This window comes from Gracilinanus agilis, chromosome 1, assembly GCF_016433145.1.
Source record: "Gracilinanus agilis isolate LMUSP501 chromosome 1, AgileGrace, whole genome shotgun sequence".
Lineage (NCBI taxonomy): Eukaryota > Metazoa > Chordata > Mammalia > Didelphimorphia > Didelphidae > Gracilinanus > Gracilinanus agilis.
This window is the reverse complement of record NC_058130.1, coordinates 723,569,698-723,713,876: the sequence shown is the minus strand read 5'-3', so window position 1 is coordinate 723,713,876 and position 144,179 is coordinate 723,569,698. Positions and strand designations below refer to the sequence as shown.

At 39.7% G+C, this 144,179-nt stretch overlaps 4 protein-coding genes across 5 annotated transcripts; 1 reads left to right on the top strand and 3 right to left on the bottom strand.

Annotated features, from left to right (window-relative positions):
• Window positions 1-18,998: 18,998 nt before the first annotated feature.
• On the bottom strand, window positions 18,999-53,859 carry AP1M1 (adaptor related protein complex 1 subunit mu 1). 2 transcript variants are annotated; one of them, XM_044671555.1, is made up of 12 exons: window positions 53,818-53,859; window positions 44,120-44,276; window positions 40,434-40,501; window positions 39,214-39,344; window positions 37,824-37,971; window positions 34,865-35,006; window positions 29,860-30,002; window positions 28,162-28,233; window positions 25,844-26,002; window positions 24,019-24,144; window positions 23,362-23,437; window positions 18,999-20,499 (listed from the first exon to the last, which is right to left on the bottom strand). In XM_044671555.1, exons 1-12 carry the CDS (start codon window positions 53,857-53,859, stop codon window positions 20,477-20,479), a joined length of 1,287 nt encoding a protein of 428 aa, XP_044527490.1. In that variant the 3' UTR covers window positions 18,999-20,476. The 2 variants fall into 2 exon arrangements, with proteins under 2 accessions (XP_044527490.1, XP_044527489.1); XM_044671554.1 differs by having other exon boundaries at window positions 34,880-35,006.
• A 10,681-nt stretch (window positions 53,860-64,540) lies between these two features.
• On the bottom strand, window positions 64,541-69,544 carry FAM32A (family with sequence similarity 32 member A). The gene is made up of 4 exons (XM_044658572.1): window positions 69,427-69,544; window positions 69,133-69,271; window positions 65,442-65,495; window positions 64,541-64,810 (listed from the first exon to the last, which is right to left on the bottom strand). Exons 1-4 carry the CDS (start codon window positions 69,498-69,500, stop codon window positions 64,742-64,744), a joined length of 336 nt encoding a protein of 111 aa, XP_044514507.1. The 5' UTR covers window positions 69,501-69,544; the 3' UTR covers window positions 64,541-64,741.
• Window positions 69,545-80,595: 11,051 nt separating this feature from the next.
• On the top strand, window positions 80,596-94,645 carry CIB3 (calcium and integrin binding family member 3). The gene is made up of 6 exons (XM_044658571.1): window positions 80,596-80,646; window positions 82,011-82,045; window positions 88,172-88,283; window positions 91,445-91,592; window positions 92,211-92,406; window positions 94,421-94,645. Exons 1-6 carry the CDS (start codon window positions 80,596-80,598, stop codon window positions 94,440-94,442), a joined length of 564 nt encoding a protein of 187 aa, XP_044514506.1. The 3' UTR covers window positions 94,443-94,645.
• A 9,966-nt stretch (window positions 94,646-104,611) lies between these two features.
• HSH2D (hematopoietic SH2 domain containing) lies at window positions 104,612-127,341 on the bottom strand. Its single transcript, XM_044658570.1, has 5 exons — window positions 127,232-127,341; window positions 125,351-125,440; window positions 117,295-117,460; window positions 107,195-107,323; window positions 104,612-105,259 (listed from the first exon to the last, which is right to left on the bottom strand). Exons 1-5 carry the CDS (start codon window positions 127,339-127,341, stop codon window positions 104,612-104,614), a joined length of 1,143 nt encoding a protein of 380 aa, XP_044514505.1.
• Window positions 127,342-144,179: the final 16,838 nt, after the last annotated feature.

Genomic DNA, 144,179 nt, shown 5'->3' with positions numbered 1-144,179 from the left:
AGGGTATTGCCATCACCCAGGAGAGAGGCTGATAGTGAGGATGTGAGCCGTAGTGGTGGCAGAGAAAAAGATTCTGAAGATGTGTTGGTAGAAGCAGCAGAACTTAGGAGCCAATTGGATGTCGTGGTGGTGGTGGAGATGGGGATGGTAGTGGGAGAATCTATAAAAAGCAATAAAAGACAATGGAGGAGGGAATTTAGATATTTCCTGCAGTTTAAAGAAAAATCTATATCCCTTCTTTTGCTAAAAGTAAATGAAATAAAATTTCTTTGTCATTTGATCCCATTCTCTGCAGAGGAATCCCAGCATCTACTCGTAATTTTATACCTACATTAACCATTCAATAGGTGACGGGTATGATCTCCATTTTCCAGATGAGGAAACTAAGGATCAGGAACCTGATTTGCCTGCTGTAACTCAGCAAGTGAGTGAGAACCCTGACAAGTTCTCTTGATTCACCGTTCATTGCTTTGAAGTTTCTCCTCTCCGACATCACTCGTACCCTGATGAATGCACAATCTGGAGTCTTATATCCAGTTCTGGAGTCTTATAACAGTTCTGTACTCTGTATTTCAGGAGGAACATTGGCAAGAACATGAACCCATCCTGAATCACACAGAATCTCTGCTTGAAGACTGGCCACCTAGTCCAGGCTGTACCGAAAAAGGAAGTCTCCTCCACAATGCCCCTGACAAATGGTGATCCAGTCTTAGCGAGAGGACCTCCTGAGGAAGCCAGAAGCTCCCAAGGTGGCCCATTCCTTGGACCGTTCTAACTGTTAGGAAGTTTTCACTTAGATGGGGCCTAAATCTGCTTCTGAAGCTTCCAACCATTGTTCCCAGGCCTGCCTTCTGGGGCCAGGTTGGAACAAAGATAATTCCCCTTCTAAGTCACAGCCCTTTCTTGACTTGGAGACAGCTATCATGCCTTCCCCCAGTCTTTTCCAGGTTAACTATCCCCAAGTCTTTCAATAGATCCTCAGATGGCATGAGACCCTGGCCCTGCTTTTGTCATCCTCACTGCCCTCCTCTGGACCCTCTCCGGTTTATCAGTGTCCTCCCTAAATCCATCTAGCTTGGTGAACATTTGGGTAATTTTATATTCCTCTTCCCCTTCCTTTTCAATTTTTAAGTTGACTGGATTTGGAAGACTCCAAGAAAATCTATTCTTATAAACCACTATAGCCCAAGGCGAGACCTTGTTATTACCATCTTTTAAGCCATAGTCCAGAAATCCAGATCCTTTTCTCAGGCAACTTTCCACCATTTTCCAAATCTCTTTTTCTCTCCAGAAGCCCACGCCTTCAAAGGGCCGCAGCAATGGAAACATTCTCTTGGCCTTGAAGGTCATCAGTTTCTTTCCCAAGAATTCAAAGCATCTTTACCGATGCTTTCTAGGTTTCTTCTGGTGGTGGTGTTTATGTCCACGTGAATTGACAGAAGGGAGTATTAGTTATTTGGTTGGATAAATCTTGGGAGAGAATGCGTCATATCCTAGATACATGCCTTAGGAAGAGAGCATATCTTTCTATTGTTATTGGATCAACCAGTAACTGCCTCAGTACCTAACCCTCTGCTGGAAGTCACCATCCCCGTCCTCTCTTTCCTTTGACCTTTATTGAGGTGACTTGGCAGCCCCTTCGGATCCACAGACTCATTTTTGACATCAGGGAAAGGGAGGAGTGGAACAAGCATTTAAGTGCCTACTATGTGTCTGGCATTGTACTGAGTATTTTATAATAATTATCTCATTTGATTCTCACAACAACTCTGAGAGGCAGGTGCTACTATTATCTCCCCATTTTACAAGTGAGGAAACTAAGGAAGACAGAGATGAAGTGATTTGCCGTGGGTCACAGAGGTAGTTAATGTCAGAGTTCAGTTGTGAATTCAGGTCTTCTTGATTTTAGGTCCGTTGTTCTAGTCGCTGTACCACCTAGCCATCTAGAGCAGCTTCTTTAGAGGGTCCAGCTTTCTCCTCTTCCAGAAGAATCTATCTGCTCCTGACATGGGCATTGTGCAGAGAAGGCAGGGACCCTGCACCTCTTCACTCAGGCAGGCTGTGAAAAGGGAAATTCCCTTCCCCCTTCTGGTCCTGGTGACTCTCAGGCCAAGACCATAATCCTTTCTGGCCACACCTTGATAGCCTAAGCCCTGAGGCTCTTAGGCAGACCCCCCACCCTCCCCTCCAATGTCTGAGTGCAAGAAGTCAGTCCACAGGTCCACACTACTCTAAAGAATATAAAAATCTCTGAACTGGGGCACTGGGGAGCAACCCCGATAATTGCTCCACTCATGCTGCCCTGTGCCATGTCTTAGAGGGCATCCCCCCAGGGTTGTTCCACTCATGCTGTCTTACTGGCCATTAATTCTATCTTACTAATAAATCTTTCTTTTTACCTTTAAGCTAAGTTTGGAGTCCTCTCATTCTTGAGAAAGGTTTCCTTCCCAAACCGAGGGGTTCACCATTTGCACCCCCATAACACTCCCTAGTTCTAAATGTTCAGTGATCCTTCTTTCCTTTCTCCTTTGGGTCACATTTTTCTGTACTCCTCAGTCTTATGGCAGAAATATTGTCCCTCTGCTTGATCAGGTCCCTTTTCTCCCTCCACATTTGTTTTCATGTTCATTCAACAAATATTTCTTAAGTGCCTATGATGTGCCTGTTGTTGTTTTTTAGCCCTGAGGTCCAAGGGCCCTGTAGATAGATTTGGGGGTTGGTGGGGAGGATGGTGTCTGTGAACTTGTATGGGGAAAAAATGACATCTTTTTTTCAATCTAATTGTTTTTGGTAGTGCAGAAGAAAGAGTAGATAGAGCTCTGGACCTGCAGTCAAGAAAACCTGAATTCAAATCTAGCCTCAGACCCTGGGCAAATCACTTAACCTACATCTGCCTTATTTCTTAAATGGGATTTATAATATAGCACTCATCTCACAGAGGCTCCTTTTCTTTCCTTTTGTTTTAAAAGTTTAAGAATATTATTTTGGGAAAGATTCTATAGGCTTCCAGAGCAGTCCTTGATACATGAAAAATAGGTTTAAAACTCCTGCCCTGTGTGATATGATAAAAATGAAACAAGAGGAAGACAATAGCTTTCATCCTCCTCCCTTCACATCCACATCCACCTCTTCCTCTCCTCCTCCATCTTCTGCTCTGGCTCTTCCTCCTCCTCCTTGTTCTCCTTCATCACCTTCTCCGTCTCCTTCTACTTCTCTTCCTCTTTCCTCCTCATCGGATCCTTCTCCTTCTGCCCCTCCATCTTTTCCTTTTCTTTATGTCTTTCTTCTGTTCCTCAGGTCCTTCTGCTCCAGCCCTTTTCCTTCAACTCTTCTCTTTCTTCTCTCAAAGCCCCTAGTTCTCTCTTCAAGGCTCTATCTCCTATGGTAAGGTTTTCCTGATAGTGTTATTGCTCTCTTCCTCTGGAAATTACTTTGTATATGCTATTAATTTACTTGTGTCTCTGTTACAGATCTCTTGTAATGTAAATTCCTTGAAGGGAGGGATTATTTTTGTCTTTGTATCCTTGGTGTCCAGTTGGTAGTAGGTGCTTAATAAATGTTTATTGAAGGAAATTGTTGGATTGAATTGAAATGGGAGAGAAGGAAGAGCTGAAGGAGATAAAATACTTGAGGAAGATTATTCCAGGTTTTGGGCACTTCCTCCCCACCCCACCTTGAGCTAGGTAAGGGTGTGGGTAGGGCAGGCGGTCTGGGTAACTTCTCAAATTCTTTCAAATTTTTCACCTTCTTTGTAATTCACAAGCTTTCCAAATATCCCTCTGGATCCCATTCTTCAGCTTCAGGTCTTCTGTTCTTCCTCTCACTGGACTTTCTCAATATGTATGCAGAGAAGTAAATTCAAGGGAATTTGAAAAGAGAAACTAAAGTCTCTTGGAGATTAGGGGAAAGTAAGGGAAGAGCTGTCACCTAAGTTGGGCCTTAAATATAAGGTTTCTGAGAAATGGACTAGACAATTGTTCAGTGTTAACTTTGTATAGAACCAATTGAATGTCTGGAATCAAAGAGTAGTTATTAATAGTTTTATGCCAACTTGAATGAATAAACGAAAAAGTATCTTTAAAATATTTTATTTTCCCAATTATACCTAACGACAATTTTAAACATACATTTCCCAAAATTATAAGGCCAAATTTATCTTCTTCCCTTCCTTCCCTCTGGATTGGTCATGTTGTGAGAGAATATTCATATAAAATCAAAACTCTAAAATTAAAACACTCACAAATTAAATAAAATGAAAAAATCTAATATGCTTTGATTTGCATTTGGGCTCCATCAGTTTCCTCTCCGGAGGTGGAGAGCATTCTTTGTCATAAGTCCTTCGGAATTGTCCTGGATCATCGTATTGTTGATAATAGCAAAGTCTTTCACAGTTGATTATTATACACTATTGCTGTTATTGTGTATAATGTTCTCCTGGTTCTACTTACTGCACTCTGTATCAGTTCATGTAGATTTTTTCAATTGTTTCTAAAGTCATCCTGGTTGTCATTTCTTATAGTGCAATAGCATTCCATCATAATCATATACCACAGTTTGTTTAGCCATTTCCCAGTTCAACATCTCCTAATTTCCGATTCTTTACCACCACAAAAAACTGCTATAAAAACTGCAGAAAAGTATTTATGAAGCACTTCCTATGTGCCAGGCACTGGTGACAGAAATTTAAAAAAAAAAAGCAAAAATGGTGTTTAATTTCAGGGGAGGGGGATAACATACAAAGGGGAATGTGGCCAATGAATCAGAACTTTTATTTTTTAAATGTTGTGAGAGAATATTCATATAAAATCAATTCAATTTTGAAATTCAATTTTATTTTTTGAATATATTCAATTCTTTTTCTTCCCTTTCCTGCTCTTTGCACTCATTGAGAAAGCAAGAAGAACAAAACTTATTACAATTATGGTTTGTTATGTAAAACAAATCCTCACATTAGTTTTGTTCCAACTCCCCCCCCACCAAAAAAAAAAAAAAAAGACAAAATATGCTTTAGTCTTCATTCTAAGTCCATCAGCTCTCTCTGGAGGTGAGCAGTATATTTCATCATGGGTCCTTTGGAGTCATGGTGAGTCATCGTGTTAGTTGGAGTATTTTAAAGTCTATTATCTTTACAATATTGCTGTTTTAAAATTGTTTTCCTGGTTCTTTATATCACTTCACACAAGTCTTCCTAGGCTTTTCTGAAATTATTTCTTTTATCGCTTTTTTAAAAAACACTTAACCTTCCATCTTAGAATCAATACTGTGTATTAGTTTCAAGACAGAAGAGCAGTAAGGTCTAGCTATGGGGATTAAGTGACTTGTCCAGAGTTACATAGCTAGGAAGTATCTGAGGCCAGATTTGAAGGCAGGACCTTCTCTCTCTAGGCTTGGTTCTTAATCTCCTGAGTCACCCAGCTGCTTTCACCCCTTTCATCACTTCTTATAGCATAATAATATTCTATCACATTCATATACCACAATTTGTTTAGCCATTCTCCAATTGATGGGCATCCTCTCAGTTTCTAATTCTTTGCCACTATAAAAAAAAAAAAGAGCTCTTATGAATGTTTTTGTATGTATGATTCTTTTCCCTCTTTCTTTGAACTCTTTGGGTTACAGACCTAGTAGCAGTATTGCTGAGTCAAAGAATATGCAGAATTTAATCATTTTTTGGACATAGTTCCAAATTACTTTCCAAAATGGTCATACTAGTTCACAGCTCTGCTAACAGAACATTAATGAACCTGTTTACCCACAGCTCCTTCAGCATTTCTTATTCCTTTTTTGTCATTTTAGCCAATCTGATAGGTATGAGAAAGTACCTTAGATTTGTTTAAATTTGCATTTCTCTAATTATTAGTGACAGAGCATTTTTTCATATGGCTGTTGATAGATTTGATTTCTTCATCTGAAAATTGACAATTTGTATCCTTGGAACATTGATCATTTGGGGAATGGCTCTTATTCTTGTAAATTTGATGCAGTTCCCTATATATCTTAAAAATGAGATCTTAAGGAGGCAGTTGGGTAGCTCAGTGGATTGAGAGCCAAGTCTAGATATGGGAGGTCCTGGGTTCAAATCTGGCCTCAGACACTTCCTGGCTGTGTCATCCTGAGCAAGTCACTTACCACCCCTCCCCACCCCATTACCTAGTCCTTACCTCTCTTGTGCCTTAGAACCAATACACAAAATTGATTCCAAGATGTAAGGTAAGGGTTTAAAAAAAAGAGAGAGATCTTTATTAAAGAAACTTGCTTCAAAGATTTCAATGCCTTTCTGCCAATTTCCTGCTTTTCTTTTAATTTTAAATGTATTTGTTTTATTTGTGCAAAAGTTTTTTTCATTTTATGTAATTAAAATTTTTCATTTTACCTACTGTGACTTTCTCTGTCATGAACTCTTCTCCTGTCCAAAGATCTGACAGGTAATTTCTTTCATGTTCCATTAATCTGCTTGTGAAATCACCCTTTATGTCTAAATCATGCATTCATTTTAGGGCTTATTTTGATATATGATTTGAGGTGTTAGTATATACCTAGTTTCTTTTTGACTATTTTATAGTTTTCCCAACGGTTTCTGCTGAATACTGAGTTCTTAATTCAGTAGCTGGGGTTTTAGGGTTTATCATACACTAATTTATAATACTTTTTTTTTTTTAATATGGTGTCTCTAATCTATTCCAATGATCAACCTCTATTTATTTCAGTATATATACACCAAATTTTGTGTGATGCTGGTTGTGGCTCCTCCATACTTGAATTTTTTTCTTTCTGGCTGCTTGTGATAATTTTTTTCCTTGACATGACAGTTTTGGATTTTGGCTATAATATTACTCAGACTTTTCATTTTGGAGTTTCAAGAGGTAACTGGTAGATTCTTTCAATTTCTACTTGGCCCTTCTAAGATATCTGGACAGTTTACTTTTATTATTTCTTAAAATATGGTGCCTACATTCTTTTTTGTTCATGGCTTTCAGGTATTTTAATGATTCTTAAATTATCTCTCCTTGATCTATTTTCTGTTTTAAGTTCAAGGACTTATTTTGTATCACTTTTCCTGCACTGTTAGTTCTCTAGTTTTAATATCTTTTTTCCCTAGTTCTTGCTTCTTCCTCCAATCTTTACTGTCCTTATTTGGTTTTTAAAGTAAATTTTTAGCTTCTTCTTTAACTTTTTTTGCTTCATCTCTTCTAGGAATTCTTGTTGGATTTGGGTCCAAGTTGAATTTCTCATTGAGGCTTTGCTTGAAGGTTTTTTTCTGAGTCATTTTCTTTTTCTGTGTTTACATCTTGATTTCCTTGTCACCATTATCACTCTTTGTGGTCAGATTCTTTTTCTGTTTGCTTGTTCATCCAACCACTTCTTGACTTTGGACTTTATGTTAGTGCTGGGCTAGGCACCTTTTTCGGAAGGGGAGGGACAGTGTGTGAGTTGAGCTTCTGTCCTCTTATGTCCATTTACTGCTTTCATAGATCAGACTTGGGGCCTCTACACTTTTGAAGCTTCCAAAATGATGTGATCTGGTGGGGAGGTCTGTTCACTGCCCTCCTAGTTTGAGGCCTGTGAGGTCCTGTCCCAGGTTTGGGCCCATCAGCTTGTTTCTAATTGGTAGTTTCAGCAATTTGTTGCTTGACTCAGCTACTACTGGGCTGCTGGGAGGCTTTGTAGGTTCAGAGGGACTGAACTGGTGACTCTCTTTTGGTCTAGATGCTCTGCTCTTCTCCTAAGATCAGAACCACACAGTTATCAAGGTTCAGGGCTTTGTCCTAAACTTTGTCACAGTGCTAGGTCATAATTGCTGTACTCTGCTCTCCTCTGCCTTGGATCTATGACCCAGCACTGGAAGATATCAGATGCTCCCTGTTGCTGCACCCAGCACTTCCTGAAGGATCCCCTGGGATCTTGTTCTGGTTCCCTGTCACAGTCTTCTCTTAGACCCTCAGGGCTGGAATGTTCCCTGCCAGAGCTCCTGCTATTTCCCATCCCCAGTGTCCAAAGACTTCTATATCCTTCTTCTTAAGCTACCCTGGGTTTGATAAATGGTTCACTGTGGATCTAGGACAATTTCCAAGATGCCATTGCCTCCAGAGAAAGAATTGATGGAGTTTGGATGCAGACTGCAAGACATACCACATTTCACTTTCTTCTTCTTTTTTTTTTTTTTTTTTTTGGTTGTTGTTTGAATTCTTTTCCACAAAGTGACTAGTATGGGAAAAGTGTTTTACATTATTGCACATGTAAAATCTATATCAGATCGATATTAGATTGCTTGCCATCTCTCAGGGAAAAGGGAGGGAAGAGGGAGAATTTGGCTCAAATTTAAAATAAAACAAGTTAGACATTATTTTTACATGTAATTGAGTAAAAAAAATTTTTTTTAAATGCACATGCAAATATGATCCAGTGGAACCTTCTAGTCTCCAGAGATTCAAATTTGAAGGTACCCCAAAGAGTATATGGTGGGTACCAATAACTTTTAAATGATTTCCAACCATAGAGAGGCACTTCAGTAAAGTGGCAAGAATAAAAATGACGGATGAATAACTCCTGGGACTGCTCTGATGGCCATAAAATGTATAAGTAATAATGATAATAATAAAAGTCCGGAGGAATTTCTCTAGAAAAGAAAAAAAAAAGAAAAATGGTTCACTGTGACTTCTTGATTTTCCCAATCAGAATTCAATCAGATACATTCCCTAGATATTTGTCAAGGAGGTTGGGGTGGGGGAGAGCTAAACTCAGATATTTATTTTCACTCCATCATCTTGACTCCTATTTCCCAAGAGCATTTACTATGTGCTAAGCATTGGGTTAAGTGCTGGGAATTCCAAGAAAAGAAAAGATTACCTCTGCTCTCAAGCAATTCTCAGTCTAATGGGGGAGTAAACATGCAAACAACAAGTACAAATTATATAGAAACAAGATAAATGGGAAATAATTTCAGAAGGAAAGCACTAAGATTAAGGAAGACCAGGAAAGGATTCTTGAAGAAGGTGGGCTTGAACTGAGACTTGGAGGAAGCCAGAAGAAGCAAGATGCAGAGATGAGGGAGATCATTCCAGACTTGGGGGAATTCCAGCCAGTGAAAATACTTGAAGTCAGGAGGTAGAGACTTATTCAAAGAACAGCAAGTAAATTAGTGTTTCTGGATTATAGAGAATGTGGAAGGGAGTAAGGAAATGTAGGAAGGAGCCAAGTTATGAAGGGATTTAAAAATTTGGGTGGTGGTGATAGTAGACCTCTGATACTTAACATTTTTATCACTGAAGTGGATACGAACATGGACAGTTTGCATATCATATTTGCAAATATGACCAATTGGGAAAGGATAACAGACATATTGAATGACAAAGTTGAGATGAAATAATCTCGATAGTTTAGCAGATCAAACCTGAACGAACGAAACAAAAATGAACCCGAGTTAAATGTAGTTTTAAACTTGGGTTTCAAAAACTCAATTCTGTAAGCTCAAGATGACATCAACATGGCTGGGCAATGGTTCATCTCAAAGAGATCTAGGGTTATTAGTTGACTGTAAGCTCTATATGAGTCAACAGTGTGATATGGCAACTAAGAAGTCTAAAGCCATATTAAGATTAAGGAAGTGCTAGTCCCTTGGTATTCTGCCCTGGTCCACCCATACCTGGGAGATGTCGTGTTCAATTATGGGTGCTGAATTTTAGGGAGTAATTTATAAGCTGGAGAGCCTCTGAGGAGTCAGAACGATGAAGGAACCATAGATTTAAAAGGAAGGGACTTTAGAAAGGTATTTAATCCAATTCCCTCATTAAACAGATGAGAAAACAGACCTAATGAGGCAAAGTGACTTCCTTCAAGACGCATGGAAAGTAAATGGAAGCTTCCATGGATTTTATTGTCATCTCTGTGTAGATCTATATACTTAGCCCTAGTCTCCCTCCTGAGTAGCCAGTCCACATCACTAGCTTCTTGCTGGGCATTCCAAATTGGATGTTGGATAGGCGTCTCAAACTCAGTACCTCGCAAACAGAACTCATTATCTTTTCCCCAATTTCATCCCTTCTCCCAACTTCTTTTTCTATGGAGGGTGCACCATATTTCCAATGTCCTAAATTGACTATTTGTGGATCCCTAGTCTCTAGTGATAGAGCCTGGCATCTGGGTGATGCTTAATTAATAAATGTTGGTTCCATTAAATTTAAAGATGGATTGAGGAAAGCCTGGAAGCAAAGAAACTAATTAGGTCACTGTAATAGTTGAGGTGACGGGCTCTGAGTTTAGTAGAAGTCAGAAGAATGGAGAGATGGGAATGAATGCCAGAAATGTTGTGGAGGTAGAATTGACAAGACTTGGCAATTGACTGGATTTAGAAAGGAAGGAAAAGTGAGGATTTAAATTTGATCCAAACCCATAGTTATCAAAATGATATTTTGAAAGCACAGGTCTGACATGTCCTTCCTCATCTCAAGAAACTTGAGCAACTCCTTACTGCCTCTAGGATAAAATAGAATTTCTCCTTTTTGACATTTATATCAAGCCCTTCACAAAATGGCTGTAGCTTCTTTTTTAGACTGATTTCATATTATTCTCCAACCTGCACTCCATGTTACAGCCAAATTGGCCCCCTTGCTATTCCCCACATGTCTAGGTGTACATTAAAATGTGAGCCATGGACTCTGTGTCTGTCACCTTTCTCTTCAGTAAATTCCAGGCTCTTCTCATCACTTCTAGGATCAAATAGAAAATTCTCTGTTTGGAGTTCAAAGTCCTTTATAATTTGGCCCCTTTCGGTCTTGCCAGGTGAGAACAGCAAGGAAAGCCAGGCCAGTGGCAACAGTTCTCATCAGAAGAAAGCAATCACTCTGTAGCACTGGAGGTATGAGTTGCCTTTTCTTCCCTTATACATGAATTTGGCCACAAATTCTCTAAGTGTGTGGCATTTTATATGTATGTTCTGGCCACATAGCTTCTCTGCATGTGTCCCCTTCCATGTTTTTCCCACTGATCTGATTGAGTTTGCATTTGTATACCTCATGTTTGTAAGAAAAATATTTTATGGCTACTTTTTTTCTTTTTAAAGACTAAGGTGTGGCTGCTAGGTGGCTTAGTGGATTGAGAGCCAGGCCTGGAGATAGGAAGCCCCGGGTTCAAACTTGGCCTCAGATACTTTCTAGCTATGTGACCCTGGGCAAGTCACTTACCCCCCATTGCCTAGCCCTTCCCGCTCTTCTGCCTTGGAACCCATACTTAGTAACTCTTCTAGATGGAAGGTAAAGGTTGGTTGGTTGTTTTTTCAAAGACTAGATGTGCACCTCTCTTTCCCCTCATCTTACCAGGCCAGAAGCACAAGGGATTTCCAGACTTTATCCCATTACTAGAGTACTATGACGTGTTCCATTTCCAACCTAAGTCGAGGCACCCCTCCTTAGGTAACCTGGTGCTCCCCTCATCCCTGCCTCCATCCTTGCTTCAGGAACATCCACCATGTTGATGCAGAACTTGGTTGGGATTCCCAGTGGGCGTGGGGCACTGCCACTCAGAACTCTCCAGCTTGAGAGATCTCTGGCTGCTTTTCCTGGTGTTCTGTGGCATGAACTGCCTTAGCTTAAAACTGTGTAGGAGAGAGTGAATTAAACTGTGTCTGGGGGATCCAAGTGGCATTCCCACATACTACGTTCTTCGGCTTTGGAACCAACACACAGTATTGATTCCAAGACGGAAGGGGAGGGTTTAAAGAAAAACAAAAAAGTACAAGTTCCCTGAAGTCAGGGACTACAGTTTTGTCTTTGGGTTTGTAGTGTCTAGGAAGGGCATGCCGTGCAGATGGAGCCATGTGCCAAGGGATTGTGAAAGGCTTTAAAATGTTACCCAGAGGAGCGATAACTTTTTTTTGGTTGGGTTTTCCAGGGCTGGACCACGCCAGGCAACAGAAGAAAATGACAGAATATTAGAGCTTGAAAGGACCTTTAGAGATCATCTAGTCCAAGAATGTATATATGTGTGTGTTATGGACCCTTCTGGAAGTCTGGGCAAGTTTACGGACCCCTTCAAAGAAGCTTTTAAATGCAAACAAACAAACAAACAAAAAAATCCCCACAGAATTACAAAGGAAACCAATTATATTGACAATTATTTTTTTCCTTTTTTTTAATTGAAAAATTTTATTTAATTTAGAATATTTTTCCACGGTTACATGATTCATGTTCTTCCCTTCCCCTCCAGTTATTTTCTTAAAGGCCATAAAATCATGTGCCTTAGACTGAGAACCCCAGATTTAGTTCAACTTTATAATTTTATAGTTTGGAGGAAAATGAGATTCAGGGAAGGGAAATGATTTGACCAAGATCACCAGGTGTCATTGGTGGGGCTTGAAACTCCAGCCTCTTCCCAAACATTCCACGTGCAAGGCTCTTTCCCATCAGGGAAAGGAAATCCATGCTATTAGGGCCTTTCTTGACTGTAGCTGGTACCTGGACGCTAACAGTGGGAAGAAGAGAGGGAGCTGTGCTTAGGCTCCCTTCAGTGAGCTGGAGAGCTGGGCAAGGCCACAGCAGCTCCATTCCTTTCCTCCCGGCACCCTCTAGCGGCTGCTGTCTCACCTTAAGGAAGGGAAGCCCACAATGCCTTTATTTAAAATTCCAGCACAAAACAAAGGGGAGCTTCCATTCAGATCTGTGACCTGGACCTCGTTATTGAGCCTAGAAGGGCAACAAAATTTAGAGCTGGGAAGGGCAGTAAAATTGGGTGGTCTTTCTTCCTTTCATAGATGAGAAAACTGCAGAGAGGGAAGAGAAACGGATCCTGGATTCACGATCCCGGAGCTGAATGGAGGCCCATAGTCTAACTTCCCTCATTTTACATATGAGGAAATGAAGGCCCAGAAAAGGGAAGCGATTCAATCATTTCCCTACAATATGGTATAAATGACAGGATTCCAACACAGGTCTTTGAATCTTGTCTTTTCCATGTACTATATTACCTCTGCAAATGGGACAGATCGCTAAAATAGTTAATGGTAGACTAAGGCTGAAGATTCAAGAGTTGTGGATTCAAATCTTCCTTCTAATTCAATCACTGTATGTTGTGCATTTGTGCCCAACTCTTCCTGACCTCTTTTGGGGTTTTCTTGGCAAGCATATTGGTTTGCCATTTTCTTCTCCAACTTATTTCACAGGTGAGGAAACTGAGGCACACAGCTAGTCAGCATCAGGTTTTAATTCAGGTAGATGAGTTTTCCTGACTTTAGCCCTAGTGCTCTATGCACACTTGGTGCCACCTGGCTGCCCTTAATTCATCCTATAACTTCAGGTAAATCACTTCCTGAAGCTGGGCCTTGGTTTCCTCCTTTGTCAAGATGAAGGAATTAGACTAGAATAGTGTCCCTATGGCTGTCTTGAGGGTGCCGCCATCTTGGCAGTTACACGGGCTCACAACTTCAGGGGCGTCCCAATTCCTCGCACATACTCGCCCAATTTGTTCCCAGGTCTTCTTTTGACCTTTACAGCCTCTCTCTCGTGTACCTGCTTAACTTCTGGCCTCCTGGTGCCTGCTGGTGGGTCTGCCGGACTCACGCCTCTCCCTGACCCAGTTTGTCCTCCACTCAGCCGCCAAAGGGATTTCCCCAATTTGTGAGTCTGACTGTGCCATTATTACACCCCATTACCTCCCGGGCCAAGATCTTCTGTTGGGCTTTTAAAGTTCTTCCCAGTATGGCTATTTCCTACCCCTCCTGGCTTCTTCCACTTGACTTCCCTCCAGCTACTCTGTGGTTCAGCAGTGCTGGCTTTCTGGTGGATCCTTGCACATGACATTCCATCTCCAGCTGCCTTGCCTTTATGTTGGCTGCCCTGGATCTCTACGATGCTCTCCCTCCCCACCTTTCCTCCATCCCGGCGCTTTTCTACTGAGATCATCTTTCATAACACTGTATATAGATACAGACACTGTGCATATGTATGTGCAAAAAACATGCAAAAATGTACATCATATGTATGTGATTACATATATATATTTGCATGTTGACTCCATTAGAAAGGAAGCTCCTTGAGGGCAAAGACAGCATTTTTTTGCCTTTCTTTTTATCCCCAGAACTTAGTACAGTGCCCGGCACATTGTTTGCCTTTACTAGAGGCAGCTAGATGGCGCAATGTATTAGACTCAGAGTTAGGACGACTTTGGTTCAAATTTGACTTTACTTTCTAGTGTGATCTTGGACAAGTCACTTGATCATTGCCTGCCTCAGTTTATCCATATGAAAAATGGAACAATGAGAGCACCTACCTTTCAGGGATATCAGGAGGACAAATGAGGTATTTGTAAAGTGCTTCGTTAATGCTAGACATTAATAGCTGCTGACCAACTTAGCTGAAAAGGGGCTGGGGGGGAACACACTCAAGGCCAACATCCCCTCTTGCTGTCATCAGTCAGAGAAATGAGGTCATATTTGGCTTGTTCTGCTCAGGGTAGGAATAATGGGAAGACATTTCAAAGCGACAGATGTTGGCTTCCTTTTTAGGCAGAACTCTACTTGAAACTGCCTCACAAGGCAGGCAGTGGCTTCCCTGATGAGAGAGAGGTCTTCCATGACCACTTGTCAGTTCTCTTTTCCAGGGGATTGTGGTGGGGCACAGCCTAGCTGGTTGCTGAGATCCATTTTCCAATGGGGACTCTGAGCATAGTGTAGCCCTCACTATGGGTTAGAGGGCAGAGACCAATTCCTCCAGACATATCTCACATTTCTCTAAGTGATGCAAAGGTTAGGATCAGAGAATGTTGGAGCTAGAAGGGAACCAGGGGCTTCTAGTCTGGGGGCATCAATCTTAAATAGAAATGGGGGCCACTGAACAGTACAAAAGGATCCCTGGGGGCCATGTACTGACTTTGAAAATCACATTATCTTTTATCGTATTTTTATTTTGTTAAATATCTCACATTTACATTTTAATCTGGGTCTGGTATACTCAGAAGTGCTATGGGCCACCTGCTCTGTGTCCCGACATCTTTGTTCTTGTCCAATCCTCTCACTTGACAGATGACAGCCTAATAATTATTTATTAAAAACAAAACCTTACTTTCTGCCTTAGAATCAATATTGTGTATTGGTTCTAAGGTAGAAGAGCAGTAAGGACTAGGCAATGGGGGTTAAATGACTTGCCTGGAGTCACACAGCTAGGAAGTTCCTGAGGCTAGATTTGAACTCGGGACTTCCCATCTCTAGGCTTGGCTCTCGATTCACTGAGCCACCTACCTGCCCCTGAGCTCTAATATTTAAAAAGCTCTTTCTTTTACTTCACCCTTGTCAGCTAGTTAATATAATTGCTTCCCATTTTAAAAATGAGGACAGAATCAAGTTGGGTTGCCTATGGCCACACAGCAGAGGTGGACAGTCACTTGCAGTGGAGGGGAAGAGAAGGACTGCAGAAGGGATCTTGTTCAGGAGAGCTTCCAAAGTTCCTTCACGTTCTTAAGAGTCTGTGGCTTGGGTTTGAGGTGATCCAACTTGACCCGTAAGGTCTTAAACACTGATTGTCAGAGTTAGCCACAGGCCCATCATGGCGGCCACTGGAGTAGAAAGCTAAGTAACTCTCTGCCTCTCTCCTATCTTTTCTTCTCTTTACTACTGCTCATACTTTGATTTAACAAAGTTATAAAGCTACTAGCAGCCTCATAATTTAAATTATTACAAGATCTAGGATTCTGGCACAATCCAGAGAAGATACAAAAGTCAGACCTTGTCCTCAGCAGGGTTTGTTGTCCCTGGACATGAGCCCCAACCTATCTCTCACTCTCACTCATTCCACCTACTTCATCCCTTGGGAGCCAGAGAGCACTGAATCCTTTTTCCACGCAGCTCTTGAACCAGGCCTTGTCCTGTTCCACATCTTCATCAGTGACTCGGATAAAGGTGTGCTTCTCACGTTCAGGGCTGGGCAGTAGGACTTCCGCGTTGGAAGGAGGATCCAAAAAGGGTTTGACAGGTTAGAATGGATCATCTCTAATATGACCGGATATGGCTAGAGTAAATGAAAGGTCTTGTTCCTGAGCTCATAACAATCAAAGGCACAAGTCTAGGATGGAGGAAGTGTGGCCAGAAAACCACAAGTGAAAAAAAAAAAGAACAAAGTTCTCTTACTGTGCCGCAAGCTCTGGCCATTCTGGAGACTCGGGCTAGTCCACCGCCGTTGGAGGTGGCAGACCTGGCTGGAGCCCTCGCTGCGTGAAGGGGTGCAAATCGCTTTCCTTCACGTGTGAGATAAGGATAAGAGGCCAGAGGAGGGCGGGCATAGAAGAAGCGCTGTATATCCCAGTCAGGCTCTGCCTGGAGTTCTGCCTTTGTTTCTAGAAGCCTCGTTTTAGAAAGGGCATGGATGAATCGAGAATAAGCCAAAGAAAGGCGAGCAGAATAGGGGGAGGTTTGGAGAACAAAGTGTGAGGCAACTGGAGATGAGATTTTGGGCCAAGGTAGGATTGCTGACTTTGATCCAGGGCGTGCTTACTTAGTACCTGCTCTGTGTTGGGGATGCAAAACCGAAGTATGTGTCCTTGTGAGAGGGGTTCTAATGAACAGGGACATTAGGGAAATCTTTCTGTAGGACGTGATGCCTGAAACGAGCCTTCCAGGATGCCAAGGATTCCTGGAGGTGGAGAGAGCACATTCCAAGCATAGTACAAGGGCCCATGCAATGGGCTTGGGAGATGAATCACAGGATCCTTAGATGTCATTTAGTCCAACGTCCTCTTCTTTATTTTACAGATAAAGAAACTGAGGTCCAGAGAGGTCAGTCACTTAAGTAGCACAACTAGGATTTGAACTGAGGTCCTCTGATTCCAGAGCCAGAACTTGACCGTGCTAACTTGTAGGGTTCAAGGAAAAGCAAGCAAGTTAGTGTCTATAATGTGTGAGGTGGGTGTAGTCTGGAGTCAGATTGGGAAGGGCTTTAAATGCATAGTTGACGTATTTGTACTACATAGTGCAACAGGGAGCCAGGGAGTGATGTGGTCAAATCTGTGCTTTGGGAATATTTTGGCAGTTTTGCAGGAGGCAGGATGGAGAGGAAAGACTGGGAAAGTGGGAGTCCAATGAGTAGTCTTTTGATAACCCAAGATAATAAAAATTCAGTGAAGAGGGACTAAATTAGGATGGTGGCCATGGAAATACTGAGAAAGGGGGGCATAAGAGAGATGTGGAAAGAGAATTGACAAGACTTAGAAACTCCCTGGATATGGGGGATGAATGAGAGGGAGAGGTCACGGGTGACTTGAGGGCTTCAAAGCTGGGTGAATGAAGGATGGTGGGATCTGCAACAAAAAAAGAAACATTTGGAGGAAGGTTTAAGCAATGAAGACGGTTCTATGAATCTGACATGAGTATGGTACATTCCAGCTAGAAATAACAGTGTAACTGGATATATAGATTTGCATAAATAACTGGAAATACAGATTTGCATAGAAATAATCGTTGAAACCACTGCAGGGGCTGAGATCATGGAGAGAGGTGGAGAGAGGAGGGCCCAAGACAGAGCCTCATTGGTCGCTTGTGGCTGGTGTGTAGGGCAGTCAGAGGCAGGAGAACAAGAAGGGGGGCTATGAAAGTCCAAGGAGGAGAGGGGTGACCAACCATGAAATGTTGCACAGAGAGAAATAACACAGAAGACTGAAAATAAGCCTCATCTATCACGGTTAATCTCTCAGTAACTCTGGAGTGAGCAATTCTAGTCCAGTGGGGAGGTTCGAAGCTAGACTGTAAGGGTTGAGAAGTGAGTGGGAGGTGATGCGTGTAGAAGTAGAGACAATGTGTGTGGAGGGCTTCTAGGAATCTGGCTGTGAGAGAGAAATAAGATGATAGCTTGAGGTTATATATTAAAGTCAAGTGAAGATTTTAGGATGGGGGAAACTTGGGCATATTTGTTGGCAGCAGGGAAGGAGGGAAGAAAGAGGCAAGGGGAAAGAGCATGAAAGATAGGGAGAAACTCTTGAGGTTTCAGGGATAATCTGCCAGAGGAGGTAAGAGGGGCCATATCTTCTCTAGTAAGCAAGAGCACAGGAAGATAGAACGAGAACCGATGTTGAGGGATTCTGAGGTGGGAGATAAGAAAGAGAAGCTCCCAACAGATGGCCTCTAAGTTCTTGTTGAGAACTGGGATGAAGAGGAAGTGAGTGCCTTCTGGTGATGCCACTGGGGTGCTTCTAGCTGAGTTGGTAAAGAAGACCTAAGGGGCAGATAGGTGGCTCAGTGAATAGATAGCCAGGCCTGGAATTGAGAGGTCCCGAGTTCAAATCTGACCTCAGACACTTTCTAGCTGTGTGACTCTGGGCAAGTTACTTAATCCCCACTGCCTAGTCCTTACTGCTCTTCTGCCTTGGAACCGATACTTAGTGTTGATTACAAGACAGAAGGTAAGGGTTAAAAAATTTAAAAAAGGCCTGAGAAGAGGTCTGGAATGGCCAACATAAAGATTTAGCTGGACTCATGGTGTAGTTGGGAAGCACGTGAGGAAGGAGCAAAGAAATCTGGTGCGGGTTACCAAGGGCCGGAATTTAGCAAGCATGAGCCAAGACAGGCCCAGGGATCTGATGGTGGTCCATGTTGTTAACAACAGGGCTGGGCTGTGAAGGGTGGAAAGAGAAGCCAGAGCAGGTATGGCAGGCCCAGAGAAGGGGAGGTTACTGGGTTTCTGAGCTCTGGGTGAGGTGGAAGTTAGGAAGCTGTAGGGAGTTGGGCTTTATCAATGTAAAGAGAAGTTTCCTAGCAATGAGAGCTCCCCAGAAACTCCCTGGGCTCAGGAGGATGAGAGTTCCTTCTCTGGAAGTGTTTAAGCAGAACCAAGAGCAGCTTCCCTGCTCCAGGGACACGCGGGGCCAGATGTGAGACCTAGCTGTGAGATGAGGGCTCGCCTTCAGCACGACGACCTGCTGGCTTTGGCTGGTGTCGGCAATCAGCCCTCTAAATCCAGGCCATTTCCCACTAAGCTTTGTGCCTGGACAGCTGATACTCATCTAGTCAATTCCAGCAGACAAAGTAGATTTGAAATCTGCATTTAATGCAATATTGACCAATAGGTTCTACAGTCAGGTGGTGATAACATAACTGATAATCGGCATGAATAAGACATACAGCACTTTCATTTACAGAACACACTCTATTCTCATGGTCTCCAGGGGCATCCTCAGAAACACCTGGGCCAAAGGCTCCTCTAGAACACCATGACATCAGATTTACACGGACAGATGACAGCAGAAGGGGTGGGAGAAGGAACCCGAGGTTCCCCCTCTCAGGCCCCTGCTCCCTAATAAGACAAACACAACACGCAGCCCATCTTCAGTACACGCAATCAGCCATCAGCCCCCCAGCAGAGCTAGAAAAATACTGTTCTGGTTTGTAAAACTAACAGAATGGCACATGGTGTGGAAGGGGACACAGAGCCAGGCCCCTGGTCTTGTTTCAATAAATTCAAGAGTCAGTGGAGCCCCTGGACTGAAGGCACACACAGCCTGTGAACCCTTTGGCATGGCTGTGACCAAATGGGGCAATAGATTCTGAAAGGGTCTGTAGGATCCAAAAGATTCATCTGAACTAAAAAAAGGATAATTTAACAAGCTTCCCTATTTGGCTTCTATGACAACACTACGTGGAATAAGTAATGCTAACCTCAAGTATAATTTCTTCTATATTTAAATCATCCTTAAGAGCTCTATGTTTTGGGTAGAGATGGGGGAAGAGAAGGTGGTCTGATTGTGGGTCATTTCACTCCTTTAACAACGTATTGGGAAAATGAGACCTGGCAGCCTCAAAGCAGGCAGCATGTGCTGTAAACATTCAGTGCCCCACTCCCTGTTAGGGAGATATACTTTAGGCCCCCAGCCCTGATGGGCAGTTCTGGAAGCAGAGGTGCTGTGGAGAGAATTGGAGTGAATATTTCTGTACTTACTTCCAAAGCTTTGCCTGATGCCCTCCACCATAAGCTAGATCACAAAGGACAGACTTTCAGAATATAAAACTTCCCTAAATTTCTACTTGGTGCTCTTCACTGGTGCCTCCACCATATTTTCAATAAGAAAATGACTCACCTCGGTTATTTTGGCAAATCTAACATCATCCTTTTTGGTACCACAGAGCTCACATTAAAAAGAGCATTTTATCTAAAATGGGGCTTTGTCTCCTTCCAAAATTGATTTGGGCTGGCATGAAGGGGGGATTCTAAGATTATCCTTATGTTCCTGCCTATATGGGGCAAAATGTGACTCAATTTGAAGAGCTGGTAACAGCAGAAACAATGCGCACAAATGATGAAAAGATATCCACAAAGTCATGGTCAGGGCATATAATGCTGGGTGTCAAAGTCAATAAATATCTATTTAATTCTCTCTCCTCAGTTCATTCAAATTTACCGATGTTGCTACTGAAGACAAGTTGTTGACAATCTTCAGTACCACAAAAAATTCCTACAAACAAATTCTAGACCTGAAGATTTGTGTCATCTGGGCTGGCAGAGAAAACTCATTGTGTTCGGAGTTGATAATCTACAAAAGAGAAATAATTGAGAATTGAGATGCATATTTATTGACAGCTACCATTGATCAGCTTCTGCTCTCCCATTTCCCTCTCCTTTTTAAGATTATCCATCAGTTAATGAAATATACACATTGCCAAATTTTGACTGCAGAGTAAAGCTTAGTCTACGTGGAAGCTCATCATTAGTCGACTCCTTCAGCTTCATAGGAATAGAGCTGAGTGCAGCCCTTATAGGTAGAAAGCTGCTCAGGTAGACTAAGTTGTGTCAATACCAACATCTTTTTCCCTCTATAAAAGACAAGGTAAGAATGGGTTGGAAACCTGGACAATGGAATCAAACAGGAGAAAACACATACTAATGTCTGGCAACCAATATGTATTTCAATCCCTGGTGTAGGGCATGGAAAAACCAGGAATGAGCTGAAGAAAGACTCTGATGAATCTATGAGTTTCCTGATACAGGTACTCCTATGATCACGACCAGATATTTTCTTTTAATACTATGAAATTCTTGTCCATATCCTGCCATAAATCCTTTATGGGAGGTCCACCCAATGTATTAAAAGCTTTCTTCTAGGTTTGTTAATATAGCATAGGGGCCCTTATATTGTCCATTTGTTATCCCTTACTCTCCACCTTTTTTTCTGAGAATATATCTTTTCTGGATAATCTATTTTTTGCTATTTCTTGGACATGTCATGTTTGGTAATATACTATAGCCTTTTTATGTCTACATTCATCTTTCCACTGCCCTTTTGTGTTGCCCGAAGTTCTAATCTATACTTTTCAGATTGTAATTTTCATGATTTTTAGTTGTATAGTATTAACAGAAGAACACTGGTGTTAAAAAATGACTTTGTGCATTAATAAGGAAGTAGCTTGGGCTTATTAATTTCCCAAATATAGTATAGTATAACATGTTCTCTTCTGGCCTAAACTCAGCTCACTGTCCTTTGGCAATATCTGTTTTTCAACCATTTGTTATCTTTCCTCCCTTTTAAATATTCTGATAGTCATCTCTAAATGCTTCCAGATTTGTGTTACTTTTAACACAGATCTCCTCTGCGTAGACTTGGTCTGATTCAGCTGTTCTTCCTGATCTCATCCTGATTTCCTTACATGTCATTTCCTCATGTAGCTCATCAAGGACTAAGGTATTGAGTCCAAATATAAAAGTTCCAATTTCATTGATAATTAACAATAGATAACTATAAAAATATTGATAAATTCTGGTGGTTCCATTTTTCTTTTGCCTATTTGTTTTTCTCTACCTAGTTTTATCTACAAGTGCTCCTAGGTTAAATTTGCTTATTTAGGCTTTAGGCCAAGCCCTTTTCAGTCTCTTTCCTCCCTTTTTAGCTTTTTAAGAGGTAACCCTGCTCGTAATTTTCTATTATATCCCCTGCAACATTTTGCATGTGTTTCTGTTATTTGCCAGCATTACACTTGGCTGTCATGTTTCTTCTTAGCAAGATCAAGTGTTGACAGGTTAAGCTCTTTCTGAGCTCTTTTGGCCTCTTATTGTGATGATTACCATTGTATCCGTAAAACTGCTATAGAAAGTATATTTTTCACCCACTTCTCAGCATGAATAGTTTTGTATGAGCAGAAGTTGTCTTAAGGACTTGCAGCATCTTCTCAAATTTATTCTTTCTTCTTGTTTAGTGCTAGTCTTAGTCTCACTAGCTATTCTGAATGCATGTGAATAGTTGATTGGGCAATGACACCAGTAACCAGTCATTTTCTGTTTGTTAAGAGAATCAATTTCATATTTTATGAAGTCATTTAGTGCTTGTCATGCCCAGCATCTTCTAATAATCTTTGGAAGGATAATAGTCATGATAGTTAGGCAGGAGGCTTCTGAACAGCCTTAGACCTTTTCTATTTCTGAATCCTAAACTACATGTCACAATCTCCCTTGCCCACCTTTGTAATGAAGTAGCAGAATATCAATGTGTGTGGGATGGGGTGTATGTGTGTGTTGTATTTATTTTGGTCTTCTTAGAATTTCTCTACTTCATTTTTGGCAACAGATAATGCTACAAAAACTGCAATTATCTTCTTGGTTTTCCTCTGCTTACATTTATGATGAAGATCTCAAGGTGGGATAGCTAAACATTTCATGAAATGTCTTTTCTTGTTGCCTCTGGGTACATAATAAAACCAATTTTACCCACTCTCTTATTCACTCTTAAAGGAAAATGTGTAAGTGACCACTGCATTTTGCTGCAATTTCCTTGGGGTTTCTGTTTTCATTTATGATAAGTGATGTCAACATTGATATGGTTCCTTTCTGAGCTGCACAAAAGAGCTTTAAGACAATTATCCTCAGGGTTTTAATTAGATCATTAGTCACAAATATGTGACTAATGTCACAAATAGTATGACCCAAAAGTCTGGAAAAATTGGTATACTTTGATTTAAACCAACTCAAGTTTTATAAAAGTCAGATTATGGAAAAAAGTATGGCATATTTTTGAGCCATACTGGTTGTAAAGCATGAGAACTATCTATAATCTGCCTAGAATCTGGATGTAAGAAACTGAGAGATCACTAGGTATGGCACCCTGATTAGTGGCAAGAGCTGCAAATAGGGTAGGAAACCAGTCTGGGTTTGGGTCCTGGCTCCAACACAATGACTGTGGACGAGTCACTTTTCCTATGTGAACCTGTTTACTAAAATGAAGACAATAATCTCTGATTAGCCTCCCTAAAAGTATTTGGGAGGCTACAATGAGATTACAGTATGTAAAGTGCTTCATAAACCATATGTGCTAATAAATGAAATCTATGATCATGGGGGTAGGAGGGAAGGGTGATTCTAATGCCAAACGACCTGAGCCATGATCATCTGAAGTAAACTAACTTACCTCCATTCTGGGTGATATACCGAACCCAAGGCAAAGCTTGGTAACCACTCTTCTCGATGATCTTCAGGTAGCGCACCTGTAGGACCCAAGAGTGAACAATAAACATCTGTCTGTTCTCAGGAGAAAAAAAGCTACCTTCTTGGTGATAAATCTGATTTCTTCCTGAGAGAAGAGCAGTGAGCTGATTCTAAGCTTCAGAAATTGGAGATGCTAATTAAGTGTTTCATTGTTAACAAATGGTGAAGTATTTAAAACACTGAGAAAACTCACTGACAACCTGCTTCAACAGAAGTATAGGGATGAAGGAACTATGTCCTTTAATCTTTCACTAGGGCAGTATCTAGGAAAGAGTCAGGTAATCCATGCTCTAATCTTGGCTCTACCACTAGCTCGAGCTACCTGCAGGACTTTCAGCAAGTGACTCTCCAGGGCTTTAAATTATTAACTAGTTTCAGAAGTTCTTATCTGAAACACCTCTTAGCCTCTTGCCTTCCACATCTCCATGGCCCCCCTTCCCAATCAGGTCTGCCCTTTTCTTCTGTGAAAGAATCTGAAGTAATACCAGCAAATAAAAATATGTCTTTCCCACTCTCATGTCGCACCAGCCTGAAATTCAGACATCATTTTCCAACAACTTTACATCATCAAAATAAAGACCTGTATCCCTGAGGTGGTGAAATATGGAATTTCAAACTTGACGCTTATTGGTGGTTTTCCTTCTTTATCCTCAGCTTCAACACTGGGCAGACCAAAATGAGCTCTCATAAGATATTCTTTCCCTCCCTGTGCAGAGAGTAGAGAGATGAAGAGTAAATACTGAAATATAAGCAAGTTTAGTCAACAGTCTCAACCCAAACCTTAACCACATTTTTGGCTGCTGAAGTATTGGTTTAGAGTAATAAATTCATTGGAAAAATGAATTTTTTCTGAGCACATCATTTCTCACTTGTAACAGACACATGGAACCAAGTAATTCTCATGTACCATTAATTGCTTTTAAATTTTCTGACAGTTGTACCAAGAAAAATAGCTGGAGCTACATATATAGTTGGCACTGAGAGAAGGAATAAAGAACTAAATGTGAGTGGTGTTTACATCAGGCTAAAGATGTGGGGATAATCTTCTAAATGGATCTATAGGGTCTGGCCTATTTTTTAGACACAAATCTCTAAATGGAAGTCAACCAGCTGGGTTTAAATCTTGGTTTGGTGAAATTACGACATATAAGAACTTAAATGAAGGAGTAAAAATTAAAACAAGGGAAGTGAAATCTGCACTAAGTGTTGAGGTTTCCAGCCTGAATCCTACCCTCTCCAAGTTCCAGTTATCCCCAGGTAGAAACAGAGAAAGCAGAAGGAGAACAAAACCTTTCTATGTAATCCTAACATCACCCCTGCTGAAACCTTGTAGTGGCTCCCTAAGCCTTACCAAGTGAAGCTTGGCCTCTGGCTTCCACACCAAGTGTTGCCTTTCCAGTCTTCTTGTATGGTGCATCTTCAGTACTCTTTGCTCTAACTAAGTGGAGATTCGTGTTTTACCTTCCAGCTATGGCCAACTCTCTTCTCTATACTTAGAATTCTTTTTTGATAATCATACCCTGAGCTATGGAAATCTTTTCTCTCTCTCAGTTCAAAAGTGGCAGCTCAATTGCCTTCCCTCATAATAACTTTTCTTTCCTTAGGCTTCTCAGATCACTTGGTTTTCTTTATTTTGCACCTCTTGTCCACATCCCTGCACTCAGTAGCTATACCATCCTAGATAAATCACCAAACCTTTATGGGTCTGAGTTTTACATCTGTAAAAAGGGACATAAACACTTCTACTACTTACTCCAAAAGTTCTTGGTAAACCTTAATGTGCTATTAATTACTGTGATTATTCTCTTCCATTATTGTCATCTTTGGTTCTTATCTTCCCTACTAGACCAGGATCATCAAGAGAACAGGGCATGATAATGATAATAAGGGATTATCACTGATCCCCTATGTATATTCCCCCACTAGGATGTAACTTCCTTGAGACCAGGGACTGGTTTTGTTTTAGTATTTATACAAAATGTCTCCAGTGTTTGGCACACAGTAAGTGCTTAATAGATGCTTTTTCCTTCCTTCATTCAACCACCTAAGCCTCATATTTTCTTTAGTGCCAAACATAAACTCTGTAGTAGCAGGTTCTTAATAAATGTGCAGATCTGAAACTTTCTCATTCACACATTTCCCTCATAGGGAAAGGATAGTGAAAAAATTTCGATTTAGAATTTATTTCTGGGTAAATGCATCAATATAACTAAGATGACAATACATATAGATAAGCTGAACTATTATCAAGGACTAACAATAAGTAACTATTCTCTCGGGAAAGATGCATTTGAAAAGTTCTTTGGGATTTTTAGAAAGGGGAAACACATGAGGGAAGGGGCTGAATTTTCTGTTTTTGGAATGAAAAGAGGTGCTACCAGTTTGGGGCCGTGGTGCTGACTCACCGGGAATGATTTAATAGACCATACAATCTCACTGTTCTCTGGGACCCACTTGACGTTCCCCACGGTGGTTTTGAACTTTGGCGAGTCAGCATCATTGGGCACAGGAATGTGGATCTCCACATTGTTTGCTGTCGATCGACGCTTAAACTGGCTCTTCGCCTACAGAAAGGCCACAAAAAGGCTGAGCTTTCTTAGCACATGGTAAACGCAAGATCCACCACCCCCATTCCTTTATTGCAACTTGTTCTTTGCAAGTTGTAAGGGGACATGACTGTGGTCAGGAAATTGGGCAAGGAGAGAAACTTTTTTTCTGAGTAATATTATGAAAAGAGTAGCAGAATGGTGTGGGGCAGAGGGAGAAACATTTAGTAAACACTTGTTAGAAAAATGAAATTAAATCCCTACATGTATGGCTTCTATTCAAGCCTTTATGGATTAAGAAACAAACCAAATCATGCCTTTGTGCTATTTTCATCATGCAGCTAGAATACTGAACTAAGAATCTGAAGACTTTCCTTTGAATTCCAGCTTCAACACTTACCAACTATGTGACCTTGGGCAAGTAATTTACTGGTTTATGTTAACAAATAAGTAAAAGCTACTTTTTCATTTGTTAAAGGAAACCTAGATCTGTCTGGTGGGAAAATCAGCTGTCTATAGTCTACAAAAAGATGTCCTCTGGGAACCCTAACCTGTTGTTTTTAGCCATAAGTAACTTCTTCCTTATTTGTAAGACTACTTAGATAGTTTCTTTTTAAGGCAAATAGGGTTAAGTGACTTGCCCAGAGTCACACAACTAGGAATTGTCTGAGGTCACATTTGAACCGAGGTCCTCCCAACTCTAGGCCTGGTCCTCTATTCACTGTACTACCTAGCTGCCCCCTACTCAGATCATCTAGATCAGTAGTTGAGCCCTATTCTGAACACCTTTGGGGATCAGGAGCTCTTTGCTCAAAAGGAAGCCTGTCTTGTTTTTATATAGTTCTAGTTGATTACAAAATTACTTCCAAAATTGGGCTGGTACTTGCTTCCCTGTAAACGGCAACTCTGTCAGTGTTTGTTCTACCTAGATCAAGTCAACTGGGAAGCCCTGTCTTCACAGTCTCCTTTCTGCCAAGCTAAACATTCCCAGGTCCTTCAACTGAATCTCTTATGCCATGGTTTTGAGGCCCTTCCCCACACTGTGAATGACTATCTTTTTGCACTCATTCTTATACCCATCAGGGATTTATTAAATGTCCAGGTAGTATGGCTGAGCAGAAACAGCAGTAGACAGGTGATCCTGATTAAAATTCTGGCTCTGATATTTAATAGTTAAGAGATCTTAGGCAAGTACCTAATCTCCTCAGAGGCTCCATTTATTAGTAAAATGAGGATGATAATATATATGTACTATCTACACAGAGTTAAGAGGGAAGCATTTTAAAAAAAAAACCTCTTACCTTCCATCTTAGAATCAATACTGTGTATTGGTTTCAAGGCAGAAGAGCAGTAAGGGCTAGGCAATGGGGGATAAGTGACTTGCCCAGGGTCACACAGCTGGGAAGAGTCTGAGGCCACATTTTAACCCAAGCCCTTCTGTCTCTAGGCTTGGCTCTCAAACCACTGAGCTACCTAGCTTCCTCCAGAGGAAAGCATTCCAAAGAGAATATATAGAAATGTGAATTATTTGTAGTAGTGGTAATAACAATAAGCATCATTATTATACTAATTACAACCTGCAGTTAAATCCACCCATTCATTTATTTATTTGTTTGTTTGTTTGTTTATTTAGCCATCCATCCATTCACTGATTAATTAACTTATTTATTTGTCTGTCCATTTATTTATTTATTTGTTTGTTTTTTGAAGACCTCACCTTCTGTCTTGGAGCCAATACTATGTATTGGCTCCAAGGCAGAAGAGTGGTAAGGGCTAGGCAATGGGGATCAAGTGACTTGCCCAGGGTCACACAGCTAGGAAGTGTCTGAGGCCAAACTTGAACCTAGGACCTCCTGTTTCTAGGCCTGGCTCTCAATCTACTGAGCCACCCAGTGGCCTCTGCAGTTAAATTTACATGGGTGAAATAAACCACGAGTTAAAATTCTCCTTTGGGATACAAAAGAAATTGCCTAGAATTTTCAAAGCAAACTGGTCTCTATCTCACAGGGCTAATGGGAGTATAGTTTTTTGTGAATCTTAAACTGTTATAGAAATGAGAACTGTTAGTACAACTACCACCACAGCCAATAAAAGGATAGTTTAAAAGTGAAATCTGTGCTTTGCTTAATGGATAGGATCCACTTAAAGCTGACCATACTTCTGAAGGGGCAACTGACCTTAATCATGTACTCGATGCGGCTATGGGAATGTTTTTCAATTACAGATTCAATCCATATCAAGGGCTTTACCTGTAAAGAGGCACAAAGACCAAGAAAGTGATGAGTCTGATGTTAGTGACAATTCAACCCTTGCCATATGCATCTCCAATAAAATTCAATCTAAGAAATTCTGGCAAGTTGGTTTAAGATGGGGAAAAGTTGACAAAGCTGTTTTTATAGTTCAGTTTGGGAGCCCCAAGGAAAGGCTTTGGAGCTCCAAGAAGGTTGACATACAAAGAAATGAAAGATCCTCACTTAGTCACCAATTTTCCATCTGTCCAGCACTGTATCCTATGAAAGAACCAGGCTGTCCTTGCTGAGAAACTGGCCCCTTCGGCTTCCTTCTCCCTGAGCATTAGGACTATGGCATCTACTCCCAAGCCTCATGGCTTTCTACCTTGGCCAACATCTTCCTTCAGGGTATGAGGAGAAATATTGCTGTTCTAGAAAATAATCTCTATTACACAATTTAGCATGTGAATACAGAATGCTATGCTTCCCATTACCTAGCAGCTCCATTACAAGAGCCATATTTAGAACTGTCCTATTTAGAACTAGAAACAACAGTTTCCAAGGGCTGGCATGTTCAAATTGAGGGATGGCTAAGCCAGCTGTGGTATAGCAATAGAACATACTATTATCGTGTTGTAAAATATGACAAAATACGGGAAACATAAAAAAGGGATGCAGAAAAACAAAGCTGAGTAAAAATATAAACAAATTGATTATGACTATATTAAAAAACTCACTATATTAAAAAACAAAACAGTATAGAAACAAAACAAGTGAAAAAGAAATTGGAAGGGGACAAAAAGCAAGTGAATATTATTATTTTAGCCAAATTTTTTTTATTAAAATTGAGTTTGATAGTTTTTAATGGAGGCTTTATTCAATATTTTATGTGGTGAGTTATTAAAGATTTCTAAAAAATAGGATACATGCTGATTTGCATTATTCTATATTTTATTTTTATAAGTTTTTATTTATATAATAAAATAATATAAAATATAATAAATATCATATATTCACAATTAACGACAAAAATAAATAACAAATAAAATGTAATACATGTAATAAATGTAATAAAAATAAAATAAAATAATAATATTTTATTTTTATAATATATAATATTCTTCACCCCAGGGTGAAGAATACTCCAAGTAGATAAATACTAGGCCAAGAAACTGGTCTCTTGTGAATGCAGCTAGTGTGTCTCAGTTTACTTATACTTTATCATCCCCAGAGTGAATAGAGTTTCTGAACTTGCCAGACTTATTAGCCTGTAGCCAAGATTTATGGCTAGAGCTCCCAGTCTGTTACTATCTGTTTGATACCTTCTTAGGCTAGTGTTTAATACATTAATTATAAACCATTCTTATCTATTCATTAAATGACTTCCCAGGCATGTGCAAAGCCCTTCTGGTAGAGAGGGCTGGCTGCCTCCCTGAACAAGAAAAAGCATGCCTACAGTAGGCCTTGGGACATGTGGATGCCTATGTGATCTTGGCAAATAACTGGGATGAAGTTGCTTGTTTTTCTTCTTTCTCAGAGGGCCACTTTTTAGTGTCTTTGGGGAGGTACCAGGCACTACTGACATTTTTAACTATCTTAACATTCACCACCACTACCATCACACCCAAGCCCAGGTGTACTTACATGGGTGTTGAGGCGATAAGACATTAGTTCAAACTCTCCATCAGGGGGAATGAAAGAAATTGTCCTGTCATTCTCAAAGCGGGAGAGGCGCACACACTGGTGGAATTTCACATCTTCCAACTCTACTGACTTACTTTTTCCACCTGGAGGATAGCAAGGACAGAATGTGAGAAAAAGAAACAACCAAGAGTAGTAGAGAAGACAATGAACTATCTTAGAAACAATACAGAACACAAAAGGGGCCAGGAGTCAGATGACTTGGGTTGGAGGCCAAGCATAGTCACTTGAAAAAGTCACTTTTAGTCTGAGCCTGAGTTTCCTCACCTGAAAAATCAGATCAATGCCCTCTATTATCTGCCTCACAGGGTTTTGTGAAGAAAACATTTTATAAACTATAAAGCACCTCAAAAGGTAATTGATCACTAACTAGCCAAAAACCAATTTATAAAATTTCCCCTTATCTTTGCCTAAGATTTCCCCTTTATCTTTTCAGCAAGTCTCATATTTTGCTAGCTGAGCAATCTTGGGCATATCACAACCCTTGAAAATAATCTCCTTGACAGGTAAGGTGTGAGAATCAAATGAAATGTTAGATATAAAAGCCTTTTAAAATTGTAACACAATATAGAAATGCAAATACCATTGATGATAATCATTCAGTCACACAATAAACATTTAAGTTAAGTACCTACTTTGTGTCATGCACATAAGATCTGGGTAAAAAAAGAGGCAAAAGACAGTTCCTGCTCTCAGGCTAATGGAGAAGGCAACATGCAAACAGTTAAGTACAAACAAGCTACGGATAGAGTAAAAAAGAAAAAATTAATAGAGGGAAGGCATTTGAATTAAAAGGGACTGGGAGAGGTTTCTTTAGAGGTGGGATTTTTATTTGAGACTTGAAGGATGCCAAGGCTGCTGAGAAGCAGAGATGAGGAGGGAAAGCATTCCAGGAATGGGAGGACAGCCAGAGAAAATGCCCAGAGCTGAGAGATGGAACTTCTTGTTACAAGAAGAGAAATTCAGGGTATACAAAGGAGGATCACAAAGTACACTGCATGGGGCAAAGGGGAGGAAGGCAAGAAGACTGGAAAGGTAGGAAGGGACACCAGGGTATGAAGAGCTTTGAATGCTAAACAGCATTATATTTGATCCTGAAGGTCAAAGGAAACTTCTGGAGTTCGAATAGGGAAGGGGATGATGTGGTTGAACCCGAGTTTTAGAAAGATCACTTTGATAGTTGAGTGGAGGATAGACTGCAGAATAGAAAGACTTGAGAGGGAGACCAACCAGTAGGCTAATAATAAAGATAATAGCTGACATTTATATAAGACTTTAAACTCTGCAAAACCCTTGATGCTATTACCCCTTGTGGCTGTTAACAACAACCCTGAGAGGTGAATAGTCTAGGGATCCCCATCTAACAAAGAAGGAAGCTGAAGTACACACAGAAGCATTAAATGACTGATGTTTGTACAAAAACTTTTTAATTTAATGTAATCAAAATTACTCATTTTACATTTTGTAATATTTTCTATATCTTACTTGGTCTTAAATTCTTTCCTTTCCCATAGATCTGACAGGTATACTATTCTATGTTCAACTAGTTTACTTATTTCCCTCTTTATATTTAAGTCATTTACCCATTCTGAATTTATCTTGGTATAGTGTGTGAGAGGTTGATCTAAACCTAATCTCTTCCATACTGTTTTCCAATTTTCCCAGCAGTTTTTGTCAAATAGTAGATTTTTGTCCCCAAAGCTAGGATCTTTGGGTTTATTGTACACTATCTTGCTGAGGTCATTTACCCACTGAGGTCATTTACCCTAAGTCTATTCCATTGATCCTCCCTTCTGTCTCTAAGCCAATACAATATTGTTTTGATGACTGCTGCTTTATAGTACAGTTTAAGATCTGGTAAAGCTGGCTGCCTCAGTCAAGGTGGTGACCAGGATGACAATGCTTCTTTATATTCAAGTCATTCACCCATTCTGAATTTATGTTGATGTAGGGTGTGAGATGTTGATCTAAACCTAATCTCTCCCATATCATTTTCCAATTTTCCCAGCAGTTTTTGTCAAATAATGGATTTTTGTCCCCAAAGCTGAGCTCTTAGGGTTGAGTGTACACTGTCTTGCTAAGGTTATTTACCCCAAGTCTATTCCACTGCTATTCCCTTCTGTCTCTTAACCAGTACCAAATTGTTTTGATGATCGCTGCTTTATAGTACAGTTTCAGATCTGGTACTGCCTAGGACCTCCTCCTTCACATTTTTTTCCCCATTATTTCCCTTGATATTCTTGATCTCTTGTACTTCCAAATGAACTTTGTTATAGTTTTTTTTCTAATTCAGTAAAAAAGTTTCTTGGTAGTTTGATAGATATGGCACTGAATAAGTAAATTAATTTGGGTAGGATGGTCATTTTTATTATATTAGCTCATCCTACCCATGAAGCAATTAATGTTTTTCCAATTATTTAGATCTAGTTTTAATTGTGTGGAAAGTGTTTTGTTCATGTGTTCATTATGATTCCTGCGTTTGTCTTGGCAAATAGATTTCTAAATTTTTATATTGTCTAGGGTGATTTTAAATGGAATTTCTCTTTCTAACTCTTGCTGCTGAGTTGTGTTGGAAATATATGGAAATGCTAATGATTTATGTGGGTTTATTTTTTATCCTGCAACTTTGCTAAAGTTGTTGATTATTTCACTAGCTTTTTTAGTTGATTCTCTAGGTTTCTTTAAGTAGACCATCATATCATCTGCAAAGAGTGATAGTTTAGTCTCCACATTGCCTACTTTAATCCCTTCAATTTCTTTTTCTTCTCTAATTGTTACCATTATAATGTTAAATGATAGAGGTGATAATGGGCATCCTTGCTTCACTCCTAATCTTATTGAGAAGGCTTCCAACTCATCCCCATTGCAGATGATGCTTGCTGATGGTTTTAAATATATACTGTTTATTATTTTTAGGAAAGGTCCATTTATTCCTATACTTTCTAGTGTTTTCAATAGGAATGAGTTTTGTATTTTGTCAAAGGCTTTTTCTGCATCTATTGAGATAATCATGTGATTTTAAATGACTAATTTGAAGTCACAGGGCAGCGATGTCAGACATTACATCACTCTGACACTCTTTTCTCCTGGCTCTCCTCTTACCTACATAACTGATTCTTCTCAGTCTCCTTTAGTGGATCTTCTTCCAGGCTTTTCCTGCTAACCTTGGCTATTTCCCAGGGCTCTGTCTAGAGCCCTTTTCACTTCTCTCTCTATACTACTTCCCCTGGTGAGCTCATTGGCTCCTGTGGGCTCAATGATCATCTCTATGCTGAAGATTCTCAAATCTACTTAACCAGTCTGAACTTCTCTGAGGACCTCTGGCATCTCCAGGAGTCTACTGGATATCTCAGAATGGATACTTTGTAGACATCTTAAACTCTATATATTAAAAAACTGAACTTATTTTCTCTCCCCGCTAAACCTTCCCTTCTTAATTTCTCTACTGCTGCTGAAGGCATTACTAGCTTCTCAGCCCACTGGGCTCACAACCAAGAAGTCATCTTTGACTCCTCATACTCTTTCTCACCTTCCATGTCCCACCTGTTGCTCAAAGCCTGATTTCACCTTTGTAACATCTCTTAAATATACACCCCTCCTCCCACTCTCTCCTCTGATACTGCCACTACCTGGTAGAGGTCCCTCCTTCCCTTATGCCTGGACTACTGCAATAGCCAGTGGGTGGGTCTGCCTGCCTCAAATCTCTTCCCACTCAGTTCCATTTTCCATTCAGGCACCAAAGTGATTTTCCTAAAACTCAAGTTGACTGTATCACCCCTTTTCTTCCATAAAACTCCAGTAGCCTCCTATCACCTCCACAATAAAATATAAAATTCTATTTGGCATGTAAAACCCTTCATACCCTTGCTCTCTCCCACCTTTCCAGTCTTCTTATACCTTACTCTCCACCATAGAGTCTATGATCCAGTGACATCAGCCTCCTTTTTATTTCTCAAACAAGATACTCCATCTCCTGACTCTGGGCATTTTCTTTGGCTATCCCCCATGCTTGGAATGCTCTTCCTCTTGGCTTCTCTGGCTTCCTTCAAGTCCCAGCTAAAATTCTATCCTCTAGGAAGCCTTTCTGATCACCCTTAATTCTAATGTTTTCTCTGTATTGATTTATTTCCAATTTATCTTGCTTATAGCCTATTTAAAGACACTGTCTTCCCCATCAGATTGAGCTCCTCAAGAGCAGGGACTGCCTTTTGCCTTTGTATCTGCAGAGTTTAGCATGGTGCCTGGTATACATCAAAATTTTAATACATGTTATTGACTGAGAAAAAATTACAATGGTCTGTGACCTGAGTTTCCCATTCTGGCTGAATCACTAATTATGTGATCTTGGCAAGTTATATCCCTTTTGTGGGCCTCACCTCTCTTGCCTGAAAAAGAAGGTGCCTAGAGTAGAGGATCTCTAGGAACCCCATGAACTCTGTTATTCTATATACTTATGAAATAAACCACATAAAATATGTTAAATTTCACTTATTTAGACTTATTGGTAAAGCTTGTCTGAAACAGACAAAATGTGTATTATAGGCTACTTGTAAATGAATGTAGCTTCATAGATTTACATGTATATAGCAATTCCAAAAAACTTTATAAAGGTCCAACTTTAAAGAAAAAATAAAAATGATTTATAATTTGCATAAAGTGATATTCTTAACAATTAATACTTCAAAAGGGTTTGAAATAAATTTTTTCCTATGGGGAAGCAATTATTTGTCTTCAACTCTCCTTTATATAATTTATTTGCTTAACAAACTTTTCTTTCTAGGGCAGAAAGGCTTTCTTCCATCCACTGCTTTTCTGGAACAATGAAGAGGGTTTTATACTCACCTCTAAGAATCAGAGTCTCATTCTTCTAACCAAAGAAAAGGCTTAAATCCTTATATATAAGGGGCATGCTCACGAGGGGACACAGCCAAAAAACTCATAAAGAAGCCATTGATATACTCACGCCCTGTATTGTCAAAGAGAACTTTGTCATTGAGGCCCAGGCGCAGTTCTGGCATCCCTGAGAGAAACACCCTCATCTTAATGGAACCCACAATTTCACTACGAAGAACGTTCCCATTGGCACTGACCTAAGTGAAGAACCAAGCAGGTTAGTAAAACTGTTGTAGGATGGATCAGAGTGAGAACTCACAATAGTCTTTGTATATTGATACAATGAAATTAGAATGGTCAATCAATAAGCATTAAATTATTACTATGTGCCAGGTATGAAGTGCTAGAGATTCAAACAACATGGTCCTTGTCCTCAAGAAGCAAAAACTCTAATGGGGAAGACAACATACAAAATGCTATACACGAAATATACATAGCATAAATAGAAAGTAATCTCAGAGGAAAGGCATTAGAAATGGGGAGAGTTAAGAAAGATTTTAAGATAGTCTAGAGTTTGACAAGTCTGTCTGAGTTTTCAAACAGCAGTATCATCTCTATGCAGATGACTTCCAAATCTACATATCTAGCCTTCATCTCTCTCCTGAGTTCAAGTCCCACACCATCTACTATCTGTTGGACATTCCACTTGGATGTCTCATGGGCATCTCAAACTCAACAAGTCTAAAACAGAACTCATAAGGCTTTCCCTGGAAACTCATTTCCTTCAACTTGACTATTTCTGCTGAGGGTAACATCAACTTTCTAGTCATACTAGATTCATACTAGGTTTATCATCTGGAAGTCACACTTGGTTCTTCACTTGTACTTTTTCCCAACATCCAGTGTGGTCAAGTCTAATTAATTCTACTTTCAAAATGGGTTTATCTCTATTTACACTGGAGGAAGCAAACTTAGAGAAGTGACCAGTGAGTATCAAAGACAAGATTACAAACCAAGCCTTCTGACCACAACTCCAATATTCTTTCCACTTCTGATTCAGAAAAAAAACAAAACCCTTCTCTTTTTAGTCAAAAACTGAACCATTCAAACTTTGACAAATATGCAAACTAGCCTTCCCTAGTTTTTTGTAGAAGTAATCTTCCTCTATGATCTTTTTGAAACTATCTTCCACTCCATGAACAAAGGCCAAATGGTGGTGGTTGGTGGAAACACCAACTTCTTGCTACTCTTAGTATCAGATGTTCCAATTTTAGGGGTAAAAAGAATAAGAGCTTACTCACTTTTACTCTGCTCCCACTTTCTTAAGCTGGGCAAAAGTCAGTTTAAGGATTAAAAAACTGTACTTTTGGCCTGACAATGAGTTAGAATAAGTTCAGGCAGAACAGGTAGGAAGAAAGCACAGATTATCTGGATCCTTTCCTTGCTTCCAAAATTTAAAACTTTGGGAACCTTTTCAGTTTATACCACGCTAATATTGACACCGAGCAAAGCACGTCTAATGTAGGTCTTGTTCATCTAGATGTGGTTTCATAAAACAGAAGAGCTAACGGGGCAATTTGGCAATCATGTCCTATTCCCTTATCTTATAGTTGGAGATCAGAAAAAAAAAAAAAAAAAAAGAACGTGGCTCGGTCACACAACTAGTAATGCCAGATCCAGAGTTCAGATCCATGACTCTAAATTCAGCAATAATCTCAACTGAACAAGGGATAGAGAAGATTACAGATGATAAAATGAACAATTTGATAACATATAATTTCAAAGTTTTTGCACAAACAAAACCAAAACATTTAAAATTAGAAGAGTTCCAAGTAACTGGGGAAAAAACTCTTTATAACAAGTTTCTTTGGTAAAAATCTCACTTGACTTAAATTTAAAAGACTAAGAATCATTCCCTAATTGGCAAATGATGAAGGGATATGAACAGGAATATTTCAAAGAAAAAAAATCCAAGCTATTAATAATCTTGTGCAAAAATCATTAATATTTAGAGAAATGCCAATTAAAGCAATTCTGATGTTCCATTTCATACTCATCAGATTGGCAAAATTGGAAAAAAAGGAAAATGACAAATGTTAGCTAGATCGCAGAATAGGAAGTGCATTAATGCACTATTGGTATAGTCCAGTGATGGGCAAACTTTTTAAAGAGGGGGCAAAGGAAAGGAAATGCTCATCTGTCAGTCTGTTTCTAAGGCAACTCTTTCGAAGTTTCATTGTATTGTATCCTACTCATTGTATTCGTCAGATTAGGAATAATGTCACAGGCTGGATAGAACATTTCAGGGGGCCAAATCTGGCCCGAGGGCTGTAGTTTGCCCATCACTGGTATAGCCAATCTGGAAAGCAATTGGGAGCAATGTCCCAGAAGACATTAAACTGTATTTGACCTAGCAATACCATCACTGATCCTCCAGAGAGATCAAAGTTATAAGAAAAATTTTATAGCATCTCTTTTTGTAGTAACAAAAAATCAGAAACTACAGAGGTGCTCATCATTTGGGGAATGGTTGAACAAATTAGGATATATGTGTGCCAAAAAAGATGAAACAGGGAAGATTTATATGAACTGATGGAGAACAAACTGAACAGAAGAATAAATTAATACAATATTAACAACTCTGTAAAAATGAAAAACTCTGAAAGATGTAAAAATTTTGATCAGCCCAACAACCAACTATGATTCTAGAAGACTAATAATGAACCATGCTACACACCCCACCTCCTGACAGAGAGGTGATGGACTCATGATGCAGAAGGGTTATATTTTTTTGGACATGGCTAAAGCAGGAATCTGTCTGTTTTACTATGTATATTTGTTTAAAAAAAGGTTTTGTTTTTCTTTTTATTCATGGCTATAGAGTGAGAGAGAAAAAATATTTTCATTAATTGAAAAAAAACAAAATTTAATAAATAACCAAATGAAACAAATTTTAGTACTCTTTCCACCACATTGACTTAAGAGATATTTTAGACCTCTGAAGATATGCTAGTTTACAAAGTTTAGTTGCTTTTATTTTCATTTCAAAAAAGACAGTAAATAGATGGACTTACTAAGAGGTTAACAGATTCTATGACATCCAGGAACACCTCATTCTTTCTATACTTGATTCCCTCAGATCTCCAAGACACAGCATTGGTGACGGTGGCTGGTGGACGAGGGGCTCCAGTTTCCAGTTTGTGGCCTTCTTGAGTGATGTATCTTTATAACCAGATGATTAGTGTTAAGGAAGCATGACTAACATAGAAATGGCAACTTCAGTCATTGTCTTAATGCTACATTTCAAGAAGTGAACAAAGGAAGCTCTCGGCAGCCTGGAAATAATATCCTGAGGCACAGAATGATAGAATAGAACCTTAGAATTGGAATGGGACTTGGAAGGATCTAATCCAGATAGGTACCACCCCCTACTCCCAATCTACCTAAAAGTAACTGCTTGTGATTTAATCTGGCTGCCAATAAAGAAACTCAAGAGAGCAAGATAAGCCCTAACAAAAACATTCTAATGGAGTGAAGCATCACGGCCATTGCAGGCATCAAATCCACATTCAATTGTACCAGAAGAGCTCATTCAAGTCCTTCATGCTTAGGATCTGAAAGATTAGGAGACAAGCTGTGTTTCTAAGGCTATATCAGTAACACTGGGACACCAATGTGTACTGTGTCAGGATTTTGAGCAGTTATCAATTGGTGGGTGATTCAGATCATAGCCTCCTTCCAAATGTAGTAAACAGTTTGTGAATTGCCATGGCTGAAAAGGTACCTCTCCATGCAGACTAGGGATGCCCTGGCAGATATATAGTCCTTTATCCGCTAGGCCAGTGATGGTGAACCTTTCGGAACTTTTAAGGGATCCTGTGCCATGTCCCACCCCCCACCCCCCATAGAGGCCCCTGTGTTCAGGGGCAGGGCCTGGCAGCAGGCTGCCCAAGCCAAGGCCAAGCTCCACAGCAAAGATGGAGAGAGGCCCGAGTGTCCCCCCCAACCTCCTGACTCCAATTCAGAGGCAGAGTCTCTGGCAGGCCAAGCCAGGGCCAAGCTCAAGTGCCCCATACCCTTCCTTTGCATTTGGGGGGGTGGGGCCAGGCTACCACCCCTGGGCTGGCCATGTTCCACTGGCTGACATGACAGTGGAGGGATGCTTGAGTGCCTCCACCCCCCTCACGTCCAGAGGCAGGGCCAGGCTTCTGGCCAAGCCAGGGCGGAGCTTTGTCTTGAGAGTGGCTTGAGTGCCTTATCCCCTACATTTGGGGGTGGGGCCAGGCTCCCAGCTGGCTAAGCCAGGGGCCTACGCGAGGTCTCTGTGTGCCATCTTTGGCACACATGCCATAGGTTCGCCATCATAGTCCTAGATCATATTTTCCAGGACCTGGCCTGGAAAGTTTAGTTCCATGCTAAAGAGGAATTGGAGGAGGGTAGATACATTTGGCCACTGATACTCACTCTTGCAAAATTTTGCTGTCAGTGGTTTGAGGGTATCCAAAATCCATTAATTCATCTAGTAATTCATAAATAATGACAAAATTATCACGAATGCTCTCTTCTTCCAATTCTTTGAAATACTCAGAAAAAACCTAAAATGAAAAAGAGAGAAGACCCATGAGAAGGTTTATAGCTGATTCCTACACATCTCTGAGTCTCCTACTTGGAAAGGCACTTAGTGGTCTGGCCTACATGTCATTTTTCGGTCATTTGTGTTGTAACAATGAAACATTTAATTTCTTCAGTTCTATGTTGAGGATCAAGTACCTACTACACAAGCAGGATGAATTCAACTCTGGTTGAAGACAGAGCTGACTGATCTAAAGCTTGCTCAGCAGCACACTCTCCTGAACCACCTGAGTCCTCTTCTTTCTACATGTTTCCTCTCTTCCATCACTTTTAGGAGATATTATGACTCAAAACTAGACCTCTGGCAAACATGTCATCTTTCTAATGTGTAATTCCCTCTTGATCACCTTTCCTGACTCTCAGTCAAGCTCTCATAACCCAGACTACTGAAATGTTGGCCAATTTATCTTTGTCTTAGGCTTTCTCATCTCCAACTGTTTTACCACAGTAATTTTCCTAACTAATGTTCAGGTCTGATCAAACCATCCCTTGTTTGAAAACCTTTAGCAAAGTGGCTTTGATTATCAAGTAAAATACCAGCTCCTGAACTTGGTATTCAAGGCTTTCTAGGTTTACCCTATTTTGCTGGCTTTATTTCATAGTACTCTACTGAATATAATACTGTTGTTGTTATTCTTTTTATGATACATTCCAGGCTCTCCTCAACTCCTGCCCTCTCTTGCCTCTGTTCACTCATGCTGGCCATTCCTTATGCCCAGAATAGCATCTCACTCCTCTCCCATACCCGTACCTTTTAAGAAACCTCCTTTATGTTCCTCCACACCTGGAGATGATCCTTTTCAGAGAACACTGCCAAAAAATATTCTTGATCAGACTAGAATCCCCACACCACTATGATCTTCCAGTTCAAATTTCCCTCTACCTTTGAAGGACTTTTAATCAAGGTCCAAGGTGCAAACTCTGTAGAGTGCTGCCCTCTGGGGGAAAAAGGGCATATGACAAGGGTCATAGTGAGGCTGGCTGTGCAGGGTGAAAGAAGTTATGTTTTCAGGAAAAGGAAAACCTTTTGGTTTTCCCTATATGGCACTTACCTGTACTACCTTGTAAAGAAAGGCAAACACCAGAGACACACAGGCATTCTTTTTAGATGTTGCAACCACTGACAAAAAATCCATTAAGGAACCTTCAAAGGGAGTACATTTGAAAAGGTCTGATTATATTATACTGTCATAAGCCAAAACCTGATGGAATTGCTGCAGTAATTCAGATCACACTGAAGATCAACCATCAATGGGACATATATGGTGGTGGCTCCTAAATGCTTCAAAGAAAGGGCATGAATCAACTGCCCCTAGCTTCTAAGTTCTGGCTCAAGCTACATGTCTATCAGAATGCCCTGCAGAATTTATTCCTTCTCGCTCCCAGGCTGTGAACAGCTCTCTTTTTAGGTTTCTCTCTACAGAACTGCTAAAGCACTTAAGCTCAGGTTGTGGCCTGCTACTTTATACTTATGGATTTGTGGCTGTTTCCAAATGTTTAATAATGAAAGGTAGCATAGGTTAGTGCCAAGACCACAGAGAAAAGTGAGGGGTCTGTGTTTGGAGACTGTGAGGAGGGGATTCCATGGAGACATGGATGAACCATTTTATTTTTCTGAGCTTCAATTTCCTCACCTATAAAATGGGATTAATAACACCTAACTGGGTAGATGAGAAGGAAGGGTAACAAAAATACCTTAGAAGCCTTAGAGCTTACTTAAGCTTAGGAATGAGGTTTTATGCGATTGGTGCCCTGTATTGAAGCATTTAAGAGCCACCACCCTATATGTCTTGTTGACATCCCGACCTACTCACCATAAGGAAATCACTTTGTAAATCTTTACATGCTATTAAATGTGTAAATCATTATTCTGGTCATTCTAGACTAGTGATGGCAAACCTTTTAGAGATGGAGTGCCATGCCCCCCCCTTGCTGGTTACACCCCACATCCCACTTACCCCACACACAGGGGAAGGAGAAAGCACATCCATTGTGCTGCTGGGCAGAGGGATGGGTGATGTGGAAAAATGCCATCAGGTACAGCAGAGATGGGGAGGGGAGCAGCTCTGCCAGAATCCCTCTGTATTTCTAGTAACAAACTCTGGGGAGGGAGGATGGCCAAGTGCCCACAGAAGGCATTCTGTGTGCCATCTCTGGCAACCTACGCCATAGGTTCACCATCACTGTTCTAGATCTTGGATTCTTGACCTGTAACCCAGTCTATGAACTTAAAAAAATTTTTTTAATAATATTATTTCAGGATCATTTTTGTTTCTTTAGTAATCATATGTTTTTTATTGTCTGCATGTAAAAAATGATTCTGAGAAGGGGGTCTACAAATTTCACCAAGCTGCCAAAGGGGACCATGACACAAAAAAAGGCTAAGAACTAGGGCAGCTAGGTAGCACAGTGGATAGAATGACAGGCCTGCAATTGGGAGGATATGGGTTCAAATCTTGCCCCAGGCATTTCCTAACTGTGTGACCCTGGTGAAGTCACTTAGTCCTGATTGCCTAGTGAGATTCTTTTGTCTTAGAATTGATCCTAAGATGGAAGCTAAGAGTTAAAAAAAAAAAAAAAAAAAGCTAAGAACCTCTGACCTAGACAGATATCTAGAATTTAATTCTAAACTATACATGTTTTAGTGTTTTTTATCCTTGCAATGTGCTGGCAAAGGAGTTTGGCCCTCTCTCACAGGAGCTTTTTCCAGCATAGCCAACCTCGGGGCAGGGGCAAAATATATTCCCTCCTCTGCTGCATCCCTCATCCTCTCTCACCCTGGCCTGGCAGGATGTCACAGGTCTGAGGAAGCTCACAGCTCGGATGGCTGCTTAGTCTCTGATCTTCTATCTTTAGTACACATACTCAATCCTTACATTAAACATAATGAAAAAGGTTTATATCTGCCTCCCTAAGGGTGTAAACATTTAAGAGCTACTCAGAGCTTTCTCTTCCAATGGCTCTATTCATGTCTTTTTAACATCAATCAATTCTCCTAGATTCTTTCCTTCAAGCACAGGTTCTGAGAAAGATGGGTATTTTAGTGGCACAGCTTCAGTGATTAGGACCCAGTTGTGAGGTGTCCTTCAGGTAATAAGGATAAGCCTGCCTGCATTATGGACTGTCCACATATAAGTAATTTTTCTTAAGGAAGAAAAGAACAGCACTTAATAGCTAAATCCTAAATCTTATTCCCTCAAAGAGTTATACTCTGGATCTGACAAGGAGAAGAAGGTCCTTCTGTCTACTGTCATCAGTCCTTCTTGCTTAGGGTCATTTCAAGTGGTAGCAATAGAGAATAAAAGACAAAAGGGATCACTATTCTGACTGTTGTGGTATGTGGCCTATATAGAGAATAAATAAAAGAAAAACCACAAGTTGAGCTAAGCTTGGAGTCATTTCTCTATACTGTGTTAAAGAGAGTCATCCTTTAATATGATCAGATCTATGGGAATAAGATGCTTTAAAATAGGGCATTTGCCGAGTTCAGGAACAGGTACCTGGCTCAGATAGGAGTAAAAGGGAAGTATAGAAAAATAATAAGGGATAGTGGCAAATAAAGCAGTATTAACATGGACTTGAGAAAAAATTAAATGATGTATGTGTATATACAAAAAAAGGGATGGGGGAAATGTAGAGAGCTGTAAACAAACACTTTGATCTGTAAATCCTATCAGATCCAGCTATAACTGACCAATTTATAACTTCTTTCATTATTCAAAGTTTTCCTGTGTAATAAATCATGTTAATTTGAAGAAAAGGGGGATTATGTCAGAAGCTATTAAGAGAAATTAGAAAATCAAGTAGACATTTTTATCTGGACCCCATCAAAAGATCAATACAAACCAGCAGAGCCATGTATTGACTTTTCTCCCTATCAGGTTCGAGACTGGAATGGGATATCTAAGAAAAATCTGAGATTCCTCTTTTGATTCCTTTCATAGTTCACACCTTTTTTTTAAAAAGCAATATAGTCTTATTGAAAAAGTTTTGGGTTCTCAGTAATCCAGCAGGAGGAGGGTTAACACAGTTTCCCTTTGACGGAGAACACAGATGCCTGGTACAGCCAAGGTCGAACCCTTAGCAGGGGCATTTTGCCCAGAATTAAAGTAAAATAATGAGGCTCAAAAATACTGTTTAACACCATCAAGGCTGAGAAATTCAGGCAGGGGCTTTCTGGCCTAACAAAATGTCCCAGACTTCACTTAATGATAACACATATAGTTGATAGTTTAGCATAGATTTTTATCTACACCTGGAGGCTTCTAAGGCTTTTGTTTTGACTATAGTAAAAATACTGCCCTCTGTAATTGTGAGAAACTTTCTTGGGCATTTGGGGGAAGGGGATCTTTAACTTTCTATATAATAAACTGGTGACTCCATTGTACCTTGGAGCACTTTGAGCTAACAAGCTGTGCTTCCAATCTGTTTCGTTCTTTACATCTGATGACCATCCTAGGCCACTCAGATAAGTCTCTGGTTATAGAGCAGGATCTCTATAGGGAAGTTCATAAACTATAGACTATCAAAGATTAAAAGGACCTCAGAGATCATCTAATCTAACTTCTTCATTCTATAAATAAGGAAATAAAGAGAAGGGAAGGGACCTGTCCAAGCTCACATTGCAAATTAGTGACACTGTTGAAAGATAAAATCCAGGTCTCCTAGTCCAGTCATGTACCAGGAGTTATCTTTGGGAATAACTTGGGATCACTAGAGGTATTCTCCGAAAAGATACAATATAAATTGTTGTGTTTAATCCACATAAAACGAACTCCTCCATGGGCTAAAATGGGAGATAGCATCCCCTCTTCTTCCTTTTCCATCAGGATTGGCATGAAATGCTCCACCTCTGACATGTCCACATCTCCTCGGTAATTCCGACAGATAAGCACCTAAAAAGAAAAAGTATATATGATTGCATTTCTAACTCAATCTCCTGCTAATCAAGAGTCATTATATAGGCTCATTTCTGAGACCTTACTAGGAAGGCCTCCTCTTTCCCACAGCAATGTCCAAAACTATTGATTCTTGGGTTCTTCAGTCATGACCATGGGATTCCCCTGCAAGATAGGATCTATGGAGACTCCAGTAAACTAACATTCTATTTTGAGCTCTGGGATTGCCTTATTCTATAATCTTAGTTCTGGTTCTATTCTATGGTAAATAAATCTTAATTTCCTGTTCTCATTCCAGGTTCTCAGAACTTTTGCTCCTACTGCCTTGGTCTGGTTCATCCCTTTCCCCTTTCTAGTTCCTATTAATCTTTGCCTGCCCCTTCTGCCATGCTTCCCTGGAACTCCTACTCTAATGTTAAGTTCTTCTGCATGCTGGATCTTTTTCTCTGATGATGATTGAGACCTGATTTTCTTTTAAAGACACCAAATCTGTCTATCCTCTTTCAATGATGACTGTTTCCTTTTCTCACATATAAAAGCACAATCTGCAATACAGTAAAAATATCTGTCAACTGACTGAAGACTCCCATGAGTCTTCCCCCACTGCCACTTCCAGAACATTGCTCTGTATTCAATGGACCATACCATATCCTCGAGCAGTTGTCCCATATTTTTTCTCTTTTTCTCCCATTTTCAGACTCCTAGGAAAATCTATTAACCTTTCTTGCCTCTACTCTCTTTACTTATTCCTCAACCTTTTAAATTTGTCCAGACCTCAATACTCAACTGAAACTTCTCTTTCCAAAGTTATTAATAATCTTTTAGTCATATGTGATGGTCTCTTCATAGTTCTTCATCCTTGACCTCTCTTTCTGACACTTTACCATCCTCTTCCTGCATAGTTATCTGAGCATAGAACAATAGTACAGAACCAAAGCTGCTGCTGATCTAACAGAAGATCCTACTCTGTGGCTGAGATTCAGCGGGGCCTGCCCAGAATGCTTTCTTTCATTTCTATGGACATTCTCATCATTGATTATACTCCAAGAACTCAATGGGGAATCACGGCCAGAAACACTCAAAAATCCCCCAAAAAACTGCCTCTTCTACTTCCTAGTGTTTGACTTTGGGTATAACATGTAATCTTTTGGGAGCATTGTTTTTCTCCTCTGTAAAAAGGAAGGGGCTTGGGCTAGGGATCCCTACAGTCCCTTTTCAGATGTTAGTACTGTGATCTCTCTACTCCTCTACATTCATTCTCCTCAGCTCATGGAAAAATTTAACACCACTTTCTTGGGAGAAAAAATTCTAAGGTGTATGAAAATGGATAGTAACCACCTTAATCTAGCCTTTCTCTTTCCTTGACCAGACTGAATAGTTTGGGAAAATGATTGCCCAAAATGCACCAACATTTTAAGCCACTATTTTTCTGTCAGTCAATAAGCATTTATTAATATTAGTCCCATGCCTGACCTATAGTATAGGTCAGGCATGGGACTAAACTCTGGGGATACAAAGAAGTCAAAAGATAGTCCCTGATGTCAAGGAGCTCCCAGTCTAATAGGAGAGACAACATGCAAATAACTGTATGAACAAGCTAAATTTGGGATAAATTGGAGCTAATTAACAGAGAGAAGGTACTAGCATCAAAGGGAATAAGGAAAGGCTTCTCATAGAAGGGATATTTTAGGGGATAGGTAGGTAGCACAGTAGATAGAACACCAGGCCTGGAGTTGGAAGGACATAGGCTCAAATCTGGTCTCAGGTACTTCCTGTGTCTCTGGACAAATCACTTAACCCTAATTGCCTAGCCCTTACTGCTCTTCTGTCTTAGAACTGATACCAAGACAGAAGATAAAGATTTTTTAAAAAAGAAGTAAGATTTTAGCTGAAATGTAAAGAAAGCCAGGGAAGGGCAGAAGAAGAAATGGGAAGGGAGAAATTCCAAGCATAGGGAACATCAGTAAAAATGCCCAGAGTTGGAAGATGGAGGTTCTTGTTTGAGGAACAGCAAGGAGACCAGTGATACCTGATTATAGAGTATATGGGATTGAATAAGGTATAAAAAACCTGGAAAAGTGGGGGGTGGGTAGGTTTTGATAGCCTCTGAATGCAGAAGATTTTATATTTGATCCTGGAATTGATAGGAAATCACTGGAGTTTGCTTAATAGGGGAGTGACATAATCATATCTGTGGTTTGGGAAGATCACATGGGAGACAAACCAGTAGGCTACTACAATAGCTCAGGTATGAGGTGATAAAAGGGGAACATGTAAGATATATTATAAAGGTAGACAGGATTTGGTAACAGACATTGCCTGTCTGATGAATCAACATGGTTACCTGAACATTGTCAGTATATTTTATCTCATTGTAGATTTTTTTTTGAATACTACAAAATGTCAATTTGAATTTGTTATAAATTCTCAAATTGGAAATGGTTAGTCAGAAATAGATATTCAAAGGCATGACAAAAGCATAGGGAAGGGGGGCAGCTGGGTAGCTCAGTGGAGTGAGAGTCAGGCCTAGAGACAAGAGGTCCTAGGTTCAAATCCGGCCTCAGACACTTCCCAGCTGTGTGACCCTGGGCAAGTCACTTGACCCCCATTGCCCACCCTTACCAATCTTCCACCTATGAGACAATACACCGAAGTACAAGGGTTTAAAAAAAAAAAAAAAAAGCATGGGGAAATTCTGCTTGGGGTGGGGTTCTATCTAAGCAGAAATACTTGAGATCTGAATAATTTGATTAATAAAATAGTTCCTGGCAGGCTTGTGCCTAAAATGTAGTTTTGTTCTTTAATACATACATCCCATAACCACCTCAAACTTGACATACTCCAAGCTGAGTTTTCTTTTCAAAGCCTGTCTGATTTTATCTTTTTTCCAAAACCTAATGCTGGCACTCAACACTACACCCTCATTCTGTCCTTGCTTCTCTCTGACATTTCTTTGGCATCTGTTCCCTCCCCACTATTCCTACTATCACTACTTCCAAGTCCTCAATGCAACCTTCTTGAACTACTACAATAATTAATAACTTCCTCTCTAGTCTTCCTATCACTGCTTTCCATCAATGATCCTTCATTCTACTATCAGATATACGGTGCACAGATCTAATCATTTTATTTTTCTGTTCAAAATCATTTGTCTTCAAACTGGGCACCAATGTGCCTTTCCAGCTTTACCTTACTACTTCTCCTTAGTAATTTTTCACTCCAGAAAAATCCATTATTCATTGTCACCTATACATCTCTACCCTTTCCTATGAGTCTCTTTCAAACTGTTTCTTAGTCTTGAAAAAATAATTATTCACATTTACACAGAACTACAAGGTTTACAAAACAACTTTCTCAAAAAATCCTGTGAAAGTAAGTAATACAAATATGATCAACCCCATCTTACAGATAAGAAACCTGCAGCTCAGAAAGGCTATATGACTGGTCCAGGGCCATGTAGTTAGGAAGCATTAAGACCTGTAATTGAATCTGTCTTTTTCTGATTTCAAGTTCAGTGTTCTTTTTACGAAAGGCATCTTTTGATGTCATTTTTTCCATGAAGACCTCTCTCTGATAAGTTCATTATCCATTAATAGTAATTCTTTCTTCCTCAGATTTTTCAAAGCACTTAGTTTACACTTCTCTTATGTAATTACATTCAAATTATTGGGAAATATGATTATCTCCTTCTGGACAAGTTCCAAGACAGAAATCTAAGATAGAAATTTGTGTTCAAAGCCTGTTCAATATATACTAGTTGTGCACTAGTAAATTCTCCAAGAATGGGAAGTGTTTCTATCCTGAGAAGTCCCTATGCCTATGACATCAAAGATTTGGAACATATTAAAAAGAAATCTCTTCTACAACCCAGTAGAAAGTCTTATGATAAAACAACAAACATTTATGAAGTATCTAGTATGTGCCAGGTACTAGAAATAAAAAGACAAAAATATAACTCTGCCCCCAAGAAGCTTACAAATTATTGGCATATATTAATCATTTTTAAACGTTTATCTCATTGTAGATTTTTTTTGAATACTACAAAACGTTTGTTAAAATTGAATTAGTGGGGCAGCTAGTTGGCTCAGTGAATAAAAAGCCTGGCCTCGTCATAGGAGTTCCTGGCTTCAAATCTGGCATCTGATACTTCCTACCTGTGGGACCCTGGACAAGCCACTAAACTCCAATTGCCTATTCCTTACTGCTCTTCTGCCTAGGAACCAATTCTTAGTATCCATTCTAAGCCAGAAGGCAAGGATTAAGAAAAAACCAAACCAAACCTTGAATTAATAGATTTGACAGATATTGTTAGATTTCCTCTCAGGTAACACACTGCTAGCCATCAATTGTGATGAAAAGGTCTTTCTAAGTTTAGGTCAATGAATGAATGAATGAATGAATTCTATTATTGAGATATGATTGAGGATGTTGCCTCCGGGAGGGAAAGAACATGAAAATACACATGACAGGTGGCATGAAATACTGAAGTCATCTCCTTGCTGGGGTCTGAGCACTTATTTAAAAACAGTTCTAGGGAAAGAAGGCTCAGCAATGGATTACGCATTGGATGTTAGCTTTGGTCAATGTCCAATGTTGATGTTCCAGATCAGATCACTCAACAGGCTTTGCAACATTGCAACAGTACTAGTCATGCTGTTTGCCTAGCAAGAAGGAAAAGTGGAGAAGAAAGAAGAACAATCCCTTCCCCCTCCCCTCAAATCGAAAAATGATCACTTCATTGCCCTTAGCTTCTTAGCTTCCCTAGAGTCCCATCAGCTATTAAACACAAAGAACAAACACCTTGAATTCCTCTAAAGGATGAGAGATATTTTACTAAATTTGATCAGTCAGTAAGTGACTATATGTCTTTCTAGTCTATGCCAATGATCTAAATCTATGGATTTAATGAGATCCTATGAACCAGTAATGTCTATAATCCCACAACTGGAACTCTATATCAAGGAGGTTACTGATAGCCAAGACCCCTATGCATAAAAATGTATATCATACTTACAAACTATGTGATCATTATGTAAACCACTGAATCTCTCTGAGGTGACTTCCTCATCTATATTTGTAATTGAATAAAGTAGTGATAATAATACTTGCACCATCAACCTCACAGGATGTTGGGAAGCTCAAATAAAATGAGTATGTAAAGCACATTGAAATGCTTAAAAGTGCTATATGAATATCAGCTATTATTGATAAAAGGCAGCTAAAGGTGGTGCAGTGGGTAGCCTGGAGTCAAGAAAACGTAAGTTCAAATGTGGCCTTAGACATTTAATAACCCTATTTACCTCAGTTTTCTCATCTGTAAAATGAACTGGAGGAGGAAATAGTAAACCACTCCAGTATCTTTCAAAGCCAAGAAAAATCCTCAATGGGTTCACAAGGAATCAGACATGACAGAAATGCCCAAATGACAAAAACAAAATTGATAAGAACACTTCCAAAACTGTTCATGAACATTATTTACAAACAATAAACAAATTTTTTTTAATAATAAAGCATGTATTTAATAACTGGCTAGCTGAACAAATAATAGTAAATGAACATAATGGAAAGTTAAAAGGCCATAAGGAATGCCAAATATAAAGAATTCAGAGAACTGTGAGAAGATTCATAGGAAGTGATATAGAGTGAAGGAAGCAGGGCCAAAAGAACAATACACACACAATGAGAGTAAATAAAATTGACACTGAAGAAGTAGTAAAATTCTGGTAAAAAAAATAATGGTTAATGCCACCTTACCCAAGTTAAAGGATGTCTCTCACCTTTCTGTTAATAATCCAGGGAATATACTTTGTAAAGGGTTTTGGGAATTACATGTTGCATCAAAACAAATGTATCATACAACTTATTTAAGCCACTTTGAAGTCCTGTAGGAATGGTATCAGGAATGCTAAAATTCAGAATGAGCTAAGACTGTTGCAGCCTGTGTAATCAGTCCAGGCAGGGTTCTTTGACCAGGAGGGGCAACTCAGCATAAAAGAATGAAGTAGGGAGCCAAAGGAAAGTTTGAGCAAAGCACTGGAGCTGATGCACTATCTTGAGATATTTATCAGGAAAAAATCATTACAGGTTTATGATGGATGTTGGTTGGTGACAGGCAAGGGAAAACAATACAGATAGCTACTTCAAAAGAATGCTTTCAAGATACAAAGTCCAGATTAAACTTAAGTTTGCCCAAATCTTTATTACAGGTAAAGCTCATAAACTCATGGCTACAAGACTAGGGTTAAGGAGGTTGGGGAGGGGGAAGATCACTAAGAACAATGGGATATGATGAGGTGCCTGAGAGTCTGGGAGATAGTGATCATCTGTGGAAGTTTCTAACCTGTGAGGTCCTATTGCTGTTAAGGATGTTAGATATGCAAAATAGGAAGAACCTTGAGATACTAAATGGGAAGTTTCCTTTCTTGGTAAGAATCTTATCTTGAGGCTAATGTAAACACCTTTAGAAGAGGCAAAAGGTCAATTGTCTATACAGCCTGTACGGGAAAGGATGGACTTTTAGAAATATGGATTGCCCCCCAATTCTTCCTTATAGGTAGAAAGTCAGGACTCCTTAACTCATGAGATTTTGTAATATTGTCACAACAAAAAGATGCTTTTGCAACAATATCTTGTTTTTTACTGAATCCTTGCTTTGGCTATAAGATCCAGTGTGGCAACATCATTTTTCTCACTGTATTTCATTCCTTGTGATCCCTTCAACTGTCAGTGAAAAGGAAAGACAACAAAAATAATTTTTAAAAGCTATATTGGAGAAAATACTTAAGAAATATTCATGAAGATGGAACATTGATAATGAATGGCAAGAAGACAATTATTCAACTATGACCTGTTTCTCTTTCTTTGCCAAGGAGAGCAGTCTTTGGACAGTAGAGGACAGTATAAAAAAAGAAACACTAAAAGAATATCTTGCTGCCCTTGATGAATTCACATAACCAAGGCCTGGCAAGTCATATTTCTGGATATTAAATGAACTTTCAGAAACTATTTCTAAGCTACTTTCAGTTATCTTTAAAGGATCATGCAAAAGAAGAGGTGCAGGGACTAGGTGCAAATGTCTCTATCTTCAAAAAAAGGGAAAAGAATATGAAGTCCATAGTACAATGAGCTTGACTTTTGACTCCTAGCAAAATTCTAGAATGTATTATTAAATATATCTATCTCAATGCTAATGAATATTTAGAAAAGAAAGTGATAGTCATAAAGAATTAGCCTTTTGCCCAAAACAGGTCATACTAGACTAACTAGCAATTTCTTCTTCTGACACGGTAGGAATATTGTAGATATAGTTTATTTCCCTTTAGCAAGGCATTTGATAACAATCCCTTGAGCTATTCTTCAAGGCAAGATGGAAAGGTATGGATTAGGCAAGTGCACAATTAGGTGGATTTAGAACTACCCAAAGCATGGCAAAAAACTGTCTCTACTATAGTGTCCATCAAATTATGCTTGGCTCTATGCTATTTAACAATTTCATCGATAACCTGGAAAATGGCATACATGATATGCTTGTCAAATAAGCAAAAGACATGAAGCTAAAAGAAGCAGATAACAGGTTAAATGGTAAAGCCAAGACTCAAAAAATATTTGACAGTCTAAGATGCCAGGCCAAAATCTAATAAGATGAAATCTAACAGATGAATGAAAAATCTTCCACTTGGATTTATATTATTTTAATTGAATTTATTATTTTTTCAATTACATTTAGAAACAATTTTTGACAGTTGTTTTCTGTCATTTTTCAATTCAGACCCCTGCCCGCCATGGTAAATAGTCTGATGTAGGTTATATCAGTTTTTTCATGCAATACATATTTCTCCACTTGGGCTTAAAAAAATCAACTACTCAAGTTGGAGGAGGCATGACTAAAGAACAATTTCATATGAAAAAAATCTTGTGGTTTAGTTGACTATAAGACAAATATGAATCGACAGTGTGACATGACAGTCAAGTGATTTTAGGCTACACCAAAAGGCTGTTCAGAAAGGGAGACCAGATATTCTCTGCTGAGTCTACTCTGCTTTGGTCAGGTCACATTTGGAGTATTGTGCTTGATTTTTTTGTGCCACATTTTAAGATGGGCATAACAAGCTGGAGAATGACCCAAGAAGGGGGGAAAAGGACAGTGAAGGACTTTGAGTTCACATCATGTGATGTCTGGGTGGAGGAACCAGTGATACTTAACTTGGAGAAGAGGCTTAGGAGTTTTTGATTGCTGTCTTCAACTATGTAAATGGTGGTTATCTAGAAGAGGGATTACCCTTGTTCTATTTAGTCCTGGAGAATAGATCTAGGAGATATCAATGCTGCAAAGAAGACATTTTAGGCTTGTTGTCAAAGAGAAATTTCCTAACAATAAGAGTTAGCCAAAAGTTTGATGGGACATACTAAGGCAAAGATGGTTCCTTCTACTAGGGGTCTTCAAGCAAACACTGAATGATCAGCCTACCTGGGATGGTATAGATTTATTATTTTTTTTTAAGTATTTTTCCATGATTACATGATTCATGTTCTCTCCCTCCTCTCTTCCCTCTCCCCTTCCAGAGCTGATAAACAATTCTACTGGGTTGTACATATATCATTGATGGTATAGATTTATGTTCAGTTTAGGCTGTCCCTGGGGTCTGAGGTCCTGCATCCATATCAAGGGCCTTCCATTGGGCATTCTCAGCACTGCACAGCCTAGTGCCACCCGACTTTTCCACACATTTTTCCAATCTGTGCTCTCTAGACTCTAGTCAAACTGTGTGATCCCTAACATGTCCCTCACTTTTTAACTATATATATATATATATCTGCTTCATTTGTTCACTGTATTTGGAAGATTCTTCCTTCTCCTATGAATCTGGCTGAACCTTGTCAGCTCCCTAAAGGTTAACTCAGATGCCACCCCTGATCACTTTGCCCCTTCTCTCCCAAATCCTCCCCTTTTACTTTGTACTCTTCTAATGCACTTAACGTGGACTTTGCTATGCATTATCACTATGACATTTCATCTTACTTCTAGACTTGACTCAGCTCTTCCATGGCCTGGCTAGGTTCAGCATTGTCTTTAAATTTCTCTTCGCCAGAGGCAGCATGCTTGGCTGGGTCGTGAGAGGACCTGGGTTCAAATTCCATCTCTAAAACTCCCTGGGCCTCAGTTTCCTCATCTGAACCACGAGCTCTCTTCCAGCTCCACATCTGGGGCCCACGACAGAGCTGAGAGTGTCTCTTACCTCTCTTCGTATCACCAGTGCTTAGCCCAGTACCTGACATACAGTAGGCACTTAATAAATGCTTCTAGACTGACTGCATACCACAGGAGATGCCTAAGTGCTTGTGGATGTGACTGGCTGCCTTAGGGCGGGGGCTGTGGTCAGAGGTGGCAGGGCCGAGGTCAAAGACTGCGGGGACAGTGACAGGGTGACAGGGCCCGGGAGCAGGGTGGGGGAAAGTCCCTGTCCCCGCCTTTGGGAGGGGCCGTTACTAGGCAACGCGGAGGGGGGAAGCGGCGCTGGCCGAGTCCGGGCCTTCTTACCTTGCCCTTCAGGTCCAGCACGTACACGGCGCTGGCCGACATGGCGGCAGCGGCAGCAGTAGGGTCGGGGAGAAGTCGAGGTCGAAGATGAGGCGAAGCGAGGTGCGGCGCGACAACGGCAGAGGCGGCGGCACCGGGACAAGCAGTCGGGCGCACCCCTCCCGCGGCACCTCACTTCCACTTCCGCCCTGGAACCGTTATGTCCGGCTTGGGGAACGGCTCTCTGCTCCTGACGCAGACGCGTGGGGGGAAAGGTGCGGGCGCGCGCTCGTGGGAGGCGCAGGCGCACTGAGGTCTGGAGAAGCCATCCATCCGCCAGGGCTTTCGGAAAGGGAAACTGCCAGAGCCAGGGGTGGGAGGAGGCTGAGAGCTACCAGGGATTGAGGCTGCCCTAGAGACAGAGCTGGGAAGCCTCCGGCGGGAGGAAACGGAAAGTGAAGACGCCTTCCAGGCCCAGCAGATAAGAGTCATAGCAGTGTAGGAGCTCCTTCGCAGCCTAAAACTCAGAATATCAGAGTTGGGAGGGCCCTTAAAACAGAATGTCAGAGCTGGGAGAGTCCTTAGAACGGAAAATGTCAGAGCTGGGAGAGACCTTAGAACACAGAATGCCAGAGCTGGGAGGGAGCTTAGAACAGAGAATGTCAGAGCTGGGAGAGTCCTTAGAACAGAGAATGTCAGAGCTGGGGGGTGGGGGTGGGGGTAGGGGGTGGAGCTTAGAACAGAGAATGTCAGAGCTGGGAGAGTCCTTAAAACAGAGGATGTCAGAGCTGGGAGAGTCCTTAGAACAGAGAATGGCAGAGCTGGGAGAGTCCTTAGAACAGAGAATGGCAGAGCTGGGAGAGTCCTTAGAACAGAGAATGACAGAGCTGGGAGAGTCCTTAGAACAGAGAATGACAGAGCTGGGAATGTGGGGAGGGGTGGGGGGTAGAGCTTAGAACAGAGAATGTCAGAGCTGGGAGAGACCTTAGAACAGAGAATATCAGAGCTGGGGAGACCCTTAGAACACAAGGATGTCAGAGCTGGGAGGACCCTTAGAACAGAGAATGCCAGAGCTGGGAGGGTCCTTAGCACCAGGAATATCAAGGCTATGAGGGCTTTTAGACTTGCCTAGGTCACATAATATATCAAAGGTAGGATTCAAACCCAGGATCTTTGAGTCCAAACACAGCTTTCTATACACAATATCACTGCTTTCCAAGTTGTATTCCTTAAATTAAATGCAAATGCCACTCCAGGAAGATTTCCCTCATCCCCATGATTGACAGCCTTTACCTTAGACCTCACATGGCTCTCTCTACTGCACTTCTTTGGTAAGGTTGCATAATATTGTTACCTGAATTGTTTTTTATTCCTCTATTGGGCTTTAAGCCCTATGAAGGCAGGGAACCTGTTTTAATCTAAATTTCATATTTTCCCTATCACCTAGGAAGAGTGCTGCTCTGCATTCAGTAAGGAATAATAATAATGGCTAACATTTATATAATGTTTACTATGTGCCAGGAACAATGGTAAGCACTTTATAGTTATTATCTCATTTGATCCTCACAACCCTGCATAGGTGCAGTTATCTCCATTTTACAGAAAAGGAAACTGAGGTAAATAGGCTAAGTGACTTGCCCAGGGTCATAAAGCTAGTGACTGGGTGAATTGGAACTCAGCTCTTCCTATCTCTAGGCCTATTAGCACTCTGTGCATTATGGCTCCACATAATATTTGTTGTTTTAGAGCTAAAAAGTGATGAATTCACTAGCAGCAAGTGATTAACATTGTGGCTGAGACCACTAGTTTGAGGAAGCTGTGGGGGTGGAGTAAGTAGAGAGACCTTTGGACCTGAAGTGAGGAAGACCTGAATTCAAATCTAGCCTCAAATACTTACTACCTGTGTAAGTCTGGGAGAAGCTATTTAAACTTATGCTTACCTCAGTTTCCTCAGTTGTAAAATAGAGTTATATCAACTTGAAATCTGGAGACCCCAAGTCTGCCCCTGTCCCCTGAGAACTCACCCCAAGGGAAGTACCAGACTCCCCCATTTCAGACAGAACAATAGACCCAAAGGTCTCCTAAATCAAATGTTAAGTAACCTTTTTGTCTTAGTTTCTCCCATCATATCAAAGTCCTCTTACAGTTTAGCCCAGCCCTTGGCTGGACCCTTCCCTTCTGTATCCATGGTAAAAGCATCAGCCTCTTTCAGATAATCCTGTCTTGGGCTTCCCATTTCCATGTAGCCATGGTAATGCCAATCAGTCATAGTTCCCTGCCCTAAATTCCCCAAGTTCCATTGTTCTTTGGAGAAATCATCTAGTGAGGTACAGTCTCCCAGGGATACATCCCCAGAGCCCTAGAGGATAGGCCCTGTGAAGTTTTTTGGAGCTGGGCTCTGTGATAGCTGCCAAATACTGTGCCTATCCCTTTCCTGATTAAAGACTTGTTTTTTTTTTCTGACTAGGTTAGTAGTTCTTTGTTATTTCAGAGTTAATAGTTAGTAATAGCACCTAACTCCCAGGGTTGTGGTGAGGATCAGTTTAGATATTTGTAAAATCACTTAGCACAGTGCCTTGCACCTAGTAGGTATTTAATAAATGTTTATTCTCTTCCCTTTTCCAATCTGCAGTAGCAATTTATTTTTTTAAAAAAACTTAATTTCTTCCATGACCTTTTAATCCTCCTTTTCCATTTGGTCCATTACACTTTTCATGGAACTCTTTTCTTTATGGGATTTTTGTGCCTCTTTTCCCCAGGTGACCAATTTTGCTTTTTAAGCTGTTATTTTCTCTTTGTATTACTCTCAATTTCTCAATTTCACCCCCCCATTTTTCTTCAACCTGTCTTATTTGATTTTTTACTTCCTTTTTGACTTCTTCCAGTGCTTGAGACCAATTTCTATTTTTCTTTGAAGTTTTGCATATGGTTGCTTGGATCTTACCATCCTCTATTGATTCTGTGCTTTGCTCCTTGTTACAACTTTTTAGGTTTTTTTTAGGGTTAGGAAAATTTTTTAGGATTAGGAGTTTTTTGCTGTTTGCTCATTTTCCCAGCTTTTTTTTTGCCCGTAGATTGGGAATTCTGAAAGCTGATTCTGTTTCCTCTGCAGCTGGTTTGCAGGGCTAGGCACTATGCTATTTTGCCCTGGGACTAGTTCTTCACCGCAGCAGTGCAGACTTGAAAGGGCCCAGTGCTATGGACTTCTGAGTCTCACTATGGGCTGGTGCCAGGGCCTGGCACTTTAAGGTTTGGGTCTGAGGTGCTCTTTTGTTGGTGCAGCCTGGGTCCCAGAATCCTGAAGTTGGTCTGTGTCCAGTTATGGAACCTGGTGCAGTAGGTGAGGGGGTGGTAGGCCAGTACTCCTCTGTGTGAAGTTTTGCTTCCCATTCCCCCTTATCCCTGAAAATCAACTCTCTTTCTGCCTACCTTTCAAGTTGTATTCTGAGGGAGAGGCCCTTCATTCCATCTTGCTGTTGGTTTTTGATTCCTATCATTTTGGGGTGCTTTTTAAAGATTTTTTTGGAAGGAGTGGCAGAATGGTTTTAGCTTTTGCTGCTACTAAGCTGCCATCTTGGCTCTGCCCCTGCAGTAGCAATTCTTAAATGCAGATTCCATGGATAAATTTTAGGGGGAGAGGTCTATAAGTTTGGATAGGAAAAAATGGCATTTTTCAGTGTTTCTTTTATAAGCCTTTATATTTTATTTTATGAATTTAAGAACATTTTTAAGAATATTCCAACATTTAAGAACATTCCAACATTTTTGTTGGAACTGGGTTTCCCTGGTTTAACTAAGCAAAGGCCATTGCTGATCATCAGGGAAGCTTTGCCCTGCTCCATTTCTACCTTAGGTCTGGTCACCCCCTCCTTAGGCAGCCTGGTGTCTTTCCCCACCCCCAGGGGGTTTGACTGAATGTGGTGCAGATTCTCTAACTTTAGCCCCACTGCAACTCAGAACTCCTGAGCTCAAGCAATCTACCAGCCTTAGCCTTCCCAGTAGCACTGAGAATAAACTATGGAATTACACTCAGCAAAAATGATCATTTTGAAAAGTTCATAGGCTTCACCAGGATGTCAGAGAATGCATGACTCCTGCTCTACAGCATGAACTTTCCTTTATCTCTACTAGCATCTATCATCTATATTTCAATTCAACTAAACAAGTACTTTTGTATAGAGCCCTCATCTTTATCCCAGTCTGAATTTTTCTTTCCTTCACCTGGGTCAGTCTTCTCTGGTTCTAGATAATCAGTAAGAAACATCTTAAATGTTGCCTCATTCCTCATCAGGGGAAGGAAAGGAAGCCTATGCCCTGAGGAGTTAAGGCAGGAGATATGTTATCAGGTTTTGCATCCTTTGGCCTGAAATAGTTCTTGCCCAGTCCCACCATCATCTTCAGTAGAAGAAGGGACCTTAGATCCTATGTATATCAGACTACTCATAGTACAAGTTTTTGTGCTAGCTCAGAACTAGAAACAAAGTGGTTACCCATTGAGGAATGCCTGAGGTAACTATATGGCCTTGTGGATTGAGTATTAGGGTCAGTTGGACTGGAATCCAAATCCGGCCTCAGAAACTTACTAGTTACGTGACCTTGGGCAAGATACAAAACTTCTGCCTGCTGTTTCCTCAACCATAAAATAAGGATAATAATCTTATCTACCTACCAAGGGTTGTTGTGAGAATCAAATATTAGGTAAAAGCTTTTAGCATAGTGCTTTAATGCTTGTTCTCTCTCCCCACCTCTGTTTTTTACTGGTTTACCTCCACACTGGGACTGTATTCCTTCCTTGCCTTTGTCTCTCAATCCCTTGTTTTCTTCAAAATTCAGCTCACGTGCCATTTCCTCCTTGAAGCCTTTTCTAATCTCTACAGTTACTGGTCTCTTCCTCCTTAGAAATTGCTTCTTTTTGTGTATATTTTTACAAGTACATGTAATCTCCTTGATAGCACTGGAAGCTTTCTGAGGGCAGGGATTCTCATTTATCGTGTGCCCTCTGCATAGGAGGTGCTTAACAAATGTTTGTTGTTTGAATAGCTAAACAAACTGAAGGTCATGAATATAATGGAATATTAAATGTGAGAAATGATGAGGAAGTCAGGGAAATGTGGGAATATTTATATGAAGTGGCGCAGAGTGAAGCCTTGCCTACAATGTGTCACCTATTAAGCATTTATGAAAAGCACTAAGCTAGGTGCCAGTGTAGAAAAGATAATAAATAATGGTGACACCAGGGATGTTATAATAAATCTAAATGATTGTGGGTACACGCCCTGGGGGTTAGGAGAGACAGAACCAGGACAAGGAGACCAGATCAGCTAAGCAGCTCTTAACTGACAAAGGGACTGTTGACCAACTGCCACCACTGGGCCAGAGACTTTGAACACTAACAGGCAGGTAAAGGTTTTAACAAGTTTAATTATATTTAACTAAAATAGAGGTGGGAAAGGGATTTCTATACTTAAACCCCAAAAGACAAACCCACAGGGGCAAGGGGAGGATTTCCCTACTTCTAATCTAGTGATCTAAGCAGGCTGGGCCCAAGGAGCAGTGCAATCACTGGGAAGCTGATTCAAGCCTGATACCAGCCAGACTTGAACAGCATAGCTATGGATCAGAGGGGTGGCTTTGAGGGTTCTCACAGTTTTCCAAAGAGGTTCACCAAAATCCTAGGTAGTCCAAGAAACCAAGTAGAGTGAGTGAACTTGAGGTGCTGTCCACCAGGTCTCAAACTCCTTCTCTGCATGGTTCTGCTCTGTAGGTCTTTTCCTCTTGCTGGAAATCCACCTCCACTCAGGATCCCAAGGAAATCAGGAAGCAGGGTCTGAGATCTCCTTGGGCTGGCAACAGTTTGCCCACCACTAATGGAGTCTCTCTCTCTCAGGGCACAAGGCACCTACTTCCTCCTCCTTCATTCCATCATAGAATTCTCCAGCTCCAGCCTGCTAGATGAACCTTAATTCTTAATTAATTACTACCTAATCTTCCTCACAACACCAGGGACACAGAGACAAACATGAAGCAGCTCCTGCCCGTAAGAAGCTTACATTTTATGGGGAAGACTACATGGACATTAATAAGTATATACCAAATAAATATGATTTTTTTCTTTTGAGGTTAAAGTCCTAGCATTTGGAAGTAGAGTGGGGGGCAGGATTGAGAATTAGGAAGGGCTTCATGTAGAAAGTGTAACTGAACAGTTTTGAAAGAAACTAGGGATCATAGGAAGTAGAGGTATGGAATGGGACATAGCCAGGGCCAAGGTATGGAGATGATGGAGGGGATATAAGGTGTGAGAAAACAACCCCCTGAAGGCCAGTTTTGCTGGACTATAGAACGTAGGGAGTAATATCCTAATCTAAGGAAATGAATCCCTTCATTTTACGGATAGACACTTGAGGCCCAAAGTGGTGGAATGACTTGTCCGAGGTTACATATGTAGTTTAGTAAAACCAGAACTTGAACTTAGATCTGCACTGTTCTTTCTGCTGTCATGCCACCTCTTCAAGGGATAGAGATTACAAGACAATTTTGATAATGACAAATTATAAAGCTTTCCCTCACAAAATCACTACTCAGATTAAAAGAGGCTCTGCAATGGGAAAATATCTTTGTATTGAGAATTTTTTGTAAAAGCCTCACATTCAAAAAAATATGGAACTAATTCAAATATGTGATCCAAAAAACATGTGGTTAAAGGCTATAATTTTTGAGGAAAAATGTATTATCAACAACCATATAAAAATGTTCCAAGACACCAATAATGTCATTTTTAATGAAACAAAATGAATACACATGAAAACATCTAATATATTATCTCGCACTTACCAAATTAGCTAATATGGCAAAATGATAGTTTTATTGGAAGGTCTGTTTTATTTGATGCATTGAAGTAACAACATATTTGACTTTTCTGGAAAATAATTTTGAATGACTTGAGACAAGCCCAACTGATGAGTACAGTAACCTAGTGTTTGATAAACCCGAAGATCCTAGTTATTGGGGCAAGAACTCACTATTTGACAAAAACTGCTGGGGAAACTAGGAAGCAGTTTGGCAGAAACTAGGAATAGACCAACACCTCACACAGAATACCAAAGTAAACTCAATGTGTACATTGCTTAAATATAAAATCATAAGCAAATTACTTGTCTGGTCTATGGATAGTGAAAGAGTTCATGACCAAGTAAGTTAGAAAAGATCCTAAGAATTTAAATGTATAATTTTAATTACATTAAAAATTAAAAAGGTTTTGTACAAACAAATCCAATATACCCCACATTAAAGGAAAGTAAAAAGCTGGGGGGAATAATTTGAGATAAAGGTCTTATTTTTCAGATATTTAAAGAACTGAGCCAAATTTATAAAAAAAAAAAAAATTCTCCAGATGACAAATGTTTAAAGGATATACCAGGTATTTTTCAGAAGAAATCAAAAGCTGTCAAGTCATATGAACAAATGTCCTAAATCACTAATAATAATCATTAGTGAAAATTTAAAATTCTGAGGTACCATTTCACACCCATTAGATTGGCTAATATGACAGAAAAGGAAAATGGCAAATGCTGGAGATGTGGAAAAACAGGGACACTAATGCTCTGGTGGTAGAACTGTGAACCAGTCTTACCATTCTGGAGAACAATTTGGAACTTTGCTCAATGGGCTATCAAACTGTGCATTATCATTTGATCCAGCAATATCACTACCAGGTCTGTATTCCAGAGAGCAAAAAAAAAAGAATCCATATGTACCAAAGTATAAAAAGCTTTTTGTGGTAGCAAAAAATTAGAAACTGAGGGAATGGCCATCAAATGGGGAATGGCTGAACAAGTTATGGTACAGGATATTATTGTGATGGAATACTACTGTGCTGTAAAATATGATGAAGGGGATGGTTTCAGAAAAACCTGGGAAGACTATGTGAACAGATGCAGTGAAGTGAGAACCAGATCATTGTACATAGTAAAAGCAATATTGTAATGATAATCAACTGTGAAACTTTAATACAATGATCAATGACAATTCCAAAGAATTCATGATGAAAAATGCTATCTAAATGGACTCTTAAAATACAGATTGAACCATATTTATCTCTCCCCCCATAGCTAATGTGGAAATTGTTTTAAATTACTTATATATAATGGCCATCATATTTCTGAACTTCTCAATGTACAGGGGAAGGGCTGGAGAGAATTTGGAATTGAAAATAAAACTTAGAAAAAAGGCAGACTATTCATACGTTTGATCCAAGGCATATATTCTAAGGTGGGGAGGCAGTAGAAAGAACTGCTGGTTCTGGAGTTGGAGGGCCTGGGTTAAAATGAAATCTTTTAACATTTACTATCTGGGTCACATTGGGAAGTCATATAATCTCTCTCTGGCCTTCGGTTTTTCCAGGAGAGGGTTAGATTAAATGAGCTCTAAAGTCCTTTCTACAGCTAGATTTAAGATTCTCCCTTCTCTCCTCATCAATCAATAAATGAAGCTTCTAGAGCAGTGATTGCCAAAGTGGGTACCACCACCCCCTGGTGGGTGCTGCAGCGATCCAGGGTGGGGTGATGATGGCCACAGGTGCATTTATCTTTCCTATTGCTATTAAAATTAAAAAAAAAATTAATTTCCAGGGGGCTAAGTAATTTGGTCCTATACATACAAAAGTATTTACAGCAACATTTTTTATTTTTTTAACACTTTCCAGCAAAAGGCTGGAAACAAAATATCTCTGGATTGAGAAATGACTGAACAAAATCATGGTATATTTTCTTTCTTTATTGTATAAATTGAATATATACAATATTAATTTCTTTATTGTACCTTAAGGAATATGAGGAATTTAGAGAAACATGGAAAATCCTGTGTCACCTGAAGAATGAAGCAGTGTACAGTGACAGTAATGCAAATGAAGACAACACAAAAAGACAAGAGAACTCTGATCAAATATAATGGCTATTCTTGATTCTGGGTGGCTGAAGGTAAACCAGTCCTTGTTCTTTGAGGACTAGTTCTATCAGCCAGTCACTGTAGACTAGACATTTGTGGGGAAGGAAACATGGTGTACTTGATGCTTGTTGGAAAGTGAAATGGTTGTGTAGAAATTGTGTGAAATGGAGGTGGAGCCAAAATGGCTGGTAGCAGGAATCAATATGGTGAGGTCCCAAAACTCCTCCAAACAGATGCATAAAATGCACCAGACTGAATCCCAATGGGCAAATTCAAAAGTCACAGTGAACGAGTCAAATTGAGAAGGTCAGTGGGGACAGGTTCTGGCCAGGGGAGGGGAGGGGGAAGGGATTCCAGCATCCAATGAGGAGCTATGAATCTATAGGGGTACCAAGTACAAGGCTGCAAGAACAGGTACCAGCTGGCAGCTTTGACACCTACTTCCTGGTTCCAAGACAGAGATCCAAGGCAAAATGAGCAGGGGAATTGTATTCAGATAGTTTTCTAGGGTAGGGAATGGTTGTGTGGTTGCTGGTCCTGGACTGTATCTTAAGGAGTAAATTCAGAAGCTGCTATGTGGCTCAGATCCCAGGAGTGGACCAGGAGCGCCAGTTCCAGCTTCTAGACCTGTGTTGACGAACCTATGGCATATGTAGTGGAGGGGGCTGCTCCCTTCCCCCCTTTCTACATGTGCCTGAGGACATTTCTTACATCACTTATCCTTCTGCCTAGTAGCCCAATCAGAGGGCTTCCTCCCTCCCCTGTCTGGGGTAAGGTAGGGAGCTTACATGTGGTGTGAGGGTTGCAGTTTGGGCAGTCTCTGTAAGGTCCGCCATCACTGTTCTAGACTAATCTGAAGCTTGTAGAGGAACAATCAGGGCAGAAATCCCAGACCAAAAAGGAGCCTATAGTTCTGTCACTTTGAACCTACAGAGCTTTCCAGCTGGCTGATCAGTGGCTCAATTCAGTCACATCAGAGGATTCATCAGAAACTGTCCTGTGTATGACTATTTTGAGAGCCCTGAAGGCTTACATATATCCCCAGCTTGAGATTCAGAAACAATATAAGAAAGCACTGGAAGTGCATGGAACCTAGCCCTAACATACTCTTCCTTTATTTTCCTTCAAGTCATGGGATCAGATTTCAAGCTGGAAAGCACCCCAGAGGTCACTTCTCATTTTACAGTTAAGGAAATTGAGGAACAGAGAAGTCAAATGACTTGCTCAAGTCCAAAAAAATCAATAAGTAACAAATGACATGTGTCAAGTAGAGCAACCTAAGAGTAGCTTTGCTCCTCTGATGTCCTCCCCGATTCCTTATAAAAATAGGTAAGCAACTTTAGCCTTCTAAAGACTATAGCCCTAGAAGATAAAGTCTGGCAGATTCTACCAAACTGTTGGTACAAGTCCCAGTAATTGCCTATGAGCCTGCTGTTTGATGTTCATCAAGCCTATAAGTGGGCAGCTTCATCACTAGGTTAGTCACCAAATGATCACACTATAGCAAAGACTTGTTAGAGGGAGATCCTATACTCAGGAATTCATCCTTTAAACACTGAAAACATGTAGAAGAATAATGAAATAATAACCGGCTATAATTAGCACCCTAAGGGTCTGTTGGTACTCGATTAGCAAGTTTTTTCCTATGGACAGTGTAAAAGTAACTGTTGGCCCTGAATTTGAATTATCACATTATTCTAATTGGACAGCTTTACTAATAAGTTTCAATGACTATATAAATAACTGAATTTTTTAACCTAAAAGATAAGAAATTTTATGTGTCACAAAGAACTTAAAAAACTAATCATGACTTCCACTTTAATAAAGTGCAACAAATTACTAACTTGATTACAGAGTTTTTAAAAATAGTTTTAGCAGGAAACATTAAAAAAAAAAAAAAAAAAAAAGGGAAAAATGCATCTAAAGAACATGCCACAGTTATCCAGAACAAACACAACTGAGCCTTCTTCCTCAGGGTCATACCAGTCAACACTGTAGGAGTCTATTTTGTCCAGCTGACTTTGGGGATATCATAGTGTTCAGTTAGAGTATCTAAATGTCTGTTGAAGTCCTGGAGGGGAGGCAGAAAAGAAAGATGTTACACCACAAGACCAGAAAAAGTATACACATTTCCTAGCTCAGCTACTATTGCCCCAAAGCATCTTCCTTTCCAATTGATGCATTCTATCTCCTGTCATCTTGTCTCCCTAAATCCATAAAAGGGCAGGGGCAAAATGGAAAGAACATAGGATCTGGAGTCAGATAACAGGTTCAAATCTCAATTCTAGGCTTTACTATTTTCACCCTGAATAAGTCTTTTTTCTATTCTCTGAAATGGAAACAATACTTGGACTATGCCACACTTGGCTATTGTGAATAAAGTACTTTTGTAAATATACCCCAAAGAATTTTATAAAGGTGAGCTTTTGTTATCAATTATGCTTCCCTAGAAATTATCTCCATTCACTATCTCTTTCATATTTACACATTTGGTGAGCATTTATAACATGTGGTTTGCAAGAGTTCTCACCTACTCAAGCTACAAGTAAATCAAAGATAAATGCTTTTCCTCAAATCCTCCTGCCTTCCACCACTACTTCCTGCCCTACTGACCACTGAGGGTGGTCCAAAGTATAGGACTTGGAATGTTTATTAAACTTAAAAGTTTTAGACCTAGCTTTTTATTGCTTGGTAATTCTTACCTCCACTCTCTGCTTATGAGTTTTGGATGCTTTCTTTAAGATTCTTTCCATTTGCTTAAAGAGAAAAAAAAACAAAGCAAAGTTATATATTCATACATTCAAACCACCTAGGCCCACTAACAACAGGGAGGTATAGTTCTTGTAGAACTAATTGTACTCTGTAACATTTTAGGTGGTTCCTTAAAATGTTACGGGACAGTTAGTTCCATAGTTAGACAATTTGATGGGTTGTAGACAGTCAGCAGAAGAATGTTACAATAGGGTTTTTTTTTTTTTTTTTTTTAAATTTTTTTTTTTTTTTTTAACCCTTGTACTTCGGTGTATTGTCTCATAGGTGGAAGAGTGGTAAGGGTAGGCAATGGGGGTCAAGTGACTTGCCCAGGGTCACACAGCTGGGAAGTGGCTGAGGCCGGGTTTGAACCTAGGACCTCCCGTCTCTAGGCATGGCTCTCAATCCACTGAGCTACCCAGCTGCCCCTACAATAGGGTTTTGAAGGCTTTTTATACATTGTAGTTATAATATATTAAACAAGTTTCTGAACAACATTGGTCAAGGAATGAATTATAAAGCACAACTACACTTGCCTTCCTATGCTTCTCAATTTCAGCCCTGTCTATTCCACTACTCTCTACATTCTGAGAAATGCCCACTGTTGTAAACAGACTGCTCTATACTCTCTTCTTAAAAGAACATCGCATGTGAAACAGCTTTCACAGATTATCTAGTATATTCCCTTAATTTCCAGATGAGGTAACTGAAGTCCAGGGAAGTGAACTGTCCAAAGTTGCTTAGAGTCCTAGTTACACAGTACAGTGTTCCCCCCAACCCCACTGCCATGATTACAGCTTTCCTTACTTTACACTTTGGCCTCCAAAATATGTCCTTCAAACATGGCTGGATAAATCTTTCTCATACATAGATTCTGTCTGCACTAGGAGACACAGTGGAAAAAGCACTAGATTTGGAGTCACAAAGTCTGGAGTGACCTTGGACAAGTCACTAAACATCTTTCAGCCTGTTTCCTTATCTGTAAAATGGGATTAATAATTGGACCTGTCCTTTTAGGGTTGTTTCGAGGATCAAATGAGATTCTATAAAGTGCTTTGCAAACCTTAGTACATTATATAAATGCATACTATTCTCTGCTCTAAGATTTTCATGGTACCATGTTGCCTACTATGGTAGTCTAAAAAACTTTACCTCTCTTTTGCAGCCAGCTTCTGCTCTGAATAGTTTTCTCCCTATTCTCCTATTCTATCTCTTCCTAGAACCTTTTGTATTTAGAATCTTATATGCTGAAAGCTTCCATGTCTTATGGAAAGAAATGGGAGCTCACAGTCTGTCTCTATAGCTTCTCTACCCACAATTGGTAAAAAACTAATTAGACCATCCTAGGAATGGGATCTGGTTTGATGTAAACTTTCTATTTTCCCCAGCAGGGAGCAAAGTACTCTATACTCAGCAGATTAAAAAAAAAATAATAAATGTTCTATGAATTGAAGCGGGAGGAGGATTTCAGAATTAGGTGAATTCTTAGAGACCATCTAGTAACTAGATCCTAGTTGAACCCTCTCATGTTTTATAACTGAGCAAAAAGAGAAGGGGTCAATTTGTATTATAGTTATCTGTGTATGTGTTCTACCCTTGTAGTCTGAGGTAGTTTCTGAATTTGAGGCAGTGTGGTATAGTACAAAGATCACAAGATTTGGAGCCAGGACACCAGAGGTATTAAGTCTAGGTCTTGTATTCATCATCTGTGTGACCATGTACAAAACTTATTTACCTCTCAGGCAGCAATTTCCTCATCTATAAAATCAAGAGTTTGGCTTCCATGATCTCTAATGTCCTTTCCAGCTCTAAATCCGATGATCTCAAGAAGAGCTTATTCAAACTTTATTTTTCTTTCAGAGATGGACACATGCTCCATGGACACCTCATGAAACAAATCTTATACCTCTCGTAGGGCCCAAACAAAATGCTTTCTAAAAAGCAGGCACTAAAGCAATGCTTGTTGATTCAATTATCATTCTGATTTGTGATCTATATTCCTATAAGAAACAATGGAGGTTTCAAAAGTCAAAGTACATATGTTAATAAAGCACAAGACCATGAAGGTCTATAGCATTTGTATCTCCTCTTTCAAAAACTACTATAAGCGTAATGCAGTAATCTCACTATGATTGAAAAGTACACAAAAATCATAGATTGAGGGCTGGAATTGATCTCACTAAGTTCATTAGTCTAACTCTCTTACTTCATAATAAGGAAAATTGATGCCTGGAAAGTGAAGCCTTCCCTGATTAATCCTATCCCCATCATGATCACTCTTATACCATATAGCAATTATTTAGCTTTTTATGAAATGCAGGTGCCCCGCCCCCCAAACTTGTCAAGAGATTAGAATGTTGTGAAGTGGGGAGGGAGGAGGACAACAGAAGTACAAGACTGTCATTACTTTTGAGAAAATTGTATTTAGTTCTTCACCACTGTGGAGAATAAGTTTTAGATTGAAACAATAATCCAATTATTCTTATGTAACATTCGGGAAATTATTTTCATTGCTAGATTTCCCTTAGTTTGTTCAGGTTTTCACTTACCACTTATGATTTGAAAATGCTCAGAAGGTATGTCAAATAATCTATTTCAAAAGAAAAAGGTTTTCTATTCCACCTTTCTATTCTAGCACCTGGGCAAAAATCCTTTCTAAAACCTTAAAACAATTATGATAATCCTAAATTATGCAGGATGTGTATTAATGTATTCTCCACTGAAATCTTCCAGTAATGGAGGGTTTACTGTATTGCAAGGCCCTCAGACCAGCCCCCATGGGTAACAAAATTGATAGTAAATATTTAGCTTTAAAGTTTGCCAGAGGGCTTGGCATTTATCTTATTTGATTCTTGGAACTCTGTTAAGTATTATAGCCTAAAAGGTAGGTATTACATGCAAATGAATTCTGTTTTACAGATAAAGAAACTGAGGCTGAGTTGACTTCACAACCCATATCAGGTGGGATCTGAACCATTAAAAAAAAAAAAATCAAGCCTAATTCTGCCTCCCCCTGCTTTATATTTCTATCCTCTGAGACCAGGGAGAACATATGCAATTTTCCCCCCCATATGACAATTCTTCAGATACCTTAAAACAAGTAGTTTATGTATCACTTTCCTTTTCATGCCTCCCCCTAGTCTTTTTGTTCTCTAGGTTCCATTGAAGGAACAAGATAGGATTCTTCTTTCACAAAGCATACTCCCTGTCATTCTCTCTCCTTAGGATTCGGTTTCCAATCCATGTTTCTCCATAATTTCCATCTCTTAAGTAACCTGATCATTCTCCTCTGTATGATCGTTGTCTTTCATGCATTGTGGCACTAAGAACTTAAAACTGACTCGAAACGTGGTCTGAACTAGGTAGGGGAGACCATCTCCCTTACAATTTTTTTAAAGCTGTTGCCAAAGCCCTTAGAGTAGGGGGTTCTTAAACTTGTTTGTGTCAAGGTTCATGGGGGGAGCAGTCTGAGGAGAAGCCTATGGATTCCACCTCAGAACATTTTAATAAAAACTACATGAAATAAATTGCATAGCACTAAAGCACTATAAAGGTAACTAAGTATATTGAAATAACGTTATAGAAACGGGTAAAAAAACAGGTTAGCAGAGCCCAGGTTAGATCCCCTCACAGACTGCTCACCCTCTTCTCCTGCATCTTCTCGTAGGCAATCTGGGCTGGTGTCCGCTTGTCCAGTCCCCTCCGTTTCTCCTCCTCGTTCTTTTTGCTCGTCACAATCTGCTCCAGGACCTTGCTCTTGTCTTTGTCCTTCCTCTTTTTCCTGCAAGGACAGGTAGATGGATGGACCGGCCGATAGACAAGGCCTTCGGCACTGGGTCAAGACTAGAGACAAGACTCTGCCTCCCGCCTCGTTCCCGTCCCCCCTGTCCCACTGCCTCGTTTCTTCGGCGGCCCCAACGTTGCCGTCGCACTTACCGCTTCGTTACGCCCAATTCCGACACCCCTTTGAGCTTCAGCGCGCTCCTCTGTACTTGCTCATATTCCGCCATACCGACGCCACCAACTTCCGCCCAGCTGTGCGCCTACCTCATATCCTGTTTAGAGTCCTCGTGCGCAGGGCACTTCGGGAAAGACGCGAACCGCGCCTAGGGTGGGGTCCTTTATGTCTGAGGTAGCCAAGGCTAGGCTAGAGGGGGCGCCGCGAGGCACGTCGGGATGTTAAGCAATGCGCCTGCGCAGCATCAGTGCCGAAGTAATTGGGGCGGGGCAGCAGATTTTTACTTCCATTGGAGAGAGATGGAAAAATTGAGTCCTATGGAGAGGGCGTGGCAGAAAGTGTGCTGTGTCTGGGGAAAATTCCTGAAGCTATAACTGTTTGTTTTGTATTTCCGTGCCCACCACTGATTGTGACGTTAGGCACACTTTCTTCCCAGCCTCAGTCTGTTCATTTTTAAAATGATCTCTCATACACGTGAGGAGCATTAAAATTTTTTTTAATTTATTTTTTAAAACTTTTCCATGGTTACATGATTCATTTTCTCTCTTTCCCCGTGAGGAGCATTTATTAAACGCCTTTTTATGTCCTCGGACACAGTTGTGATTTTGACCTCGGGCAAGGCACTTAACTCGTGATTGCCTCAGTTTCCTTATCTGTAAAATAGGTATAAAAACAGCACTTACCTGGGTGATTGTGAGGCTCCAAAGTGCTTAGGGCGATGCCTGCAAGGTGTAGGCACTCTATAAATGTTAGCTAATATAATAATAGTATTATTGTGGCCGGCACTGTGTTAAGCGCTAGGAACACAAAAATATGAAACCTGAAAGGACTTCTATTCTACTGAAGGAGAATCAGGCTTTTGCGGAGACACATAAAGGCACGGCCATATGAAGAAAAAAGAGAAATCACTAAAATTTGTGAATCAGGGTATGGCTCACAGGGATGGCACTCAGATTGTGGCACTTGAACTGAGCTGTTGACAAATTAGGATTGGGTTAAGGAAGCAGTTTTTGCCATGCAACTTGGGTGGTCCTCCAGCCTTATTCTCGTTCTAAATCCTCTGATCCCTCTCTATCCTCTTAGCAGAGAATCTCATCTCATATTTCACTGAAAAAACAGAAGCCGCCCCTTGTGGTGAGCTCTTTTGACACCCACTTTCCATCCACACCAGCCTACTTGTTGATTTCAGTATTCTATCCTTCCTTCCTTGCATCTATACAAACTGTATTCCATGTCTCAATTTTTTTGTTGTTGCTGGTTTTTTATCACCAGTTCCTAGTGTAGTGCCATGCATATAATTTGGTGCTTAATAAGTGCTAATTGGATTTGATTTTTATTTATATAGGAAGCTTCCTAGGGAGGAAACCCTTTCTAAACATGCAGATGTGCAAGTGTCCTGTAGGTTATAATCTCACACTGTCTTATACAAGTGTGTCTTGTAGAGGATAAAGGAATCAAATTCCCAGGCAACACTATCCTGGAATTGAACCAACTAGAAGAGAAAGATTTCTTGGGTCTTGGGGTTGTTTCCAGAGTATGCCTAAGTTTGAAAGTGCACGGACTTAGCCTTCTACAGAGAAGGGAATATTCCTGAGCAGTGTATCTTTTGAAGAAACACTGGGATTGCCCATATGCCCTCAACAGCTTTAAAGGAACTAAAGTTGTTTTGTGGGTTAATAAGAAATTGGGACCTTGCCACCCACTATTATCATGAATTATTTGAACAGTGCAAAAATCTGATGGGAAAGGGACAGCACTGTATCTCCAGAGTGTATTTGCTTCCTGAAGGAAGTCCAAAAACAGTGACACAATTTGAGAGAACCTATGTTGAAACCTGTGGGAAAGATTGAACTGTTGAAAATTTTCCACACCATATTATTGGCTATTGTGAGTACTTTGTCTTTTCTGCATCAATTTATGGGCTCTAGTGAATGCTTTGAATCTTTTATAGCTTCTGTTGATCAGTCATGACAGACTCTTCATGACCTTATTTGGGTTTTTTTTGGCAAAGATACTGGAGTGGTTTGCCATTTCCTTCTCCATCTCATTTTACAAGTTGAGGAAACTGAGTCAAATGGGGTTAAGGCAAGTGCCTCAGGTTACACAGGTAGCAATGTCTGATGCCAGATTTGAACTCAGGTCTTAGTGACTCCAGGTTTGATGCTCTATTCACTTTGCCATTAGATGCCAAATAATTTGTTATTGTCCAGTCATGTCAGATTCTTTTTGACTCTCCATGGCATTTTCTTGGCAAAGATACTGGAGTAGTTTGCTATTTCCTTATCCAGCTCAGTTTACAGGTGAGGAAACTGAGGCAAACAGAGTTAAGTGACTTGTCCAGAGTCACAAGGCTAGTAAGTGTTTGAGGGTGGATTTAATTCAGATCTTCCTCACTCCAGGACTGGCGCTATATCTGATGCACCACCTAGCTGCCTCTTGTATTTTCTATCTAGTGAAATAAAAACTTTCCTACCATATATGCATTTATTACCTTGTGTTATTCACATCTATGTAAATCTAGACATAAGCACCTTTGGAGATTCCTACAGTAAACTCCCAATGAAGGCAACAGGACAAAGAAAATATTGCCCTTTTGGGGTCAACTCTTTTGGATTGGTCTAATTTCCATTTGAACCCAGAGTGGGATCTTTGAGATCCAACTAGGATGGCAGATTTAGGACTAAAAGAGACTTTTGGTTTAGCAAAGAAAACTTCAGTTGCTTTCTTTGTATTGTTACAATTAAAATACTCTGGAAATTAGTTTATAATTATTTATTAAATAGTGAAAAGCAGGTTGGAGAAAGAAAAGGCACATAGTTACATGGCCAGTTGCACACTTTCTTCTCTAACTCTAGCTCAATGCTCACCTTATGTTTTCATTTATTGGCATTGCTTGCCAGAAAAAAACAAAAAACAAAAACCCAAAAAACAAAAAACACAGTTTGTTCAGGAAAGATGGGAGAGCTTCCTTGATATATAATTTATACCCCTTCATGACATCACTTTTTCTGGGTCTTTCTGATTGGACAGACTTGACTTCAGGTCAGGGGCTGGTCTTCTTGACACCAGGAGTCATGTGGGACAACAAGCAAGTGTCTTTAGAGATGCCAGGGAGCCTGGGAGGCTTCTGGGGTCTTCCCAGAGTACACATGCCTCAGGTCTTATTCTTAGTCCTGTCAAGGGGGTGGAGGCTGAAAGAAAACTTGGTTCACTAGAGAATGGGTTTTCAAGTTCAATATGAAACTTTACTTTTAACACCCAAACACTGATTTTAGGGTACCAAGAAAAAGGGTACAAACTGGTATTAAATTCTCACAATATAGATCATAGATGTAGAGTTAGAAAGGACCTCATAGGACCTTTGACTCCCTCATTTTATAGATGAAAAAAGTGAAATTGAGTGAATTGCTTAAAACAAATTACCAAGTGTGATAGGATTACCTCTCCCCTTGTCTATTTTTAGCTAAACAAATCAAGAACTTAAAGTACTCCTACTTGACACTAAGTAAGAGAGTTTTCAAGTCACTTACTAGAGTAAGTTCACACCTCCAAAGATCACTTTTCTCCCCACCCCCCATCCCTCCAGTGCTAGGCAGATTGAAAGACTGCAATTGGTTCCTGGGAAGTGGGGGAGCAACAGGAGGACATTGAGAAAACTGCTTTAAAAGGCCATCTGAAGGATCCAGTCACTCTCTCTACCTTGGTGAGCTGGACTGGAGGAAGAGACTCTTTCCCTGGATCTTGGGTTGGCTTGTGGTGGTGAGTGGAGTGATTCCTTCCTTGGTTCTTCAGTGAGGGGTGAGGAGTCCTTCTCTGCTTGTTGGCATTGGCTCTTTGGTGGTGTGATAATTAGATTAAGTCTACACTGCCCATCTTTAGATTTAATCACCAAAGGTGAGAGCACCTTCCAATTCTGGGAGGTCCTAACCCACGTGTGCTAGATAATAGGTCAATCCTCTGGTGACCATCTTTAATATATTGAACCCATAAACCCCCTTCTTCACCCTTACAGTGGGATACTCCCTTTAGTGTAAGTTTTGCTGAGATTCTTGGTGGTCTTAGCCTCTTGTGTGCACTGAAGATTCTTGGCATATTTTTCAGCATCTCTTGGCTCTTTGGTTTTTGGCTTCCTAATTAGGACTTTGGATTCTGGTGAGATTCGCTTTAGGATTCTCATTTGTAGTCTGGAGACATTAGAATTAAACTTAGGGTATTTGTAGCTAGTCAATACTTTCTATCTCTTTATCTACATTTTTCCACTTTCACTCTTTCCACCTCTGTAATTAAAGCTGCTAAAAGTCATTTTGACTTAAGCTGTAATATTTTTAAGTCTGCAACCACAATATTACTTTAGAACTTTCATATTAGCATAAAAATCCAAATTTAAATTCTTACAATAGTAAGTGGCAGAACTGGGATCCAAATTCAGAGCTCTTTCCATTGTATTCATTTCCCCTGAGAGTATATAAACTTTGAAGGCAAGAAGACTTTCATTTTTGTATTTGAAACCTTAAGCATTTATTTATTAGGCCTGCTGTTTGGCACATGGTACATGATTAATAAATAAATGCTTGTTAATTGCACCATGACTAATATCTTATGTTTCAGCCAAACCGGATATCCTTGTACTTTTCCACCATTAGACCTTCCTTATGGTATTACTTATTCCTAGAATGTTTCCTCCTCTATGTTTGTCTGTTGAACTAAATTCAAATAATTTACTACTTCCTCCAAAAGGCTTCCTCCCATCAATAATGAACTTCCTTTTCAGACCTTTTGTATTGTTTTCTTGGCACATCAACTATGTACTTATGCATAATTTTACATTATACTATAATATAGTTATATTATAAACATATAGTATATTTACATGTAATTTTAAATTATGTTGTAGCATACTTGATATTATATTTATGTGTATAATTTTATATTATACTTTATAGGACTCCTTGGCTTCTGAAAGTAGAGACTGGCAACTGACTGCTCCCTTTCTTTTTTATGTATAGTACAGTAGAAAGAATATTTTCTCTGGAGTCAGGCAGTCAAGTTTCAAATCCTGCCTCTGACACTTAATGATCAGGTGAGCTTGGACAAAACACAATCTCCTTGGGCCTTGGTTTCCTTATCTAGAAAATGAGGGGGTTGGACTAGATGACTTCTGAGGTTCCTTCCAGCTCTATGATATATGGAAGAGATTAAGTTAAAGTTTTTTTTCTTAAGTCAATGATTAGATATATGAGGGTTCTCCATTTCTAAAATAGCTAAGGGGGCTAAATAGGCTAAAAGACTCTGGGGACTGATATAAGAGATGGCAGAGCCCACTTCTTCTCTGAGTTAAGGTAATACTTCAGTTTAGGATTCTAGGTGAATCTCAGAAGGGAATTTACAGGAAGCCTTTCCCAAACCCTCTTAATTCTAGTGTCTTCCCTCTGTTAATTATTTCCCATTTATCCCGTATATTGCTTGCTTTATATAGATTTGCTTGCATATTGTCTCCCTCATCAGGTTATAAGCTCCTTGAAGGAATTTTTTGTATCTCTTTTTATGTCCCCAGCACAGGGTTTGACTCGTAGGTTCTTAATAAATGTTTATGCATTGATTGATTGAGTGGGAAAGTAACAAAGAAACATTGTGATGCTCAGGTGCAGGTCTAGTATAGAGTAGCACCTGCTGGGTAGCAGGCCCTGAAGAAGATGATATCACTAGAAGGTATCAGTCTGGGGGTATCTAGATGGCTCAGTGGATTGAGAACCAGGCCAAGAGATGTGAGGTCCTGGTTTCAAATCTGGCCTCAGACACTTCCTAGCTATGTGACCCTGGGCAAGTCACTCAACCCTCATTGCCTAGCTCTTACCACCTCTTCTGCCTTAGAACCAATACACAGTATTGATTCTAAGAAGGAAGGTAAGATTTAAAAAAAAAAGGTATCAGTGATCCTTGAGTGTTGGAAGTTTGAGTTGTTCCAACATGAATGTGCCATAAACATATTCCATTCATACATATGCCCTAGTCGTCAGGTGTTCCATATATATACTCCCATGCATGATCTTTACTGATATCCATGCTTCCCTCTGATATTATAGTATATATCTATATTATAATATCTATATAATATTATATATTTGAGGGAAGATGTGCTCCATGCTCAGGCATGGAGAAAAATGCCTTATTGCTACTTTTCTTATTATAATATTTCATTAAATATCTGTTTTGAACTAAATGTATCCTCAGGAAGACTAGTAGAAATAAATCCCAATAGGTATGTAATAAATAATAGCTGATCCTTTCATAATGCTTTAAAGTCTACAAAATGATTTCCTTTATTATCTCCTTAATACAATTATTGTTAAGTAGTTTCTTCTTGTAATCCTCAAGTGCTCATAGTGGAAAATTTATGAACCTCCAATCCTGCAGTTCCACTAATTACCAGCAGGTGATGTCAGGAGCTAGTCTCCAGCATTGCACCTTCTGAAATCCTTTTTCATTTCAGCTAACAGATATTATCAGGAATTCTTTTCATTATCTGTCTGTTCTCCAAGGAGCTCCAGAAAGGACTTTAGATATGGAGCTAGAAATCTGGATATGATGGCAGATACAGTGACTATATACGTTAATATCTTTTCTCCCTGAAACTTGGGAAATATGTTTTCCACCTCAGGAATCATTTTTCCCATTATTCTGGAAACCAACAAAGCACCTCAGTTCTCTCCTAATTATCTCCTATTGCAACCTGGAAAAGAAGTTAGAAACTCTTCTATGAGGAAGGTTGATTAGGGGACTTTCTCCAATCAATTTATAGATTATGGTTCTTCTCCCTGCACTCTCCCCCACCCCTCCCCATTGGTACCTTGTTAAAAGGACAAAGAGAATTCTAAATTATCTCTCAAAGATGGAGGCTGTTCCAGGAGAGATTGGTCAATTTGGAGTCATCCTTTGGCTTCTCCAAGATGATAGATTTCAGTACCTGGAGCCGTCTCCAAGATATTTAGTTAGCTAAGGACAGAGAAGAATGATTCTTGGCAGAGAATCCTTTGGTGAGGATCTATAAAAGAGAGCTAACTAACCAGAGAATAAGAAGAGAATAAGCATTATATAGCACCTACTATGTGCCAGGCGTTTTTGTTAAATACTTTACAAGTATTAATGTTATTCAATCCTCACAACAATAGTGAGAGATAGATACAATCATTATCTTTATTTTATAATTAAGGAAACTGAAGTAGGGATTTTCTTTTAAGTGACTTATCCAGGGTCAGATAGCTAGTAAGTGTTTGAAGGAGTATTCAATGGAGTATTCAAGGAGGACCTCTGGTGTGAGGGCTTGTTCAATCCTTTTTAGGGCTGCTCACTTGCCTTTTGGTGTCTACCTTTCACCCAACTCTCACCTATAGCTCCAAGAATAGGTAGCATTTGCAACAGCCACATCCCAGTAAAGCCAGCCTCAAACCTATCAGGGATTTAGATAAGACTTCCTCTGGCAGAATAGGTGGACCTGAACAACTTATTCCACTAGCCATGAAGGTGGCTGACACAGGCATTATGGAGAGTTTAGAGCTTGGTTAGACATTGAAGATGTCCAGTTCATCCACTGCATCTTGGGCCATTGCCATCTTAACTTTTGTCTTGCCACTAGACTTCAATGATTCTTGAAGAGAGAATGAGACATGCTTCACTTAAATCCAGTTCACATGCAAGTCAAAACATCACCTCATGATGTTATCAGTCTTCTTTGAAAATAAAGGACAAACAACAATAACAGCTAGATTTGAACTCAGAGTGGACCTGCATTTGTGGGGTGTGTGTGTGTGTGTGTGTGTGTGTGTGTGTGTGTGTGTGTGTGTGTATGTGGCAGAGAATGGGATTTAAGTGCATCTATATAGTCTCCTTTTCCTAGGAATGACTTTCTTGGTGAGAAGCACCTAGAGCAGGGGTCGGCAACCTTTTTGGCCGTGAGAGCCATAAACGCCACATTTTTTTAAAATATAATTTCGTGAGAGCCGTACAGTGCTCACAGTGCGGCTCCTGTAACAGTGCCTGAAAAAAAATTGACCTTATGGCTCCTGCAGAAAGAGCCATATCTGGCCCTCAAAAGAGCCAGATATGGCTCAAGAATCATACGTTGCCAACCCCTGACCTAGAGGGACTTGTCCATGCTTAATTTGCTCACTTGGATTTTCCTAACCCAAGAGATTATAGCCATCAGTTTATGGAGGAATATCAAGAGTTTCTTCTGAAGCACAGAGTAAAGTTAGGCACATTCTTTCCCATTTGCTTCAAGAAGGGAGGATTTCATAGATATTATTCTTGAACCCAATGTCCTGTGCAAAAGATAAGGGAGAATCGTGATTGCCTAAGCAGTATGTTTCTCAAATTTAGCCTACTAGAAGAGAAGGAAGATTGCTTCCTGAGAAACTCCAAATTCTAGGATTTAGGGATCAGGCCTTCAGAGACAGAGAATGAGATTCTTGGAAGATAGATAGGATTTCCCAAGTGAATCTTGTAGTTGAAGGAGTAATAAAGGTTAAAATCTCAAAAAAAGGGAAGAAATTGGGACCTTGCCTCCCTCTACTATTTTTTATTTTTTTAAATAATGATATATTGTTTTATTCCAATTACATATGAACTTTTTCACTAAACATTTTTTGAGTTCTTAGTTTTCTCCCTTCTTCCCATTCTCCCTCATTCTTTTCCACCCCCCCCCCCCATGGTGAGCAATCTTATATAGATTTTCCATGTGCAATCATGTAAAATACATTTCCATATCAATAATTTTATGGAAGAGATCTGAAACAAAAATGAAGAAAGTAAATATAATATGTTTTGGTCTGCATTCAGATTCCATCAGTTCTTTCTCTGAAGGCAAAAGGTATTTTTTCATCATGAATCTCTGGGATTGTCTTAGATCATTTCATTACTATTACATAACTATTTCCCTACTATTAAAACAAAAAATTTAGGCCTCTCACTTTTAATGGGAAGGTGGCTGTATATCCCTCAGCTCCAAAATGTTTTTGCCTTCTGGAACTTCCTGTGTGTGAAGGTAGAGTGCCTCCTTCCCATCCTGGGACCTATGGTCATTTCTCCTTCATGGCTGAGAGCTCATGTATTTCTAGGCAAGCCTGACCTGGGTTTTGGTCTCCTGGTTGCCTTTTATGTTTTGTATTTTTCCTTGGGTGTAGGTGACCAAACAGTAATCATGAGAGATGGGCTTTTTGGAGTGGCTATCCTTAGAATTTGGGAGTTCTTGAGTTCCTCAATTGGTACTGGTTGCACATCAGGAGGATCTCCCCTGAAGCTACTGTAATGTCTTTCAGAAGAGAAGATCATTTCCTTTTTTTTTTTTTTTAGAACCCTTACCTTCTGTCTTAGAGTCAATACTGTGTATTGGCTCCAAGACAGAAGAGTGGTAAGGGGTAGGCAATGGGGGTTAAGTGACTCGCCCAGGGTCATACAGCTGGGAAGTATCTGAGGTCAAATTTGAACCTAGGACCTCCTGTCTCTAGGTCTGGCTCTCAATCCACTGAGCTACCCAGTTGCCCCCAAGAGAAGATAATTTCCAGCATGAGGATGAGCTCAGACTTCAGTCTGATTTCCCAGAAGACTTTGATCTGGAGGGAGCTGTTTGTATGGTACAGAGTCAAGATGAAGATAAAATGCTTATTTAGTAGTAAAGGCACCACCAAATGCTTTTTGTTTTAAGTATTAACCTCCTAGAAGAGCATAGTATAATTATATATTGTGACTTCATTTTGTCATTGTCATTTCATGTGTTTTAAGCATTTCTTTTGAGAAAAGGAAATAAATAGCTGTCCTCTATCCAATCTTCATTTGTAGAAGAGTTCTTCTCTATTTTCCTAGACATAAGCCAGACCTAAGCTTTATGTAATTTTCCCTAGAGCTATAAGGTGGCAGTGAATAGAGCCAGAGTGGACCACAAAAAGTACCTTATTCCTCCTTCTAAGGACCAAGCTCCCCTGTGACTGAATCCAGGCTATATGCATGGGTTTAGAGCAGTGGTTCCCAAACTTTTTTGGCCTACCTCCCCCTTTCCAGAAAAAAATATTACTTAGCCCCCTGGAAATTAATTTTTAAAAAATTTTAATAGCAATTAATAGGAAAGATAAATGCAACTGTGGCCATCACCACATCTCTGGATCACTGCAGTACCCACCAGGGGGCAGTAGCGCCCACTTTGGGAATCACTGGTTTTGAGGTAGGGAGAGGGTCTTTTGGAGTAGAGGGGCCAGCAATAGTCTTGTATATTGGTATATTTGGTGCTGTATTTAGTCTTCAGTGGAGGTAACTTGGATACTCATTGACTTCAAGGACAAAAAGGAACATATACTCATGTCAAGTATATAAAAACAGCATATAGAAGTCATATGACTGGAAGAGACTTTAGAATATACAATATGGAATGTCAACTCTGAGAGGGCACTTGGCCCAGAGATCATAGAATGCCAGAGTTCTGAGTGACCTGAGATATCTAGTCCAGAGCTTCTTCACTCGTGATCTATAAACTTATTTTTAAAAATATTTTGATACTGCATTTGAATATAATTGATTTCTTTTCTAATCTTATGTACTTTTTTTTATTCATTTAAAAACATTATTCTTCTCACTCTGAGAAGTCCTTAGGCTTTCCAGGGGTCCCTTTTCTCAAAGGGGTCCAGGACAAACAAGATTAAGAACCTCTGATTTAGTCTAAGGCCCATTTTTACAGATATTAGACAACTGAAGCCAGGAGGCCACATAATTTGCTTAGGTTCACAGGTAATTAGTAACAGAATCAGGATGAGAATGAAGGTCTTCTGCTTCCCAGCCCAGGCTCCACCACACTCTTCTGCCTACCATATATTCTCCAGATAAAGGGTGGAACTGGACAAGATGGGCGGGAAGCAGCTTTGGGCTGTGCTCCACAAGAAACTGTAATGTGAGTCCTGCTGAAGGTGGGGGCTGGGAGCAAAGGGAGGGCATAGGTGATTGATGCCAGACAGGGATTTTGCTTAAATACTCCTGGGGGTGATTTAGAAATCCCCACAGCTGGCAGAGGCTTGGCTCCCTTCATGCCAAGTTCCTGCTCTGCTTTTTAAATCAAGTGAACAGTGGGTTTAAGAAGAAAGCCATTAGGAGAACTGAATTTAGACATGGGCAACAAGCAGACAGTTTTCACTCCAGAACAGCTTGACGCATATCAGGTAAGAACCCTGAGAGGGAGAAACAAGGGTCTGCCATTTTAACTCAGTTTAGTTGAACATATGAAACATTCAACAAAGTGAGGTTTTTTTTCTTGGCACTGGAGAAAAAAAGATGGAAAATGTATTTCCCTCAAGGATCTTACAGTCTAATAGGGGGATAAAGAGGAACAACTATGAGATGTTAGAATGTGATAAGGGCATACAAAAAGGTAAATAGAAAAGAATGAGAGATTTGGGTCAGTCGGGATCATATCTAGCTGGGGAAATCAAAGAAGACTTCAAGGACATCTGCATTTTAGCTTGAGAAAGAGAAGGATGTCAATTGGTAGAAGTGGGCAAAAGGCAATCCTTCTAGTTATGGAGGATGACTTGTGCAAATGCATGGAAACAGGAAAAGACAGGATGGGAAGCAGGAGAAGCAAGGAATGGTGAGTTCTGTAGTTTGGCTGGAATATAGAATGAAAGTTGATAATGTGTGATTAGGTTGGAAAAATCCATTGGAAGCTGATTATGAAGGGTCTTGAATATTAAATCAAGGAGAATGGATTTTCTCTTTCTGGCAATAGGTGCCCTGAAGGGTTTTGAGCAGGGTTTAGACTTAAACTTTGGGAAGATTACTCTGGAAGCATGTGGAGGACAGATTGGAAAGGGGAGAATTCTTGGGATCTAAGATGGTTGATCTGAACTTTGCCCATGTGTCTTATTTTGACTACTTATATTACTGCTGCATCTTGGATTATAGTTATTACATTCACTGACCTTAGATAAAGATAATGTTGGTGTGGTGCTAAAATAATTCTACCAGAAATTCAGTTGATTGAGGGAAAATACTATTCAAAATAGTTGATTTGCGTAGTAGTTTTCAGGCCCACAGGCAACGGACCTTCCTTTTGATTAGCCAACTGTGTTCATGAAGCCTAAAGGGAATCTGATCACCCTTATTAAAAGGCATGTTGTTGTTTAGTCATGTCTGCCTTTACATGACCCCATGGACTTTTGTCCATGGGGTTCTCTTGACAAAGATACTGGAATGGTTTCTTTTTCCAGTGTTTCTTTTCCAATGGTTTCTTTTCCACTTGACAGATAAGGAACTAAGGTAAATAAAAGTTAAATGACTTGCCCAATGGCCCACAGTTAGTAAATGTCTAAGGCTGGATTTGAACTCAGATATTCCTAACTCCAGGCATGGCACTCCATCCACTGCACCCCTGGCTGCCCCTATAAAAAGGCATATTATGGCACAAATGGAAGGATGTTTGCTAATGCCTAGTTCTCTGGAATTGGGACTGGGTAATGGGGAGGAGGCATCTTTGATCCACCAACATTCTCTATTCTTCACCCCCCCCCTTTTTTTTTTTTTACAGGACTGCACCTTTTTTACAAGGAAGGAAATTCTGAAGTAAGTCTCTTCTTAAGTGAGTTTCCTCACCATTACAGGAAATGTGCAAGACAAGAGCGAATGGTCATAAGATCATACAATTTTGAATTTCAAGATGTCTTAGGTAGCTCATCTAGTACAGGAGTTCTTAACCTGGGATTTCAGGGGGTCTGTGAAGCTGGTTGGGAAAAGATTCATCTTTATTTTCACTAACCTTTGGTGTCCTATGAAATCCTATGAATATTTTTTTTTTTAATAAACCCTTACCTTCTGTCTTGGAAGACTGGTAAGGGCTAGGCACTGGAGGTCAAGTAACTTGCCTAGGGTTACACAGCTAGAAGTATCTGAGGTCAGATTTGAACCTGGACCTTCTATCTCTAGGTCTGGCTCTCAATCCACTGAGCCACCCAGCTGCCCCTAATCTTATGAATTTTGCATTTAAAAACATTATTCTGAGAATGGGTCCATGGGCTTCCTCAGGCTGCCAAAAGGGCCTATGTCCCCTTTACAAGGTTAAGAACCTTCAATCGATTCCAACATCATGATTTTACAAATGTGTCCTGTGTTTAAGTAACTTGTCTAACTTTTTAGAGGCAGTAAAGAGCAGAGCTGGGATTGCAAATCCAGTATTCTTTTATGTGCATTGCTCAGAACACCATATGGGGTGAGGCTATCAGATAGCAAAACTATGAAGCTGACAGTTTGTTTTCAGGGCAGGGTTGTATGGAATGATCTTGTTTGTTCTCACTCAGAAGAGAGATAAACCACAGAGAAATAGAGGGAGAGTCGAGCATACTCTCTCCTTTTTACCACAGTCACTGGTAGGCTGAGTTGTCAGGCAGCATCATCAAGTCAGTCTGCCAGGATATTAGTTGTCATACAATTGTTGATTTGTCTAGGCATTGATTGACATCTCAGCCAGCCAGAGACAAAGGCTCTGTCCTTCCCCCTACTACCTATATACTAATTGAATAGGTAGTCCCTAACAATAGGAAGTGCATTATGTTCTCTCTTCCTCACTCCTGTCAAAACTTGCCTGTCACAACCTCCATTTAGACTAATGTATAAAGGACTAAGAACAATTGGGACTATTTGGCCCCAGGAAGCAGAACCAGGGACAGAAAGTGGAGATTACAAAGAGGCAAATTTAGGCTTGAAGTCAGGAAAATCTTCCTAACAATTAGAGCTGTCCAAAAGTGGACAATGTCCAAAAGCAGGGTAGCTGGGTGTCATAGTGGATAAAGTTTCATGCCTGGAGTCAGGAAGACTCATTTTCAAGGGTTCAAATTTGGCCTCAGACACTGACTAGCTGTGTGACCTTGTCACTTAACTCCATTTGCCTCATTTGTAAAATGAGCGTGAGAAGGAAATGGCAAACCACTCCAGTGTCTTTGCTAAGAAAACCCCAAATGGATCATAAAGAATCAGATGTGACTGAATCAACTCACCAACAAAACAGCAAAAGTAGAACAGGCTGCCTTAAGATGCTGCAAGTTCCCTATGACTGGAGGACTTCAAGGAAAGGTTCGATAGCTACTTCTCAGGTATGTTATAATGGGTATTTCTTCATGTTTAGGTAAGAGTAGATGGCTGTGGAGTTTCCTTCCAACTGTCAAATTATGTGATTCTCTAATTGATGGCTTCAAGGATGAACTTTGATAGGACATTGGGTAAAGGAGTGGTGGATTGTAACAGACCAAAGCCTTAAGTTAAAGGAATGAAATGTAAAGAATAGATAATAGGATTTAGAGCAGGAAAGGATCTTAAGGATTATTCAGTCTAGAGGTTCCTATCTTGGTATCTGTGAACATTAAGAAAAAAAACAACTGGATAACTATTTGATTTTTTTTTAATTTTTTTTTTTAAATTTTTTTTTTTTTATTTTAAACCCTTAACTTCTGTGTATTGACTTATAGGTGGAAGAGCGGTAAGGGTGGGCAATGGGGGTCAAGTGACTTGCCCAGGGTCACACAGCTGGGAAATGTCTGAGGCCGGATTTGAACCTAGGACCTCCTGTCTCTAGGCCTGGCTCTCAATCCACTGAGCTACCCAGCTGCCCCCTGGATAACTATTTGAATATATGGTACCCCCAAAGTCTTGGTTTTAAGCCTTAACAGCTTAAAATTGTGCAGTTTTAAGCTATTAAATTTGAAAACTTGGTTTAAAAGTCTTACTTTTAAGCTTTAATACTAAACAACAGTTTTAAGCTATTAACATTAAAAACAAAGACTCTTGAAACACTCTGCACAATTGCTTTTTTCTTTTGTATCCTATGCATTTCATTTTATACATTATTGTAAAAAGGATCCCATAGACTTCACTAGACTGCAAAAGGCATCTATGACACTGAAAAAGTTAGAATCCCCCATTTAGTTCAAATCAAATAAGATAAGAATCTTAGAGATGGAGAACCAGGTTCAGAGAGATGGTAGGCTAGAGTCTGTCCTCAGCAAAGCAGAGTAGTTTAGTAGACAGAGAATTGACTTTGGAGTTTGAAGATTTAAGTCCAAATCCTAAATCTTATACTACCTGTGTGATCTCGAGTAAATCATTTCATGACTTTTGGTCTCGGTTTTCTCACCTATAAAATGGGGATGATTTTATTGTGCTTCAAAGGATTGCTTTAAGGACAGTGCTTTGTCAACTGTATAGCACTATAGAAATGTCATATGCTGACATTAAAGTTCTAAAGAACATATGGAGTGAGATTCCAGGAAGGCTTACTAGGGTCCTTGTGGAGTCAAGAGTTTGGGAAGAGAGAAAGATATGCGTTAGAGTCTACAAGAGAGAAGGCAGGTGCCAGCAATCCTGCTAGGTATTTAGAACCATTTGAGTGTAACAGCCTCAGAGAGAATATTGGTTGTTATGGATGTTCAGAAACTAGCCTTATTGAGATAAAAAGAAATATTGTGAAGTGTGGGGACAATATGTAGACAGAGTAGAGAGTCAGAAAGGAATAAATCTGAAGCCATTTAGTGGGAAGGTAGTTTCAGTGGCTATATGAAAGTTCTTGAGTTCATGTCAGGAGAGGACCAATTGAAGGAATTGGGGACGTTTAAATTAGAGAAGAAAGGACTTATTGATTACATGGTAGCTATCTATGAAATAGAGACATGTCTATTTCATAGGTCTATTTCATATGTCCATGAAATAGACATGCCTATTTCTTATGTTTGTTTCACATGCCTATAAAGTAGATTCATATCTATTTCATAAATTTACTTCCCTTGTATCTATGTAGACACATTCTATTTCATAAATTTGTTTCACATATATGAATAGAAACATGTCTATTTCTCAAGTTTGTTTCACATATTTATGCTTATTTCATAAGTTTCTTTTACATCTATGAAATTAGACTCAATCTATTTCATAAATTTGTTTCAAATATTTACGAGACATGCCTTATTAAGTTTGTTTCACATGCTTATGAAGGAGGAATGTGTCTATTTTGTAAGTTTATTTCACATGTCTATGATATAGACATTTGTCTATTCCATATGTCTGTGAGAGACTGTCACCTGAAAGAGAAACAGGCCGCTTTGTGTGGCTTTTCAGAAGGGAGAGTTAAGAACAATAGGAAGGTTGCAAAGAAGTAAATTTGGCTCAATGTCAGGAAAAGTAGCCTAACAATTAAAGCTCTTCGAAAGTGAAATGAACTGCGTTTAGGAATTCTGAGTTTCCCTTGGACAGGAAGTCCTTGCGCCAAGGCTAAATAACTAGATTGGTTTTTTTTAGGTTTATTTTTTATTTCATTTTAAAAAATTTTCCCATAGTTATATGATTCTTGTTGTCTCCCTCCCTTTCCTCCCCCCTTCCCAGAGCTGACAAGCAATTTCACTGGGTTATGCATATATTATTACTCAAATTCTATTTCCATATTATTCAGTTTTGTAATAGAGCAATCTTTTAAAACCCAAACCCCAAATCGTATACCCATATAAACAAGTGATAACTGATATGTTTTCTTCTGGATTTTTACTCCCACAGTTCTTTCTGTAGATGTGGATAGCATTCTTTCTCATAGTCCCTTAGAAATATCCTAGATTATTATATCGCTTTTAGTAGCAAAGTCAATTACATTCAATTGTCCCACAATATTTCAGTTGCTGTGTATAATGTTCTCCTGGTTCTGCTTTAAATAACTCAATTGTTGATGGAATTTTTTTTTAAGGTGAGTTGGACTTGATAGCCTTGAGAATCCATCCAACTCAGAGATTCTGTGATTTTTTAACCCTTGACATCAGGTCAGACAGGTGGGAGGGGAGATTATCCTTTAATTGTACTTTAAGCACAAATTGCTCTAAGGACATTTGAGAAATCATGGAATCTTCAGAAGGCCTGGCCTGGACCATGTCACTAGTTATATAATTCATCTGCCCTTTTCAAGACCCTCATCCTATTGTATTCTTTACCTGAAGCCCAGACTGCCCGGGTCGGGAAGTCTGTCATACCTGAAACCCAACCCTGGGTCGGTGTTTGATCATGTATTGATTGGAAGCCAAGCCCATAATTGTGTCAGGAATAAGGCATTTATAATTGATGTGAAATCCTTTTCAAAATACTGCCCTATTGTTCCCAAGCACGTCCAATGATGACAGCTTTAAGTGGGGCTTGTGGATTTCCTCTCAGGAGACATTTGCACAAAAGAGAATGTTGGAATCTCAAGTCAAATGAATAATCTAGATACAAGCTTAATAATAATACTATTTTGCAATTATGTTATACTTTCTAATTATAGCATATTTTAGTCAACAAGTCAGTAAATAATCATTTATTAAGGGCTAACCATGTGCTAAATCCTGTGATACAGAGAAAAGCTAAAAAAAGTCCCTGATCTCAAGGAGCTCAGAGGCTAATACAACATATAAATTTGATCCTTTAAATGGACTTGCCAGGTTGGCCAGGCATGTTTTATTAGTCCCATTAGTCAGGGGAAAAAATGAAGTGTCAAAGAGAAAAAAATGACTTGTCTGAGATAGCACAACAGATTCAGGACTTAAGCTATAAGATCACTGGACCATCACTCTAGAAATGAAATGGACTTAAAGGTCATCTTGTCCAATTCTGTCATTTTACAGGTGAGGAAACTAGAAAACTAAAGAAACTTGCTCTAGGTCATACAATCAGTACATGCCACATTCTATAATCAATTAGCAAGCATTCATTAAGTGTCTACTATGTGCCAGGGAAGAACCAGTATGGTATGGAGAGAATAGAGCATCAGCTTTGAAGTTAGGAAGACATGGGTTCAAGTCTCTTCTTTGCCTCATACTGGCTGTGTCAGGCTAGGCTAGTCATTTAACTTCCTAGTGCTTTAGGCATTGTGAACTGTGCGAAGCAAATAACAGAGGCAAATAACTGAGAAGGAATATATCAAAGCGGGATACAGATATCTACTTATGGCAGATGTGAAGTGCAAAATCCTAAAGAATTGAGGAAACAAAGGCTTGAGCTTCTGTGCATATTGATTTATTAAGCAAAACCTACTAATTGCATAACAAATTGGGACTAGATCTTCTCTTCTTGGCATGGACCTTCAGTCCAGGAGGAGGAAGATTTTTATAGATTAGAAGAAAATAATTAATGGGATATAACCCAAGATCCAAGAGTAGGTAAATCTGATTTCTAAATGGAGGAAAGATTAGAGATTTTCCACAGTGAAAGAAGAGCAAATGGGTGCAATTCCCTGAAATCAGAAAAAGTGGTGTCTACTCCCTGCAGTGTCTGTATTCAATCAAAGAAACAAGAAAACCGTCACTAATTGACCATTACAGGACCAGTTTTCAGATAAGACATCTAGTTTGTTTGTGATGTATTATCATGAGAAAACTCCTTGTATCAACCTTTGGATCTGTATAACTTGGGTCTTTGGTTAAGGGTCTGTAAGCAACAGCTAGAGGTGGTCTGGCTTCCCAGCTTTGCAAGTCTAGGTTCAAACAATGCAATAAAGTTTTCTCCTAATTCTTGTCTTCGAATGAGGTTTTCTCTTAAGACAGGAACTGGATTAGACTCATAATTGAATAGAAAGGGAACTGAGCTAGATCTAAGTCACAAGATAGAGTCAGTTTGGTTCACACAATTCCCATCTTCTCTCACAGAGCCTTAAAGGCTACATTCTAAACAACTGTTTCTTCCTCCTCCCAGGCTATTTTATCGTTTTCAGGATCTGGCTCCTCAGCTGGTTCCTTTTGACTACACTGGCAAACCTGATGTGAAGCTGCCTTATGAGGTCATCTGTGGCATGCCTGAGCTAAAGGTACTGGGTAGGAGAGAGTCAGGATCCAGGGCAGGACCAGCCCTCAGCACAACTGAGAGTGAGATAAGACCACTAGTGGATTAGGCTCCCTACTTGGAGGACTTCCCTTCTTGGGAGTACTTTGGACCCTCCTGTTTCCCTCCTCTCACCACATGGGATTCTCCTACTGCCCTGGACCTCCTTCCAGCCCCTCCTTCTTAACCAAAGTTCAGTGTCATCGAACAGATCAAAATGTGCTGGTGGATCTGTCTCCATCAGGTCCCCTTTCCCCTCAGTTTAGCTTATAGAGGGGGTGGGAGATATTTGCACAGGCCCTTCCTCTTCCTTGATCCCTAAAAATAGCAATCAGCCATTGTCTTAAGGGCAGAAGGGCAGTCCACATGTAATAATGAGCTTGTTTCCAGAATTTTGTGGGTTCTATATTTGGTGCTGAGAGATTTCTAATGCCAGTTTAACAGCTTCAATGTAGTTGACTAGTGTCAGCAATACCGAAGCCCTATTAATGCCTTTTATAGCTCTGTTGCCAATTTCCCAGTCCTCATCCTATCAGAGCTTTTCCTTAATCTTTTCATAGAATCATAGAACTCAGAAGCTGAAAGCAACTTTAACCACCATCTAGTCCAACTCTATATGAAGGAACCATAAAATACCTTCCAAGCTCTGCCTTAAGACCTCCAAGGAGAGGGAATCTCCCACCTCTCCAGGCAGCCCATTCCACTTTTGGATATTTCTAATCTTTAGAAAAATTTCCCTAATATCAAGCTTTGATTTGCCTTTTTTGCAACTTTTATCCATTCCTTTTGGTTCTGCTTTCTGAAAATAAACAGAATAGATCCAATCCCTCCTGCATGTGTGTGACAGCCCTTCAAATACTTGAAGACAGTTTTCATACCTTCTCTCACACCCCTCCCTCGCGTTTTCTTTCATTGCCATTCATACAACCTAAGATTTGGTAGCTTTTTTGGGCTATGCTATGCTGACTCATATTGAGCTNAACCTAGATGCAGAAGGAGAGAAGGGAGGGGGGATGTGGCTGGGGACTTTCTATGGGCCTAAGTCTTGTTGAGGGTCTCAGGATGCCACAAGCACTTCAAGTTTTACAAAGTACCTTACAAATGTTACTGCATTTGATCCTAATAGGAACAGTGGGAGATAGGTGGTATTATTCCCATTTTACAAATGAGGAAACTGAGGCAGCAAAATTAAATGCCTTGTCCAGGGACACACAGCTAGGTAGGATTCATTACTAACTCCAAATCACACAGATGATAACAAAAGATATCAATAAAAGTTTATTTAAAAAAAAGCTACACACGAACTCAGGTCTTAACTCCAGATCTAGGACTCTCTTTATTTTACCACCTAGCTGCCTCTAAAGAGTGTGTATGTATATATATATAAAACAAAGAAATAAATATATGTAATTTGCTTAGAAAGGGAAGTTGGAGTCAGATAGTGAAGGGTTTTTATATGCCCAAAAGAGGAACTTGTATTTGATCTTAGAAGTAAGAGGGACTCACTGGAGTTTGTTGAGGAGAGTGACAGGGTCAGACCTATATTCTAGTGGATTTGTTGAGAAAGCATGTCATAGTGGGAAGAGCACTGGACTTTCAATCTAGAAGATAGACCATAGGTATTTACTAAGTATATGACCCTGGGGAGGTGTAAATGCTTTTGTGCCTTATTTTTACCATATATTAAATGAGGAAGTTGGACGCCATAACCTCAGGGGTCCTTTCTAGCTGTAAATCTTCGTTAATACTCCTGGGATCATTAATGTGGCCATTCCTTCCCATGATTCTCATGGATGTATCCCATCCATACCTACCTTTTCCATGTGATTCTTTTCCATTCTCTTCCAGAGACTTGCCACAAGGGGTCCATCTAATATGCTGGAGACCAGTTCTTCCCTCCCTCTCTCCTTCCTTCCTTCCTTCCTTCCTTCCTTCCTTCCTTCCTTCCTTTTTCTTTTTCCCTTATCCTTCTGTCTTAGAATCAATACTGTATATTGGTTCTAAGGCAGAAGAGTGGTAAGGGCTAGACAATGGGGGTTAAGTGATTTGTTCAGGGTTACACAGCTAAGAAGTATCTAAGGCCAAATTTGAATGTAGGACATCTCATCTCTAGATCTTGCTCTCCATCTATTGAGCCACTTAGCTACTTGCCTCAGATATTTTTCAAACAAATTGATATCAATACCCTTTTCTCCATTCTTTATTTGTGCAGTTAACTTTTTGGGCCCAATAACAACATTTTCCATTTGCTCCTATTTAAGTTCACCTCCTTAGATTTGGCCTATTGTTTTAATCTACTATAATAATTTTTGGATCCTGACTCTTGCCCAATATTTTATTTATTTTCTCTATCTTTGTGTCATCAATATTTTATTTTATTTTATTTTTTGAGATTAGGCCTGGGGCTGAAAGTACTGTGACCACTCACAGGCCTAATTCCAATGCTGATGAGTATGGAAGCTTTAACTTGTTCCAGTTTTTTATGACCTGGGACAGCTTGCCCCTCCTTAGCCAGTATGGTAGCCCTCTGTTCTTGGAGCCAGCCATATTAGTGCTACACATAGTGTCTTTAGTCCTATTATTGCACTTCAGAACTTCCACATTCAAATGGTCTACCAGCTTCAGCCTCCCCCAGTAGCAGGGATGTGCCTGGCCACCAACAAATTTGGCAAGCATATCACCTAGACTTTCATTTAAGTCATGAATAAAAATAAAACATCTAATTGAATAGGATTAAAAACACATCCCTGAAATACCACCCTAGAGATCTTCTTCTAAGTTGGCAACTGATCCATTCAATTTGATCCAGTAATCACATTATAGATAAAAATTCAATGCTCACTGTCCTCAAAGGAGAGAAAACATGTAGATATGTAAGAATATAAATGATATATACAAAGTAAATATCAGGTAGGTTTTGGAATTAGGATGCTAGCAGCTAGGGGGATTAGGAAAGTGTTCATAGAGAAGGAAGCACATGTGAAAGATACTCTGCTTGGTACTGGTGAGACAGTGACAAAATATAAAGTAGGTCCTTTCCTCAAGGAGTTTACATTGTTCTGGATCCATTGATCACTATAATTTGGGCCTGACCATCTAATAACATTTGCATCTACTTAATGGTGTTTTCAACTTTTTTCCCTCTAGGACAATCCATTCCGAGAGAGGATTGCTCAAGTCTTTTCCCAGGATGGGGATGGTAACATGACCTTGGATGACTTTCTAGACATGTTTTCTGTAATGAGTGAAATGGCTCCTAGAGATCTCAAAGCATATTATGCTTTTAAAATATATGGTAAGTGAGAGGGACCTAGCCATGGAACTGTCAGGGGAGATAGGAGCACCAAGATCAGGCTTTCGACAAGATATTTTTCCCACCTAGAATGTGGTCTTAGTCCTTCCAAGCCCAAACACTGAAAAAGCAATTAAGAACTGGGTTCGCTTTTGTACTAACTCACTATGTGATCTTGTCAAGTAACTTTGCCAATCTGCTCTTCAGTTTTCATATGTGTGTGTGTGTGTGTGTGTGTGTGTGTGTGTGTGTGTGTGTGTGTCAGTTAGGGCAAAGGGGGAATAGATTATCTCTAAAGACCCTTCTAATACTAATAGCCTTAAAATTGCACCTATCACTGACTGCCTTTAAGAGACCCATCCTGGACCAGTCCTCATCTCTAACACCCCTGTCCCCAAATACTGCTAGCTCCTCTTACTCCTTTATCCAAACAAAACCTATCTCTAATATTCCTACCCCTGGGAACTGTCTACCTTTAATGTCACTCTATTTCTGGGCTCCACTTGTCTCTAAATTCCTTATCCCAAGGCAATGCCTGCTTCTCACAGTCCCTCAACCCCTCCCCATTTGGGGCTTTTACTAGAAGGCTATGGTGAAGTTCAATGGCACCATTTGGCCCAGATTTTAACAACGATGACTACATCTGCCCACTGGACCTGGAGAAGACAGTGACCAAGCTCACTCGAGGAGAGCTGACTCCTGAAGAAGTTGGCCTTGTGTGTGAGAAAGTGATTAACGAAGCTGATGTGGACAATGATGGCAAACTCTCTCTGGATGATTTTCAAAACATGATCCTACATGCTCCAGATTTCCTCAGGTGATTGTCTGTTCCAAAAAACCTATAGTTAGGATTTCTTTGCTTTAATTAGGACTGTGATTCTTATTAATATGTGCCTTTTACTCCCACCCCTAGACCTTCTTATAAATTCTTATTAATAATTTATAGCTTAGTATGAATTATTTCCTTTACTTTCCTTAGAAAAGATATGGGGGAAAGGAAAAACCTTTAGAGATCATTGAATACTTATGGATAGTGAGGAGACTAGGATCACTGAGAGCAAACCTGCTTAACATCTTGTCCATCCATCCATCCATCCATCCATCCATCCATCCATCCATCTCTCCATTCATTTTATCACTCATTTACTTGTCTGTTTATTTGTTTACCCATCCAGCTTCCCATCCACTATTCATATATCCAAGGGTTCCTTTATTTATTCATATGGTCATTTCCTGTTTTCCACTCATCCACCTTTTCATCCACCCATTTACCCATTCATTTTATCAACTTATCCATCTACTTACTCAGCTGTATATCCATGTATCCATTTATCCATCCAGTCTTTTACTCATTCATCTCTTTTCCATTAGCATATTCATATCTTCCTCAATCTACTCATTTAATTCTTCCTCACCTGTCTTCCCACCAATTTATTCATCTATCTGTTCATCTACTTATTAATTTTCTTGTTCATTTATGTATTAAAATCTTCAATAATTTATCTACTCACCTTTATCTGTTAATTTGCCTATTTATCCACCTATCATTTTATTCCTTCATCCATCCAGGCATCCATTTATTCTTTTCTTTGTTCACTTGTTTACCTGTACAACCACAATCCATTCATTTTACCAATTTTTTGTTTATTCTTTTGTCCATCCATTTTTTCATCCATTTGAAGCCATTTGCTCATCCATCCATATATATATTTACTTGTTCATTCACCCACTGATCTACATACCTATACCTCCAACTATCAATATAAATTCATTTATTCATCCTCTATTCATTTGTTTATTCTTATATCCATTCTACTCATTCATTCATCCATCAATCAACCAATCAAAAACATTTATTAGTGTTGGCTATGTGCCAGTACTATGCAAAATGCAGTCAATACAAAGACAAAAATTCAACAGTCTGCCCTCAAAGGATCTTATAGTCTATCAGGTGAGAAAGCATGTAAATGAGTAAGAATATAAATGATATTAATAAAATGAATTAGGATGCTAACAGCTTTGAAGGGATTGGGAAAGGCTTGAGTAGAATGTACCTAATCTTGAAAGAAGCCAAGGATTCCAAGAGATGGAGGTGTAAAGGGAAAGCAGTCTAGACATGTGGGAATTTGTATATTATTCCCTTTAACATGTCCCTGTTTTTTTTTTTCCAGTGTGCCTTTACTCATGCACAGGTCTCCATGCTTAGAATCCTGTCCTGGCCCTTCTATCTCTATCTATTGAAATCCTAGACAGCTTTCACTGTCCATCTCAAATACCACTTCTTCCAGGAAGTCTTTACTTATCTCCCCAGTCAGAAGTAAACACTATCTCCTCTGAATTCTCATAATACTTTGCACATCTTGTTTGTGCCTCGTAGTTCTTTGTGTATAGATATCATATCTTATTTATCTTATCAACCAATCAGTCAGCAAGAACTGATTTATCACTTATCATTTTCCAGGCATTGGGCTAAGTGCAAGGGATGGAGAGCAAAAACAAAACCGGTTCCTGACCTCCAGGAGCTTACATTCGAATAGGGAAGATAATATATACATAAGTAGACAACATACAAACCAAGTAGATAAAAGAGTTGATGAACTTTAAAAGAGAAAGACCTCTGAGCTGGAGGATGGAGAGGGGAATAAGGAAGGCCTTCTGCAGAGGGTAGCATTTGACCTATTTTGGAGGAAGCCAGGAATTCTAGGAAGTAAAAAAAGCAAAAAGAGAATAAGTTATAGGACTCTACTACAGAAGCATGAAATAGCATGAGCCCTTTATGGGGAGGACATCCCATAAACTGTTTCACCTCTCTGCTTTGTTTTCTCTTACAGCACCTTCCATATCCGAATCTGAAGCAGAATTGGCAAGCCCCCTACCTGCCTCTAATGTCTTATCTGCTTCTGTGACCTGCTCAGCCTGGTAATGACTCCAGTATCCTACTCTTTCCTGTGACAAGCTTGGCCTGGTCCATTATTCTTATCTCTACAACTATTCAATATACCTGAACTAATTATGACCCTAATTCCCCATTTTTTTCTGATGACCTGTGCTGCCTGGCCCAGATATGAAGCCTACTTAGAATGTAAATTATATTTTGCCTTTATATCCTAGCTCTTAGAACATGGTAGGCACTTAATAAATGATTGTTGAATTGACTTTTTTTGAAGCAACTCTTTGTCTTTGGTAGCTTGGTTTGCCGTGATTCCAATGTGCTCTACCAATGCCTAGTTCTACTCAGCTAGACTAAGACATCCTTCCCACATCCATCATAGTCCCACCTGCCCCAATCATGATCTTAGTGCTTTACTCATCTGTCTTATAGCCAGGTCCAGAGGAAGCCCCTGAGTGCTGAGTTTTTCAGGGACCAAGTATGGAGAAAGCAGGATAATGTCTCCTTTTTGGGAGGAGAAAGAAGGGATAGAAAGGGTGGTTGGAGGGGGCCAAAGACAAACTTGGCCTGTTTTAAGATTTTGCTTATGGTTAACCCTGCACCAAAAAAAAGGGTAGAAATTCTTCTTTCTCTTTCTTTGTCCTCCGCAATCTGACCTCTTTTTCCAGGGCTCAGAAGTCAGGCTAATGGGAGAATTTAACTACAACCTTGGTCAGGTGGTGATTGTGGTCTGGCCATTGGAAACTAATCACCATTTGTACCATTTTCTCTTTGAGGTAATGTTTTTTAAGCTCTCTAAAACTAAATTCCACATGGTTTTATGGCACCAGTGTCAAAAGTGACCCCTTGCTCAGTTTCCCTGGCTCTGTTATACTCTGGCATTTCCCCAGTTAGCCTATTTGCCCCTTCTTGAAGCTTACTCTCTGTCAGTGTTAGTTATGCAGCCTGGACCCACCTACTTTCACCCTGCAGGGCTAGAAATAGGGATTTCCTTTAGGCCTTCTTTAGTTGCAGTAAGAACAGGGATTTTTCCTGTCTGGGTGCCAAGTCCATCCTGTTCAGTTGTTGCTGTCTTCACAGGCATTTCCCTATTCATAGCACCCTAATGGTTCCCCGTTGTCTGTTTTTTTGTTTTATTTGTAATTTTTTGAACATTCACTTTTTATTAAAATGAAGCTCTAAATTCCCTTCCTCCTTCCTACCTCTTCTCCCTCACTCCTTCTCTTTCCTCTTCCTCCCCGAGATGGCAAATAATCTAATATAGATTTTACATGTGCAATCACACAAAACATTTTCCTATGCCTTAGGAAAATGGAACAATTTACCACTCCCATTTTTTCTTTCTTTCTTTGAGCTATTGCCTTCTTTATTATTATTATGAACTTAAAACATAGACAGAAACAAACATTTCAAAATATAACAAGGAATGCAAAAGAGAATTTTATATGAAACTTGGAGTTTTGTATACCTGTATATTTTTTATAACCCTTACTTTCTGCTTTCGAATCCATACTCAGTATGGACTCTAAGGCAGAAGAATGGTAAGGCTGGTGTTAAATGACTTGCCCAGCTTCACATAGCTAAAAAGCATCTGGGGCCAGATTTGAATGTAGGATGTCCCATATCCAGGCTTGGTTCCCTATCCACTGAGCCACCTAGCTGCCCCTGGTGCCTACATTTAAAAAAAAAGTGTCTATTGCCTTTAATCTGATAGTACAGTAGTAAGAATGCTGCTGGGTTTCCGTGTGCCCTCTTCTGAATTTCCTTCTGCTTTCTTCAATATATTTTCAAATGTTTCACTGTTCTTTTTTAAAAATTGCTATTTCTACCCACGTATTATTCCTAGACCCATTCCCTATTGCCAGAAAAGAAGTTCTCTCTTTTAACTAATAAGTATAGTCAAGCAAAATCAAATCAACGCATTGACTCTGTTTGTAAAAATATGTTTCTATTTTCACCTGGAATCCTTACCGACTTTCTGCCAAGAAGAGGGAAACACACTCGGGCAATGAGGTGTTGCAGTGGATTGAACACTGTGAGTGAAAAACAAAAAAACAAACATAAAGCCCACTGCAAATGGATTTAGGAAGATTTGAACTTTAATCCAACCTGGGCAAGTCATACTCAGTTTCCTCATCTGTAAAATGAGGATATCAATAGCACCCACTTCCCAGCGTGTTTACTTGCCACCCAACTTTTACCTGTGGCTCTGAGAAGCTGTAGCAAGCATTGTGGCTACACCTTGTTAAATCATTTTGTCAGGAGGGGTAAATCAGGCTGAGGGTAATCCACATGCCTTAAACCTAATTGGTAAATTCGTGAGGTATCTGCCCTAGGCATGTGAAGACTTCCTTGGGAAGATGGAGAGGATAAGAACAATCATTCCAATAACCATGAAGGCATCATGGAGTTTAGAGCTTGATTAGACGTCATAGACAGACAGAGCATCCACTGGCCCCCCAAGTCAATACCAGTTATTCCAACTTTTGTTTTGCCACTGGACATGGGTGACTGGAAGGGAAAATGAAGCTGATGACTTTGTGTAACTGCCTCACTTAAATCCAATTTATACACCAGTCAAAAGACAGCCCCAGTGATGTCATTTTGGTCCTCTTTAAGTATGAAGGTCAACAATCAATTAGCCACAGGTGTGTGCACCCAGCTCTGGCACTGTAGATTATGTATTATAAATCTGCTTGAACTCTGCTGCCCTGCCCTGCTCTCTTGGCAGTCTGAATCTAGGCACATTTTGCTAATCTTCTTGACTCTACTTAACCCAGCTAGAGACTTGCTCTTAGCATGACTGGGTAAGCATTGTTGCTGAGCTGGGCAGGTCAGGAAAAGTAATTTCGGTCCGAGTGCCAAGAATGATGATGAGCATGGTGATGACTCATGTTTTAGAAAGTTTGGGGTTTTATGGAGCTCTTTGCTTACAACAGTTCCCATAGTAATGGAGGGATGGCATGGTAGGGATAATAGGGGTCAAGCTTGGAAGTCAGAGAAGAGGGAAAGGGAGGCTTCTGATTCTGCCTTTTGTGAGCAAGGTAGCTCAAGGGCATGGGATTTTCCTTCTTAGCTCTTCTGCAAAATGATAGGGTTGGACTGGATGACCTCTCAGGTCTCTCTCAGCTCTGTGATCACAATGTTATTGGTGAAGAAACTAAGTTAGCTCAGGGATAGCAGGCAACTTGGGCAAGATCACATTATTCGTAAGTGCCAAGATTTGAACCAAGGACTCCTGATTCCAAATGGGGAGCTCTGCTCTCTTTTCTTTGGGGCTTTTGTTTTTGCCAGAAGCTACAAACAGCTAGTATATTTAAACCATGGGAAGCAATCAAAGGATTCTTCTGGCTTCTGATCCATTAGATGGGCCATAATTCTGTGATCTGAGAATGTGTGAGGGTGAGAAAGAGGCACAGATGAAGACCAGAGGAAGGAATGATTATCATGTCTCAGTAGTCTGAGTGCTCATATGTTTTTCTCTGTGTGTGTGTGTGTGTGTGTGTGTGTGTGTGTGTGTGTGTGTGTTACTGATGCTTCTTCCCTCTGTGCCAAACATATCTTGTTCATGTCATTTGAGATATGTGTAGAAGGGAGCTGTGACTTTTTGGAGGCTCTAGCTTGGAGAATATCCCTGATCAGAGGCCTGGGGTTTCTATTCTAGTGGTTGCCCTGGGGTGGGAATGCTTCATTTAGTGTATGTTTGCAGAAGACTTTCAAGAAGGAGTGAAGGGGCTCTCTTTATATCAAAGGCAGGTTCTCTCAGTGAATTAGTGTCTGATCCTCTGAGTTGACCATTTCCACAGCCCCAAAGAAACAAGACTACAATGGTGACTCCCAATTATCACTCTCCACAATGGGAGGAGAGTAGAGGGTTACATGGAGATGATGTATACCATTGAGAATTTGATTAAGCTTGTGTTGTGGTCGCCAAATATACATGAGAAAAATGAACCTTAGTCTTCTGAAAACATCATGGACATTCCTTCCTCCTTCTCTTGAACTTCACTCTCTATCCCTGGATTGCTTCCTCTCAACCCCTTTCCATCCTCAAAAGCATCCCTTGTGGCTTCAGAATTGTCAAGGTAAGTTTAATCATTGGTTATCCTCTCCAACCAAGATGCCTAGAGCCACAAGCAGCTTTCACTTCCTTGGTTAGAGTCACCTACAGGCTCATCTTAGTCTTTGGATCTCTCCATTATGGTACATACAAACTATCCCTTCAGCTGGGTTAATTTGCTGCTTATATCCTTGGCTGCTGACTCTAATGGAGAACTGATAGGTCCTTTAAGATCTAGTAGTATACCAGACTCAGTTTTGCTGCACTTTCTAAGACCACTTCTTGTGCACAGGGTTTGCCTTGGCAAATTGAGGAAATTTGACTTCATGATATTCATTTCAGTAATAATAATAATAGCTAACATTTAGACAGTACCTACTATATGCCAGGCATTGTGCTAAGTGCTTTACAAATACTTGATCTTCACAATAACCCTGGGAGGTAGGTGTTATTATTGCCCTCATTTTATAGATGAAGAAACTGAGCAAACTGAATTTAAGTGAATTGCCCAAGGTTATATAGCCAGTAAATATTTGAGGCTGGATTTGAACTCAGTTCTTCAAGATTTCAGGTTCAATTATCAATCCACTGAATTCATTGCTCCTAATTGATTTCAATCGATTAACCAATCAAACACTCAACAAGTACTTATTAAGTGTCTACTATGTGTCAGGCTCTGTACTAGACATAAAAGAATGTAACAATCACTACTCTCAAAATCTGCATAAAATGATAGAATCTTAAAATTGGAAGGGGCTTCAGCAGATATCTAGTCCTGTTGTTCAGTTGTGTCCCACTCTTTGTGAGCCCATTTTGGGTTTTTTTTTGCAAAGATACTGGAGTAGTTTGCCAGTTCCTCCTCCAACTCTTTTTACAGATGAAGAACTAAAGAAACAGGGGTAATTAACTTGCCCAGGGGCATCCAGGTAGTAAGTGTTTGAGTCTGGATTTGAACTCATGAAGATGAGTCTTCCTGATTTCAAGCCCAGGGCTTTATCTACTGCACCACCTAACTGTCTTCTAGTCCCACCTGTATTTAATTAATTCAGTTTTTCTTCACAGTCTAAAATAAGTGGTCATCTAGTCTCCATGCTAGCATCATCAGTGATGGAGAACTTATTACCCTTCAAAAAAATTGGTTATATTTTTGAATAGCTCTAATTGGAAGTTTTTCCTTATGTTAAATAGTAGGTACATGTATAAGGCCCATATTCTCACTGTTTAGAGCTGTGTTTATTGAAGGAAATTCTCTTTGAAATACATAAACCAGAAGCTTGAATGTGGGCTCTATAGCCTGGTGATATCATCCAACACAGACTTGGTTTGGGTAAGCATACTTATGGTATGCACAGTTCAAAAGGTTAGGGAGTCTTAGGAAGCAAGGAGGATAAAGTAATGAAAATGAGAATAAAAGAAAAGTGGTAGCCATATCTAAACAGCCCTTCCTCTCCTTCTTGGAGTTAGCATGACTAACAGAAGTGCTTGCAGTCCTCAGAGAGGTCAGTACCCATCAGGTTGCCATTACATTTGCATTAAGAGAAATAAATCACAATTTTTACAATGCTCTCTCATCTTGAACCCCTAAGCTTACCTTAGATAAATTGATGTGTCCCTCTCTTGTTGTATTGGGAAGGCAGGAGAGTTTAATTGGAAACCAGTTAGTACTCCCAGGAGATGTGCCTACAGAATAACCCTTTGGAATTTGGTGCCAAGAGTACCAAAAACCTGATTCAATCCCTTGTTATTATATTACCTATCTTAATTGATGAAGGGAGTCCCTGAATAATTCGAAGAATGTGTCGTTCAACTAGATGAGATTTCAGGGTCTGGACCTTTGTTTGGAGGCATTCAAGGAGTTCTTCCCAAAGAAGTGGTAGACATGAACAGATCTTCATTTTCAGGTTTTAGAAACTGGGTTTATTGCTAAAATAATTAGATCAGAGCCATTCTCATCAGGACTCTATAAAAAGCGAATTTCAAGGCCAACTGCTCCCTTTCTTGCTCTCTCAAACTCTTGAGATGACAGATGGGTATAAAGAAGAGCAGGCTTGCATTTAGCAGTTAGGAGTGATATGGAGTGAACCTGTGCTGTTCACAGTTTCTTATCTCAGGATGGTGATTGGCAGGAGAAATGAGTGATATTATGTATGTGCCTGAGAGCAGAGTTAATGGACAATGTTTGTGAACCCCAAATCCTGTATCAAGGAAAAGTGGTTTTTAGTCCTCTGGGCAGTTTGATCCCAGAACCTTCCCCTCTAACCAGAGAAGGGGGATTTCTCACTTAACACCAAGTCTGGGATTTGCTTGTTAATGACCTCAGTTTTGTGAGTTTGAGAATGAGAGCTCTTAGAGAGGAGAGATTTTCTGATTCAGCATGCTCCTTGGGGAAAGAAGTGGACCATCTGCAAATTCCTGCACGCTGTCCTTGGAGAATTAGAGTTATTGGATGATATAAATCTGATGGGAAGTGGGGATTGCTTAACAGTTCCCAAATTATGTTCTTCTGAAGAGAATCTAATCCACAAGATGGTAAGCTGAGTATTGATTAAAATGATACATAATTCTGGTGTAGAATGTGTAAGATTTTCTGAGAAAGAAGGACTCATCAAAATGTCAAAGGGTCGTCCTATTAGCTATCCTGCTTCTCCTAGTTTAGCTTTCTTCTAAGGTAGTTGAATTTTTGAGCATTTTATACATTTCTGTATCTGTTTAAGGGCTCCTGTGAGTTCTTTGTATCTTATGGATTGTGTGTGTGGGGCACAATAGACTTTCCTGTACCTAATATGCATTTAGAATCTTGAGTATTTATATAGGAGCTAAGAACCTCATTTACCCACACTTCAGGAAATCTTGACACAAACCATTCTATAAGTATATTTGGGCATTTTGTGGGATATGATCCCATGGAAAATGATGACCTGAAAGGGTCATTCCCTAGGACTGATCCCAGGTCACATGAGCCTAGGATTTTGAGAAGCCCTGGGCCAAGGATCATATAATTAAATATCTTTGCTTTTATTTAATTTATTATCTGCTCTGGTTCAGTATAAAGACATTGGTAGGAGCTAACAGTTGTAAGTTTGAACACCTTTACCACAACATTAATATTAATAAGAGGCAGCAGGAAAACCTGAGTTCAAATTTGGCTCAGTTACTTATTAGCTGTGTGTCTTTGGACAAGTCACAACCTCAGTCTGCTTTAATCCACTGGAGAAGGAAATGGCAAACCATTTGGAAAATCCCACGGACAGTCCTAGCATGTTATGACCCATAGGGTTATAAAGAGTCAAACAGAACTGAACAACAACCACAATACTACCATGAACCTGGGTATTACAAGGGGAGTGGATGGGGAGGAGGAGATGGAACATTCAGGCTATTCTTATTCATAATTTGACAATATTGGAAGGGGGCTTCAGAGATCATCTAGCTCAAACCATATTTGTTTAGGAATCTCTTTTACAATATATCCAGCACATGCTTTTTATTATTATTAAGGAGATCTCTACTACCTTCTGAAGCAGCCCATTCTTCTTATGAACAACTCCAGTGGTTAAAAAGTTTTCCCCATTTGGAGTTAAGTTGTTATCTGGGTAGTTGGTTCTGCGGGTTATTACCTAAACAAACACTCCAGCTTCTAGCTCTCACTGCTACTGGCTCATTTCCTTATTATGTTTCTCTGCATTCAAGGCAGTCTGCATTATGAATATTTCAGAGATTACTAACACAGCAGAAATTCTCAAATTAGCTCACTACTCCTACATCTCTGGGGTTTCTTCAGTTCCACGGAAGCAGAGGGGAAGAATGATCTAGAATGATCAACCATAGTCTTGCTGTATACTCTAGTTGTTGGCACTAACCAGCTTGATTGCATACATCTCTCTCTCCTTTCCATCATGTTCTGTCACACCACAAATCTCAGTTCTAATTTCCGCACTGTCTGCCACCTTACTAGGAGAAACATGGAGATCCCTTCCATTGAGGTTTACCTGCCACCTCTATCTTTCCAAATGATTTCTCTATGTCTTGGCCTAGGGTCACACAGCTAGGAAGTGAGTGAGATCCGATTTGAACCCAGGACCTCCTGTCTCTGGACCTGGCTCTCAAACCACTGAGCCACTTAGCTGCTCCCTACTCTTCAATTTGTAATGATAGGTTCACAAAATTCTCAGATTAATTAACTAGAAACCATCTGGTCCACACTGTCCCATATAGACTGAGGAAACTAAGGACTAGAAACATGAAATAACTTCCAAGGTCACAAAGGCAGCAAGTGTAGAGCCAAGATTTGAACCCACTTTCTCTGACTCCACATCCATCCTGCTTTCCACTACACCAATTATTCACTGAGGTGGGAAAGGAGCATTTTGCCTTAGGGGATGAGTGCTAACTTCTCCTACCTTTCCCTGGTTGGTTACTTGGCACAAGCCCAACCCAAGATACACCAGCACCCTTTTGCCACTCTTTCTTGCTAATTACAGCCCTGCCTGTTGAGATGTACAGCCATGACCCCTGTTTCATTTGCTTCATTGGGGTAGGCAACATTGATCACCTGCCACTGCTAACCTTCCAAGCCTGTCACAAATTCCCTTCTCCTAACAGAAGAGTGCTGAAGCAGTTTCACTTAAGTGAGGCAAATGAACTATGTTTAGCAGAGTAAAGAGACTGGTTTGTAACTCCAGGGAAACTCCATTCCTCCCCTAAAACAAAAACATCACTACCTCTATGAGTGGAAATACCAGAATGTGAGTTGTCTTTATTTGAATTCTTTCCAATCCTTAGGTAGCTCTAGCTTATATACTTCTATTTCTTAGTACTGAGGGTGGAAAGCAATAGATCAGTGAACTCAAAGTTCTACTCTTCCACAGCTCCTCTCACTCCCAAGACCATAAAATCAGACTCTAACAGCTGGAAGGGACTTTGGAGATCCCCTGGTTTAAATTCCCACCCCATCCATTAATTCACTTTACAATTCACCTTAAAATATTTATTAAATTTCTAAACAAATATGGAAGACACTGTGCTGGGCATACAAAGACAGACAGGAAGCAAGGAAATGAGGATTTATTAATTACCTGTGATGTACTAGCCATTGTGCTAGTCCTTTACAAATATTACTCCTTTGCTACTTATGACAACTCTTCGAGGTAGTTGCTATTATTATCATCAATTTATAATTCAGAAAACTGAGGCAGATAGAGGTTAAGTGACTTGCTCAGGATCATATAAGCTAGTAAGTGCCCATGGCCATATTTGAACTCAGCTCTTCCTGACTTCAGGTCAGGGGCTTAATTTAATGTAGCACCTAGAAAGGAAATATCCTAATGTATACTCTACTAGTGGAAATGCATGTTCACAGATAAGTAAATCCAACATCCTCAGTACAGTGCCTCTATTTGAAGGCAGTCAGTGATGGGCATCTCACTACCCATCCAAATCATTGTATTTCATAGTTAGACCGCTCTAAGGTTGGAAACATTTTTGTATGGGGATAGAGACAGATCTTGTAATCTCCTTAGTGTTGGAAACTCCCAGATGAGGGAACTCCTGCAACTCTTACTGGTTGACACTTTTTCTGCCACTGATAGTTTTAGAGAGTCACCTAGAGCTCCGAGAGGTTTTGACTTGCCCAGGGTTGCCCCGCTAGGATGTGCCAGAGTCTGCATTTGAACTCAAGTCTTTTTTTATAAGGAGATCAAATTAGTTTTTCTGTTCCTTTCTTCCACTGGTCAAAGTTCTGCTCTCAGGAACCAAGAAAAAATAATGATTGCTTCTTTGCCATGATGGTTCTTCAGCTATTTGAAGACAGCAATTTGATATCTTCACTAAGTCTCTCCTTTAGGTTAGAATTCTTCAGGTTCTTCAATTGGTTCTTGTATCGATCAGTCTTTAGTTTCCTTACCAACTAGTTATTCCCCTCTGTATGCTCTCAAGCTTGTTAACGTCTCTCCTAGGATGGGGTGTCCAGAATTGAACACTGTGCTCCAGATGTAGGATCTATGCCAGACCACTGGCATAGAGGAGTACAGAATACTTGCTATTCTGAATTACCCTAGCTTCCCTCCAGGGCTCTCAGTACCCTGGGGCAAAGGGTGGGGGTGGCCTGTACTCCTCAGGGAGGAAGCATAGTTTATCACTTACTGTCCTGGGACAGTCCTGGCTTGTAGTCCCTTCGGAGATTGTTGCCCTCCCAGGGCCAGGCAAGATGGGTTTCTCAGAAGTTGAAATGGGGATGGTTGATGTCCTGACTAATTTCCTCAGAGACAAGTCAAGATGTTGAATTTTGGAGTGAGAGGTGTGTTTTGGATATGAAGTTTGTTCAAAAGGATCTACATAGATATTTATGGGGGAATTCTGGGCTTCCCTTTCTGGATGACTCTCTTCTTCTTGGGCGACAGATTCATCTCTCACTGGGCTCGGGACCTCCCTGGCTTGGCCCTCTTTATGCCTCTCAGCTGCTACTGAAGCCAAAGGGAAGGACAGCGTCATATCTGGGAGATGGCTTTTGATTTGCTCTGTTATCTTCTTCCCAGTCTGAGGCAGATTCTTAAGATTCTTCCAGATTTTTTGTGGGGCATTATTCAACAAGGCTTTCCCTGACTTCTGAGCATGGCTGGTGGCTGGTGATTGGTCAAAAGGTTGGGATGAGGTATCTGGTGTGTCAGCTTTGGGCTTCACTGTCATTTTTTTCCAAGGCAGAGGCATGGGTCTCAGGGATACCTGTAAACAGAACTCAGTGTGAATGACCATGTCACCCTGGGTTGGACCTTAGAAATATCGGAAAGTTGGTTTTTATACCTTTCTATCCCTCCCTCCCCTTTTAAGCATCCTTCCCTGACACAAGTTCTTGGTGTTGCTAAGTATTCTTCATTAGGGTACTGGGATGATCCTTCCTGGAGCTTCCCTAAAAAAAATGCTACGCTACAAATGAAGAAACCTGGGTTCTAGTCCCAGTTCTTCTAACTAGTTGTGTGATATCAGACAAATCATTCCCTCTTCTCTAACTGTAAAAGAAGTGGGTTGGACTGTATTTTCTTGAAGTTCTCACATTCTAAGTTTTATATTCTAAGATTCCACTCTGACATTCTTCTCCTCCTCTTTGATTCCCTGACTTTTACTAGTGGGGTAACGTTGGGCAAGTCATTTAGGGTTGTATTATTCAACTGGGAACCATAAATTTGTTAAAATTTTTTTTTGTTGATAGCTATATTTCAATATAATTTGTTTCCTACATTTAAAAACAAGTCTATGTCTATGTCTAAAAAAGAACAACTAGGTGGTCCAGTGGATAGAGGACCTGAAGTCAAGAAGGTGCATCTTCTCGAGTTCAAATATGGCCTCAGACACTTCCTAGCTGTGTGACCCTGGGTATACCATTTAACTTCCCTTAGCCTCAATTTTTTTCAACTGAAATCATGGAGAGAGAAATAGCACCTATTTCCCAGGGTTGTTGTAAGGATCAAATAAAATAATATTTGTATATTGTTATTGTTCAGTCATTTCAGTTGTGACTGACTCTTTGTGATAACATTTGGAGTTTTCTTGGCAAAGACAGTGGAATGATTTGCCATTTCCTTTATTTTACAGATGAAGAAACTGAGGCAAATGGGCAAATGACTTTCCCAGAGTTACATAGATAGTAAGTGTCTGAGGCCAGATTTGAACTTGGGAAGCTGAATCTTCCTGACTCCAGGCCTGGGTCTCTATCCACTGCCCCATCTAGCTGCTCTAATATTTGTAGAGTACTTTGCAGAACCTTTAAGCTCTGTATTAATGCTAACTATTATTATTTTTTTTTATTCTGTCATTCAATGTGTTAGAGATCTCTTCTAATTTCACAACTTCTTGTCACCTATACCTTCATCCAAATCAGTGCTGAGAACGTTCATAGGACCACAGATTTAGATTTGGTAGGAATTTCTGAGATCATCTATTCCAACTCTTACATTTTGTAGATAAGACATCTGAGACCTAGAGAAATTAAGTGACAACACACAGGTGACAAGTGACAGAACTGCATCACGATTCAAACCATGTTTTCTGCCTCCAGTGGTCTTTCCAATGTTCCATTTGAATGGAACAGGGCCAAAGCCAGATGCTACAGGTAGGAACCAAGAACAGTAGGTGACAATGACTTTTTTTTTTTTGTAAACTCTTGCTTTCTTAGTAACACATCTAAGACAGAAGGGCAAGACAAACAGGGTTAAGTGACTTGCTCAGGGTCACACAGCTAGGAAGTGTCTGAGATAGATTTGAATCCAGGTCCTCCCAACTCACTGTGCCACCTAGCTGCCCCAGGAATAACATCTTGACAATGAACATTATCCAAAGGTGGAGTGGGATGCCTCCAGAGCTAGTAGGTTTCCCCTTCCTGGAGTTGTTTGGACAGAGGCTGGATGACTACTTGTTGGAGGGGAGATTGCTAGTCAGGTAGTCTCTAAAGGTCCTTCCAGCTGAGATTCTATGATTTTTTTTCATTCATTAGGGATCTCCCTCTAGGCTGATGTTGATTCACTGATTGCAACTCTTTTAGTTTAGTTCAATTAATTCTGAACCTTGCCAATTGCCTATCACTTAGATCATATTATTCTATCTTTTCTACATGGTTATTGAAGAAGTCAGCTCTAAGGGACACGTATGGGGAAAATGTCTTACAGTGATGGGAGGAGATAAGCAGGGCTTGGGCATGTGAGCCGATGAGCCATCCACTGGGCTGGTTTTACCACCCACTGCAACGTTAGAATAAAGGGAGAGATTGTCATATTTAACATCATTTTCATTCACCTGGAAATAAAAACAACAACAACAAAGTCATTCCTTTCCATTCATTCAACCAGTCTTTATCAAATGCCTACTGTGTGAGAGATATAAACTCCTTGAAAGCAGGGACAGTCTCATTTTTGTGTTTATATCACAGTGACTAGCAGAGTACTTGGCACATAGTAGGTGCTTAGCAAAGAATAGTTGATTATTAAATCTTGATTGATTATTATGTATCAGAAACTATGTGAGGTCCTGGGGATAACAGTAAAAAAAAATTGATATGTTCTTTGCCTTCATGGACCACCAAGTGAGCATAATAATAGGGAACAAATAAATAATAATAGCTAGTATTTACACTATACTTTGTTGTTTGCAAAACACTACATGTTATCTTATTTGATCCTCACAACAATCCTAGGATATAGATGATATTATTATCCCTATTTTACAGATGAAGAAATTGAGGCTGAGAGAGATAAAGTGATTTACCCAGTGATTGACTCAGCTAGTAAATATCTGAGGCAGGCTTCAAATTAAAGTCCTTCTGACTTCAAGTCCAGCACTCTATCCACTATACCAGTGATGGGCAAACTTTATTTTTAAAACCCTTAACTTCTGTGTATTAGCTCCTTGGTGGAAGAGTGGTAAGGGTAGGCAATGGGAGTCAAGTGACTTGCCCAGGGTCACACAGCTGGGAAGCGTCTGAGGCCGGATTTGAACCTAGGACCTCCTGTCTCTAGGCCTGACTCTCAATCCACTGAGCTACCTAGCTGTCCCTCCCCACCCCCCACCAAAGGAAAGGAAATGCTCATCTTTCAGTCTGTTTCTAAGGCAACTCTTTTGAAGTTTCATTGTATTTTATCCTACTCATTGCATTGGTCAGATTAGGAATAATGTCATGCTAGGTGGGATAGAACATTTCAGGGTGGCATATCTGGCCCACAGGCCATAGTTTGCCCATCACTGCACTATACTATTTAACTGAGGAGAGAGTCTAAGACTAGAATTTACTTATGAGATAAATTCATAGGAGTTTTTAATTTAAGGAAAATAAGACATGAATTATAGGACTCTAGAATACAGGATCCCAGCCTCTTAGAATCTGAAGCCATTTCATTTATTGTTGAGTCATTTCAGTTGTGTCTAACCCTTTGTGACCTCATTTTGGGGTTTTCTTGGCAAAGATACTGGAGGAGTTTGCCATTTCCTTCTCCAGCTCATTTTACAAATGAGAAAACTGAGGCAAGCAATGTTAGGTGATTTGCCCAGGTTCACACAGTTAGTAAAAGCCATAGACCAGATTTGAACTCATGAAGATGAGTCTTCCTGATTCCAAGCCCAGTACTCTATCCATTGCACCACCTAGCTGTCCAAAGCTATAGGTCCTTTCTAATCAGAGTCTCAGAGTCAAATCAATATGGGCTAGCAGTGGACAGTAAGGGATGATAATAGGAATGGGACCCTCACATTCTGAAATCTTGCATTTCTCACTGGTTAGCATTGGTTAAACATCAACTACAATACCTGTAGTTTCAGCATGGGTTAAGTGTGAAATGTAGATTGATTGGCTCTGCATTCTGTGTACTAGATCTGTAATATTCTATGCTGGGCATCAGCTTTGTGTCTACTCTGTTTTATTAATTATTCATATTGTTGTTAGAACTGAAAGACATAATTAACCACCTATAGTAGTCCCTGCAATGTACCACATTCCCCACTTCCTATGTTCTCATTCTAGAAGGGCAGTGAGACCTATCCCATGTTGACAAATGATGACAAGGTGGACAATGGGGAAACATGGAACTTGCGCCCTGGGGATTCTGGCATTCCAGAAGAATCCCCCAAACTCGCTCATGCTCCATATTTTCTATGGCAACCCTCCCCCAAAACATACCTCCATCTGAATTTGGAATGGGAGATGGCAAGCTCCTTTACCCCAGTAAATATGCCAACTCTGATCCACAGTGGAAGTTGTCCCTCTAGAGGGGAGCTGCTATTCCACGCTATCAGCTCCAAAGAGATTTACTCTACCAGCTCCTGGGCTTATCCATCAGCCTTAAGGCTACCTGATTAGGCCCCAGACTACCCCACCATCTATTAGGCTATTATACCAACATAACCGACTTCTTCAAATAAAATTCTTTTTATTCAATCTTCTGGATTGAATGAAGTTTGAGTCTCCTATTCTTGGGGTGAGACCCTGCTACAAACATGGATGCATTTCTCCCACAACAAAATGAGATCAGATAATTGGATCTTAGAGTCAAAATTAGCTCATCAATAAGTATTTCTCAAGTGTTTACTTTATACCAGATATTAAGCCCTGAAGACACAAGAAAAAAGGCAAAAATACAGTCCCTGTCTCTACTAGCAGCAGTGCAATGATCCAGGACAACTCTGAGGAACCTAAGAGAAAGAGCACGATTCACATCCAGAGAAAGAATTGTGGGAGAAGAAACACAGAAGAAAAAATACTGCCTGATCACGTGGGTTGATGGAGATATGATTGGGGATATATAGACTCTAAGCGATCACCCTAATGCAAATATTAATAATATGGAAATAGGTCTTGATCAATGACATATGTAAAACCCAGTGGAATTGCTCATTGGCCACAGGGGGGTGGTTGCGGGGGGAGAAGGGGAGGGAAAGAACATGAATCATGTAACCATGGAAAAATATTCTAAATCAATTAATTAAATAAAATTATTTAAAAAATAATTCAGCCCTTGTCCTCAAAGACCTCACATTTGAACAGAGGAGACAAATATGAAAAAAACTAGGGACTTGCTAGATGTATGTAGAGTAGATGGAAGATAATATTTACAGTGATGGGCAAACTATGGCCTACAGGCCAGATGCAGCCCCCTGAAATGTTCTATCCCTGCACAGGACATTATTCCTAATCTGATGAATACAACGAGTAGGATACAATACAATGAAACTTCAAAAGAGTTGCCTTAGAAACAGACTGACAGATGAACATTTCCTTTCCTTTGACCCCCTCTTTAAAAAGTTTGCCCATCACTGGAGTAGGAGATTGGGAGGGAGCTGAGAAAGAACTCCTGAAGGAGGTAGGATTTGAGCTGAATCTTGAAGGAAGGGGGAGAAAGGAAGAAGCAGAGGGGAGGAGGAAGAACATTCCCAACAAAGGCACTAGGTCAGGAGATGGAGTATTTATGTTTGAGTCACAGCAAGAAGGCTAGTGTCACTGGATCAAAGAATAAATGGAGGGGAGAAAGTATAAGAAGTTTGGAAAGGAAAAAGGCAAGCTATAAGGGATTTAAATATTAGGGCATCTTCTATTAGATCCTGGAGGTAAGAGGGAGCCACCAGAGTTCATTGAGTAGGGGGTGACATGGCCAGTCCTATGTTTTAGGAGAAATCACACTGGCAGTGAGTGAAGGTTGAACTGGAGCAGGCAGAGACATGCAACAGGGAGACCAATTAGAAGGCAAGGTTATGAGTATAAAAGTATATATTTTGTATTGCATATCTGTGTAAGATGTGGTTATGATTTTAACTAAAATATGGAGAATGATTATTAAATCTTTTTTTTAAAAACCCTTGCCTTCTTTCTTAGAACTGATACTAAATGGGTTCCAAGACAGGAGAGCAGTAAGGGCTTGGCAAATGGAGTTGAGGGTCTTGCCCAGGGTCATACAGCTAGGAAGTATCTGAGGCTAAATTTGAACCCAAGACCTTCTATCTCTAGGTTTGGCTCTCTATCTACTGAGCTACCTAGATGCCCCTATTAAATCTTTAAAATGTTGATATGAAGCTTTGGCATTGAATCCTCCTAAGAGTCTTTTAATATTAGTAGTATGCCACCTGAGAATGGGGTTAAGGATGGTGAGGCTGCCATTCCTGGTTGGCTCTATGATTTGCCCCTCTAATGAGGCAAATGAATAAGTGAATAGGAAACAAGTGAGTTGAAACAGTGGTATATTCCAGGTGAGAATACTTGGAAACTGGTTACTGGACTCTCTTCATTCCTCAAGAAAGAAGATATAGAGAAAGTGCTCAAGACTCTCTTGAGATGGGAGAGATTTTCTGGAGATGTCACGAGTCATGTGTCTGGGGGAAGTTGACATCTGGAAATTGAGAGAAGGTTGTGCATGAAGCAATTCGAAGACTTCAGAGTGGCAAGTTAGAATGTGTCTTACTAGAGCTGCCACACCTGGCTGGAGAGGAATTGTCTGAGCCTTGAATTGGAAGATTTGCATCAGAAATATTCAGGCTGTGGTAGATGATTGAAGAAGGGAAACAGTGGAGTCCAGTGGAAAGGCTTAAAAGACCCACATTTAGTCTCATACATAGAAACCATAGGATCCTGAAGTCAGAATTTTGGAATGTTGGCAAAGACCAGATTAAAATTTGACAGGCAGAGTCCACATTGACGACATATTTTTCAGCAGGAAGAAAAAAATCCCTTCCAGTTAGTGCTGCATGTGTTGTCTAGAGATTAGTTAAAGTCAAAAGAGCAATGAGGCTAGAAGAGGCAGGTGCTGACAAACCATCCCAGGAAGCACCAGGCTTGATGACCCATAAACATCCTTCACTGGACTTGAAAGAGGGAAACGGTGGTTTAGAATGACCTGCTGGAGATGGTGGCATCATCTAGGGAAAAACTTGGTTATGCTGAGAGGGGACTACAAGAGAGAAAAATGACTTTCAAAACATTTTGTTCATCCTTCATTTTTGAAGGGGACTAATGACATCAAGGGGTGATGTCATGACTTGTGCTTGCATTGGATGTGAGGCAGAGTTGCACAAAGTCATCCATTTCACTCTTTCTTCTAGAGTCATCCAAATCCAGTGGTAAGACGAAAAAGTCAGGATGACTGGCGATGGGCCAGGATGTAGTGGATGACCTTTGTGTCTTCTATGTCCAGAGCTGTTGGAATACATTGTTCTCTTCTAACCATTCTGCCTGGGGAAGTCTTCATAAACTTGGGAAAAACATCCCCTTAATTCACCAACAGGTTTGAGGTCTGTTGGTTACTTTCAGCCTGGTTAAGCTCATCTGCTGAGACAGCTTTCCTAGTGTCGCTGTTATCCATGCAACAGATTCCTGGAGCCAGACGTGAGAGCTGGGTGAAGGGCAGACACCATTGGTGGGTGAGCAACCCCGAAAAGGGCTTGGTAAACCTTCATACCAGAAGTGCTAGTCTCCCCATCCATCCCTCCAAAATGACTTAAGAACTCCAATATCATCAATAACCAATCATGATTCTAGCATGTTATCTGCATCTTGACAGAGAGACAATGGATTCAGGGTACAGATTGAGACATATTTTTTGCACACAGCTAATGCAGGATTTTGTTTTGTTTGATTGTGTGCAATCAAATTACAAGATTTTTTTTCTCAGTAGATAGGGAAGGAGTGAGAGAAAATTTGTTGTTGAGTTCTTTTCAGTAGTGTTTGTCTTTTTGTTACCTCATTTGGGATTTTCTTAATAGAGATACTGGATGGGTTTACCATTTCCTTCTCCGGCCCGTTTTACAGATGAGATAACTGAGACAGAGTTAATCAATTTGCCCTGGGTCACATGGCTAGTAAGTGTCTGAGGCCAGATTTGAATTCAGGAAGATGGGTCTTTCTGACTCCAAGCCTGGCACTCTTTCCACTGTGCCACCTGCTGCCTTGGAAGAGAAAATAGATTTTTGTTAATTGAAAAAAATTTAAACTAAAAAGCAAAACAAAACAGGAAAAGGTCTGCTTAACAAACAAACACACACACACACACTGCTCAATGCTACCTAACCTTATGTCCTTCTAGGACAGGACCACTAAACTGATCCATCAAAGGAATACTGTAGAGAGTTTTCACCCTAAAAATAGTTTCTATTCCTATTTTATCAGTGTTTGATGATACTCTTGTTATTCTTGGTAAAAGATGGAGAAAAGTGGACTAGATACTGGTAAAATTAGATGAATTCACAGCTGAGTGAAGGGCTAGGCTCAGAGACTAATCAAATAGGTGAATGACTTCATACTAGCTTGGAAGGACTCCAGTTGAGTCACTATGGAATCTGCACTTTATTCCTTTGCTGTTGGATATTTTTGTCAATAATCTGGAAGAAGACAAAATTTATCAAATTTGAAGCTGACCCAAATCTGGGAAAGAGAGCTATGAACCTGGATGGTAGAGTTAGCATTTAAAGAGTTCTTGATAGGCTACAACACTGAGCTGAATCTCTTTGAGATGAAATTTAACGGGGAATAAATATAAAGTCTTACACTCAGTTCAGTTTCACAAGTCAGTCAATAATCATTTCCTGAGAACTTCCCAGACACTGGGCTAAGTATTGAGGATACAAAAAAGGCAGAAGATAATCCTTGCCCTTGTAAAAAAGGAATTCTTTATTCTTCTTTTAATTTAATGGGGTACTTGGAGGTCCTCTTACTATAGAGATGTGTAGGGATTAACCAGCCCACAATGACAGGAAGTAGAAACCATAGAGACAGGAAGGAGGAACCATAGAGACAAGAAGTAAGGTAGGAAAAGGTTATAAAAGAGGCCTGTGTGAGTTGGTTGGTCTGTCAGTTGCGAATAGTTGGGGCTAGCAGTTGGGTGATCAGTTGCTGACAGTTAGGGTTGGCAGTTGCAGGGAAGATGGCTGCTGGGAGTGTTTTGGGTTGGTGGTTGGCATTTAGTTGTTGGAATAAAAAGGTGGGCTTTAGCCTTTAGAGGGATTTTTTATCTTTTCTGGGTTGGAAGGTGGTTGATCTTCATTGAAAGACCTAATTGGGGATGTATTAAACACTGATTGGGTTGTTTTTGATTAGGCTGGATTGAGTTGGAATTTTGTGGGATGGTTGTTGGTTATAGGCAGTTACAGGTAGCTATAGGCACTTTTAAATAGTAATTATAGTTAGTTATAGGATAATTAGTATAGACATTAGGAAATTTTCTTTCTCTACCTCTTTCCTATATTTCTCCTACTATCTTCATTTTACTATATTCTTTTACTATCTCTATTTTAATTAAACTAAATTGTTAACTGTTAAAAACTGCTAAATGTTTTCTCTGGCTTAAAGGGATAATACCAATTTACAACTCTACTATATTCTCATTAAAACTTAAATTATTAAAAGCTGCTCTCTTATTTTGTCAAAACTCCTATTTTAACCCTTATGCCCTCAAGGAGCTTACATTTGAATGCAGGAGAAAATATGTAAATAAATGGGTACATGTAAGTTTTACAATATAAATGTAGGGTAATCTCAGAGGGCAAGGGACTAGCAGCTTAGGGAATGAAGAAAGGCCTCCTGCAAAAGGTGGGATTTGAGCTCTTTTTTTTTTTTAAAACCCTTGCCTTCCATCTTAGAATCAATACTGTGTATTGGTTCCAGGGTGGAAGAGTGGTAAGGTCTAGGCAACGGGGGTTAAGTGATTTGCCCAGGGTCACACAGCTAGGAAGTGTCTGAGGTCATATTTGAACCCTACACCTCCCATCTCTAGGCCTGACTCTCTAGCCACTGTGATCTAGAGTCTTAAAGAAAACTAGGAAATCCAGGAGGTAGAAATGAAGTGGGGAAAATACTCCAGGCACAGAGATGGCATGCCTGTCAATGCAAAAGTATGGAGGCTAGAACTGGAGTGTCAAGTTCAAGAAGTAATAAGAAACTGTATTGTAGAATGTGTAGAAGGAAGGGAGTTAAGTATAAGAAAGGTAGGAAAGGGTCAAATTATGGAAAGGTAGGAAAGGGTCAAATTATGGAGGACTTTGAATGCCAAACAGGACTTTATACTTGATTCTGGAAGTAATGGTATATGACTAGGGGTGACATGGTCAGATCTATATTTTGGGGAAATAATTTTGGCACCTGAGGGGAGGATGGATTAAAGTGGAGAAAGCCTTGGGGCAGAGAGACCAACCAGAAAGCTATTGTAGTAGTCCAGGTTTGAGGTGAAGAAGCTGTGAACCAGGATGAGTGGAAAGAAGAAGACAAATACAACAGATGTTGTGAATGTAGAAGCAATAAAATTTGGCAATAGATTAGAAGAATGGGGTGTGTGAAAGTGAGGAATTGAGGATGACAATGAGATTAGGAGCCCGGGTAAATGAAGGGAGGGTTGTATTTTCAAGAGCAATTGAAACATTCAGAAGAATAGAGGATTTGGTATGAAAATAGAGGGTTTTTGGACATGTTGAGTTTGAGATATTTATGAGACAGCCACTTTGAGATATCCAAAAAATAGTTGGTGGGGCAGCTGGGTGGCTCAGTGGATTGAGAGCCAGGCCTAGAGACGGGAGGTCCTAGGTTCAATTCCGGCCTCAGACACTTCCCAGCTGTGTGACCCTGGGCAAGTCACTTGACCCCCATTGCCTACCCTTACCAATCTTCCACCTATAAGTCAATACACAGAAGTTAAGGGTTTAAAATAAAAAAACAAACAAACAAACAAAAAATAGTTGGTGATGGGACTGGCTCAAGAGAGAGATCTATGGATATGTAGATTTGAGAATCATTTGTATAGAAATGATTATTGAATCTAAAGAAGGTGACAAAATTACCAAGGAAAATAATGTAGAGGGAGAAGAAAAGAGAGTTCATGACTGAGTCTTGGGGGATACTTATGATTAGTAGTCAGGGCTAGAATTCCATAGCTGGATAGAAATAATAGTGCATAATGATCATCTATTACCAATAATGTAAGGATCTGGACAACTCCAAGAGACTCATGATGAAAAAGGCTATCCACCACCATAGGAGGATGGAATGAATCCAAATGCAGATTGAAGCATGTCATTCTTCACTTTATTACTTCCATGAATTTTTCTTGTGTAAGTGACATGAGTCTTATTTCACAACACAACAAACATGGAAATATGTATTGTATGATAACACATGTACAACCTGTATCATATGACCTGCTGTTTTAGAGAGGAGGGAGGGATGGGAAAGAGAGGTGGTAGGAGTGAATATGGATCACAAAATGCCAGAAAATGATTATTAAAATTATATTTACATGTAACCTGGAAAAAAATTTTTTAAAAATTTCATAGTTGGAAGGTACCTCAGCATATGAGAGAATAGGAGCAGTATGGTAAGCTTAAAAATCCCCAAGAGTGCCTGTGCAGTTACCATCTCAACAATAATAGATTACTATGAATCAGAGATTCATAAATCAGAGATCACTGGTATTAAAGATGCAAGAATTCTAGAAGCCTATATTCATAGAACTAAAAATACTATGGTACTCTAGATTTAGTCAAATGGCTTAATCAGGACAAACGCTAGTCTGACAAAATCTGAAGCCATGTAACTCAAGAATTATAGGACCCTAGAATTGTAGAACTCTAGGATAATATGTCTGGAATTATGGAATCCTTATATTACTCCACCCTAGGCTCATAAAGCCCTTGAATGATTGAACTCTAGAATTTTAAAGGTAGTTAGGGTGGAGCAGTGGATGGTATTTTGGACTTGGAGTCAGGAAGGTATGAGTTCATGTCCCACCATCCCTCCAATCACCCAGGCTTACAGACATTTATTTGCTGTGTGACCTTGGGCAACTCCTTTAGCCTCCCTCAGCCTTATTTTTCTTATCTTTGAAATGAGAACAATACTATTATATAATATCACATATTATATAGGGTTTTGTGAGGATCAAATGATATATGATATGATATAACATGTAAGTGTGCTTTGCGAATGTTAAAGTAGTATATACATGTTAGCTATTATTATAGAACCCTACTTTCATCAGCTAGATTAACCCTGTGTGTGTGGTTACTTCTCCTACATATGTTTGGGGCAGAATTTGGATACGTGACCAGACCTGGAAGGATTCCCTCCGGATAGGATCTTCAGATATCTCACCAGGAGATGGAATAATTCTACTCTCTATCTCATTCTACAGACACTCATGCTTCTGGCTTCTGGGGAAGGATAGCCCTGGCCAGATCCACCCATTTGTCAGTGATGTGGCAGAGGCTCCCTGCAAAGTCCCTCCCACCCACTGCCTTCTCCTCCTTACCCGGACACATGGCTGAGTTAGCAGTTCCTCAAAGGGCTGGATGGCATTTTTCTGATAGAAGCTCACAAGTTCCATTAATGTTGCATGGACACCATTCTCTCCAGAGATTGCCAAACAGCCATCAGGCAAAAGCTCAATTATGAAGTGGCGGCAGCAGTCCTTGGATCTGAGGGAAAGAGACCATGGATTGAGTCAAGTGCCTATGTGTGGTAAGGAAGTAAGGTGAGAGGAGCTATGTCAGGGTTCAGGATTGAGGTTGGAAATGGAAACCAGTTTCTCCCACATCCAAACTAAGAGAGTAGAGAGAGAATTGGTCCTCTTTCCCTGAGAGAATGTGTTAAGTCATCATGTGCCTTTATGTCTTAGTTCTTGATCATAGTCCAGGCACCACTCCATATACCTTGGGGAGGAGAAAAAGGGAAGAGAAAGTCAGGAAGGGGAGGATCAAGGAAAAAGTGGGGAAGGAAGGAGAAAGATCTGGGAAGGCCAATTTCATACTAAAAAAAATGTTGTTTATTAATCAAAATCAATGGCAGCTTTCTGAATCAGACCATAGCTCTTCATTTTTAATAATTCCTATAATCTAAACAACTAGAAAAACATTAATTGCTCATGGATAGGCCAAGATAATATAATAAAAAGTGACAATCCTACTTAAATTTATTTATTTAGTCAGTGCTATACCAATCAAACTATTTTATAGAGCTAGAAAAAAATAACAAAATTCATCTGGAAGAACAAATAATCAAGAATACCAAAGGAACTAATAAAAAAAAGGTGAAGGCTTGTGGCCTAGAAGTTCTAGATCTTAAACTGTACTATAAAACAGTCATCATCAAAACAATCTGTTATTGGCTAAGAAATAGAGGGTAGATCAATGGAAGAGATTAGGACTAAATGACCTCAGCAATCTAGTGTTTGATAAACCCAAGGATCCCAGTTTGGGGGATAAGAACTCACTATCTGACAGAAACTGCTGGGAAAATTAGAAAACAATATGGCAAAACATTAGTGTAGATCAATATCTCACACCCTATACCAAGATGAGGCCAAAATAGATATATGATTTAGATATAAAGGGTGATATTATAAGTAAATTAGGGGAATATAGAATAGTTTACTGTTGCATTTATGGAGAAGGGAAGAATTTATGACCAATGATAAAGAACATTACAAGATGTAAGAAGAATACTTTTGATTATATTAAATTAAAATTGTTTTTCAAACAAAACCAATGTGACCAAGATTAGAACAGAAACAACAAACTGTAGAAAAATTTTTATAACAAATTTCCCTGATAAAGGTCTCATTTCTCAAATATATAAAGAACTAAATCAAATTTATAAGAATTCAAGCTATTCCCCAACTGACAAATGGTCAAAGGATAGGAATAGGCAGTTTTCAGAAAAATCAAAGTTATCAATAATTATATGAAAAAATATTCTAGTCCCTCTTGATTAAAAAATGCAAATTAAAACAACTCTGAGGTACTATCTCACACCTAGCAGATTGGCCAATATGACAGTAAAGGAAAATGATAAATGTTAGAGGGGATGTGGCAAAACTGGGACACTAATGCATTGCCTGTGGAGTTGTGAAGTGTAATAAGGGGATTTTCAGGATGTAATAAGGGAATCTGCAGGATGTAGTATGGGACTGAAGCTAGGGGTAATAGCTGGTAGGAATAGGGAATAAGGCAAGGCAAGGGACCCAAGGCTGGAGGTAATCAAGGGACTAGGCTATAGGTAGTAGCTGGTTGGAATAAAGGATAGGCACTGTGGATAAGGGTTTGTGAATCCCTAAGGCAATATAGTGAAGGAAGAAGGTACAATGATGAAGGTTGATAGTTGAGGTAGTGGGAGAAATAAGGGAATGCCTGAGTTTAGGGAGTACAACACTGAGGTAACAAAGGTTGCAAGGGAGAGGATGAGTTAATCTAAGGCAGGCAATAGCAGCAGGGAAACACAGACTGGGACCCAGTTAGAGACAAACACTGAAGGGAAATAGACTGAGCCCTTCAAGTAAAAGGACACTTTTACAGAGCAAGGTTAGAACCAGCCACGCCCCTTGGAACTGACTTGAAGCTTTAGTCAGTTTCACTGGAAGGAAGTATTGAAGTTACACTTCCTTCAAAATGGATACCCTCAGTTTCCCTCAAACTCCAGAGAGTATGTTATTCTTTTCTCTCTTCCTCTCTTATTAATCTACTAATGAAGTAACCAGAAGGTCTTGATTAAATACAAACGGGGTTTATTGTCTTCTAGGATAGATTGGCAGGGTAGAGGATAAAAGGAAGCCCTAACAGCCACTTAGAGAAACTTCAGGTGGGGTAAGGGAAGCAGGAACATGAGACTGAGAAAGGACCTGCCTTAACTCAGCTCTCAGATGGGTTTGTAATCAATGGGGTTAGGAAAGTTGGATACAAAGATTCAATATATCATTTGTTGCAAGGGTAAGCCCTATTTGACTATTTAAAATATCAAATTTAAACTAACACTCCGAACTACCCTCCTTTCAAACCCTCACAGGAATTCAGGCAGGGAGAATGAAGGTGGAAATAGGGTATGGCAGGGAGATTCAAAGGAATTAGCTAAATTAACAATTTCAAAAGAAAAGCTGCAAAATATAGGCCAGGTTTCAATCTCAAGAAGGAGCTCAGATTGACCCTGGTTCTCTCCACAAGTCCCAAGACCAACTGAACTTTTCCTAAGATTCTAAACTCCTTAACTGACAGAATGAATTCTGCAAAACTTGCAAAACTGTTATGCCCCCCTCTCTGTACCACAGAAGTGATCCAACCATTTTGAAGGGCAATTTGGAATTATGCCCAAAGGGTTATGGAACAATGCATACCCTTTGATCCAGTAATACCACTACTAGGTCTGTGTCCCAAAGAGATTTAAAAAAATGGGAAAGGACCTGCTTGTACAAAACTATTTATAGCTGTTCTTTTTGTGGTGGCAAAGAATTGGAAATTGAAGGGATGCCCATCAATTGGGGAATGGTTGAAAAATTGTGGTATATGATGATGATGGAATAATATTGTGATATAAGAAATGATGAACAGTATGATTTTGGAAAGAGCTGAAAAGACCTTCATGGACTGATGCAGAATGAAATAAATAGAACCAGGAAAACATTGTATGTAGTAACAGCAATATTGTGGAATGATCAATAGTGATAGACTTAGCTATTATCGGCAATACAATGATCCAGGATAATTCTGAGAGGCTTATGACAAAGAATGCTATCCACCTCAGACAAAGAACTGTGGGGTTGGAATGCAGATGAAAGCATACTATTTTTCAATTGTTGATTTGGGTTAATATTTGAGAGTTTTTCATTTTATAAGATTACTTACAAAAATGAACAATATGGAAATGTGTTTTGCATGGTAATACATGATAATACACAGATAGAATCTCCTGCTAGCATGGGGAGGGGGAAGGAAAGGGAGGGAGGGAGATGAGTTCAATCATATAAGTTAGGAAAACATGTATGGAATTTGTTATTACATGTAATTTGTAAAAAAAAAAAAAAGAAGAATTCCTATAGAGCTGGGCCATGGTATCATTTCTGTGTAGAAGGGCTTTTCTGGAACAATTATTAGTATAAATTCGAGAGAAAACAAGACAGTCATCCAAATGATTAATATTTGAAATATGTGTTCTTATCCATTCACTGAAGTAGATCCCCTGGAGAAGGAAATGGCAAAATGCTCCAGTATCTTTGCCAAGAAAATGTCAAATGGAGTCACAAAAAGTTAGACATAACTGACATGACTGAACAATAAAAGTAGATCTCTGAATGAGATCTCTGTGTCCCAGGGAAGGGCAGGGAATTTCTCTCTTTAATGTTCTTTTGCCTTCATCAACCATGTTTTTCAGTGGAGCAAAAAACTAATATGAGAGAGAGAGGGAGAAACAGACAGACAGACACAGGCACAGATATAGAGATAAAGTCAAACAGGGAAACAGAGAAAGAGACAAAGAGAATCTGCAGAGATAGAAGGCGATTAACCTCACCAGCTGAGAGTTGAGTTGTAAAGATGATTTAATGTGCCCCTCTGAGTGACCAATCAGCAGAGATACTGTGTTCAGGGAAGCAGGATGCCTCAAAAAGGGGAAGGACATTAGGGGACTTGTAGTTCCAGAGGCATGAGTTGCCTTAGCTAAATGAATTTACTTTACTACAAGAATACTCTGAAGTATGTAATCGCTCTTCCTAATGGCATTGTGTTTAATTGTGGGAGAATGTGTTCCAAATTTATAGGGGGATATTTTCTAGTTATCATTTTTATTATGCCCTTTTAGTAAATGCCTTTGCTTTGAGCTAATTGGTCTAGTGACTGACTATTAAAATTAAACTTGTTGGTGGGGACTTGTGACATCACTGTAGATTGTAGTAGTCTCACAGAGGACACTGTTAACCTTAGGTAATAGCTTTCCATGGTGGGATCCAACTTCTGAATGAGTATAAGTTGAGAGGAGAAGCCCCAGAAGAGAACTATACTTTTGAGTCCTTGTCTGTAATATATTTAAAAACTTTAGGAATTTATAGGGATCTAATGGGAAGATTTCCACCCAGAGTCCATCCAGGACTCTACTTCTTGGTATTTCAGGGATCCACTGAAGAAAAATTAGCATTTTCTTTCTTTTTTTGTTTTAGAGTGTGATTAGACAGTTAGTTTTGGGGGGCCTTCCTTTTTACACCAATTTCATTGAAATAATTTTTGCATTTTTGGATGTTTATGAACTGATATCCATTGTCTTACTATATCCATTATGAGTATGGAAACTGAATTGACAGTGTAGATGCTATATCTTTCAAATATAGGTGCATAGCAGTCTTCGTAGGGCACTCCTCTAGGAGCTTATACATGCTTGTTTTTTAAAACATTTTATTTTACTTGTGATAGATCTATATTGATTGTCTTACTTTTGTCTTGCAGGTCCTTATGATAAAATTTGCCTGAAAGCCACAAAACCCTGACTAACTCCAAGTGTTTAGTCATTTTGGGGGATCTCCAAATCACTTTGGGGCCTTTCTAAATTTTTTTACTTTTAAAAAAATTAATGTGTTTTTCATAGTGGGTATGTGTTAAGAATTCCTTTTGGAATACAGATATGTTGAAGTGGCCCTTCGGGAAATTTTAGGTAATTTCAGGTGGAACCTTGTAGGGACTACATTTCCCAGACATCTTCCAACTAGCCACCATCTTTACAGTCCCTTTATGCCTCTACTTTTCAGTTTTGGAACCCAAATCTAATCAACTTGTTACTGACACACCCTTTCCAAGAGCAACCTACTCCCCTATGGCTCAGTTAGCTATCTCTGTAACTTAAAAAAAAAAGAAAGATCTACCTACTGCTTTTAGAATCGATACTATATATTGGTTCCAAGGCAGAAGAGTGGTAAGGGCTAGGCAATGTAGGTTAAGTAACTTTCCCAGGATCACATAGCTAGGAAATGTCTAAGGTCACATTTGAACCCAGGACCTCCTGTCTCCAGGTCTGGTACTCTATCCATTGACCCACCTAGCTGCCCCTATCCCCATAACTTTATAAAACAAATTATCCTTCCCTTGTCACCAATCTTGTATAGCTGTTGTCTGTCTTTTATTTTTTTAATTTATTTTTAAATATTTTTCCAAGGTTAAATGATTCATTTTCTCTCCCTCCTCTCTTCCCTCCTGCCTCCCCGAGCTCATAAGCAATTCCAATGGATTATGCATGTGTTATCACCTATTTACATCTTATTCATTTTTGTAGTAGAGTAATCCTTTTAAAATCAAAGCCCCAAATCATGTACCCATATAAACAAATGATAAATCATATGTTTTTCTTCTGTGTTTCTTCTCCCACAGTTCTTTCTCTCCATGTGGACAGCATTTTTTCTCATAAGTCCCTCAGGATTGTCCTGGATCATTGCATTGCTACTAGTAGCAAAGTCTATCACATTTGATCATTCTACAATGTTTCAGTTTCTGTGTACAATGTTCTCCTGGTTCTGCTCATTTCACTCTGCATCAGTTCATAGAGATCTTTCCAGTTCATATAGAAATCAAACAATTCATCATTCTTTATAGAACAATAGTATTCCATCACCATCATGTACCCCAATTTGTTCAACCATTCCCCAATCGAGGAGCAATTCCTCATTTTCCAATTTTTTGCCACCACAAAGAGCCTGGCTATAAAATATTTTTGTACAAACTTTTAAAAAAATCTCTTTGAGGTACAAACCTAGTAGTGTTATTGTTGGATCAAAGGGTATGCATTGTTTCATAACCCTTCAGGCATAATTACAAATCGCCCTCAATGATGGTTGGATCATTTCACAACTCCACAGGCAATGCAGTGGTGTCCCAATTTTGCCACATTCCCTCCAACATTATTTTCCTTTACTGTCATGTTGGCCAATCTGCTAAGTGTAAGATAGTACCACAGAGTTGTTTTAATTTGCATTTCTTTAATCAGGAGGGATTTAGAATACTTTTTCATGTGATTATTGATAGTTTTGATTTCTTCATCTGAAAATTGCCCATTCCTATCCTTTGACCATTTGTCAATTGTGTTGTCTCTGTTTTAGACTAAGCTTATCTACCTCCTGACAGATAGGTGACAGACTCAGTGCAGAATGAGGGAAATATTTTTTGAACATGGCCAGTATGGGAGTTTGTTTTGCTTGACTAAACATTTTTATTATAAGGGTTTCTTTGCTTTTCCTTCTCTTTTTAAAATGGGAAGGGAAAGTGGGAGCAAGAGAAAATAGTTGAAAAACAATTAATTTAAATTAAAAAGCTCATCCTCCCACAACCAAACTCAGATAAAGAAAGGCTAGAAATGGTTTTTGCCTTGGCATTTGTATTTGCCACTTAGCACAGAACTGGGCATATAATAATTGTTTAATAAATCTTCATTCATTCATTTATTGAAAATTTTGTCTAGATCTCTATATGTTGCAGGACTCCATGGAGAAATTTCTTATATCTATTATTTGGCAGGGACCCAGAAGAATTTTCACTCAGGAATGTTTGGTTTCTCACTTGAAGAGGAGACAGGGAAAAAGCATTTATTAAATGCCTACTGTGTGCCAGGCATTGTGCTAAGCACTTTACTGATATGATCTCATTTGATCCTTAAGGTAATAGAGTAACCTCTAGATAACGTCAGATCTTCTATTGCTTTTTGAAACCCTTTTGGGAATAGTCTTTTTCTCTGAGAGGGAAAGCTAGGTTTTCCTTTCTGTTTTCTTTGCTTTATTGTTTTTGGGTTAAAGACTTTTGCAAGCACCCAGACAGGCAGAAATTTATGAGAAAGACATGTCTGTCTGTTAAGCTGCAAAACCATGAATTGAAGATGAATGTAATCTCCAAGTCTAGCATCTATAATAGACTTAGACTTTCAGGGAAGAATGTTAATTTCAGTTAATCAATAAACATTTATTAAGCACTTACTATGTGCCAGGCATTGTGTTAAGTTCTAGGAATACAAAAATACAAAAAAAAAACCAATTCTGGGTTGCTTAAAAGTGGGCCACATGAACTTTGTTGAGACTTTCTTTACTTAAACTAGTCCAGAAAGTTTATATTACATATTAATATATTATTATATTATAATATTAATATAACTTATTAAAAGTTTTAACTTAATAACTAATTCAGTCCAAGCCTTCTCATATGCAAATATAAGAAATCAGAAGAGCTCTGTTCCTGTCTTGTCTCCTGCTCCCTGCCCCTTCACTGGGAGAATGTGTCAAACTCAGTTTTTCTTGTATTATGAATTAGTAATATTACAGAATCAGAGGTCATAAATTTAAAGCTGAAAAAGATCTCAGATGTCATTTAATTCAACCTTTTCATTTTACAAACAAGGAAACCAAGGTCCATAAAGATGAAATGGCTTTGCCAACCTCACATAGATTATAAGATTATGAATGACAGACCTGGAATTTGAACCCAGGTCTCCTGATTCCAGCTAGATATTTTTAGTTTGCTATAATACCATATTGGGTCAGGAGGGGAGGGGATCGCCATTCTGTTTTATTTGCTTACCTGTATGAGAGTGTGTAGCCCACATGACTCTGGCTCATTCGTACTAGGAAACATCCCAGTGGTTTCTCCTGGAGCAAACTTTCAGCAGATCTAAAACAATATATAGAAGCCTGAAATGATGCCAGGGCAAATCCCAGGACTCAATCAATCTTTGGCTACCCATTCAGAGACTACCTTCTATCCCACAACCCTGGGAAAGTTTTCTGACAATTCTGCCTCCTTCCTCTCCATTAAAAAAAAAATCTTGTAAACCTTGGCTTCTTCCAAATCCCCTCTCCTATCTCCACTCTAAGGTTGTCTCATCTCTGAGTTATAGAGCTAGAAAACGCTTCAGAGGTCATCTTGTCCAGTCTCTGCCAATGCTGGAAAGCTCTAGCTCATCATGCACAAAATCTGATCAAGCAGCCTCTGTTGGAGCAACGTCTCTGATGATGGAGAGCTCACTCTCTCTTTGAATTGTTTGGAAGCTTTAATTGTTAAGAAGTTTTTCACTCAGTCTACAATTTCTCTTATGAGTATCTTCACAGAAACTGTCTGATGTGGAGCTAGTTGATTAGTTTATTTTCTCTTCTTTAAGCTAAACATGCCCCTAGGCTGGGGAATGAATGACAGGGAGGTGGGAGCTGGTATTTCTGCTCAGACTTGGGTTGGGCCAGCTGCAACTGGGATCTTCTCCCAACTTTAGGCTCCATGTATAGAACATTCTACAGTAGCTGCCAGTCTTATGATTTTATAACTTTTTGGTATGTATTTTGGAATATGTCAAGATAGCGTTGGATCACTCTCTGTACATGTGTTTGTGGGGGATGATGATGCCTACAGGATGTAACTAGATGGGAAAGGGCAGGGAAAGAATGTTAAGAGGTCTGCTGTTCAGAAATATTTCTTTTGTTTTTCAATGGTATCAGATTCTTCGTTTGGAGTTTTCTTGGCAAAGATACTGGAGTGATTTGCTATTTCCTTCTCCAGCTCATTTTACAGATGAGGAAATGGAGGCAAACAGAGTGCAGTGACTTGCCCAGGGTCACACAGCTAGGAAGTGTTTGAGGATAAATTTGAACTCAGGAACATGAATCTTTCTTATTCTAGGCTTGGCACTTTAATCCAACAATACTAGATAGTGTTTATGTGGCACTTTAAGGCTCAGAAAGCACTTTCTATATGTTAAGATACAGAGAGGTTAAGGGACTTTCCTCAGCCCACTCAGAAAGTGTCTGAGGAGGGATTTGAACCTGACTTCAAGTCCTGTGTTCTGACCATCATACCACCTAGCTGCTTAATAATATACATGTATATATGTGAAGCCCTTGGAAAGCCTTAAAATGCAATAGAAATACTAGTTATTATCACTATTTTAAAAAAATCCCTATCTTCCTTCTTAGAATCAATACCATGTATTGGTTCCAAGACAGAAGAGTGGTAAGGGCTAGGCAATGGGGGTCAAGTGACTTGCCCAGGATCACCCAGCTAGGAAGTGTTTGAGGCCAGATTTGAACCCAGGACCTCCTGTCTCTGGGCCTGACTCTTAGTCCACTGAGCCACTCAGCTGTCCCCTATTATGGCTATTAATGATACTTCTCCCTGGGACTCTGTTTTGTGCATAGAAAGGGAGAAATTCAAAGTTATGTAATCAGAGACCTGGAACCCAAGAGAACATAGCCACAGATAGCCACTTGCTTCTCTTGCCTTCCTCCACTTGCATCACCATCATTCGTTGCTAGAGCTGAGGTATTGCCTTAACAGTGATGAACACTCATGAAGTTTTCTCTCTAACATCTAAGTTGTGGTTACCCAGAATTTTCAGCTTCTTCTCTGATTCTGGGCAAGATGGGGAGGATCCTTTGCTTGGCCCACTGCTAACATGAGAGGAGGTGAACTTACTCTCTGGAAATGGAGCCATGGTACCATGTAGGGATCCCATCTTGCATCAGCCAGCTGGCTTGAGTCTCTCCAAACCCATTCAGATGAGAGGAAAGTGATGGTGCCTGCATTTTGGCTTTAATGTTCTCTCCCTCTTCGAGTCACCTGTTATAAGGGGAGTGAAAATTAAAGTCTGATCAACTCAGCCACAGGCCCCCTCCTTTCCTCAGGTTAGGCTCCTTTCTGAGCATGAGTCTTTTGGGGCCACTGGTGAATACATAATACTGACCTCAGACAACTGGGAATATAAAATTACAATCTGTTTTTTGTTCATGTGTTCAGTCAACACATTTTATTAAGGACCCACTATATTCAGGGCTCTGTGGGAGGAACAGAGCTAAATGAGTCATGGTCCTTGTAGTCACAGAGCTCACATTCTATTAAGGGTATAAGAAGAAGAAACAACAAATCAATAAATATTAAAGAGCTGGGCCTTTGGCCCAGAACTGAAGGCACTGGGTTGCATAGATCAGCTTCTCACAAAACACTCTTTGGCTTGTGTACCCAACCAGGATAGTGCCTGGCACAAAGTGGCATACTGACGGACTGACTTTGGGAATGTCAGGAGTTAGCTTGTGTCTAGGTCTCTACAAAAAAGGTTCTTAATTCCCATGGAAGCACTCAGGCTAGCTAAACATTGAATAGAGGACGATGTGATTGAACTCAACAGAAACACCAAACAGAAAGGGCTTAAACCTGAATCCACAATCATCAAAACAACCTCTTTTCTTTTCTAGTGGGCCTTCCTTTTCCTTAGGGAAGCAGATCGTCTTCCAGACTTATAGTACCATCCTAGGACTAAGACCCCACTGCAAAAGGGAAAACATTTGATATTGTTAGAAAGTCAAATCTGACCTCTTCAGTCTTGGAATTGACAGTTAAACCCTTTCTCTCAGATATGAAAACACTGAGCAGGTGGAGGGTAAGGCCCAGGCTGCTCTTTTGTCTCCTGATGGCTCCTTAACTCTGGTTCCTCTTTGGTACTGGTCTTCCATTTAAGCTAAGAGTTTGCCATTGTCCATAAACTACTTCTCTTTAGCAGACTGGATACAGGAATTGGGCATCACCTAGGAATTCTTGCTCTTCCCTCTAGGTGGCTGGGTACAAGAATTCAGGGTTGTTCAGAAACTCCTCCTCAGTGTACAGGTGTCTTGGTCCTGGAATTCTTTTCCACTTGTCCAGTAACTCTGCCAGGTCCCACTGCTTCACCACTGCCAAGTCACTTTGGCTAACTCACATTCCTATGACTTCAGTCTTGGTCCAGAAATTCTCTCTGTTTTTTCACTTTCTTGAGCCATTGCATGCACTGGGGACACATGGATCTCTCCTCTCCTAGAAGCATGTGTTTCCCTGGATGAACCATGCCCAAGTCTCTCTGTGAAGTCTCTTTCTTTGCTCTGGTTCTCTCCTTTCCTCTTGCTTTCTAGATGTTTCTTTACAATTATTATCACGATCATCTAGACTTGAAAATCAACTAAAATAAATGCTTCCTTTATATAGAAATGAAAAAAGAAGATTCTATATGACACTAGCAATCTCTGTTACGTATTTCTCATTTTAAAAAGCCCATTAAAATGAAGTTCATATTAAATTTATCATGGTAATTCCAACACTGTCATGTCTGTCTCTGTCTCCTGAACTTCTATTTTCTTTTATGTATTATTATTATTTTCTCTCTTTCCTCTATGATTCTCCCTTAACCAAAAAATGAAATAAAAGTCCTTGCTGGTAATAAACCAATTAACTAAAGTACCTACTCTGTGCCAGGCACCAGGAGGGAGTACAGAGAATGAAATAAATGATCCCTATTCACTAGGAGCTTACATTCTAATAGAGAAAACAATAAATACATATAAAAATACAGAAAGTATAAATATATGCCAATGTGTGTACTATATGCAAATATAAACAGAAAGTCAGTAACAGATAAAAGAACAAAGACTAAAGATTGAAAGCCTTCAGATACAAAACATTCTCCATCCTAAAATGGATGAAAGACTTAAATTTATCTTAATTTCCCAACTGTGTTTTCATTTCATTTCTTGCTCAACTCACTTTTTTAAAAAAAGTCTTCTTTTCAATATATTTTTATTTCATTAGATATTTTCCAATTACAAGTAAAAGTTTTAAACATTAATTTAAAATTTTTTTGAATTCCAAATTCTCTCCCTCCTTTCCACTCCTATTGAGAAAGCAAGCAATTTGATATCATACATGTGAAGTTACGCAAAGCATATTTTCATATTAGCCATGATGCAAAGAAAACATTAAAAAAAGATTATAAAAAAGTATGCTTCAATCTGCACTCAGTTAACCAGTTCTCTTTCTGGAGGCAAATAGCATTTTTCATTATGGGTCCATTGGAATTATCTTGAATCATTATCTTCATCAAAATAGCTAAGACTCACAGTTATTCATCATTACAATATTGCTGTTGATCTGGTTGTGCTCACTTCACTCTACATCAATTCACACAGGTCTTCCCAGTTTTTCTGAAACCCTTATCATCTCTTGTAACACAACATTCCATCACAACCACATACCGCAACTTGTTCATCCATTTGCCAGTTGATGGGCATCATGTCGATTTCCGTTTCTTTGCCCCCACAAAAAAGCTGCCATAAATATTTTTGCATAAACAGGCCCTTTTCCTTTTGCTTTGATCTTTTTGGGATACAGACCTAAGTAGTGCTGAGTCAAAGGGTATGCACAGTTTGAATACTCTTTGGGCATAGTTCCAAATTGTTTTCCAAAAATGATTGGACCAGTTCAAGACTCCACCAATAGTGCATTAGTGTCCCAATTTTCCCACATCCCCTCCAACAATTATCTTTTTCCTTTTCTATCATGTTAGTCAATCTGATAGGTGTGAGGTGGTATCTTAGAACTGTTTCAATTTATATTTCTCTAATCAGTAGTTATTTAGAGCACTTTTTCATGTGACTATTGATTAAATTCACTTTTTGTACCAGCAATTTATGTCTTCCTCCATTCCCTCTCCCACCCCGATTTCAAGTTCCCTTTATGTTTTTATTCTATTTGATATGCATATATTTTTATTTATAGGAGAATAAAATACACAAAAACAAGCAATAAAAGGGGAGTGGAATATAAAGAACAGGGATTGAAGGAAGGGGGTATGGGAAAAGGTCCCTAGAGTGGAGTAGAAGTCCAAAAGCAATGTAGCTTGTGGGAAATGGGGACAAGATTGTCCTGAGCCCTGTCCTTAAAGAGCAGCCCTGGAGCCCATTAATCTGTCCTCAATATAGAGGGTCCAGTCATCAGGGTAGAGAGTTTTGATGAGTTGTAATTAGGAGGCAGATTTAATCTTGCAGGGTAATGAGATTTCCTAATGATGTTTCATCGAATTTGAAAGCCATGTAGCTGGTAGGAAATGGGAGCAATAGGAAGCCACTAGAGTTGGGTAAGTAGGGGAGTCACATGGTCATACCAGCCCTTAAGAAAAAGTATTTTGTCATCTATCCAGGACTACATTGGAGAATAGAGTCAAATATATCATATAATTAAGGTTAAACAAAATAGATCCATAAAATGGCCATATGTAAAAATATACTTCTTTTTGCCACTCTAACCCATCATCTGTCTCCCATGGGGTAAGAAATAAGCTTTTTTTCAGCCTTCTGAAGTTATGTTTGGTTATTGTATATATCAGGGATCTCAAGGCAAGTTTTCTAGGTAAGTAGAAGTACCATAAGAGAGAGACAACAAGTGGTGTGTGCCAAGTAAGCCACTACTTTCCCCTTCCCTCATACATTCGTGGTGTTGGCTCAGGGTTCTGAGTCCAAAGGTCCCAGGGATAGCAAAATTTCCCAAACCACTTGCTCTGCTTCCAACTTCCCCCCCTACCATAGCCAACAATGAGAGAAGCAAACTCGCCATCTTCAATACTGTACCAATCACTGAGTAACTAACCGCCATCGATGGTCAAGGAAAACTCAAGAATCCCAGAAACAATAACATCCCTAAGACTACCGTTCCTATTTCCAGCTTGCCCCACTCCAGGGGAACATTCACTTTGCAGAGTGGAAACATAATTCCTATCATAACTGCTGAACAGTTGTAACCCACAAGGCAGGCAAGCCAGTATAGCCGAAGCACCCTCTGGGAGAGACAGGAAACAGCATTTATCAGGTAGAGCAAACCATCACCTCCCTTCAGACCCTGATGAAGACAGTCCAGAACCTCCAGTCCAGCCCTGGTAGCCATCATGCAGGGAAGCAACTTTTATATCTTCCTCATCCAACTACTGGATACCTAGAAAAGAAAGTTCTCAACCACAAAGCCCTCGGCACGGTCAAGTAACTCAACACCAGAAATAGATATTTATCTGTGGAAATAACATTATATCTGTTATATAAATAAAATATATCTGTGGAAATAATGGCGTTATCTGTGGAAATAACATTAAAGAAGATGCATACCCAATTTGTTATTAAAATAAAAAAAGAAGATGCATACCCATTTCCTCTGCTACTGCTGTATTCTGAGCACCAGGGAGTCCTTCTATCTCTTGCTACTGAAATTTATATTTGTTGCCTCTCCTTATTAGACTACAAATTCCTTGAGAACAGAAATAGTCTTGCTTTCCAATTTGTATTTCTGGTGCTTTGCATATAATAGTTTTAAAAATGCTTTTTCATTCATCCATTCATGTCTTTCACAGATGCTTTCCTTTACATTATTGTTGTTCAATCATCTTTCAGTGATGCCTGACTCTTCATGACCCCCTTTGGGATTTTCTTGGCAAAGATACCATTTCCTTCTCCAATTCATTTTATAGATGAAGAAACTGAAGCTAACATGGTTAAGTCACTTGTCCAGGATCACACAGCTAGTAAGTGGCCAAGGCCAGATTTGAACTCAGAAGATGAGTTTTCTTGACTCCAGGCCTGCCACCCTAACCACTGTACCACCTAGCCTCCCCTAGCACATTATTGTAGTCATCATTTAAATAGTTCCCCTAGTTCTGTTCACTTTATTTCTGTTCATAGATGCCCCATATTTCTATCTCTGAATCTATATTCTTTTTGTCATTTCTTAAGGGGCAAAAATATTCCATTATATTCAGATACCATAATTTATTCAGTCCTTTCACAATTGATGGATACACCTCAATTTTTAAGTCTTTTCTATAACAAAAAGTGTTGGTATTAATATTTTTGTACATATGAATCTTGTACTTTCTTTGTTTTTTTTTGGGGGGGGGGTAGGCCTAGTATTAGTATTACTGGGTCAAAGGGTGTGTACAATTTAGTGACTTTGGAGATATAGTTCCTAATTGCTTTCCAGAACAAATGGATCAATTCATAGTCCCACGAGCAGGGCATCAGTATGCCCCCTTTTCCATAGCCTCTCCAACAACTGCCATTTTTCTTTTTTGTCCTCTTTGCTAGTCTGATAGGTATGAAGTTGAACCTCAGTGTTGTTTTAGTTTACATTTTCAGATCTCCCTTTTAAAAGCCAAATCCAAGGGTATAGCTCCTATATATAACTAGTCATAATTCAATCAACCATCCTAAATGTGGTGTTAATGGATTTGTTTCCACCTGATGTAGAACTGGGTAGCCAGGATTAAGGCCTCACCTTTTAACCTTGAAAAACTGATTAATGAGGAGATAATCTTTCTGGGCTCACCATTTACACAAATTAGAAGAATAAAATCTAAAGAGGAATACACAGCTCTATGAGATCAGAGGAATAAGGAGATCTCTTTCAGATGGGGAAATCAGGGAAGACTTCATGGAAATCGAGGCATTTGAGCTAGTCCTTGAAGGACACAAAAGATGCTAATAGTTACAGATGGGGAAAAAGGACACTCCAGGCAGAAGAATATTGGAACAGAGGCAGTAAGACAGCCAGGACATCAGTCTTGTCATCCCAATTAAATAGAACATTTCTTAATCTTTTCATACTCCATCTCTTCCTCCCACCTCCTCCCTAATTAGGCAAACAATGTAATGGGGAAAAGGGGTTTTGGGTCGAATATATTAAAGATTGGTGGCCAGAGGATCGAACAATGATCAATCCTCAATTAAGAATAATCTCAAATCAAAATCGACTTTTATGGAAGTTTATTTACAATTGAGAGGAGAGAGAGTAAGGAAGAAAATTAGAGAGAGAATAAGATAGGATAAGTGATCTAACACAGAGTAATTTGCTCCCTGGCTCAAACCAGGAGCAGATTTAACTAGTCCTTTAATTGGAAAAAGGTCAAGTCTTGAGCCAAGGGCCAAGGCCCAAAGGCTCCGGAGGCATATGAAGCAAAGCTTCAGTCACAGAGTCTCTTTGAAAGGAAAGTTTCTTAAGAGAAGTTCAGGAAGATTCAGTCTTAACACTCACTATGTGGAATTCCAAAGAAGATATTAAGAATGATCTCACCAAGGTTTCAGGGTTCCAGCCAGCACTCCTCCAGGAACCAGAAGAGCTCCTTCTCTAGCAGAAGACCTCTTCACAAACCAGCAGTGCCTTCTCCAGCAGAAGCCCCTTGACTCACCCAGCTCTCTCTCTCTCTTTTTTTTTAAACCCTTAACTTCTGTGTATTGGCTCCTTGGTGGAAGAGTGATAAGGGTAGGCACTGGGGGTCAAGTGACTTGCCCAGGGTCACACAGCTGGGAAGTGTCTGAGGCTGGAATTGAACCTAGGACCTCCTGTCTCTAGGCCTGACTCTCAATCCACTGAGCTACCCAGCTGCCCCCTCAACTCTCTATTTTAAAGGGGTCTCTTATGCGGCACTTCGGGTGCCTTCCCCTAGTTTTCCTGCCCAATCACAACAGACGCTTCTCATCGGACCGCCTAGGGGGAGATCAGTTGATTCTGATTCATCACCCACTCTAGCACACCCGGGTTATAGACCTCCCAGAATTAGAGGTGTTCTCACCTTTGGTGATTAAATCTAAAGATGGGCAGTGTAGACTTAATCTAATGATCACAATAGGTGTTTCACTAGCTAGTACCTACTGACTTGGCTTGAGATAATGAAGGGAATGGGAAAAATTATTGATACCTCTTCTACTTGGGGAGGGGATGGTTGAGGCTCTGGACAAGCCCCAAATCTATATTGACAGGAATTGTCTATATAGAATAAATAAGGACTTGTTTCTTCCAAATTACAGATATGAGAACTCTGGAGTTCTATATTTTTGTGTTAATGAATATTTATTGAATTTAATTTAATTGAACCTTGAAGAGGTGAGATCCATTAGCTTTTTTTCAGTCCCTTTGAAGAATACTCTCTTGGGCTGGAGTGGGGAGGGAATACTCATATAAGGAGATAACTGCAACTGTTGAGAATAGTGTACCATCTAAGAGAACTTCATTGAAGCACAAAAAAAATCACAGCTGAAAGGGCTCCCAGAGATTGTTCAGTACAATTTATATAGAAAGAGGAATTCTATCTATAATCATTGTTAATCTACTTGAAGACCTCCAAATGATCAAGGAACTCACTCTAACTGACGTGAAGTAGAAGACTAGATCATGGGATTTTTTTTTTGAATTATTAAAATTTTATTCATCACTTTCATAAGTCTTGAAATCAACAGAACAATAAATCAAGCCCTGATTTGTAACATTTGATTTGAGGAGTAAAGGCACACTGGACATTTAATAATCAGTTCTCTGGAGCCTGTATAAGCTGATTTCTGCATGACCCCTGGCTGAGGGTACAATTATATCTCTCTCTCTCTCTCTCTCTCTCTCTCTCTCTCTCTCTCTCTCTCTCTCTCTCTTTCTCTCTCTCTCATTTATATTTTATTTATTCATTTATTTTTGGGGGCCGAAAATTCCATTTAATTAATTAATTAATTGAGGATATTTTTCCATGGTTACATGATTCATGTTCTTTCCTTCCCCTCTTTCCACCCCGCCTCCCATAGCCAATGAGCAATTCCACTGGCTTTTACATGTGTCATTGAAGATCATGGGATTTAAGGAGATTGAAGAACTAAGAGTTTAAGGAAATTAAGGAGCTATCAACATGCATGTTGAAGTTTTCTAATAAAAAGGCATCAGCTGGAAGTGAAGGGAAGACATTAAGTCAGGTGTTGAATTCCTTGAGAAAAAAAAGAGAATGACCTGGGGTTAATAGACAACAGGCGCCATGAAATGGATTGGGTGAAAGTAATGGTAGTAATGATAGAGTGTAGAAGTGGTAATAAGTAAGGAGTATTCTAACAGCTCCTCTGGGATGAATGTTGGGGGAAGTGTGTGGACATGTGAGTGAAGATATAGCTAATGATAGAGAGGATGGCTAAGGATGTCTTGTCACCTAGGGAAAGCTAGGTCTCTGTGGATGTTAAAAGATGGAAGAAACCTGAAAGCAAGAGGAAAATGAATAGAGGTTTGTTAGTTATGGAACAGGAATTCCAAAGGGCACAAATGGAAGGAACAGCCAGAGTTGGAGTAGGACATGAAGTAGATGGGGTTGAGAAGAATGGGGATGAGAGAATGGGCAATGGTGGTTGGGAAGGATGTTTTATTTTTAAGGATCTAGATAGAACAAAAGAAGAGAGAACAAATAAAGATGTAGAAAGATTTTGAGGTATGAAAAAGGAGAGAAAAATGAATTAATGAATAGTTTCAATATTTTTGGTAGAGTGGGAGGTGAAATTACCTGCTGAGAGAGATGGCACTGGGAACTTCAGAAGGTTTAGAACCGCTACTGAGAGGTGTGAGGTAGAGAAAATCTGAGGGAAAAGAATAGCAGTGAGGGCCTACTTGAGCTTAGAAAACATGAGTTTGTAATGAATTCAGTTGGTATGGTTTTGTGATTTCCACCATTCTTGGCACTCAGAAGCAAATGAGTAGGAACAGAGAAGGCCGATGATGAGAGTGATTCAGGACTGAGGATTGGCAAGGGGTAAATGATGGAAGTCCAAGGGCAAGGGAGACAAGAGTAGAAGGTAATATATAATTAGTTTGATTTTCCTTAAGAACAAGACAAAGAGAAAGACAGAGCCTAAAGTAGAGGTGATGGGCTGGGAGAACAGAGAAGATGGAGAAAATGGAAGTTATAGTGAAGAAGAGAATCTAGGAGCCATGAAACAAAGGGAGAAAAGGAAGGCTTGAAAATTATGATCAGAGAGGAATTTCAAAAGTTCAGCTAGGGGAGATACAGTTATGAGTGACTGAGTATTAAGCTATAATTATCCCTGGGGTTACTGAAGTATATATAGTTTTTTCTCTTTCCTGCCTTCTTCCTCTCCACCCAAGACGATGCCTTCCTTCTGAGATTACATTCCATTTACCCTATGTAATTATATAATTGTTTGCATGTCACCTCTCCCATTAGACCCTGAGCTCCTTGAAGGCAGGGACTGTTTTTTGTTTTTTTTTTGCCTTTTTAAAAAGTATTTCTGGCACTTCACACAGGAGACTCTTAAAAAATGATTGCTAATTTGTTAACTATGCTTGTTGCATGACTTGACTTTGAAGAAAGATTTAAGTGATAGAAATTGAGGAAGTTAGTGAATTTGACCATTGCAGTGTTCAAAGGTATATTCAGATCTTCAATAAAAATAACTCACATTTATCTGGCATTTTAAGGTCTATAAAGGACTTTTCCACCCAGTAATTTTATGAGTCAAAATTCTTCCCATTTTATAGATTAGGAAACTAAGGCTCTGAGTGGGTAATGTCACTTGCATATGATCACCCAGCAGAATTTACACCAAAGCTTCATCCACTATGCCACATTCAGTCTGTTAAGGCAAATATGAAGGCAAGGGTTAAGGCAAAAGGGAAAGCTATGAGCCAGTTACTAAACTCCTGAAGTAGAGAAGGACCTGAAGGCCAGTAGATTACAACAGAAAAGATCTGGCCTGAGTGATAGAGTTGCTGATCTGGTTCCTGAATAACCTCTGAGGACGAGTGTTTGACGAGTGGTGGTGGCAGAGGGAGGAACAGAGTGGTGGCAATGGGAGATAAGGAGGATTGCTTATACTTCCTCCAGGCCCAATGTGTTGGGAGGCATGAGAGAAGGTAATGGAGGTAATGGCTAAGAATGCAGAGTTTCCATGAGCACAAGAGGATGGAGAGAAGGAGGTCTCAAGAGCCCAGGGGAAGGAGAGAGCAAAGAAAAAAGGGCTTAGAGAGGGTTGAATTGGTGAGTATGACATTATAGGGATAGAAAAGCAGGGTAGGGGGTTCCTTTCCCTTCCCTCTCCTCCCTCACATCCCATTGACTTTGAATCACAGCAATTCAGGAGGCAGAAAGTGCAAATTAGGTAACCATTGCTGGGACTGGGAAAGAACTAGCCGATCCTTGCCCTCCACCATCCAGGATCTTGGAATGCTGGAGGGAGGGTGTGAGTGGTTGAAAATGACCCAGAGAGGTGATATGACTTGCCAAATGTCCCACAGGTGGTGACTAGCAAAACTAAGACTTGAAACCAAGATCTTTCGGCTCAGTGTAGTCTAGTAGTGGGTTGGCAGGCACTGCTCATTTGGTTTTTCCCCCAATACAGTAGTTCATATTTATCCTTATTAAATTTCTTTGAGTTAAATCTAACCCAACCTTCTTGCCTGTTGAGATCTCTTGGGATGTCAGTGCTATTATCTAACATAATAGCTATTCCTCTGAGTTTCATGTAATTAGTAAATTGGTTAAGTATGACTCAATGTCTTCATTCAAATCATTGATAAAAAACGTTGAGTTGAACGGGGCTAAGGACAGAGACAATAATCATAGCTAGAGAAAGGGTACAGGCATTTATTCTGTACTAGGTACCGTAATAAGCACTTTACAAACATTATCTCGTTTGATCCCAGCTAACATTTATATGGCACTTTAAGGTTTGCAAATTTCTTAACATATGTTATCTCATTTGTTCCTTGCAGAAACTCTGGTAAGTGCTATCATCCCCCTTTTTTCAAATAAGGAAACTGAGGCTGAGAGAGGTAGAGTGACTAGGGCAGAGATGAATAACTAGTAAGTGCCTGAGGCAGGATTTGAACTCAAGCATTCTGGACTCCAAGTCAATTCTCTATACACTGCCACCATGAACCAAGGAACACTTCCCTAAAAACTCATATTTAGACATTGCAGATTTGGAACTAGAAAGGACCTAAGTGGTTATCTAATCCAACCCCCATCCATACATTCTTTGGATTTGAATATTTAACCAGTGCTGAATTCACTTAAATTTATTATGGGCCAGCTCATATCTCTCCGGCTTCCAATCTAGTCCAATTCAATCCAACAAGTATGTGTTAAATGTCTATCATATACAGGACCCTGGACTGCATAGATGCTCAGGTTCCATGAAGACAAAATGAAAAACCATCAGCTGTTCTCTTATATTCTAAAGAGCTGGAGAGATAAAAAAATATTCTTGTCCACAAGGTTATCATGAGAGACTTTGTGATAGTCCCTCCTGAAATCCAGGAGTTTCATTTCTACAGCATGCCACAGATCTGCTCATTTATTAATCCTGTCAAAAATTCTGAAAGTTTAGTCTGACATGAATTGCTCTCATTGAACCCATGCTGGTTTTTTGGTGATTATTGCATCCTTTTAATTATCCATTTTAGAATTTCATTAGGATTGGAAGTCAAACTTACCTTCGTATTATCTGAATAAACCTTCTTATGGGACTTTTACTTCTTCAAAAGGGTGATCAGCTTCCTGGTTGCCAGTTCTGATAGTCCAGGTGTTTGTTGATAGCTCAGCATCTAAGACTTAGGGCTGTATGAGCCCTCCCAAACCGTATTTGACATTATCTCAAGAAGGATTAGAGGACACACATGAAATTTTGCCTCTATCCACTTGAACGCTGTATTTCAATTTTTGTCCAGCTATGGTGAGTTTCAATTCAGTGTCTGTACGTCATAGATGGGTGGAGACTAGAACAGGTATGTTTCCTCCCCTGAATCACAAGGAGATTGTGTGGGGAGCAGGTTTCCTGAGATGCAGGAAATGAATGAGGACAAAAGGCACTGTTAAGTCTAAATTAAACACACCAGTTACAGTTCAGATAAGTGAAACAGCAAACATGGAAATAAGGCACCTAGCAGAAAAAAGGAAACTGAGATCATATAACATGTGAGCTAGAGGGGGCCTTAAAACAAAGAATTAATGATTTGGAAAGGACCTCAGATCATAGGATTTCAGAGCTGGGAAGGAACTTAGAACACACAATGGCAGAACTAGAAGACATGTTAGAGTCCAGACCTTAATTTTATAGTGGGGGAAATTGCCACCAAGAATGATATATTGATAGCTCCAGAAGGTGAACTCTTGAAGGACAGGGACCCTTTCATTTTTGTCTATGCGCCCCATAGTGTCCAGCACCATAACAGACACCTAGTAAATGCTTGTTGATTGATCAAAAATTAAAGACCTTTAAAGATGGAAGAAACCATAAAGGCCATTTGGTTCTGCCAAAATTCATCCAGAATATTAATGAGAGGGCTGGGCCTGACTAGTCTAGTCATCTTTCCATTTCATCACATTGTCTCTGTAGCAAGCATGATTGCTTTGATTACATGAAATAAGCTAGGTCTGAAAATTTTAGGGGTATATTCTGTCTGCCTGACAGGTAGACCTCCTTTTAAGGAAATTCACTATAAAGAAACGTAGATCTAGAAAATAAATACTAAAAAATATCTTATAGCTTATATTTAGATGTTTTAGGACGTGTCAGAGGAAGGATCTGAATCTGTGTCTTCCTGATTTCAAGGTTGGTTCTCTAGTCACTAGAACCTCTAAAGCCTTCTTGTTTTATATAAAGAATAACAGTGCTTTCACCACAGTAACCCTGTAAGGTATACAGTACAATTTTTATCATTTCTATTTTATAGATGAGAAAAGTGGCACTCAGAAGATGAAGTGACTTGTTCAAGGGCAAACACTGCAGAAGTGTCAGGGTCAGGACACCAGCTCAGATCTGGGACTTAATAGAATCAGAGTTGGAAGGGATCTGTCAAACAGTTTCTTCAGGAATCCCTTAAACATCTCCACAAATATCTAGCCAACTTTTGCTTCAAGACCTTCAGTGTGGGGGAAACCCCTACCTCCTGAGGCAACTCACTTTGGATTTTTTTTGGATAGTTTTTAACTATTAGGATTCACCCTTCTTCCCCCGTAATGCCACTAAATATGCCCCTCTGTGACCTGAATTAAAAAAAAGAAGAGAGAGACTCTTAGCTGTCTAAGAACTCACTGCACAAATGAAAATTGTAACTCACGTTCTCCTCATGAGCTAAGCCTCTGGCTCTGGGATCCAAGTTGTGGCAAACTCCTTGTGACAGAAGAAAAGTTTCTTGATTTTTGCTCTTGGACTTTCTGGATAGATGCCTTCTTTCTGTTCCTGGTGCTCATTGCTAGGTAGGGAGGGACTAGGTCACCTAGATGAGGGTTAGGGTGTTTTGGAGTCTGGATGAAGAAACTTGATGGCCCCTTCCCCCTCATCTTCCTGCATTGGTGTGTGCTGGGCAAGAGTGATAATGATTGGTACTTGTGTGCATGGGGAGGGAATTGTGCCCTTTTTTTGCTTTCTCTAAGACTACTGGCCCAGGAAGTTGCTGTAGCTACATTTATTGCCTACAGCTGCAGGAAAAAGTGGTTTGGGCCATGAGCCAGAACTCAGAGTTGCAGGCAAGGGATAAAATCTTCCATGGGCACCATCTGCTTGAGGGGACAGGGGAAATGACCTGCGGGCAACTTGTGCAACCTAACGGTGAAATGGGCATTGGGTTTAGAGCTATAGAATTTAGGTTCAAAATCCTGAGTGTAAGCTCTAACTTTACCACTGAGAGGTTGCATTACTTTAGATAAGTAAATTTAATCTGAGTCTCAGTTTCCTTGTTGGCAGCAATTTATGTGTTTTTTTTAAATTCAGATATTTCATTTCCCCAATTTCATGCAATAACAATTTTCAACACACATTTTCTGAAATTATAAGATGCAAATTGTCTCCTTCCCTCCCTTCCTTCTTCCCTTTTGAAGATGGTAAGCAATTTGATGATATGCAAAACATACTTCTATATTGGCCATTGTTATAAGAGAACACTCATATAACACCAAAACTCCCAAATAAAAACTTAAACTAATGGGAAAAATAGTATGCTTTGATTTGACTCCAACAATTCTTTCTTTGGATGTGGATAGCATCCTTTTTTCATAAGACCTTCAGAATATTCTTGGATTATTGTATTGCTGAGAGTAGCTAAGTGTTTCACAATTGATTATTGTACAATATTGCTATTACTATAAACAACATTCTCCTGGTTTTGCTTATTTCACTTTGCATCAGTTCATGTAGGTCTTTCCAGCTTTTTCTTTTTCTTTTCTTTTTTTTTTTAACTCTTGTACTTTGGTATATTGTCTCATAAGTGGAAGATTGGTAAGGGTGGGCAATGGGGGTCAAGTGACTTGCCCAGGGTCACACAGCTGGGAAGTGGCTGAGGCCGGGTTTGAACCTAGGACCTCCTGTCTCTAGGCCTGACTCTCACTCCACTGAGCTACCCAGCTGCCCCTTTCCAGCTTTTTCTGAAATTATCCTGCTCATTGTTTCTTACAGCACAGTAGTATTCCATCCCTAGTATATACCACAACTTGTTTAGCCATTCCCTAATTGGTGGACATCCCCTCAATTTCCATTAGTTTGCCACCACAAAAAGAGCTGCTATAAACATTTTTGTACTAGTAGGTCCTTTTCCCTTTTATATGCTTTAATATTTACAAAGCATTTTCCATATGTTATCTCATTTGATACTCATAATATCTCTAATAATACTCTGTGAGGTAAGGGTTATTACTATCCTCATTTTGCAGATCAGAAAACCAAAGCTCAGTGGCCTGCCCAGAATCACATAGCTAGTAAGTGTCTAAGATAGGATTTGGACTCGAGTCTTCTTAACTCCAGGTCTAGTTTTCCATTACCTACCTGTTTGCTTTGTCAAAGAAGCAAAATGTAGCATGTCAGGAATATGGTGGTGAAGGTCAGTGGTTGGCTAGAAATGGTTTGGGGTGATAGTTCAAATCCAGCCTTAAAAACTTACTAGCTGTGTGACCCTGGGCAAGTCAATGAACTCTGTTTGCCTCAGTTTCCTCATCTGTGAAATGAGCTAGAGAAAGAAAGGAATTGACAAACTACTTTAAGAATCTTTGCCCAGAAAAACCCCAAATGGGGTCCTAAAAAATCGGACACACTGAAAAACGACTGAACAATAATAACAAGCACTAATGTTCTTAGATGTAAGAATCTATCCTCAGTTTTTTTGTAGTGAGGTATGCTTTGGTTCATTCTCCCAGGGTCATGGTGTATAGACATGTCTTAAAAAATTATGTCTCACTCTGTACAGATTCATCACCCCTCTGTCAGGAGGTGGGCCTATTTACATATTTATTTGTTTTAATCAATCAAGCTCTGCCTTCTCCCTATCTTCATCCCAACTGTTTCTTCCCATTGGGAACACAAGGAAAACAAAACTTATTACAGACATGCATTGAAATAAAAATGAAACCAATTTCCACACTAGACATGTCTTTAAAAAGATCCTAGGTCCTTCATTTCTCTATCAGGAGACAGCTAACGTGATTCATCATTGGTCTTCTAACTGCTTCATCAATAGGAGTCCAGCTCAGTATATTCTATCATGTGTATATACCATAATTTGTTCATCCATTCCACAGTTTATGGGCACCCTTTCAGATTTCCATTCTCTGCCACCTCAGGAAAGCTATAGATATTTTTTGCAAATCCTTTGAATTTGTTTTGTTTAAGACTGATCTCTCCCTAATCTACTCTTCTCCTTTTTCCCTTTTTTTTCCCCTTTCTCCCATAGAGTGAAAGGTATTTCTGTACCCAATTCTCTCCGTCTTCCTGTATTCTTCCTTCTTTTGACCAGTGCAGATGAGAGTGAGGTTCAACAGTCAGTCACTCCCTCCTACCTCCTCTCCCTTATTTGTATGAATATCTATTTGTGCAGTCTGATTATGTGAGAAAATTTTCCTAATAACATTCTTTTCCTTCTTCCCCTTCCTCTCCAATATATATTCCTCTTCCTCTTTCTTTCTATTCTTCTCCTAAGGTTATCAAAACATAACAGAACCACTCCCAGACCTTCTCTAATTGGACTCTATCAACTCTGATGATGACAGGGATTAGAGCAGATATGTATCATCTTCTCATATTGAAATGTAAGCAATTTATCTTTGTTTAGTCCTTTATCATTGTTTATTAATGTATATCTTTTTATATTTCTCTTAAATCTTATATTTGAGCTTCAAAGTTTCTCTGTAGCTCTGGTCTTTTCATCAGGAATGCTTAGAAAATCCCGTTTCTTTTTTACTCTGTAGTACTATATTCAGTGGGCAGCTAGGTGGCTCAGTGGATAGAGAGCTAGTCTTCCTGAGTTCAAATCTGGATCAGACAATTATTTAGTATGATCCTGGGCAAATCACTTAACCCTGTTTGCCTCAGTTCTTCATTTGTAAAATGAATTGAAATACTACAATATTTTTTGCCAATAAAACCCCAAAAAGAGGTCACAAAAAATTAGACATGCCTGAACAACAATTAAAATTATACTCAGTTTTGCTGTGTAAATTATTCTGTCTGAGAGCCCATGATTTTTGATTTCTAAATTATCTTGCTACAACTTCTCTATTCTTTTAAATTAGTAGCTCCTAAATTGTATTCTTATTTTCCTTCCTTCCTTTGTTTCTTCTCTCTTTCTTTTTTCTCTCTCTTTCCTCCTTCCTTCCTTTTTTTTTTTTTTGGTAGTATTTTGTCTTTGGCTTGGAAGATCTGGCTTAGGCTTGGGCATTTCTCTGGGATCCTCCACACTGAGGGGGATTTTCACCTTATGCATAATGTGGAAAAGCTCCGCTTTGGATGTATTTTGTTGTGTATCATCACTTTCCTCATTTGGAGTATAATTTCTG

Coding starts and splice junctions, on each gene's coding strand:
- AP1M1 (XM_044671555.1), bottom strand. CDS start 53,859: ATGTCGGCCAGCGCCGTGTACGTGCTGGACCTGAAGGGCAAG. Junction 37,972..39,213: donor GACAGCAAAATTTTGCAAGA/GTGAGTATCAGT, acceptor CTGGTTATAAAG/ATACATCACTCAAGAAGGCC. Junction 26,003..28,161: donor GCATCGAGTACATGATTAAG/GTCAGTTGCCCC, acceptor GCCTTTCTGTAG/GCGAAGAGCCAGTTTAAGCG.
- FAM32A (XM_044658572.1), bottom strand. CDS start 69,500: ATGGCGGAATATGAGCAAGTACAGAGGAGCGCGCTGAAGCTCAAAGGG. Junction 69,272..69,426: donor GAATTGGGCGTAACGAAGCG/GTAAGTGCGACG, acceptor CTGTCCTTGCAG/GAAAAAGAGGAAGGACAAAG. Junction 65,496..69,132: donor AGAAGATGCAGGAGAAGAGG/GTGAGCAGTCTG, acceptor TTTCTCTTTAAG/CAAATGGAAAGAATCTTAAA.
- CIB3 (XM_044658571.1), top strand. CDS start 80,596: ATGGGCAACAAGCAGACAGTTTTCACTCCAGAACAGCTTGACGCATAT. Junction 80,647..82,010: donor AACAGCTTGACGCATATCAG/GTAAGAACCCTG, acceptor TTTTTTTTACAG/GACTGCACCTTTTTTACAAG. Junction 92,407..94,420: donor CATGCTCCAGATTTCCTCAG/GTGATTGTCTGT, acceptor TTTCTCTTACAG/CACCTTCCATATCCGAATCT.
- HSH2D (XM_044658570.1), bottom strand. CDS start 127,341: ATGCAGGCACCATCACTTTCCTCTCATCTGAATGGGTTTGGAGAGACT. Junction 117,461..125,350: donor GGCTACACACTCTCATACAG/GTAAGCAAATAA, acceptor TCTTTCCCTCAG/ATCCAAGGACTGCTGCCGCC. Junction 107,324..117,294: donor TAACTCAGCCATGTGTCCGG/GTAAGGAGGAGA, acceptor TTTTATTTCCAG/GTGAATGAAAATGATGTTAA.